Source organism: Platalea leucorodia, assembly GCF_965183815.1.
Source record: "Platalea leucorodia genome assembly, chromosome: 6".
Classification (NCBI taxonomy): domain Eukaryota; kingdom Metazoa; phylum Chordata; class Aves; order Pelecaniformes; family Threskiornithidae; genus Platalea; species Platalea leucorodia.
In genome coordinates, this window is record NC_138828.1 from 893,732 (window position 1) to 1,035,250 (window position 141,519).

The 141,519-nt window shown below is 49.4% G+C and overlaps 2 protein-coding genes across 12 annotated transcripts; one reads left to right on the forward strand and one right to left on the reverse strand.

Annotated features, from left to right (window-relative positions):
• Window positions 1-6,548: 6,548 nt before the first annotated feature.
• On the reverse strand, window positions 6,549-43,948 carry G3BP2 (G3BP stress granule assembly factor 2). 9 transcript variants are annotated; one of them, XR_014228645.1, is made up of 14 exons: window positions 43,813-43,896; window positions 34,612-34,730; window positions 29,618-29,699; window positions 28,430-28,603; window positions 27,437-27,527; window positions 26,374-26,476; window positions 24,684-24,864; window positions 23,602-23,700; window positions 18,996-19,098; window positions 16,819-16,947; window positions 16,511-16,629; window positions 8,023-8,240; window positions 6,865-7,121; window positions 6,549-6,764 (listed from the first exon to the last, which is right to left on the reverse strand). XR_014228645.1 is itself a non-coding variant. In XM_082316260.1 (13 exons), exons 2-13 carry the CDS (start codon window positions 34,704-34,706, stop codon window positions 7,118-7,120), a joined length of 1,398 nt encoding a protein of 465 aa, XP_082172386.1. In that variant the 5' UTR covers window positions 34,707-34,730; window positions 43,813-43,896; the 3' UTR covers window positions 6,549-7,117. The 9 variants fall into 9 exon arrangements, 6 of the variants coding, with proteins under 6 accessions (XP_082172386.1, XP_082172389.1, XP_082172390.1 ...); XM_082316260.1 differs by having other exon boundaries at window positions 6,549-7,121; XR_014228646.1 differs by lacking the exons at window positions 6,549-6,764; window positions 6,865-7,121; window positions 8,023-8,240 and adding exons at window positions 10,775-11,478; window positions 11,711-11,940.
• Window positions 43,949-47,270: 3,322 nt separating this feature from the next.
• On the forward strand, window positions 47,271-83,334 carry USO1 (USO1 vesicle transport factor). Of its 3 annotated transcripts, none has more exons than XM_082316054.1 (25): window positions 47,271-47,389; window positions 47,770-47,856; window positions 47,956-48,020; window positions 54,328-54,407; window positions 60,280-60,380; window positions 61,023-61,125; window positions 61,287-61,342; window positions 62,009-62,129; window positions 63,893-64,071; window positions 64,861-65,001; window positions 65,844-65,932; window positions 66,645-66,799; window positions 67,052-67,263; window positions 68,117-68,137; window positions 72,233-72,343; window positions 72,909-73,027; window positions 73,420-73,601; window positions 74,597-74,718; window positions 75,729-75,867; window positions 77,164-77,327; window positions 77,838-77,927; window positions 78,718-78,804; window positions 80,348-80,446; window positions 80,922-81,137; window positions 82,345-83,334. In XM_082316054.1, exons 1-25 carry the CDS (start codon window positions 47,324-47,326, stop codon window positions 82,420-82,422), a joined length of 2,883 nt encoding a protein of 960 aa, XP_082172180.1. In that variant the 5' UTR covers window positions 47,271-47,323; the 3' UTR covers window positions 82,423-83,334. The 3 variants fall into 3 exon arrangements, with proteins under 3 accessions (XP_082172180.1, XP_082172181.1, XP_082172182.1); XM_082316055.1 differs by having other exon boundaries at window positions 67,058-67,263; XM_082316056.1 differs by lacking the exon at window positions 68,117-68,137.
• Window positions 83,335-141,519: the final 58,185 nt, after the last annotated feature.

Below are 141,519 nucleotides of genomic sequence, written 5' to 3' on the forward strand. Positions count from 1 at the left end.
CGCCTGAGTTTCCTCTCTTTTTTGAAGAGCCGGAATTGTGATACGGCCTCTCCTGTTTCTGATTTCTCTCCAGACTGCGGAGATGCAAATACATCTCCCCAGTACAGGCCAGGCTGACTTCGCTGCCGGTGAGCTAGATGGGATGCTGTCCATCAGAGCCATGTGTGCCTAGGCAGCCGGTGAGAGGTTGCTGACCTTCCTGGAGACGTGCAGGGGGGACAATTATTCACAGAGGTCAAACAGACACTTCTTCCCTTTGGCTCTGAGCTTCCCATCTCAGCTGTTGCACTGCACCGCGGGCAGTTGGCGTGGGCTAAAGAAGCGCACGTGGCGTGGACAGCCAAGGGCTTTGTCTGATCCGAGCGCAGGCAGCCACATCCTGGACTTGTCCTCAGTCTGGTGACTCTAACGCTCCCAGGCTAAACCCAGCCCGGTCCCATGACCGAGGCCGTTACAGCTGAGGCGCCCGAACTTCCCAGCTGCTCCCCATGTCCCGGGTGGGTGCTGAGCCCTCCCTGCCCCTGGGCCCTAAGGGCAACAGCCCCATCTTCTGCAACAAGGCGGCGGGGCGGCTGCAGTGAGCTGTTGGCAGCCCGAGTCCTTCCCAAGGAGGAATACGATGTTGACACTGGGGGTTTCGTCCTCCTCGCTCGTGGCGCTGCTGAGATTTTTTAAACATTTTCTAACACAATTCCCTTATTTGTTCTTTCTGTGTTGGTCCCCAGTTCCACAAACTTCCCAAGTTTTACTCTGTATTTGGTGCAAGGTACAACACTGTATACCTGCTCTTGGTTCTCCTTGTCTTCCCTGGGCCTGGCCGTTCCCAGGGATCCTGTGTCCCCTGGGCTGCATGGCCATCACCCACAGTGAAGAGAGAGACCAACCGGTGCCTGTGTGACTGTCTGGGGGCCAGCCCCATCAGGAGAAGCTGAGCGCTCCCATGGGCCAGTGACCCCGTCGTTTGGCTGTCCCGATCCCAGACACAGTTTCACGCTTCGAAGGCTCAGGGGCAGGTCCTCTCCTGTGGGCAAGGGGGTGGGCGTGGGGGAAGGAGGAGGCTGGAGGAAAGAAAGGTGTCCGCAGAGAGCGGGGATCGTCTGGAAGGGAGGGCACCTCGCACAGGGGATCAGACTGATGCAGCTGAGTCGGTGGGAAAGGCGGGCACGCTCTTTGTGTGCACAAGGGATTCACTGCAAACTGCTGGGGTGACATTTAGGGCTGCATCTTGAGAAACTGGCAGGGGAAGTGGCATTGCTCATGGTCTGCAGAGTTGTGCCTGGGCTCTGTAGGAGGACGGGGAAAGGACGAACAGAACAGCTCTTCTTGTCTTGTTCACTCAGGTGCCAGAAATCCTCAGGATTATTTACATCCAGATGCTGATATGCAGTATGACACCCTCTGACAATTCCTCGGCGAGACAGTGTCTGTGCTCGTCCCGTCTCACGCTGTGGCCATCATCAATAGCCTCCTGCAGACGCGGCTGCCCCTGGATAGGTGCGTGTCCTGCCCCAGCCCCTGCGGGCAGGCAGGGCCCGGCCACCCGATGGCTGAGGAGGAACTGCAAAGATGCTGGCCCTGCTCCTCCGGGGAGACAAACTCTGAGCGTGGCTGGATCCAGCACCAGAGCCCGGCCCCCGACAGCCGCCTTGGGGCAGGGAGAGCGCTTGGCTGTCCCAAGAGCATCGCGGGTACCAGAGCCCACAGGCTGGCAGGTGAACTTCTGCTCCCTTGCAGTGCCATGCTGGAGCTGTGGAGGATCCGGGGGAGGAAATGCTTCATCCTAAAGGTTTTAATGGAAAACTTAAAGAACTCAGGCAAGGACAGACCTGGGACCAACTCTGCCGATCTGGAGGCCGCTCTGCAGCTGCTGGGTGCGTTTCTGGCATGTACATTTCTGCAGCTCCTTGTCTGCCCTTCTGACCAACTCTTCATCCTGAGGGAGTCCTGGGCACGTTGCAAATGCCCGTGAAGCCCCCGGGGTGCTGTGTCAGCCCTGCGCAGTGCTGGCGGTGGGGAAGCGGAGGCAGTTTGCGGCTCCCAGCCTGCGGGGCTGCCGCGGAAGGCCGAAGAGCAGACAGCGAAAGCCCCGCGGGCGGGCGTGGGCTGGTGGGAAAAGGGCCTGGTTTCACTGGCAGTTTCTATTGAATGTCTCTGCAGCTCTCCCATGCCACCTCGCAGGGGGTGTCCACGCGGCAGAGCCCGGCGGCTGTCGCTCTTCGAGTGGCTCCCTGTCCTCCTGCAGCCCGGCAGTGCCACCCTGGGAAGGGGGATGCCTTTTTCCCCACTCAGCCCCAGGGAAGGCTGATCCTTGGGGACGCGCGAGTGACGGGCATCCCTGCAGGTGGAGCAAACGGGACGGGCACCTGGGCGAGGCTTCACTGCCCAGGACCAGGTCATGTTTGCATATGGCACTGAGGCACCACTTCAGCTTCCTCATCTCCTGGAGGGACAGATTGCTCCAGTTGGTTTTACTTCCATTTTTTTTCATGGAGCTGTGATCCTCTGGGAGGAAGGTGCTGCCCAGCTCATAACTGGTCCCTGCTGGGGCCTGGCCTCCCATGTCTCCTCGCTGCCCGGTGCCCTGCCTTGCCCTCCCTCCTGGTACCCGCTGCAGGAGGCCCCTTGCAGGTGGCCCTGCCACGCTGCCCTCCACACGGAGGGAGGCTGGGCAACTGGTGCAGTCCGGGGCACTGGGAAGGGGCATTTCCATGGGGCCAAAAACTGACTTGTGTGTTTGGTCTTTGCCTGCCCGGGGAGATTTGTTTTTTCCTCTAGCCTTTGTTTATTTTGGTTTGGGTTTGGCTGTTTGGTTGTATTTCTTGTTTTGTTAGCATTAGTCTGATGATTGCTTTGGTTTCTGTTGCAGTTTCTGCAGCGCAGGTCTCCAGAAGATCCCCGTTTCAGGACTTGAGGGGCTGAGGACCATCCCCGTGTCTCCAGACGCGCTGTGGTCAAGCTCTCTCACCCCGGGCTGCGATGGGGGGACTTGGCCCAGGTAATTCAGGGCCTCACAAGGTGTGAGTGTGCCAGTGTGGGACACGTGCCGTGGTGGTCAGCTCAGGGGGACACCTCCTTGTGTGGCTTTCTCCAAGGTTGTTCCCTGCTGGTGCTCCATTCCCTAGGGAGAAGACCAATGAGCTGGGGCAGGGTCTGCAGCACAAGGCTGGGGAGGAGCGGCTGGGGGAGCTGGGGGTGCTCAGCCTGGAGAAGAGGAGGCTGAGGGGAGCCCTCATCGCTCTCTGCAACGGCCTGAAAGGAGGCTGGAGCCGGGGGGGTCGGTCTCTGCTCCCCAGGAACAAGCGATGGGACGAGAGGGAACGGCCTCAAGCTGCGCCAGGGCAGGTTTGGGTTGGGTATGGGGAAAAACTTCTTCCCCCAAAGGGCTGCCAGGCCCTGGCCCAGGCTGCCCAGGGCAGGGGCTGAGTCCCCATCCCTGGGGGGATTTAAAAGCCGGGGAGATGTGGTGCTGAGGGACATGGTTTAGTGGTGGCCTTGGCAGTGCTGGGTTAACGGTTGGGCTTGATGGTCTTAAGGGTCTTTTCCAACCTAAGTGATTCTGTGATTCTATGATTCTGTGATTCTGTGCCTGTCACTGCTGGGAAGAGCCTGTAGCTCTGCAGCCTTTGAGCTTCTGGCACTGAGGCTGGGTTCGCTGGCGTGGCCAGCGAGCATGGGGCTTGAAAACAGGTGGGAAGGGCCGTTTTCTCCCAGCTCTGCAGACGTCCGGGCTGGGATGTGTCATTTCAGAGGGACCTGGCTTCTCCCTGGGTGAGATATTAAGCACGAATGAGTGAACATCCCCCCAGCGGCTCAGCTTTCTCAGCTCTACGCAAGATGCATCTTCCTCTAAATACTTAATTAACGGCTTTTTGTGCTTTGTTTTTTGTTCTCCCCCCGCAGGGTTTCCAGAGAGCCGCTGGCGGTGGTGCTGTGCACATCCATCGGCGCTGCTGCGGGCGCAGGAGCGGGGGCTGCCCGCAAGGCTGGGTGTCCCCCGGCCGGGTGAGAGCCCGAGGCGGCGGCCCCTGCCCCGGGGGTGGCTGTGCCCCGGGCGGGACCCCCCTTTGGCCGGGGGCTGCCTTGGCGCAGGTGGGTTGCTGGGGCCCGGGGCTCTCCGCTTCCCGCCGAGCCCGGGCAGCCGCCAGCGGGGACGGACCGGTCGCATTTGGGGTCCCCGGGAGGCGGGGGGCGGGAGCGCAGCCCCCGCCTGTCCCGGGGCAGGGCCCGGCGGCGGGCAGCGGCCTGCGGGGCCGGGCGCGGCTTCCCCGCACAGCCCCAGGCGGTGAGGCCGCGGGGCTCGCAGCGGGGCGGGGGGGGGTCCCCGGGGCTGGGGCCGGGCCGGGGCCCGGAGCGGGGCGGGGCCGGGGCGGGGCGGGGCGGGAACCGGGTCCGGTACCGGGGCGGGGCGGGGCCGGGGCGGGGCCGGGGTCCGGGGTCCGGGGGCCGGTACTCGGGCGGGGCGGGGCCGGGGTCCGGTACCGGGGCGGGGCGGGGCGGGGCGGGGGCGCCTGCGCGGGGCCAGAAGAGCAGCGGCGGCGGCGGCGGCCGCACGTTTACACTGTGCTCTGCTCCGCTCGGCGCCGGGCCGGGCCGGGCCGGGAGGCAGCGGCGGCGGGAGTCGCGCCGCAGCAGGTGAGGGGCCGCGGGGCCGGGCCGGGGCCCGGGGAACGGGGAACCCTCCTCCGGGCCGGGCGCTGCCCCGGGGCAGCCGGGGCGTTCGGGGCCGGGGGGAGCAGGGGCAGCCCCGTCCCACTCCCGGCTGCTCGCCGGTGGGGCCGGGCAGCTTCTGCCGCTCCCGGCGCGGCTCGGGCAGCGGCGGCACCGGGGGCTTCTGCGGTGCCGGCCGGGTCCCGGTGCCCGCACTCCCGGGACGGGGCCCGGCCGCTGCCGTCGGGGTGTCCCCCGGGGGGGGTTGGGGGGGGGCGGTTCTCCCTCGAGAAGGTTGCGGGGGCGGGGGGGGTTCCCTTGAGGAGGTTTTGGGGGGGGAGGGTTCTCCCTGGAGGGGGTTTTGGGGCGGGGGGGTCCCCCTGGAGAAGGTTTTGGGGCGGGGGGGTCCCCCTGGAGAAGGTTTTGGGGGGGGGGTCCCCCTGGAGGAGGTTTTGGGGGGGGGTCCCCCTGGAGGCGGTTTGGGGGGGTCCCCCTGGAGGCGGTTTGGGGGGATGTTTTCTTGGAAGGGGTTTGTAGCCTGCCTTGCCCGGCCGGGCTGTGCTGCCGGGGCGCTCGGGCAAGGCTCCCCGGGGGGGCCGCAGGTGCTGTGCCCCGGGGGGGGTTTGGGGTGCGGGGCCGGTGGTGCAGGTGAACTAAAGCTGAATAAAGTGATTCCCTACACGTGCTGGTGGTACCCCCACAGAGACACGGGGCTGGACCGTCCTTGTGAGGAGGGTGCCTCCCCCCCAGTTCCCAAGCACTCCCCAAAATTGCATCTGGGGCCCTGGACAGTGGGTGGGCTACACCCCCCCCCCCCCCCCCCCCCATCACATCACACGTGGGGTCAGAAAACCATTTCAGTGCTGGGTTTCAACCTCCACAGTGGAGAGCAAGTGCTGTGTTTTGTGGGTTTGGTGCTCAAAGAGGGACTAAGTCCTTCATTTTCAGCAGATGAAAATGGGGATTAAGTCCTGTGGTTTTGGGACTAAAAATGGAGACTAAGTTTTGCGTTTTCACCTTTTGAGAACGGAGACTAAGTGCTGCATTTTTGGGCCTCAAAAACAAGCTCTGAGGAGCGGGTTTGGGTGTCAATAGCGGAGCCCTGCGTTTCTGAAGCTCAGAAAATGACTAAGTCCTGCATTTTCAGCACCTGAAAGTGTAGACTAAGTCCTGCGTTTTTCAGAAAAACCCACACGAAGCCCTTCATTTTTCAATTTGGAAAATGGAGACTAAGTGCTGCGTTTTTGGGGCTCAAAAGGAGAGGGTGAGCGCTGCTTTTCTGAAGCTCAGAAAAAGAGTAAGTCCTGCGTTTTCAGCACTTGAAAATGCTGGTTAAGCCCTGTGTTTCTGGGACTCAGAAAAAAAAAAAATACATAAGTGCTGCGTTTTGGGGACTTGGAAACAGAGGCTTTGTCGGCCGTTTTCAGCCCCCAAAACAGAGGCTCAGGGGGAGAACTTTGGGTGGGTGGGAGACAGAGGGGGTGGGGGGGAGGGCATGGGAGTCTGGGTGGGAAGGGAGGGGGGTGGGCAGGGTGCGTGGGCCCCCACCGGAGGTGGGGGTCCGGTCGCGGTGCGTGGGCCCTTGCCGGAGGCAGGGGCCCGTTCGCGGTGGTCCCCAAAGTGCAGGACGCCGGCATGCACCAGGCCGAATTAAACGTCTGAGATAGTCTCTGGGGCGAAAAGCACGTTTCTGCGCGCGTCCGGTCTTTATTCAAGGCGTGTACCACCCCCGGAGTGGTGACTGATCACTAACCAGACACTGTGCGTACAGTTATGACATTTATTATTCATATGCAAGTTCTGACAGTGATTGATTTACGACCTGGCCAAAAGCCAAGATTACTGTAATTAACTGAAGCTTTAATTGGCTTTTAACAAGAAGGAGCATTGATTAAACCAGAAGCAGCCTCAATTGCCCAGTTGCAGTGGCCAGCAGCAAGAGCTGGATGAACCAGGAGCATCTCGTAGCCAGGCTGAAACCAACTGGAACGTCCATCAGCAAGAGCATCTCATAGCTGGAGCTTCCACAAGCTGGACCCGAAGTGACCTGGGACTTCAAATTCCAGCACCTCACTGCACAGGGTGAGTCCATCAGCAGGAGCAACTCGTATCTGGAGCTGAAGTTGTGACCTCCATCAGTCAGGGCTGCGCTCCCAGCACAGTTGAACAGCAGAGCATCTGTTCTCCGTAGCCTCCATTAAGGAGAGCAGAGCTTACCTCCAGCTGTAACAGGGAGGAGCAAGTATTAGCAGGAACATCTTGTGGCTGGAGTTGTAACAAGCGCGGGTGTCCAGCAGCAGCAGCTGTACTCTGCAGGGAGCCTGGCCTCTTCCATCGGGGATTAAATCCGTGCCTCTCTCTGTGTGGAGGGTCTCTCCCAGTCCTATTCCCAAGGGCCTAAGTGAGGTGGGGGTCCCCCCAGTCTCCTGGAGCGGGTGGGCGTGGGTAAGGCACCAGCGGCATCTTCTCTCTACCTGCAAAAATGGAGCGAAACCGGTCGGTCAGAGCGTGGCCCCACATAACCCAGAGGAGATGCCCATCCCCTTCCCTCAGGGCTGAACCTGAAAAAACACATTCTGCCCCAGGCGACCAGGTGAGAATGCACACCTTGCTGAAACCCCTCTGCTCAGCGAGAGCATTTCAGGCACAAAAAAACCACCGAGCAATCCTGGGGCTGAGGATGGGCTGTTCCCATCCAGCACCAGGCCTGGCACAGCGCTCGCCCCCTAAGGCGACCAGGACCTGGGGGAGCCGCAAGCTGCGCTTTGCATCCTGCTAAACATCAACTAAAGCTGAACCAACCCAAGTGCTAATCATCAAATACAGCTGAGCCAAGCCCAAGACTAAACATCAACTAAAGCTGAACCAAGTCAAGGAGGGGCCCAGAAGAAGCAGGAGCCCCACGGGGGAACAAGACAGGGCTGTCCCCAGCCCGGCCGTGGCCCAGAGCCAGCACTTGCTGGGGGCAGGCGGGGCGGTCGCTGATGGCACGGGGAGGGGCAGCTCTGGCACCGGAGCTGCCCTCAGCTCCCCCCCAGTGATGGGGCACAGCCCCTACCGCTGGCCTGGCCCAGCTGCAGCCAGGGCCCCTGCCCAAGAGCGCAGCCCCAAACTGCCCCACAGCAGCACACACACTACAAGCAAAAACATTTTCCTCCAAAGCAGCAAGCAAGCACAACGCACATGCAAGGCGCAGCCACGACCCTGGCCCTGCCACAGCCTGGGAGCAGTGCCAGCTCCAAACTGCCCTGCAACAGCACCGGCACCAGAAGCACAGCACGTTTTCCTCCTCAACCACAGCCAAGCTTCCTCAGCTCACGCGCGTTTAGGGTGTTCGAGCACGGCACGGCCGCCCGCCCGCCTCCGAGCACTCACCGGACATTTCTTCTGTGTCGGTGTCCCCCGGCGCTGCCTGGGTCGGGTCCGTGCTCCTCGCCCCGGCTCAGCCTCCTGTGCCGGCATCCCCGGCGCTGCCTGTATCGCGGCTCTGCTCCTCGCCCAGGCTCATCCTCCCATGTCGGGGCCGTGCTCCTCACCCTGGCCCAGGCTGAGCCTTTCTGCTGCTCGGCTGCTCCCCTGCGGTGTTGCCTGCACTGAAAAAACCCCTTGTGAGGAAGCGGCCGCAGCGTTGCGGCCAGGAGGACGAAGCTCCCAGGCCACGCCGCAGCCAACGCAGAGGCGACACGAGAAGCCTCCCGGTTTGCCCCGATGCCCGGGGCAGCCCGGTGCCAGCGCCCCTTCCCCGAGGCGCCGTGGGCGCCGGGCCGTCCCCGCTCCGTCCCCGGCCGCGCAGGGGCTGCTGCCGGCAGCTGGGGCTCCCGCGCTCCTCCCGTCGGCTCCCTGCCGGCAGCAAAACCCCTTCGCGAACGCCAGCCCCGCTTCCGCGAGGTTTGAGGACTGAAGCCGAACCCCCTCCGCCTCCACCCGCCACATGCTCCCCTGCTTTTCCCCGCGCTCGCCACGGGGGCCAGGCCGGCCCCCCTGGGCGGCGGCAGCCTTGGGGCAAACACGCAACCCCGGTGCCCCCGGGAGCTCCCGCTGGGCCCAGGGCTGGAGGAAAGGCTTTGCCTCCGTGCCTTCCCCCTTCCCCGGCGGCTGCCCTCGCTCCCCGCCAGCCCCCCCAGCCTGACCTGCAGTCCCGCTGCTCGCCCGCTCCTCCGGCAGCGGCTCCGTCTCCGTCTGCTGAGCGCGGGGCAGGCACCGAGCCGTGCCGAGCGGGGCTGCCCGGGCAGGGCCCCCGGCAGCGGGGCTCGCCCGCAGACACCGGCGCGCAGGAAGCCTTTCCCCGGTGCTCCCCATGCCGCAGGTGCAGCGGGGGCCGCGCCGGGGGCAGCCCGCCCTCGCCGCCGCTCCGCCTGGCAGCCGCGGGGCCGCTCCTCCCGCGCCGGGTCCGAGCCAACAGGAACAGCTGGAGAGAAACACTCGGGGACCCCGGACACGGCTGCGGGCGGGCGCCGCGTCCCCCCTCTGCCGGGTGAGACACGGCCACCCCGGGAGAGGCACCGGCCCCGAGGGGCCGGCGAGGCTCCCGGGGGGCCGCCCGCTCCCGGCCCTGCTCAGAGCCCAGCCCGGGAGCCGCGGGCAGGGATGCAGCCCTGCAGCGGGGCGCTCGTACTCACCGCGCGGCTCCGCCTGCCGAAACGCCTCCTCCGTCCCCCGCAGCTGCCCGAAGGCCTCTCCGCACGCACGGGCTCGCCAGGCACAGGAAAGAAGGGGCCGCTGGGCTCCGGGACGAGCGCGGCTCGGCGGAGCCCGGCTACGCGCTGCCCCCGCCCCGGCGGAAGCCGCCGCCGCCGCGACGACAGCGCCCCCTGGCGGCCGCCGCTCATCACCGCAGCGCGGCAGCACCGCGGCGCCCCCTGGCGGTTGAGCTCGGAGTCGGGAACAGCGCGCGCCTGGCGCGGCGGCGCCCCCTGGCGGGCTGCGGGCGGCGGCTCCGCCCCCTCCCCGTGACGGCGCCCCCTGGCGGTCAGAGCGCGGCACTGGCCGGGGCGGCGCGCCCGCGCCGCTGTGGCGCCCCCTGCTGGCTCGGGGCGGCGCTGCGGAGCTCCGTGCCGGCCCCCGGTGGCGGCGGTGCCGCGCCCACGGCCCCGCTACGGCCCCGCTACGGCCCCCGGGACCGAGCAGGAGCGGGGCGCCCGCCCTGGCTGTGCGGAACCCCCAGCCCGCGGCCCGGCGCTGCAGCCCCCCTCGGCTGGAGGTGCTCGTGTCTGCGTCCCGTTCGTTACAGAGGAACGGCGGCCGCGGCGCGTGCGCGTCGCCCCGGCAGAGCTGTCACCTCTTGCTTCCGTCACGCGAGCAGCCTGCGGGATGCAGAGCCCGGCCGCAGCACTGCGTGGCTGAGGCTGCCGCGCACCCCGCAGCCTTCCTCCCGCCCGCCTCCCGCCGAGCTCTTCTTCCTCCCACCAGACGGAAATCTCCCTTTTTCACTCCGTCCCTTGGGCCACGCTCTGGAGCCTGGAGGCCTTCGCACCAGGCCGGGGAAGCCGCGGCCGCAGCCCTCCGCAGCACGGCGCTGGCAGCGCGCAGGCCGCAGGGAGCCGATCAGCAGCGGCTGACGCGTCGGGGAAAAACCCATCGCTCCTGGGGGAAACGGCAGCAGCTCGCGCTGCCCGGCCCAGAGGGAAAAGCCGCCCGCGTCGGCCCGGTGCAGCGGCAGCGCTCCCGCCCCCGCGACGCTGCGGGAGAGGCGGCGGCAGGGCTGGCTGCTGTGCCAGACAGCCGCTTCCTTCTCCCCTTCGCGGGGCAGCGGAGCCGAGCCAGAGAGGGGCCCTGGTTCTGCTCATCCAAATCATCACCCCCTCCGTGTCCCACCTGCACGCCCAACCCCCCCCCGGTGCGCACCCCTGCAGGGCACCGCCGCTCCGTGCTGCTGCTGGCCGGCCACAGCGGCCCAGAGCTGAGGCAACGGCTCCTGGAGTTTGTGTACTTGATCCATCAGGACAAACGCGGGGACAACACCTTGCCCAGAGCTGCAGTTCAGTAGCCACGCTCCGGGACTCGCTCGCCGTCAACGCTGCAGGGCCCCGCAGGGCTATTAACGGGGGCACCAAGCCCACCAGTACTGGGTGCCTTCTTTCACCGATTCAGGGTTTCACTCCTGTACCTTACCTCTCGGGGGACGCGAGGATTTCAAGGTTACGGAAAGGTCTGCAATTAAAACCTTATTAAAACCTTATTGAAATAAGGCAGCCTAGAAGAGCATCGTGTCAGCACCTGCAAAAGCAGTTCTCAACTTTAATTCACGCACATGCAGGAATACAGACAGACACACAGACACACGCGGTACTTCACACGTTCCCGCTTGTCGGAGGGAACAGCAAGTGCTGCAGACAGCGTCAGGAGCAGCATCACGGAGATGTCGCATTTCAGCTCAAGCCCAGGCGACAGCAGTCAGGACACGAGCGAAGGGCACGCTGACGTCCCAGGCTCTTTGATTTCCCCTTGCTAGAAGCCAAACTTGAACCACGGACGCCCAGAGGAGCTTTCCCAAGGATTATCAGGCAGCCCGCTATCTTCTGCCACCACGTCCGGTAAATCCGCTTTTCCAAGCTGTATTTCTCCACACGAGACGCAAAACCTCAGCAATCGCCGTGACCGCAAAGGCCCTTCTAAAATCCCGTCCACAGCAATCTATGATAATGCCTTAGCGCGGGCTGTGTCTGCATCCGCTTACCGCCACGGGAACAGGCGAGGCCACCGCAGCACGGAACGCGTTGTGTCCTTGCGTTCTGACATCCTTCAGCTGCCCCCGACACTTCCTCGCTTGTCTGTCTCCACTAAAAGCCCCCCAGCTGCCGCTGCGATACGCGTGCATTGCCTCTTACCCGGCTCCATTTCAACCACAGAAAAAGAAAAAAAAAACGTACAGGCTGATCGCACAGCCATTCACAAAGCCTGAACATCAGCTCAGGCGCTGCTAAAACGCGCTCTTGAACGATTTTCAATCCCTAAGACTTCATGGCACAGGTAAAACTACGTCCTGGCCGCCCGTGTTCGGTTTCAGATAGCGTTACCTCCGCCATCCGCTCCCCAGCCCCAGGGAAACACCTCCACAATTTACCCCATCAAGCAACGCGAAGGTCTGAACGCTGCAGGCCCTCGGGAGTCGGCATCGAGGGGGCATGGAGGGTTTCGTCGGGGATCTCTGGCGCCAGCAGATCTCGTAGCTCTTGAGGCGGCTCCTCAGAGGAGGTTTTGGTGACTTGGTCTTCGGGTTCTTCCACAGGATCTCATTTCTTCATTCCAGTATTCCAACTCACACAACCGCGCAACTTCTCAGACGCTTCCCAACTGCCATTTAGCAGAAAACATTACAGCCAAGACACGCTCTCGGCAGAGGCCTTCAAGACACAGCAGACAGCAGCTAGCAGGAACTGCACCCAGCGCAGGGCAGCTCCGCTCAGGTTCCGTGCCTCAGACACAACTGATCTCCAGGCAGGGGAAGAACCACCCCTTTACCAGCCTTTCTGGGTAAATGCTGCCACCGGCAACGCCTCCAAGCACAAGAAGGGAAAAACCCGGGATTATCTTGCAGCGCGACCATCAGTTCCACAGCATCGAGAGTAAGCGACACCAAAGTTGAGAGCAAGCAACGCGATTTGTTTTTTGAAGACAACGCAGCTCACGCTCCTCCCAGCGCCATCGCAGCGCCCGTTCAGGCCGGACCCCTGATGCCGGAGGCCGCAGCCCCCGCAGCCCGGCGGGGCGCGGAGGAATCCCACCCGGGCCACGTCCGAGAGGAGCTCGCGTCCCCCCTGGAGCACGCGCACCCCGAGGTGAGAGGAGCCGCCAAATCGAGGGGACCGACCCGCGGCGAGGGCAGCGCCTTGCCGGCCACCGGTGGCATGAACGAGCCGCGTCCGATTCCCTCGCCTTTCAGGTCGGGAGCCCTGGCGACCCAAGCGTCTTCTTGAGCCGGCGTCCCGGGAAAGGAGTTTACGCAGCCACGGCACGCCAGCGCGCATCGACTCTACCCGCGCCAAACGCTTCAACTGCGGTACGCGACACCGCGCTGCTACGGCTTCCCGCCGCCACCTGACAACCAGCAAAAACGTTCTTTAAAAAGCATTTTCTGTATAGCAAGGGATGAGAGAGTGCTCTACAGCGACCTGCATTCAAGAGAATTAGGGACATGGATAAATGCTGCAGACATCAGTAGTTTATTGGTATGTTTAGTCAAAACACATTCAGAATGGAAACTTAAAAGTAAAAATACTTTCCACCTGCAACAATTAAACTAGAATCTACTAGCATATAATGCTTGACACGTTACAGCAATAAAGATGGTAATCCACTGTCTCGTATACCTACTAAAGCCAAGATGGTCAGCCAAGTTTGTTGAAATAGAACCGTAATGACAAAATACTCCCACCATCCACAAATCAGCGACTACAGTAATGGTCAGTGAATCCCTTCCTTTGCCCTACGCGGGACGTTAACTGTCGAGAGGGTCGAGAACACCTAAGAGTCCACAGCGCAGCGGGTGAGCTATCACCGTGTAAACTTCTCGGGATGACGTTCCAAGGGTCGTTCGCGCCACTTAACCAAGCAGCAAGCCAGCAAGCAGAATGGCTCAGTAGCTCTGTTTAACACTCCGTGTTTGGTCGTTGAGATTATTCCCAGTGCCATCGGCCACACCACCGAATTAGGTGGCAGCGAAACACCACACCGCTACAAAAGGGGCGGGGGGGAAGGCTACACAAAACACGCTGGTGGCAAACTGCTAACCGATGCCAGCAACTTGTCCCAGGGCTTCACACCCAAGTAGTGGTTTTCTGTGGCGAGCAGTTCAAGTACTACAGATAGCCAGGCAACAGCTGAAAATGGGAGGCCTTCAACGAAAAACTGAAATATGAAAACGGAAACTGGAAGAAACGTGCCCCGGAAAAAAAAGGGTATGAAAATAGCGCAAGACTTACCATCGAACACAGAAGACCTCGAGCCTGGGAGAACACAGACCGATGCCGCTTCGCTTTGCCTAACGCATCAGAGAAATATGTGCCAAATCTTCCGACTTACTCAAAACCAGCACATGACTGCGTAATCCAGAGACAGACTGCTAGGGTGCCCTATCTGCTTTCGTTTGACATCGCCATCGTTTTATTTGAGGTCCTCCACGCTTAGAGCAGCTTGAAGCGGTCACGCTTTCGCACAGACGCACACACAGACACCCCCCCCCCCCGACTCCTGACGCCTCGGAGCCGGGCGCCGGCCGCACGCCCCGGCATCGAGCCGCACGGTACGGTCTGCTGCAGCCGCCGTTTACGGGAACGCGCTCCAGAACGTCATCCAGAGACAGACCCCTCCGCCGGGAAAACCCACCGGTCAGACCGAAGAAGAGGACGTCTCCTTTCTATCCTTCAGTCCGGAGCCACGTAAGCGTCAACTTCAGCTGAGAGTTATGTGCAAAATGAGTAAGAGTTTTTTAAAAAGCGCAACTGGAAAATGCAAATACTTAACGAGCTGCTGTTTTGTTCTCTCAAAATTGCAGTATCCTCGTTTGGTGAGCTCGCCCTGACAAAGGATGCTCAGTTCTACCGATTATGAGCTGGCCAAAAGCGTTCACCGTTCTCGACTGACTTCCGAAATTCACGCCCGAGAGAGATTTCAACTCCGTTTTCTCTAAGTTGGACATCGATTAAAGAGAAGAGACAACCTGGAGACTACTCGGATGCCTTCTTCCTCCCTTCCCCCCCTCTGCAAACCAACAGGCGAACTTGTTAATTCAAGAGCAAGGTGGATGATAATTTTAGCGACGTTTACTGATTGAAAGATACTGCAATTTTTTTTTAATACAATTTTTCAATGATTTCCTTTAAATGCTTTGCAGCCGATTGGCTTTGCAGCACAGTAATTCATACACTATACTGTACAAAATCACCAGCGAGACTGGAATGATGTATTCATAGAAGGCACCATCATGCTTATTACATTACCAGAGAACTCAAATACAGTCAAGACAAATTCCACTGTACAATGCTTATCGAAGGGGGAAGGGGAAGGAGGAGTGTGTTGAGCAGCCATCCCTGTACTGAAGAGGGGCAGATAGAAAAATCTGACGTGAGCTATCAAACTTGTCGCGTACTCAGGGCTACGACTTTGAAACTCTGGGTTCTGTTTACTTTACAGCTAAATGGATTCCTTCTGGAATAAACTCGCAGTCTTATTAAGGGTTGCGTGTGTACATATGTTGGTCACAGCAAGCAGATCAGATGCCCGCATCGTTTCACAAGCTATTCTGTCTGAGTAAGAGGATGAAGGTTTTTTTCCCTCCGATGCCTCCTGCAGATGTCAATATAAATGAGTTCAGAGTACCCATTAGTGCATTTTGATGAGTGCGTAAACACGAGTTTGTTTGGAGCCGAGTGTTCTAAGAAGGAAAAAAAAAAGGCAAGCTTCTCCAATTGCACAAATTGCACTATTTGTGTTTCCAACAGTAATAGGCAGAAACAGTAACACGTACACAAAATGTGCAGCAGAGGGTTTTTGACTGAAAGGACCTGAATTCTATTGGGCATGTCCTTTAGTTCACTTGCGTTGCAGATAGTTAACCGGTCTTTTTTTTCTTTTCTTTTCTTTTTTTTTTTTTTTTCAGTCCTCAATTCTCCAAGTCTACATTTATAAATTAACAGTGTGACTCCTGGTGCGAAACTGGGGAAAGAACGTCCACCTCAATTTAAACTGGAAACCAAAGGATGCTTTCACATCAAAGAAATGATCAGAAGGGCTGTGTCACATTCCAAAGCCAAAAAAAATTAACAAGAATGCAAACACGATGGATAATGTACCACTGCCAAGACTGTCTGCCCACAGTGGAGATTTCAGCGACGCTGTCCAGTGAAGCGGCCTTCCATTTGCCCGGTTCCTCGTCCAGAGCCCAGTTTCTGTGCCAAGCCGCCTCTCGGAGGGGGTCCTCTTCCGTCCCGGTCTCGCATCATGCCACTACCCACTATTCCACGGGGACCCCCAGGGCCTCTATCATTGCGACGAATATCCCTACGATCATCTCCTCCGCCTCGGGTCTCTCTCTCACGAGCGGCTCTTGTTTTTTTCTCTTCTACGTTCAAGCGCACCTCACCCCGGAACATAATAGGCTTATAGGGAAAAGCGTTCAAGGCACACGTTAGTCACCGTTTCACAAAGTCCGCTGACACAAGGCATGTGAAAACACTGCGCTCGCTGCGTGCCGCAGCCTACCTTCAACCGCACGCCAAAGACAAAAATGAACTCTTAACGGTTCCCTGCAGCGCACGGCCTTAGCCCTAGAGGTCTGCGGTAAATGGAACAGCATTTTTAAATTCATTTGGCATGCAAGGAATTAAAATGTCTTTCTCAACTAAAAGCAGGGCTGTCTTCAGCCTCTTCGCTGCTGGCTTTAGCCTTTTCACTTCAGGGCTAAAGTTCCTGAAGAATTGCGCTACCAGGTATCGCTCCCACATACTAGGGATGAAAACTGCTGCTTTCTACCCTCAAATTCCTCCGGTCACACCCGCAAATAACCTTGCCCGTTTTCCTCAGCCCCCGAACTCAGAGATCCGTGCGATGCCCTTCGAAAGGTTACGTACTCGACTTTCAGCTTAAAAGGATCTCTCAAAGTAAGCGTTGAGCTCCACGTGGTGTCTACGTGCAGAGGTAAAAAACCTGCATCTGGTATGACGCGGTTTGAGGAACGCTGGCACAGCTTTGGTAAGCTACAGAACGCTCCTGGCAGAACGAGTGTGCCAAAACCATGTTTTTCTTGCCACTGTTGTTTATGAATGAATGCTAGAAACAACAGCAATGCGAAGTGGGATGGCCCACACCACTTGGGGTTTAAGGCACTCAGTCCACCCTCCGAAGGCTACTCAATGCCAATACTTACTTTTGCAACCAAAATTCGCTGGACCGGCTCAGAATCGTCAAATACCACGAAACCAAAATTAGGCAGTTTTCCTCCCACTCCTTTAGTATTTATGCGAAGTTCTACCACGTTTCCGAAGCCTGGGAAAACACAAGGGAAAAGCCACGTTATCAAAAATCACAATGCCGGCTCTACCACCCCTCCGCTTGTTCCAGACACCGCCTCTAGCGTCCCATCACGTAAAAGTTCCCCTGCGTCGTCCTAAGTGGACGTTAGTGACTCTTCAACAGTTTTTCTTCTTAGTCTCTGCATCTGAAATTGCTACTTACTCATGAAGAACTCTTTCAGTTCGCTCTCATCGATATCATGCGGCAAGTTCCCAACAAAGAGCTGGTGGCTGTCCGGATAGCGAATTATTCGACGGTTATCCGACTCGTTCTGTTCCATGTCTCCTCTCCCTGTCATCAACAGAAAGAAGAAGGTAGAGCCACTGAGGTTAGAAGGTGTGTGTAGATTCGGACAAACACGTCTACGAACAGCACCAAGGTACACTCAAACCATTCTGTACCTTCAGCTCGAGGGGGTGACCCAGCGGGGCAGATACTGTCTTCCTCTTTACATAGTCCTGACCATTTTGTGATAATACCCCAAAGTATTTTTTTTCTTTTTGTCCGGTTTCCCTGGTTAGGTTAAATAAATCCATGCTAACTAAAACATCTGGCATACCGGACAAGTTTGTTTAAGAGGTTCTTGTTGTATCTTAAATCATTACGCTGAGGAGGAGCTCACTACTTATTAAAATGGGGCTTTTTAAAAGATTTGGATCTAAGTCACCTCTTCATCAATTCCTTAACACAACAACCGTATACTTACTTTGGCGCTCACATTAAAAACAATGTTTGCCAGTCACCTCTTCTGGCTTTCATCTTCCACCATTTTGTCCCAAAACCAAGCGAGAGTTCCTTATGTTCTCTCCAGCTCAACCCAAGTACGAGTATGCTCAGCAGCATGCAAGAGAAAATCTTGGCCACCATCCCCCTCCTAAATCACGACCTGCCTTGCAGTGTGACAGCAGCACACCGTTAGCCCTTTGTACCCCAAGTATTACAGCGCAGGTATACGTGCACCTTTCTCCCCTACAAGCCCCTTTACAGCAAGCTCGCTGACTCGCTTGAAAGGTTTCCTTAAGCAGATAAAACGGCTCGTTGACTTCCTTTGAAAATAAGACCCTAGGGCTGAAGCTCTACCGTTTGGTCAACTGAGATTTCAGTTTTTTCTCCCCTGCCTCTGCTACCCCCCAGCGTAAGATCAGAATTAAAAGACTCGGCTCTGTTACACGTTTTCTGCGTGACTTGTATTACGTCCAAGAGTAGAAGAAATGCAGGTTTGCAACTTGACTGAGCCGCAGGTTGCAGCTTTTGCTCCCTGCTGCAGATGACATGTTAAAAAACCAAGAAATGTTAACCTATAACAGATGTCACGGTTCTTTCTCGGCGCTTTAAATCCTTTCTGTTTCGGTGTTGTCCCCGAGTGAAGATATACTGGCCTTGATCAAACCCCAAAGCGCTTCTAAGCCCAATCCGTACCCCACTTTGGTACGCACTTACTGAAAACCTTCACTAGAACCAATTTCAGCTAGCGTCGGAGGAGACGCTTACGGTCGCCGAGACTTAACCACGTCTGCAGGCAGCGCTCTGCCAGCTCTACGCTACCACTTCAGGATCATGGTGAACACCACCCCCCCTTAGACCTCCTGACTTCGGGAAGAGGAGGAACCGATCCACGTCCTGTAACTCCGGGCCTGTGACTCGGTAGCGTTTGCTCAGCGCCGCGCAGAGGTGTGCCAAGCAGCCAGGCTGGACTGACGAAGGCAACTCAGGCGGCTTTCGCCTTTCAACGCCATTTCGGACGACTGTCACGTAACGTGCGTGTTTTCAAGCCAGACCATCCTACAGATTTGGATACTCTGTAGGAGTAAGAAAATGCAGAGAGCTGGCTGCTCATAAACTAAGACAAACGTGAGGCAGCCAAACTGAGAACGGTATTTTAGACAATTACACAAGATGGAAAAATATGCATAAAATTATGAACTGACCGAGGCTGACACGGGGGGAAGGTTTTCCTCCAAAAGAAAGGGCAACAACAGGTATTTAAGAGCTCTCGCTTCCAAGGTTCAGCAAAATTAGAGGACGTGGAAAAAACCATCAGATTTCCATACCAGCTTTTCTGCATCAAGCCACATAAAAAGTATTCGAGCATAGAAGCGAGTGGCCTGACTATTAACAAACATTTCAACAAAAGAGAAGCTTGGAAATAAGGCCCGATCTTTGCAACAACTCATCACGCCAGCTTGGACTCCACATCATATTCCCCCATTTCTGCCTGAAGGCAGTAGGAACAGAGAGTTCCTTATCAGGCAAACACGATACAGGTACAGAGAAGGCCCGTCAAGGAGACACCTCTCATTAACTAGGCCGAAGCAGACACACAAGCTGATCCACGTTACCTGGTCGAGGTCCTCGGGGTGGGAAACCCGGTCTTTCCCTGGGACGCTGTTCACGTACACGAGGAGGCTGAGACTGAGCTTCCGGTTTAGTTTCAACTCTTGGCTAAAACAGGAGGAGAACATGCGTTATTAAACACCGCCCCAGTAAAAAAAAAACCCAAACCCCCGAACTCACCAAAACAAAAAAACCCCACAACACAAGACGTAGATAAGTGGCATGCACAAAACAAACTCCAGAAGATATACGTCCATGTCAATGTGTTTGGGAATACGTTTTTTTCACCTCTATAAATTCCTCTGTACCAATCCAGGACTGCAGTGTTCAGTTATCTCTGCTAAAAGGTGCAAAGCAAACATCTCTCAATCAGAGCGTCTCCCCACAACATGGCTAAGGTGAATTTTCATGTTTGACCAGGCACTGACACCCCAACGCTCCGTTACTCAACAATCCCTCAACCTGACTAAAAACCCCGCGTAGATAAATAAATAAATAAATAAATAAATAAAGCTTCCTCATGCCAAGCTCAGACTTTGCGGATTAGGAGGGAGTCCGAGATGAACACAAAGAGATGGGCAAATCACGTTTTCTGTCGGAGTCCCTGCGGGATTCTTTTCCTCGAGTGCTGAACAACTGTAAGGAAACTACCAAAAAGAAAGAGGAGAACAAAACAAAAGCCCTCAGAAGTGTTATAAGTATTTCTGATACAGCAAAGCTAGCTGAAATGACAATTTCTACAGACTACCTGCTGAGGATATTCTTCAACTTCCCTGACGTCAAGACCAGGATGCTCAAAGTAAACCCTTCATATTCTCGGGAACTAGAACACCTATTCCACTTTTTGCAAGCAAAAAATGCTTTTAAAGATTATTTGAGAAAAAGAGGCAGAAAAATAAAAAATATTTCTACGCAGCCCGCTGGTTACTGAAGCAATTTCCAACATTTTTTAAATTCCATTTTCGGTACAACAGTCCAGCAGCTGCTGCTGTGCTGGGTTCTTATCTTAGAAAAACAAAATTATCCTTAGGAGCCTAAAGAAGAACGCTAGCTTCCGAGGAAGACTAAACACAAGGACAATGGCTATAGGCCCAGACTGCTGCCGAGAAGTCATTTATGTTAAACACCTCCCTTGTTTTCCTTTGAGGACTCAAGACAACTGATGGTTCCACCCAGAGAGTACCCCACAGGGGTAAAAAGACTGTATTTTACATGAAGCACGCAGGTATTACGCACCCAATAAACGTTTCAGCCCTCCTATCACTCGCGCTCTACCTAGCTAGGCATTTGCTTTTCCTTCCGACATTCCTAGGATCATTTTTTTCAATTCCAATAATAAGCTAGAAAAATCAGCCTTCCTGTTAAATCTCTTTTCATTGTACCTCCTCATGGGTCACTGGAGCTCCCCTGCCATCTTCTACTCCCACATCTTTACTGCAATATAAATTATACCTCAAAAGCAAAAAATACATTCAGACTCCCCATTTTTTCGATGCTTGTGGCTATCAGGCTTAAACACTCAGTCCTTCCATCAGCCATAGCAAAGACTTGCTCTGTCACCGTTGTCTTCCTGTTAAATCCTGAGTAAGAGTTAACTTTCACCCGCGTGCATTGCATTTCACTGAACGTCTCCGCTATCACACAAATACTCTCTGTCTACCCAAACAACAAACAGCTAATCTCATTAGTTGCTTTTTTAATCGGTACCATCCCTTTTTACAGAGGAAGACCGCCTCAGTGCTCTCCGGCGCTGCCTGAAGAGGAAAGCACTTGCACAAAACTCTGCTCCCCCAAAACACCGCCATTATTAGCAGCATCACAAGATGCCTATTCAGGGCTGCCATTTGCAGCCCAAGCAGCAGCTAATTGCAGCTCTCATTTCACTGAGAGCACACGAAGTGGACTGAAAGGCACAGAATAAGGATTTTGACAGACAACGACTAAAGGAGCGCTCAGCCCCGGAGCCAAATACGCCACAAACGTCAGCCTAAGGGAGCTTTGAGAACAACTCAGGAAAAGGTGCCGTTGTCTCTTCTCTTCGGGAGCTCACGTAGGGAGGGAAAGGGACGTCCTTCTGCTGCGGCAAGGCTGCTGGCAACGACAGCAAAACCAGCCGCGAGTCAGCCTTTGCTCACCAACTTTGGAACTGAATATCCCCCTGAGACAGAGGAGGATGGGGCAGAAGGAGCACGGGAAGAGGTGGCTCCAAAGGCCGGTACGATTCTCTTTTTGAAATCTTACAAGGATTAAAAGTTCCTCTAGAGTGAGATGCCTGCCTCAATCAAAACGCACGCACGCAAAGAACCAACTAGCCAAGCAAACAAACAAGAAACCACACTTCACCTGAAACGAAAGAAAAAACCCCCCATCATCTCACCTGAATTCCAGTAGCTAGGTTAGATGCACACCTCAGATAGCCACCACGCTGCCTCTGAGGTAAAGGTGGACCACACAACTTACTAAAGGCACGCATCAATCACCTCCCCAAAGGCGCTATAGATTACAGAAGAGTCTGTCTAGAGTCTGAGTAGATTTAAGGCGCTGAGAGAATGCAGCGTCTATAAACAGATCTTTCCCTGAACCCACCGCTTCCGAGCCAGAAGACAAGAGTCAGGGAGCACCCTGCCTGCCTCCGCCCCTCCAGCACCCTCCGACAGCCGGTGCGTTAATGCAAATGGGAGGCCAGAAGATCAGAAAACGCTATAAAGAGAAGGCCCGATTTATCGGTGTAGGCAGGTTGATTTCTAATCGCCCACAAGAAGAAAAAGAGCAAGAAATGCTGACCTGCTTAACTCCACAGCTGTAAATAAAGAGGAACTGAACTGCTTTCCATCCAAAACAGTACATGTGCAGTCCTTTGCGGGGTCCTGCGTAAATACTACAGAGGCTCTATTTTTAAGTTGATAAAAGATGGGGGGAAAAACTGGAGCGATGCAGAGTGAGGAATGAGAAGGACAGGTAACAGCTGCTTTGTAACATCACGGATGCTGGCTAGAACAGCATCCCAAAGGAGCCACCCACCCACGAGTGCGCTCTACTGTCCTCATTTACACGCGCGGTATCCGGCATTAATGGATCCAAGAGAACAGGGAAACGCTGCTGCTGATCTGTAACCCCTCGTAGAAATCGTGCAGGTGCCTCTTCTACCAGCTTTCTGTATACCAAGTCTGAAAAGCGTGCAAGAAAAGGAGCTAAGAACTGACTAATTCTGTCTCCAGAAGAGCTAAGAGTAGAAATTCTTCCCACTTCAGTATCGTTCAGAAACTTCCACCCAGAATTACTCAAACGTCAAGTCACAGCAAAAGTAATCTAAAAGGCAGAAAGGGTGACAAGCTGCAGAGGCAACACAAGAGAGCTGAAGGGGACATCTATAAGCTATATTCTGCTCTCTTGTGCAGATAATTTCAAATTATTTTTGCAGTCATATTACAAAAATCCACCCTCTCTGCTGCAAATAAATCAACACCAATTTTGGTTTTGCGTAAGGAAAATCTATTCTGCACTAAAAACCCCACAGTTTTTACGGCTCAAATACCACCTAAACGCTTAAAGCCCCGTTGAAGCAGATGAAGACAGACAGGCTTCCCGACTCATTACACAGCCCCTATCTGATTTCCACGACAGCCCTGTCAGACCAGAAGCAACACCATACAAGGTGGTGGGGTTTTGTTCGTTTTTTTTTTTTTTTCCCTGGTTTCTTTTTTAACATGCATTTGGCTGAAGGGCAATCCTAGACAGGTTCCTCTCCGTCAGTAAAAAACGGAGAAGAAACCGGTGCAAAAACAATAGCTGCAATAACCCAGCTGCTCTACTGAAAATCGCCGTCTTCTGAAAAGGTTGGACGTGAGCTACCACGACCTACGGTGCTTTGATCCGCAGCATCAGTAGAAGAGGTTAAAGCACGCCTTTTCTATTTTGCGGATTTTTATAGACATGGAGACAGCCGAATTGAGAGTCTCGGACCGTCTCACACCCGCTTGCCACGTGCAGGACACGAGCTACCACCCGGTCAAACTTTCTTTCCTCTTTCCCCTCCTCACCCGGTGAGCCTAGGAATGGGAAGACAGCATTGTCCTGGCAAGGAAATGTGAATCCTTCCATTCCTCACACAGTCATAAGTTGGTACAGGGTTCTGCGACAAGTTAATTACAAATGGATAATGAAATCCAGCGTACTTCTGTAGACGTGAGCCTTACAAGGCAATCTTGCACCTTCTCAGAAACGGTGCTATCCCTTTCTACCGCTGGGGCACTTCTGCCAATGAAATACCCCTTTCAAACACGCTTTAGAAAACTACCGTTTTGTGGGGAGTTGTTTTTTTGTTTTGTTTTTTTCCCTTGTAAACCAAACCATATCCCATTAAGACAGGTCAAAAAAAATTTCAGTAGTGATTTCCTGTTTCCACACGAACAGATTTTAACATCACCATCACCCAAAGTTACACCTGTTACGTGTACGTGCCTTTGCTCGCGACAAGAAGGTGAGTGCATTAACATTTAAGACACAATTAATTTGTGCAATTTAAGTCAAACAAATCGATCTGTTAATTTAAAAAACTGAAGCAGTTTGCAGAAGTAATGAGACAATCCAAGGTGTTCACAGATGGGTTACCTGTGAGACTGGTGCTTTAACATGGGGTGGAATTCCAGAGGAAGAAACAGTACCACTAGGAGGCAGGTTTTTACTGGTCACTGAAGCCCAAGAGAAAGCCTGCAGGAAATGCAACAAACCTAGGCTACTAATCATGGCAAACCACTGACATTCCTACAGGGAAACTCGTCTGCTGAAAATACACTTTCGGTTCATAGCTGGCTATTAAATAATTGTTGTGCAAGCATTACAACGAAGATGCAGAAGGATTTGCAGTTCTAGCTGCCCGTGGACTCCCACGGCGTGGAGCAAGGCTGTACCGTGCCCGCTGTCTCCACTTGAGTGAGCCCGGTTCCCTCAGCATCCCCAGATCACTGCTTTCCGTGATGGCACCAAACCTAGGACTCAAAACCCTGTAGTGTTAAGTGTCTTCTGCACAAAGAAAGAAAGTGGATGCCAGAAGTCAGAAGTAAAAATGAAAAAGAAAAAAGGGATTGGAAAAAAAAAAAATATACGGGAGACAGGCTGGAGCTAGAAAATGACCTCTCTCCAGCTTTCACCAGTTCCTCCCATCTTTTTCAAACTACCCGAGTGTAACCATACCAGATGACGCACGGCGTGCACGGTGGTTTTTAAGATCAGGCATCCTGCCTCTAAAGGAGACAGTCAATGCCCCCGTGTTGATTTTGAACCTACACTGCCATCCATTTTGCAAGCGTCAATGCCTTACGGGTTTTTTTTTCAAGGAAGAGCAGTGGTTCCCATTGTATGAGATTCTTGTTGGTGGCGGCTTGAGGCGTTTTCGTAACATATCTAAACTCCGCATTTAAAAAGGTCTACGCATGCATAAAACCACACACACGCACTTTACAAGCAGAGCGTTAAATTTACGACAGGTGACTTGAGCAGCGCTTAAAAATAACATTCTTTCCTTTTTTAGCGAAACTTTGCATTTTTACAAGTTCAAGGTTCAAGTCTAGCTGTTCACACAGCATGACACTGAAAAGAGGTGCCAGTTCGGCCGCTCAAAAAGGCTAAGTCCGAAACCAAATCTTCTGCTTTACCATGTGCACCTAGAAGCACAGATATGACTTTTAACTAACCTTTGGTGGTTCTTGCGGTAGTGAGACAGGTTCTACAGGAGGTGGAGATGGAGACTTCTCTTCTAGCTCCTCAAGAGTCTTTTCTTCTACTTCAGCTTTCAGCTCCTCGGTTTTCGTTTCAGATTCCAATTCCGGCTCAGGTTCATGAGACGATTCTTCTAGCGCCTCCTCTATCCCATTGCTACAACAACCAAATGCATTTTATGCAGCTTACCGATTGCTTTGTATTTTATGACCGTTTATAAGCTCTGCTACAGTTACGGCTGGTATTAAAAGGATCATTGCGTTCCCAGTTGCTACCATACGGTACCTGCGTATACAATACTGTGAGGAGTTAAGCTGTACCCCTGTAGTTGCGTACAAAGCCAGATTTTACTCCGGCCGAAGCAAAGACATGCTTTACAATTCTCTGCGGAGAATCTGAAAATCACAGACACGTAAACCCTTTAAGGAATAGGTGGTAAACTCAAGAACTGCTGCTCCTAAAAGAATAGAAGCGCAGTGAGAGACCCGTGGAAGATGAAGCTATACAGATAAATGAAGCCAAATTTGGAATGAAACCTGCAGCTTATTGACAAAAACGCCATACAATTCCTTACCAAACGAGTTCTGAGTCTTGTTTACCGAAAATCACACGCAAGTTGTTCTCTACTCTGTGTGCTCGGAATTTAAGGGATGTGAAGTTCTTCCCTTCTCTCTTCAGCCACCTCAAAAGCTTACCAAATTCCAAATACTTCTGCCTATGAAGCTACCACAGGTTAGCATACGCCTAAGTGACCATCTGATGAATGCTGCCTTTACCGCTTCTTTCCAATTGGCACAGTAACCCAAAACCAAGGCCTGACTTAATGCTTTTAGGCATCAAAAACTTCCTGCATTATCTTGAGCAAGTCACTGCCAGAATTCCAGCAGACCCCTCTCTTCCGTAAGATTTCTCATGAAAAGCCTTATGGGACCAGCACTTAGCGTTATCACTGATGCACTCAACAGCCATCGTCTAGCCATGTCGTAGAAGTCTTTTTTTTACCACGGAAACCGGGAAGGCAGGTCTGGCCCTTTCAAAGGCATTCCTATGTTTCAAAAAAAGCAAGGGCTTCGGTGTTGTTTGCTTTTTTGTGTTTGTGGCGTTTTTTGTTTGTTGGTTGGTTGGTTTTAATAAAACGCATTTTTCCTATAAAAACATAAATAAACTTTTTTCTTTCATCTTGTTAGGATTTCAAGACGCTCGGGACAGAGACCTATTCTTCCAATGCAGCTGTACAGCAGCTTCTCAGAAAGCCGACCTTCCTCTCGCTTTCAAGCGCTACCCAAATCCCAGGAGTAACATAGCATTAACCACCCCTTTGTCAACCCACCTGTTCACATAAATTACATTGTATCAACTCACTGTTGTAAGTTTACATAACAAAGGCTCCATTAACTGTGTACATAAACACGGTTGTTACCTTTTCACCTCCCATTTGAAACCAGAAGTGAAAATAATTAACAAACCTAAGAACATCCCCTACTTCCTCTCTCCATTCAAGAAGCAACCTTTCAAAATAATATTACCTTAACGTAACACAGATATGTATCAAGTTAAGTGCAGTTTCCTAAACTACCCGCTAAATCACATCCCGAATCCAAAGCCAGAGCAAGTCTCTCTTTTTCATTAAAAAAGAAATTTCATATAATAAAATGGACTTCTTACGTTACAGGATGGTTTTCGTAGTAAGTACTGCTTGCGTTCTCTTGCACAGGTTCAGGTGATGGTTGTCTTTCCTCCTGCTCCTCTTCCACCTCTTCCTCAGACTCTGACACAAAAAGAAAAACTTCCTTAAACATCTCTGCGAGCGTACCCAAGCCGCACTTCAAATAAAAACGTATTAAACTAGCGGTAATCAAAATAAAGCTGCTTCAACAAAATAAGGCAAAATTAGCTGCAAGAAAAGATAGAAGACCCTTCCACTCGTTCAAGAAGCTTGGTTTCTTACTATTTTCACAAAAAGGAGAAACCAGAGACCTATTGCTGCTAGGAAGCTCTGGCAGGGGGGTTCGAGGGTCTTTTAAAGCAGCAGATGCTTTTCATATGGTGGCAGTAAAAGAGAAAGGTTGCGCTATTAGCTCATAAATCTAAAACTAGGAAGATTAACGTCAAATACAAGCATGATTGCCTAAGAGGCTTTGTTCCAGAGAACCGAGATAAAAAAACTCCAGACATTGTCCAGTGACCCCATGTACCTACATTCTGGCGGCACTGTGATTTGCTTTGCCTCAGTGAACAGAGGGGGAAAAAAACCCAGCCAGGCCAAGTTCGGCCCCTGAACAGAAATGAATTACTGAATGTGACGACGGTATGGAAGTGTACTACATGTCATATTTGAAAAGCCAATTAGATTTCTTCTTCTAATCACTTTAGGTAAAAATTCACCCGATCGGAGAAACCAAGTCTACCCGATGAAACGAGTGGCAGCAAAAGGACTATTGCGCACTATTTCCGTCCTCTGCCAAGCCTCGCCCACCCTGAGCCAGTTCAGCCCTTCAAGGGACAAGGTGCTACCATACGACCTTCCTTTTACAGAATGTTGTGGACCAGCAGAGCGTTCCAACAACATAACCTATACTCCCCGCCTCAGCCCCTCCCAAATCACTATGCTCCATGAGAATGCAATACAGTTTGCATCTTTCCGTCTCCTCTAGACACTTCTGAAAGCTCTGCGTCCACGCTAGAGGAACCAGAACAAGACAAACTCTACATGTACAATTCTTCTCACCTTCATCGAGTTCTCCTTCTGAATCCCCAAATACTTCGTCTTCATATCTGAAGATATCGTTATGGACATAGAACTTGTTTGGAACAGAACCCTGTAAAAGAGCAACACGCGTTTTTTTGCATAAAGAGTATATTAGCAGTCAACAGCAAGGATGGATTAGCGATATAAGCTTTGGGGTACACACCGACATTTTGGAATAGGACCCCTTCACTAACGCCACTTCCCAAGTGGCATCTCTTCTCTAAGCAAACGATTGAACGCTAACTCCCGCCCAACTGAAAAAGGATGTTTCAAGCAGGAAAAAACCCAATTGAGCTAACTCACAACAATCACAGGTTCTAACTAAACATAAAGTCCCTCACTTTCCTCAAGGAAGTAGAATTTTCCCTATTACAAAAACTTTACAATAAAAAACCAGAACGAAGTTTCACAGGGTGACCGCATACTTATAGCATTGCGTAGGGAAACAACGAAGAAATTCGACAAGACTCTAAAACGTGAATCACCAACCACACAACACTTTGTGACGAAGCGGGGGGAAAGAAGCAGAAAGGACACAAGACACCCTTCACCCCCACACAGCTCTGCTCTCGCTAAGAGCTAAATCTGAGCGGTAGCTTGCGCAGCATCAACCCATACTCACATTTGCCAGGAGACGTGAAGAAAGTACAGAACTACGCTAGAGACTTGATCTGCAGAGCTGAACGTTATTTTTTTTTATTTCTTTCTGCCAATGGCAGCTCCCAAATGCAAGCTCCAATTTGCTTTATATTACTGCTCCAATACTTCAAGTCCAAGAAAATAAAACCGCTCGGGACGAGTCCAATACGCTCGTTTCTCTGCGCTCACATACCGTGACACATTTAACGTCAGCCTCCGGGCCAAGCTCTAAAAGCCAGATCGTATTTTTTTCCCCAATATGACAAACTGTAGCTACAGGTCAGGTTTCCATCATCGTGATTTGAAGTTAAACACAATCTTACACATACTTACTTCTGGAGCAAGCACAAAAGTCTGCATGAACTTCCTCATCGGCTGCCCGTTGTTCGACAGCTCTCCCATTACTTGCACAACCACCCCATCACTCAGAGTCGCATGAGCATCCACATGACGAATCTTGGTGTGGCATTCGCTGAACTGTAATGACATCACTTTCTTGTGTATCTCCTAGAAACAGAGAGTTACATTTTAGCTACGCTGAGTTTTGCGCAGAGCTTTACGCCTTTTAAATACCCGAGTCTGAACTAACACAAAGAAGCATCCCACCAAAGCTCAAAGGGTAAATACAGGAACCAAGAAGCGTCTTTCACTGAGAATAGTGTGCCTGAGCTCATCTAACTTCTAAACCGAAGTTTTCCACCAGGATTCAAGTACTACTGCTCAGAGCAGTCAAATAGCGTACAACTTGCTATCCCATTTTTCCAGGTGTATTACAACATATGACCTATTTTAAGGCTTTCGTTTTTAAAAGGCCTGTGAGAGGGACAGGCTTTACCTTGTGTTTAAAAAACAAAATCAAAAACACCCCCCAAACAAAAAACCCCAACCCTCTACTCATCCACAAAGTACCCAAATGTCACTTTTTCGTGCTGCCAAATCAGGGTCTGCCGGTGAAAGAAGACACCAAACCTGCCCTGGGCTAAAAGCCACAATGCTCAAAGATGTGGCTACCACCAAACAGATGCCCCTAGGTGAGGTGACAGTCATTATTCCGATAAAGAGCTACAGCAAAGCGAAAACTTGTATTTTCTGGACTTATTTCACTTCTTCAAAAGTTATCTTCCTCTTTTAGAAAACTCCACTCACAGAGGAATGTGGTAACATCCAGAATTCCACGTAACTTGCAAAGATCAAAGTGCCCTTCCCAAGGAACCGCTTCTAACTGAAATAAGATACAACAATAGCACAAGTCTAACAGGTCCTCTTGATCTTGTTTCCCATCCTAAATATATTTTTTGCAGTCCAGATGCAAAGGTGATGAATCAAACACAGCCCACAGTAAAAGCAGCAACAGTCAAACAAAAAAACTCAAGCCAACAAATTCCTGTCTGCCTCTGAACAGGAGGCGGTATCGCAATACGTTATTGAGCACATAAGAAAGTCAAAGTAGTTGGGAAAGGAAAAGATTGATTTATGCAAGTAAGTTCTGAACGTTAACGAGGACTCGGTTTTGATACGCACAGCTTGACCGTACACTGCTTCTTGCGGTTTCCCGCTGGCATCCAGTCCTCCGTGGACGTAAGAAGAATTCCTGCCATAAAACCTGCAAGAGAAGAGATGTAAAGGTCACGGCAGTGAAAAAATAGAACCAAATCCAACCGGTATTTTAGCCGCAAGTTGCAGAGCTCAATGCATCGGGAATTTCACCACAAACAGCAATTCAAGATGCATTTTCCACTTCTGAGGCTCCAAGAAAACAGGACCAAACAAACCTAATATTCAGTATTCCAGTTCGCCCAATATATGTAGCAAGCTCCTACATCAACCTCAACCTTTCACTCGCTTCCTTTAAGCAAGGTGAGCATTTTGGCTCGAAGGTTCCCCAACGTCAAAATCGTCTGCCGGTGTGAAAGCCCCGCTAGCCAGCCAAGGCGTTAGCCTAGGGAAGAACAACCCGCCTGCCTCTCCTCTGAGCCCTCTTTCTCCTCAAAGCTCCGGGCAGCAGTGAGGGATTCTGCCTTGGATTCAGACCGTACAGACGACGCGTCCGACCAGCCAACCCGCCTCCCCATCTACCCTGTCTCTCTGCTATCTGTGGCTGGTACTTCACGCTTCAGCTTTCTCAGAAGCGATGGCCAAAGATCTCATTACAAACCTCCAAAGTACTAGAAAGGACCAGATACCTCTAGGCACCGCAGCTGAACACGAAGCCCCCAGAAGAAATGCTGTCTGAACTCAAGTGTAAAAAGAACAGCAAATGAAAGAAGGCCCAACGAAACTGCATCTTACTGCTGCCACACCAAGGGATGAACTCAGTACTAGACGCAGCCCAAAAGCCGTGTTCTCTCTCTGCTTCCTTACGCTTAGGCAGTGAACAGTATTTGCCTTAGTTGCATCACGGGGTACAATAACTGAATCACCACTTATAGCAGCCTCCACTGTATAACTTTTGACACAAAACTTATATTCCACAAGTAGCAGTTGTTGTTTTCGTCTTGTAAATAGCACAAACCTCTGGACCACTCCAAGAAAAACAAACCCTGAGACCCTTTCTTGACCCAGCTTCTGGATTGGATTGCAAAAGCTCATATTTTTTATATGTAATATATGTGCACTCGCTTAAGAAAATATTTTTCTTACATTTCAGAGATATTTTTGCACTTTCATTCCACTTCCAAATTTTGAGCCTGGAATAGTCTAAGTTTTGTTTTGGACTTTTACTGCCAGCTTGTAAAGCATGTGACAAATGCTAAACATTTTCTGTACATTTAAATGAACAGATCAGACAAAACCATCGTATGGCACCTTTTTTTATTTAGAAGCATGCTTTGCCTCGGGAGTGATTGCCACGAGGTCTGAACGCTAACGCTTGCTCTACTTCTACAAGATACCGTTATTATCCACCCTCGTACTGTATATATGAAATAAAATTTTCATTAACTACTTCTGTAAATTCATTATCACACAGATTCGCAAGGATACGGAACACTTCTCTCTACTTAAACAAGCCAACGCAGAGAGTCAGTGTTAAGATACAGAATTAAACACTAAAACTTCCACATGTCCCATTTCTTGGTTTATCCTACCAAACCCAGAAACTCTTCCCAGTTCTACTTTCCCGAAAACACCAACCCAAGATTTTAACTCCCGTGACTATGCCCAGAAAGAAATCTGGGAAATATGAGATTGTTTTCTTTGGTTCCGACGGCACAACCGTGTTTCTGAGCACGGTCCAGCAGTTCCTAACTGCGAGGAACAAGAGACGTTCAGCTGCAGCAGCGCGCCAGCAGACAGGAAAGCATCTTCTCGCTCTCTGAATTCCAACGTGAGCCCTCTGACCGTCAGCGTATCTTACTAGGTGCTTTCACAGGGGGACCAAGAGTTTTACCTTGCTTTTAAGGAACTGTTCAAACTCTTTGGTAGGCAGAAAACCTAACAAGTGGGAACCGCAGATCAGGAAAGGAGAAAATGTTATGTCCCCAGTTACATGGAAGTATAGATCTTCAGTTAAGGGGCCCGTAAAGCCATATATATTCACCCAAAGTGCAACAGGCATGCAAACTACACTGAGTAACACCCATTTAGAGGGCAAACTGATCTCTGCTTACCCGTAACCCCTGGATAAGCTTTGGATAATGACTGGTGACAGGATACTCGGTGCTCTTCTCAAGCCGTTAGCAGGATAAACCAGTAACTTTAACACCTGCTGTCCAAACTCCCTTACCGCTGCAAGGAGGAGTGCATCAAGCATCAGGAAGCCGTGAAAACCAAAATCTTTCTGTGGCAGCGAGCCAGCTGTTGTTCAGACTAACAGCAAGAGAAAGAGGGAAGATAAGATGCCCGCTCAGAAGAGCATCACTCATAAAAAAGGCGGGGCCAAAGAACAGGAAGGCAAATGTCCTCCATATATGAGCCCAACTAGAAAAAGGTAGCCACCTCCGCAGCCCAAAAAAAGGGACAGCAGTGGCAGAGACTAAAACTGCCTAGAAGGCATTTCACACAAGCAGCTCCAGAGTCAGCTGTGATGCAGCCAAACCAGATCAAAACCTCCAGGACACTTCTGTGCAAGGTATTTAAGAGAAATTTCACAGATGCTACTGTTAGAGACGCTTGTGCCACCTTTCACGTGGACAGAGAATATTCGCGAGCACAGAGTATCACCTGCACCAGGGCCGCTTGCCTCGTGAGTAGTCTACCCAGCTCCCCCAACCTCAGCAGGGCTATTCCAGGGGACAGGTAAGTGACCCGTCATCAACAGCTCCTCCACTTCGTAAAAGAAGAATAATTCTGTAACGTTTTTGGACTAGAGCCCTTAATGAAAGCACAATTCCTGCAAGAAGGTAAACTCTACGGACAATTCCCTGTTCCCACTCAACGTACCATGCATACAGCATAATTTGGAAAGCTGCATTTCAGAGTCGTTCCAGTAAAGCCTGACATTTAGAGGGCTGGGAGTAATACCCCGTACCTCCTATAACGCACCAAAGTTGCCTTCAACAGGCTAGATGTCTCCTCAGACGCCATTTTCCCCTCACACGTACACTTGTGCCAATTTCCTATCACCCCGATCTGGAAACATCACTCTACATCCCACATGCACCGGGAGCACCAGCTCCATACCGCTCCCGTAGCGCGCGTTAATATTGATGCAACGGAAGTAATGTTGCCGTACCAAGGGAAAGCAGGAGGGAAGGCAAACCTGGAACAGCTGGCTGCTCTTCTCTGAGTGAAGCAGTTAGGGAGGAAAAGCATACTGACAGTATTTTGCTGCTTAAATCAAAACAGCCCCCAAATCCTGCCAAGGTTACAGTCACTATCATTACAGGTAAACGCTCTAACAAGCAAAATCAAAGACTATTTTCAACACTAAGTTTGAGGCGTGGGTGATTTACCCCAGCATACAGTCCCACTGCCATTGAAAAGAAATGTTACAAAAGGAAAGGGCAATCTCCCTGTAGAACCGATATAATTCTCCCTCTGCCTTGGTATTAAGCTGTGAAGCATGCCCTAATCATCCCTTTTAAACTCTTCTCTGTCTCTTTGTTTATGCAAACGATTTCTGGGTTTCAGAGCAAAACGACAGCACGCTTCACAAGAAACTTGTCTTACTGACCCGGGCTTTTCTATCACTCAGAAATGACCCTGCGGTTCCGATATCACGATTTCCATTGCATCATTTGCTCACAACGTAATTGTTGCCTTGAAAAACTGGAACAGTCACACCCTTTCTAAGTCTCTCAAAAGAATTTCAACTGCCTGACCTTTACAGGCAATGGACAAGGTGCTAACTGCTGACAGACCTGCCTAGGAGGTGCCTCCGAAGCTAACTCCAAGGCAAGAGGTCCTTTCCCGGGCCACCTGGGGAAAACACCCAGGCACGATACATACCTCAAGAACGCAGTTCTTGGGTCAGAGAGAGCTCTCCGTTTGTATATCACGTATCGATGTGCTACATGGACGTACTTGTCCAGCTGTTGATCTGATCTGACTCACGTGTTCAAGTTTTGAGGGCGAGGAAAATTTCTGCAATTGCTAAAAATCCCGCTTTTAACTTCAGTTAGATTACTAAACATAGATAGGAAAGCCTGGGATACACTGCTCAGACACCTTAAAAATAGATTTAAACACAGAAAACAACATGGTTCCACAGCGGTTCAGTGATTTAAGTAAAAATGATAGCATGCATTTTCCCTACCTCAAAGCTATAGATGAAAAGAGGCATTATTCAAAAGACCGAATTCTTAAGTAAGCCATCTGAGAGCTCTAACTTGTGGTCAATCAAACAGTCCAATTTTTCACCATCAACCTTACGTCAAGTTCTGAGACAAGACCGACTCAAGCAGTGACTGGTTTTTTCCCTTGTTATAGACCGGCAAAGCTATTTTCACCTTTATTTGTTACAAGTCCATGCTGCTCAAAGTGACAAGCTGTATGTAGCCAAACAAAATCAGAAAAAGAAGGAAGAAAAAAACAGAAGGAAAAAAAAAAAAAAAGAAGGAAGAAACTCATTCAGAGCACCGCTTAAATAGTGGAGACAGGTTAAAAAAACCTACTGTATTTTCTGCCTGCCTTGTCCAGGCCATGACATTTAATCTCCAATCATAATCAGAACAAAAACTTCTCAGAGGCAATGCAAAATATGGTATCCTGAAACAATTAGCATGCTTGTCTTAGGTACTAAACGCAAGTGCTTCCTCTGCCATTTTCTTTCCTTTTCTTTTCTGTCTTTTTAGAAAAGTATTTCTGGAATACGTCCACAGTACCATGTTATCAGCTGAGAAGCAGCTCGCTTTTCCACACGGGAGATACCTTTATAACATGCCACACATCCATACGACCAGACTTGGTTCTAGAGCCTCAGGAGTTTTCAGTAAGACGAAACAGTTTTCCAAGAGCCCAGAAGTTAGCCAGGTCCATTTCCTCCCACACTCAGAAATGAATGTTTACACAATTTATAATCAACACTACACACTTTCGTTCAAAAACAGCAGTCACTTTGTGCGTGAAAGCGTTACCTGTGCAAGAAGTCAGGAGCTTTATTTAGCAGAGTGTAGTACTGTCTCACGAACTCCCGCCCTACGAGCAGGGGACTTGGCTTCTCCATCACCATTTCTTTGGTACACAGTGTCAAATGCTGTAATTAAAAATATTCACGTTAGTTTGAAGAGAGCCCTATATATCACAACATCCCCATAAAAGGATGAGCATAATGATACTACAATTGAAACAATTATGTTAATGGGAACTTAATTCACACAGAACTACTCCACCAATTCAAGACACCCTCCCCCACCTCCTTTGAGTAAGTAAAAAGATTTCAGTCAATTCATGTGTTACTTGGACAAAGAGGGAACAGTGGAAACAAAGTCCCTTACAGAACAGGTGCTTTAAATTAAAAAAAAACAAAACAAAACAAACAAAAAACCCCAAACAAACGAACAAAAACCCTGTTTAAAAAGCCTAGCACCATTTATTTAACCCTTTGGTAATAAACTGATGAACAATTAAAAATCCAAGTTCAACAGCGTTGCAAAACAAACAGGAATACGCTCTCTGAAGTCGTCCGGTAACATTCCTTTATCTCAAAGCACATCTGCTTCAAAAGGCTACCCTCACATCTGTAACACGAAGATGGTAGCACCAATATTCTGAAGTCATTATGTGGGCTGGATTCGCACTCCCTGAAGACTGCGAAGGGAAACCTTTACGCCTCAGAGGCGACCAAAGCCTTAGGTACTACTTGTCCAAGCTAACCGCATTTCACATTTGTCATAGAATAATTCAGGTTGGAAAGCACTTCTTGGGTTCACCTGGTTGCACCCCGGGCACAAACCACGACCAGTTTCGAACACGTTGCTCATTAAAAGAAGTTCTGAATATGGTTATTTGCTAACGTGTAGACAGAACTTCGACTTGCAATTTGTGCCTGTCGGCTGCCATTTTAACATGGCGCACCTTGGAGAAGTACGGATCCACACCCTCGCACCGGGTAGTTGAAGGCAGCAGTAAGATATCATCCCCCCGCTCCGGTCCTCCGTTCTTCGGGCTGAACAGGCCTAGCCCTCTCACGGTCTCCTCTCTCCCGGTGCTCCAATCGTCTAACAATCCTGGTGATCCTACACCAGACCCATTCCAGCATGTTGGTTTCTTTCCTGTACCGAGGAGTTAAAACTGGGAGCGATACCCTGGGTCTGGGTGTCACGGGAGCCCAAATGGAAAGGAAGAATCACTTCTGCTCACTACGCTCCCGCTTACGCAGCCTGGGATGCAACCGCCCTTCATCGCTGCAAAGGGACGCTGCCGACTCGGGTTCAACTTTTCTGCCAGGACACCAAGGCCCGTTTGCGCAAAGCTGCTTCGTATCCAGTCGTTTCCCAGCCTTTACTTCTGCATGCAGTTTTTCCATGTGCACGCAGAGCTTGGTAATTTGCCTTTGTCAAACTTGGTGATGTTCCCGTCAGCCCATTTCTCCAGCCTATCCCTCCGGAGACTTGCGGCGGATCGCTTTCGCCCATCGTCCCGGTCACAAGAAAGGTGTTAAACAGCACTAAGAGCACCAGCCCCAGTTTTGCCCCCAGAGAAACTTGGCAAGCAGCCAGCTACCAGTTGGATTTTGTATCGCTCACCACAACCTTCCGATGCCGGTTGTCCAGCCGGTTTCCCACCCACTTCATCGGCTCTCTCTCCCATTTGGCTCCAAGGATAGCACAGAAAACCAAGGCCTTACTGAAGTCAAGGTAAACCACATCTATTGCACTTCCCTCATCCACTGAGACATTCGTGTCACCGCAGAAGGCAAGCTAGTCGGCCAGTTATAACTCGCCCTCGGTAAATCCACACCGGCTGTCCCAAACACCTTCTTGTCCTTCATGGATCTGAGCGCAACTCCCAGGAGGACTTGCTTTACGAGCCTTCCCAGGGATCAAGGAGAAGCCGGCCAACCTATAACTCCCCCTGCCTTGAACGGGTCTTAAGTTTCACTTGCTATGCTCCTACCCATCCGTATTGCCTTGCAGATCCTCCATGTCATAAAATGATCTTCAGCACTCTGGAAGTCTTTTTGATGGCTTGCCAGCACCCGACACGTTGCTTTCTGCAGCTCATGTCAGGAAGGCTGAACTCACTCATGAATACCAGCGTCTGCAATCATGAGATTCCCTCCATTTCTCTAAAGAAAGCTTAATCTGTTTTCTCTCTCAAAAAAACAAATGTGTAGGCAAGGCAGCAGGCAAAGACGAGCGAGTCCAAACTCCAAGTTTCCAACTTGGGAGATAGATAATCCTAGAATAAGATTTTTGTTTTCTTACCAAAATAACCTCGACCCGTCAATCCAACCCAAGGGCCAATCCAAAGGACTGTTCACAGTTACAGCTGGACAGGACGTGAAGCACTTGGGGTGAAATTGAGAGATTAACCTCAGCTCAAGAAGGGCCGGTAATAAAGGTAAAACGTACACAGGAACGGTGCCACAAACGTGTCAGATCCTGCATCAAAAAAGAACTCCGAAGAAAAAAGCCCAAGTACTTAGCTCAAATAGTTTACGCTTAACGGCTGTCAAAATAATCGCAACCCAGCAATCCAAGGCACAAGACTATACCAAGAACTGTTCCCGACTGCAGTTAGCCAGGAATCACACTTCAAGCAACGGTCTCAAAAACTTGTAGGCAAGGCAGCAGGCAAAGCCCAAAATACAAGTTTTGAACGTGGAGATAAGAAACCAGAAAACTTATTTTAGGATTATCCAAAATTTTTATTATAACCTTCTGACACTCTGAAACACAGTATTACTTGTGACTCATGGGAAGCCGCAGGAGAAGTCATTTTGATAATCAGACCCAAACCCAAATGTCAGGAATACTAAGGGACATCAAAGGCTTGAGCCCTGTGCGTGTTCAAAGCGGGAGCCTCCAAAGAAACAAAATCTGAGCAATTTGGGGATCTTCCTAACATGACTCATACTACAGCAATGTCACGCACGTGGGAATTTTACTTAGAAACCAACCTTAAAAGACCAAGGACCTCAGTTTCTACAGGTGAGACTATTCTTTTTTTTGCTCCCCTGCCCCAGAAGCTGGTGATGAACACAAAATCGCGGTGATACGACCTTCACCGCAAGCACTTGTGGGAATACACAAGGACGGAGCTTCATCGCAATTTTTTTTTTTAAGAACCTATTAAAAAGCAGATCATAGCCAGCGCACGTTCTTATGAATACAGCAATAAGCAAAGTACGTATGTTAACAAATTGCTGGCATACCACAAGGAACACTGAAAATGCCTCTGGGTACAAAACATAATAATCTGTGACAAGTCATTACGCTACATCAGATCGGTATCACGCTAGATCTTTTCTTCATTGGAAGCTGTGCTATTTCAGGAAAGGCCGCCGAAACCTTTCAGAAAATCTGAGAAAGGCAAGCACGCAATGATCACACACAGCCAGTTCTTCCCTAACGACTGGAAACAGAAGTTGGTTTACATGCTCAAAGAGATGAGTACCGTCCACCTCTGTCCGTATTTCAAGTGACAGCGCTATTGATTTACATCAGAGAATCACAGTATTTTACAGGATGTATCAGCACAATTCTTCACCTGTCTCAGTATTATTTCCTTTCATTATCTTTTCAGAGATCTCAATAAGGGCAGCAAAGGCTTAGCGAACTGTTCAGGGCTCCAAGTCATTAAACGGCAGTAAAATAAAAACGCAGGTACTCCTTGCCATCAACGTGGGTGCCATGAAACCAGGTTTTAAAAAGATTAAAATCTCCCCGTGTCCCAGTTAGTATAGCACCTCCTAAAAGCCAAGGACCGAGACCTAGCAGGCCTGAGGGGTTTGGGGGTAAAGGCACCAGTGAAATTTAAGCCAAAACCCAAGGCACTGGCATCAACAATTTGAACAGTCCAAACTTACAAAGAATGGCATCTCCGTGTTTTACGGAGCTATTCTTCCAGTTTTCATCGGTACATACTCAAGAGTCAAGGAATAACAGCTGAGAAAGAAGGATCTGACCGCTCTTCTCACTTGCATAAAATAGGCCACATCAGCCTAAGCAGCCGTTGGGAAAGCATCTTAATGAGAATTTATTGCTCGACGCACACGCGTACATACTAGCCAGAAACCAAATACTGAAATGGCAAACACCAGAAATCAAATAAATTTATCTGCTAGCTTCTTTACGGTGCAACCGTATTGTTAGCGAACCCCCCCTCCATCACGCACACCGGCAAAACCCATCAGCTGCACAGACAGGGTAACACGAACACCCATGCAACTGCTGCTCATCCACAGGTAATCCTGCCTCCATTAAGCTGACGTAACGATTAATCGGCAAGATTTCATTTCCACCCTATTCAGCACTTCTGACTCCTGTGCTACCAGGAAGGCACCCCGGATTTGCAGTGCATTCCGGAACCCGGGAGAACCGGCAACCACGCAATCTATTTCGTAACGGACTCGCAGGCCGGAGGACTAAAGGTAACATGGAATCTCCTTCTTCTCCAGACAAAGCTCAGAGGGAAGGGACCCAGCGGCACCCACCCGAGGGACCGGACTCCGGAACCGACGGAACGTGCACACGCACCAGTGCAATACTTCTTGCAACTCCGATTGGCGTGACTCAAGTTCAGAACAACTTAGCAACAACCAAAGCCTACAGGCAGGACTGGATAAGCTTGCCACCATTACCTCAAACCACCAAGTTCCTATCTCGAGTTATTTCCATGGTCACTTCTTTCAAGAAAACAAAAACAATGGGAGAGTTAGCACAGAAAGGAATTATTTCTTATTTGCACGCAAAGATAAGCAAACGCACAGAAGCAGAAAGGCTATTTTCCTCCAAAGAGCAACACCAAGTGCGACTGCAGGGTAGTGCTGAAATAAACAGTAATGTTCGTTTAACTTTGCGACAACATCCCAGCTACGTGCTGTTAGATTCTGGTACAAGATCATTACAGCCTTTCCTCAGCTCTGCAAAAACCATCTTTCGATGGCCCGGGATAACAAATGGCAGCCGTGATAAACACAGCAAGAAGTTAGCCTTTGCAATGAGATGCAACTGGTAAGGGCTAAAAGGATGACATATAGCTCACGTCAGGACATTTGTGCTGAAGTACTCGGGAACTAATGGCAATAATTTCTCAAGTCCACGCTGAATTAATAGCGTGCAAATTCATTCAGCCTGTAATCATCTGGATACATAAAACTTTATTTATTAAACTGTATGTCGCTTCTTCAACTAAATAAATTTTAAAAAAGCCCCAAGCTATCACCCATCAGCTTGCACAGGAGGGCGGCCGCCATTTGTTTCTGAAGTACTGAAGGCAACTATGTGTTGAGCGGTCACAATGTTCGCTGGCATGCGTATTCCTCGATAAGCAGCTCTCACATTAGAGGAGCCTTTTTCTCCTAACATATATGTAAGCTTCCTCATTATTATTTCCCTTACCCTGTAGAAAAAAGAGGCGTGACTAGTCATCTGCGGCAAGGCGTTTAGTTACCCGAGGCGATGGCTGAAACACATGCTCAAATTGAGGTATCCGGAGAATAAACTTGGGCACAAAGTCTTTGGCTGTGCCAAAAGAGGCAGTTCAAAGCCACCTCCGTCCTGTTTCAAGACAGACCAACAACACTGACGCCGCCTGGATGCTTCACCAATTCTACTTAAAAAAAAAAAAAAAAGCTGAACCAAGTTCTGACAGGAGCTCAAGAAAGTGACATTTGAACCTGAAGGTAACCCCCATCAAGACAAACCTTTAAGCTTTGGGAGGGAGATGCAGGCCTCACCATTTCTTTTACTAACAAACTATGAGCGATTAAAGTATTTTGGTTTATTGACAAGCAAATTTCATCCTCTCAACAATTCTTCCGTAGAACAATTCATCCATGACTAAACGCACACAGACATCAAGCTCTAGTTTTACATAAATCTCCAACAGCGTGGCTTGTTCTTAAATCCACGTGTCTTCGACTCGTGTCCAAGTCGCTGATCAGATCTGAAGATACCACTTAAACGGAAAATAAAATTGGGCAAAATGCTCTTGCACATCAGAAAGATGCTCCCCACACAGCAAGCACACAAAGCAAAGCCACGAGGGACACGGTGCCACTTCCCACACCACAGGAGCCGAGGGGGAACAGAAGGGAAGGGGAGAGCAGCTTTCACCACCTCGGACAGGTTTCTCCTAAATTATCACTTTTAAACTGCGTTTCCTACTGTAGACAAGCAGCTAATGCCTTAAAGAGCGTGCTCGCTGCTGCGATCCGTAAGCGTGGCTCTGAGATCCCACTACCGCAACACGTTGCGTGAGCAGCCGCACCTTGAAAAGAGCTGAAGAACCGAGCGGCAGCTAACAGTCCAGCCGGCCCAAGCCAGGGCACCCCTAACGCAGCCCTGCAAAGGCTGGCGGGTACTCCGTGGTGAACTAAAATAAGCATCGACTGAAATGAAAAAACACTGAACGAGCAATCGGAAGTCCCAAACGAGCCAGTTCAGTACTGAAACCACCTTCTCTCTTTCGCGCTCTGGGCGGCGAGCGCCAGATCAGCCTCGATCTGCAGTAACGGCCAGCAAACCTCTATCATCTACCAGAATCCCTTTACTTCGTGATCTCCTTCACCTAATCCGCTACAACCTGAACTGGCCGAGCCCCAAGGCACAGCATGCAGGTCTTTCCAAGCAAGCTGTCCTGCAGGGTTAGGTGGTTTGGTTTTTTTTTTTTTTTTTGAGAGGAGCTTAATAGCACGCCAGGGACCATCCTCTGGGCAGTTAAGCTGCACCATCCAAAAGAGCTAACACCCATCCGAAGAGCAATAACAATAGCGAAGAGCAATAACAATAGCGACTGTACCCAACAGCACCACCCTTTCTGGGGAAGCCACTGCAGCTCTTTCTTTCTCTCCCTCTGTCACCATCTGATGCCAGGTTCGGTGCCTTTCTTCTGGTGTCTCATCAGATATACCTATTAGTCTGACATATTGGTCTTTTCGCATGTTCCTTGAGTTGCAACGTAGTTCTTTATTTGTCAAATGCTCTCAAAAGAAATGACATCCAGTGTCACAACTGCTACAGTAAGAAGGAAGACTCAAATTCAACGCTGTGCGTTAAGATGCTGTGTTTCCTCAGCGTATTTTCAGCACTGTAAAATATTCTTCAAGTGTGATAGCAGACGTATCATTTGAAACCTCAGTTCCATAAAGAAAAAACATTTTATTCAGAAGGACACCAGCGGATAAGTGGACTGGATGGTCAGCTCATTCCGTTTTGTCTTCAGTTTAAGCTAGCTATCACAGAAAAGATTTTATTCTGCTAATGAAAAATACCATATGATAGAGATCACAATTCCACGCGGCGAGCCCACATCTGCCCATGAGAACACGACAAGAACATTCCACATGGTAAACCAAGATCACGTCTCTTACACCCAAGCTACCAGAGTCCCCAGCAAGAAGGGATCCTTAAGAAGGAAGAGTCTTTCCTAGGGCAGGTATGGCCCTGCAGGCATGCTTACAATCACAATGCACACAGCATGCCTCGTTACTGATAAATTAACTCCAGAAGCCAAAGCAATACCCGTTTGTCAGGAACACCACCTTCTCAGAATGCAAGCTGACAAACCCTATACCCACTCCCCGTGCTATGATAATGCGCCTATAGCACCTTCAGGAACTCGGGTATACGTAGCGGTGGGTGCTCCCTATTAAGTCACGTGAAGTCTGCCACACAGCACTGAGTAGGACGGCACGGCCTACGCTGCAGAGCGACCATTTCTTCTAAGTTGGTCACCGATCGTTGTTCTGCTACTGCTCCTTAATTAAAAGTGTCCGTAGAAGAAACGAAAAAAAAAACCCCTGAGACAGCAGAGAGTGCTTTATACAAAAAATAAATGCTTACTAAGAGAGGATATCTTTCCCGTCGTATTCCTCCATCCCATTACAGACCAAAGAATACGGTGCTGGCTTTAAACATACAGATTGCGGATAAGTAGTCTACCTGCACAAGAACCGAGCAAGGAACAAAATAACTTATCCTATTTCTCAACGGTTCAAAAATACCTTGGGTATCTTTACCGTTCTTTCTGCAGCAAAGCAGAACACTTGCGCACCGAACCTGAAACGCCTAGAACATAGAGAGGGTTTGGGAATTGCCAAACCCACACGGAAGGCCACAAGAACAAAACCTGCACGACTGACCGAGCCCTTCTGGTTGAAATCAAACCAGAATCTCCGATTCTGTCATTCTGCACTGCGTTAGTTCTTTTGTGCAGCGGTGCTTGGCAGAAAGCTCAAGATCCAGGGTCGCCCAACTACCCAAGGGATTGAAAAGCTTTGTCGTGGGGCTGCTGCTGTGCGCCCACGCTGGCACTGCAATGACCTCTACTTTAGCCCTCCGAGGTGAAGGGGAGCAGAGCCTGAGAACGCACCGAGCTCAGCTCAGAAGACGAACAGGAGAAGCTCAGCGAAGATCTACTCAAGGCATCCAGATCTGCAGCATAAAAGGCGCTCGCAACAACTTCAGCCATATTACGTGTGAAAACAGAGCAGCTCAGGTTGTGATGGGGAAAGGGGAAGCGCAGAACGGCGAGCTCCGCAGAGCGGGGAGAGCTCTTCCAGCCAGCGATGCCATCGCAGCACCGATTCGCAAGGGAAAAGGAGGGCTGGCCGGGCCGGGAAGCCGGGGTGGCTTCCGCAGCACAGCCGGGGCCGGGGAAGCGGCATCCTGCACATGCCCGAGCCCAGACACCTCCAGCGGCCCCCGGCAGGCAGTGCGGGAGGCAAGGCGGGGAAAGGCGGGCGCAGGGCCGAACGCCGCAGCGAGCACCAGCAGCGCAGGGCCCGGGGCGCTACGCCGGCCAGCGCCGGCCGAGGGGGCGCTTCTCCCCCGGCCCCCCCGCGCCGCCCGGGGCGAGGCGGAAGCGCGATCGCCGGCAGGCGACACGCCGCCAAGGTGACGGCGAACAAAAGCCCCGGCCCGGCGCTGCCGCCGCCGCCGCCCCCGCGCCGCACCGGGCCGGGAGCCGGGCCGGGAGCCAGCAGCCGGGCCCGGCCGCGCCGAGGCGGGGCGGGCGGCGAAGGGCAAAGCCGGGCCCCGCGGCGCTGCCGCCCGGCGCGCGACGCTCCCCTCAGCCCCGCGCGCGCCGCGACCGTTAAACGGCCATCACCCCCCCCCCCCCCCGCCCCTCAGCGCGGCGGGGCCTACCCCCGCTCCCCCGCCGCTCACCCAGGGAAAAAGGCTCGGTGCGCGGGGCCGGGGCGCGTCCCCCCCAGGACCTGCTCGGTGTCGGGCGCGGCGAGCGTGTCCCTCGGCGTGTCCCGCGGCGGGGGCAGGGCGGGGCGGCCGGCGAGACCGGGGCGCGGCGGCGGCGGCGGCAGCGGCAGCGATGTCACGGCCGGGCGGGGGAGGGGCGGCCGGGGCGCCCGCGCGCGCGTGCCTGTGCGTGCCTGCGTGCGCGCCTGCGCGGCGGGAGGGGGCGGGCGGGGCGGGGCGGGGGCGGGCGCGCCTGCGCCTGCGCCGCCCGCGCGGTCTGCGCGCTGCCCGCGCCGGGCGGGGCGGGGCGGGGCGGGGCTCCCCACCGGGCGCTCTCCGCCAATCGCCGCCGCCCCTCCGCCGTGACGTCTGCCGGAGCGCCCGCCTCCCGCCGGGCGGGGCCAGCGGCTTTTAACGGGCGCGGGGCAGCGCCTCACGGCCGCCGGGCGGGCGGCGGGCGCGGTGTCGCGGCGGGGGACGGGCGGCAGCGGTGTCCCGCACCGGGCGGGGACGGCGCGGGGACGGGGGGCCCCGCGCTCCCGGTTTGTCGCAGGCCCGTTCAGGGCCCCGCACCGCCGGAGAGAGGCGCGTGGGGCCGGGTGTCACCGCGCTGGCGCCGGGGCGCGGGGGCCCGTGGGGGCGGCGTGGCCGGGGCGCTGGGCGCGGGTCGGCCCGCGCTTACCGGGGGTTCTCTCCTGGCCCCTCTCCAGCGCGGCTGCGTCTCGGCGAGCCCCACCTCGCCTCCGGGGGAGGGCCCCCATCAGCCTGCGGGACAGCGGGGATCTCCGGGCGGAGCTCCCCCGTTCCTGGCTCACTCAAAAGAGCCCCTCACTGAAACGGGTATTTTAATTATGCCGAGATATAAAATAATCCATGCCTGTGGGTAAATACCCAATAATTCCTTCCCGGCGTGACAAAAGCTGGACCATGGAGTGTGGTATGTTTGCCTGTTCCACGTGTGAGAGGGCGCTGGCTTGTCCTCTGACACCTGCAGAGCTGGGGCTGTTGGGGTGTGGATGCTTTTAGCTGTTGGGGCACATCAAATGGAATTCCTCAGAAAGAAACCCCTTTTTTTCCCTAAGGCTGTGTATGTAAGGATGGAAACGTTGAAATAAAGAACTATGTTTTGCTGGAGAATCTGGTTTTGGTTGGTTTTATTTGTGGTGAGAGCCAGTATCTCTTTCTGCCTGGCTTGAGCATTTCTGAGGAGTTCTGGTGCGTGTCTGCCGCTGGCCCAGGAAGGTAAGTACCTTGCCCCATCCCTGTGGGGAAGGGGGGATCCTTTCTGCACCTTTATGGTATCCAAAACCCTTTTAGTTAGGAGAAGGATTTACTTAAAAAAAATAAAAGCACCAAACCTGTTTCTCTGTTATTGGGCAATGAAGAGTAAGAGCATCCCAGGAGTTTACAGACGGGGACAGTGGCTCAGCTCTGTTGGGCCAGCTCGCCGCTGGGAAGGGGAAGCGGGCGCACGGTGTCAGCGGTGCAGAGCCCCCCAGCTCAGCCTCGCCCCCTGGGTACACCCCGCTGCGCTGCCTTGCAGGGAGGACGGAGCAAAGCCTGCGTTAGGTGTGTGCTGTGAGCGCACGCTGGTGCTGTCCTGCTGTGGCTCGTGAAAGCTGCTGGCATGGCTGTGTTTGCTGCAAGGCACCTGGTTATTTGGAGAGTGAACCTTGCTGTGGGTTTTGTTGTTGCTCAGCAAGGCAGAAATTCTCTGTTCCCTAAGCTGCGTGGTGTTGATGCAGGGATAAAACAAGGTCAGTGGAAAAAGGACAAGCATGGCCAGCCATGGGGTTTGGGTAGGTTCCCAGCAGAGCCTTGGGCTGGCTGAGTTGCAGAGCAAGTCTGGGATTTCTTGCCCATTATGGCAGATCAGGCTGGGGAAAAGGCAGCTGCTTAGGAAAGGTGTTTCCCTCAGAGAGAGGGAATGCAGGGCAGGTGAGAGATCAGTTGCAGGGGGGTGAGTGTGAAGTGTTGCAGGAATGAGATGTGATTGCTCTGCATCATCTCTTTGTGAGGTTGAGGTGTTTGCTGCACCTAAAAACCTGTGTAGGTTCTTCAGGACTGGAGGTGCTCAGGGCTTTTTTTTTTTTTGATGTTACAAGAGATGCAGTTAGAAATGAACAAAACTGCCTGTTTTGTAATGATTGCTGCGACATCTTTTCAGACAAAAGCTTTCATTTTTGATGTCCGTCTTTAAATGGGGGAGGAAGATATTAGTTTTAGATTATGGAAAGAGTAAATGTTTAGTTTCAACTACATATGGTAATGAAAAATGTTGATTTCATTCTTTAGTTGATGGGGAAAATAAAATGCCTAAAGCTCTTAATTAAAGTTGTGGTGTCAGAAGGGTTTTTTCCCTGGAATGAACTAACTAGTTTAAGTCCCAAGTACAATGATCAGTTCCGTTCTCTGTAAATTAGCTATCATTCTATAAAATCTGCAGTAATTAGATAAGCAGAGAAAACAAGCTACTACCAAACCAAAAATCCTGTTGGTAACCATCCAGAGGGCTGCATCAGGGTGGGAGCTGAAGTGCAGGTGCGGTGCCTGAAGGGTCTGGAGTGCTGGTTCTTGGCTCTTGTTCCTCAGCAGGAAGGCAGAAAGTGCTGCAGCAGCATCCGAGGAGGGGACATTCAGCATCTGAAAGAAATGTGACTATTGAGTGCTCTTCTCTGAGACTGAACCATCATTGGTATCTGGTAAGCTGCTATCTCTCACTGAGCTGATCCCATTCCAAAAAGATGCGTCACAGTAATTCTATTCTAGCTAGGAGTTTGTATCCTGTTTTCCTTTTCCATCATAAGCAAACAGAATTTATGAATTCCAAGCCTTAATGCTAGTCTTGGGATTGCTCTGGACACACAGACCCCTGAGATGCCAGGGGGAACTGCGTTAGCCGTGTGTGCTGGGTTCAGTTTTTGGGCAGGTTAATGCCCCTGGCCCCTGTGGGCCTGTTTATTCTGAGCAAATAAGTAACAAACCCCTCTGTTACTGACATGGTGTTCCGAGCTGCTGCTTACTTGATTTCTTACTTTCTAGTGAAAATCAGAGGTAGAGTGTGGGTAGCAGATGATAATGGCGAGAAGCATTATCAGCTGGGGTGAATCTGGGAGCGAAGGCTGAGCTTCCTCCGAGTGTCCCACCGCGATTTAAAAGCCGAATGCGGCCGGTTATGGCGGGCGGCAGCGTTTTGAGCCGTTTTTACCGCCGGCGGGGAGGCGACGCGGCGGTGGGGACGGGGGCAGGCGGGGCCGAGCGCCGCAGAGCCGGCGGCTCCCGGGAGCGGGGGCCGGGCCCGCGGGGGGGCCGGGCCCGGGGCAGCGGCGCCGCCCGCCCGCCCGCCGCCGGCCACGTCGGCGCCACGTCTCGGCGCAGGCGCGGCGGCCGCTTCCGTGGCGGGGGCGGCGGCGGCGGGGGGTGCGGGCGCGGCGGTGCGGGGCGAGCGGGGCGGCGGCGCCGAGCCCGGCCGAGCCCAGCCGCCATGAACTTCTTGCGGGGCGTCATGGGCGGCCCCAGCGCCGGGCCGCAGCCCTCCGGCGCCGAGACGGTGAGCGGGGCGGGCGGCGGGGCCTAGCCGCGGCCGCGGGGCTGCGCCGGGAGCCGGGGCCCTGCCGGCGGCTTCCCTTCGGCGGGCCGGGGCCGGCGGCGCCCGTCCCCCCGGTGCTGGGTGGGAGCGGCGGGGGCCGGGAAGGGAAGGGAAGGCTTCGTGCGTTCCTGGCGGCGCGGCTGCCCTGACAGCGGCGGGGCCGGGCGGTCCGGCTGCACCGCGCCTGCCCGGAGAGCCGGGGCGGCGGAGCCCGGGGCGGCGGAGCCCGGGGCGGCCCTGCCGTGCCGCTGCCGGCAGCGGGCTGCGCGCCGCGGGGCGCGTTGGGCCCCGGCGTGGCCCGGGCACGCTGCCTCCCATCGCCCGCCTCTGTCCGTTTCCAGATCCAGAAGCTGTGTGACCGAGTAGCTTCTTCCACGTTATTGGATGACCGGAGGGATGCCGTACGTGCTCTGAAATCGTTATCCAAGGTAAGTACCAACGTCCTGAAGGGTTTTAACAGTTTTGCTTAAAAAGCTTTGTTTGGACTTTGCGCTAGAGCATTAACTCTTCCTTTTTCCTCGGCACAGAAATACCGGTTGGAGGTAGGCATACACGCCATGGAACACCTCATCCACGTCCTTCAGACAGACCGGTAAGCACGGGGCCGACGTCTGGCGGCCGCCCCAGCCGAGGACCCGACCCTCCTCTGCCGCTGAAACCAACGAGTACAGGCTCGGTTCTCTGTACTGGTACAGCTAGGCGGGGAGCCGGGTTTCCAGCAACTCTTCTGGCACCGTGGCTTTTTACCAACACGGACTCAAACAGAGCGTGTTCAGAGGTGGAGAGAATTTTAGGAACTTGGGTGAGAGGGATGGAAAGACCGACTGTAGAGTGAAGGTGGTACCAAAGTGTATCTGAATGCGTCCCGGCGGTCACTTTCCACTGCTGTGGAAAGGTAAATCCAAAGTTACAATGTCAGTTAAATACCGTGTTTGAAATAACTCAAATCAACCTGTTAGTGGGCAAAAGGGGAATTAGGCAGAAAGAAGAGGAAACGAATGAAGTCAGCACATGTGTGTTTGCTCAGATGTCTGTCATCAGATGAACTGGTAGAATAATTCTGTCACGGGGAGTAATGCGGGCATTTATATTGAAGGGTTCACGTAAATCGGGAGAGCCGGACTCCACGGCTGCTGCTAAGACAGATGACGCTAGTCTAAATACTTCATGTGGACTAGAATGCAGTATTTATGCAATCCAGCATTTAAAATTTCTCCGCTATCCATCTCTTTCTGCAATGGATTGCATTGCTGTACTTGATAGTACCCACGTGGTGTAACTTGGAACTGTTTGCAGTGCTCTGGTTTGGGCCTCAGATACTGCGCGTTCTTGGTGCTTAGGCTGGTGAGTGTGTTGTGACAGTCTTTCGGTCTGGATTTGAACATAAAGCTGGTAAATATATAGCAAAAAACCCCCCGTCATACTGGCATATGTGGAAGACTTAGATGTGCATATGTGGGAAGCAGGAGCGTGTCTTCTAATGTCAAGACAAAGGAGAATGAGGACAGCAGCAGTTCAGCGTCTAGAAGGAGGTATCTTGCTCCGCTTATGTATGTAGGACAAGAAACCCTTCGGTGCTCAACCGAAGGCTGCTGGTGGCCTTCCTTGCCTGGCCAGTTACGCCGGCTGGGAAGAAGGTGTGGGGCTGGTGTCGAGGTGAGGCCCTGTTATTGCCATGCCGTTGGCTGGGTAGTTAAAAATGAATGTCTGGCTTGCACGCAGCTTGTATGATGCAAACGGTAAAGGGGAAGCTTATAGGAGTAACTGTCCCTGACACGGAGGAGAAGCCCTTCAAAAAATTGGGTCAAGGAGCCTGCTTTCATCCACTTATCTGCTCTTGAGGCCAGATTTGAACTTTGAAGGGAGGCGGGGCTCTACTGATCTCCTCTCCTTTGAGATGCTAACCCCAACCCTTCAGGGCAGGAACTAGAGAGCTTTTCTGTGCGTTTTGGGCTCCGGTGGTTGTCCCTTTGGAATTTCTGTGTGCTGGGGCTCTGTGTAGATGTCTTGTGTGACTCAGGCTGCAGTTCAAAAAACAGTAAATGCATCCTTCTGGTTTTTGGCTTTTCAGCTGAAGAAAATGCTGTCTTCCACAAAATGCTGATAGACTGATTTCCTATTGCGTGTTTTATGGTGGACCAGCCCGTCAGCTGGCCTAAATGTTGAATGCTGTGGTACCTGTGAGAGAGGTCTAGTTGTAGCCCCTGTGTCTGATCAGTTCAGGCATGTGTTCCAGGGGGTGCGAGTCGACCTTTCGGTGTCTGCGATTGCAGAGGTGGGGCTTTGGGGACTCTTTCAGGTGCAGGAATACAAATGACAGCCAGCTCACCTGAATAACTGGTTGATAAATGAGTCGCAGGCTCAGCTGTCCCCGAGCACACTGAACCGAGAGGACGGTGGTCTGACAGAGGACAGCGCTGTTGTGCTGTCACCTCTGCTGCAGTGTGTGCCCGTAGGTTTGATCTTTGGACCTTTCCAGCGTCCGCTTGAGGTGCCCTGAAGCTTTCTGCTCGTTGCCTCTCCCGGTCCCCCTCTATGTTTCTGCCTTGCAGCTGCTTAAGGTTATTTTTGAGAAGCAGCAGTGCAACTTCAGAGCAGACAGAAGTGAAAGGTTAACTCAGGTTGTCTTCTCGCATGTGAGTGACTCACGTGCGTTGGTCCTGTGCACTGACTGTGTGGATGTGCGTTTTAAGATTACAGAAGGTCTAATTTGATGAGAAATATGGAAGGCCCAGGAAAACAGTATGCTGAAGTCAAAATAGTGACCTGTGTTTTCCGCTGCTTTAGGGAAGTATGCTTTTTCAGTGATCATTAGCTTGGCGTGAAGATTGGTGACTGAGATCCTGAGGTGAAGCTTTTTGGCCATGAAGCTGCTGATGGGTTGTTATCTTACTGAGTGGAGATGTTACACACCTGTCTGCCTGTTGTCTCGTTGTATGCCTGTAGTTGCTGTGTTTTGTGTGCATCAGAATGGGAACTTAATCCATGGGATTCCCCTCTTAGATCCCAGTTGAGTAGAAGCAGGGCTGGGGCGGTGTCAGGCGAGGCTTAATCTGCTCTCCAGCCTTTTTTTGCAGGGATGGGGTGTTTGGGTGGAAGGAATTAGGCAGCAGCAGGCCTGGGGCTCTGAACTCACTGCGCTCGCATGGAATGGATAGCTGGTGTACGAGTGCTGTAACGTGAGAGCAGCGACAAGTGCAGACACGTGTTCCGATGACGTGCTTACCAAAAATTCACGGAAGAGTTCAGGACGCACGGCTGTTTGATCTTCGGCAGCCCTTGTCTTGCTGGAATATGTAATAGCAATACGAAAAACTGAAACAACTTTGCTGCTTAGAGATGATTGTTTCCTAATGCAAATAAGCTCACTGTGAGATAAGTATCTAATCGAAAAGTCACGTGGCTTTAAGACCTTCTCAGCCAATATGATAGCACAGCTCTTTTCTGAGAATTACGTTAACTATTATTGATGTCGCCCTTGAGTAAAAAAAGTAGCTGTCTTTCATCTCCGGCGTGCCTCCTGATTTTGGTGAATCAATTGTTCCTTCTCTTGGAATTTGAAGTGATAAGCACAAGTACGCCATCAGCTCTGTAGCAGGAGTCCTTTCATTCCTTCCATTTGCAGCCTCGCTGCTGAGCTCATCATTTACTTCCCTTTGTAGTGAATCGCACTTTGCTTTAGCTCTTTGCGTTACAAGGCATGCTGATATCTTTTTAACTCTGAAGTTGTTAGTACGAGGTGAGGAGCATTTCTAGCTTCATCTCATAAGTTTAGTCAGGAAAAGGGCCTGGTTTGCATGGCTGCGCTGACACGGTGAGCGCTTCTTGTGTCCTGGTCTCATTTTTGTCCTCAGATCTTATACTGTTGGTTAGAATTATTTACAGCCTTTATCCTGGAAGAGAAATACACCGCTTCTGTCTCTTAAACGAACTCTTCGTTCCCCTTGTTGTATGGTTTGCTTGTAGATTGCCTTAAGCTCTGCTTAAAACTCCTAAACACGCGAGTGTCCTGATGCCATGTGTTTATTTTGTAATGTGAAGTAGGAACTGTGATCTACGGGAGGACTTTTCCTGACTTGCTGTCTAGATGTTGCCACATCCCAGCAGGGCTTATTTTGAAAGAAATTTGGCATGGACTGTAGATCGGGCCGGTACCACGTAACTGTTGGTGTGGGAGAAGGCACCAGAGCGAGAAGTCAACTTGATCTTTAGCTGCTTTGGTGCTGCTTATGTAACAAGGTTTCTAAATTTCAGCGTGGCAATTTTAATGTTTTGAAACCTGATACGCACCTAATAGAAAGAATTCTTTTTTATTTTTTTTCCTTAAGGCACAAACTTCAGTTATTTATGTGCTACTAGTTCCAAATTTTCGACTTGTAATATGCTTCTCATTAAAACTTCTCTAAGAGGTAATATAAATGGCATTACCCTTTTGATAGTTTTTCCACGAGTTGAGTTTTTAGGGGTAACAAAATGCCCTCCTTTCTAGGCCTGCTGTGACTGATGACATGATAGAAAGGCTCTGCTTTTCCATGCTTTTCTTGACGGTATAGATGGTGCTTGTCTCTGTTCTGACAGTGAAATGCCGTAGTTCTAGAAGAAGAACTAGAAGCCTTTTTGAGGCACCCTACGCGGACAGGACAATACATGGGTGCCGTCACTTCCGTACGATCCTTCTCTGCTATTGTTTGGGAATTCACGGAGTGCTGCGCTGACGTCTTGGTCGAGTGCCACATAAAAGCAGAACTAGCAGAGGGAAGATGCCTGAGGTGGCTTATGCTGGATAGCTGCAATGCATAAGGGACGCATCTTTTATGGATGCGTGAGAGACGGGAAGTCTGTTTCTTGACTGATTTTCACTACAGAGCAAAAGCTACACAGCTTCAGTCTGACCAGAATAATCAATAAAAGGTTGTATGTGGTGAGCAGCAGATGGTAGCAAGGCAGTGAACAGCACAGACAGGATGCTGCTGTCCTCATTTTGTGATGTGTTTATCTTTGGACAAGAGAAACAAGGCCTGCTTTTACCACATCTGCATAAAATTTGCTGCTTCTTTTGTAGCTGCTGTGATTTCCTGAACAAGGGAAAGGAAAAGCAAGGCTCCGGCTAGGGTTGGTTGTTTAGGTTTTGGGGGTTTTTTATTTATTTTTAAGTCTCCAGGAAATAATGTCTATGTGTTTCTCAGGTGTGGAATTGTTTCAGTCACATGAAAAGGAAACCATAGGCTTTGTAGTGTTGTGTTGAAGAACTAAAATTACAATAAAGGGAAAACATAAGCAGGCTGGAAATCTGACTGTACCTGCTGGATGAGACTGTTTACATGGACTAAAAGATTCCTTTACTTGCTTTGACTAACAGTTTGGCAGAGGAGGAGATAGTTGTTTATTTTGTTTTGTTTTTTTTTTTCCCTCCCCCTTTTGTTGCCATTACAGCCCAGCTTAAAAGCAGGTGGTGTAAGTTGAGTGACGCATTGGGGAAACATGCATGTGTCCTGGGAGGACATCAGCAGGAGAAGGATTCAATTCAAAACCCAATGTGAAAGGACAAAGTACACTGACACCTGATTATTTCTAGCTTTTGATTTAGCGTGAGAGTTTAGAAAGGGAGGTGAGGTGTCACTTTGACAGCTCGCTAAAGGCCTTGCTGTAGTGATACAAGGAATGTGAGTATGGGATTGCTCCATTTGGTCTTCTCAGAGCCGGTGGATCACTGTGAGGCATCTCTAGTTTCCTTGGTTGCAACAACTGCTATAGGTCTGTCATCTTTAATTAGTGGTTTAGCAGAGGTAGCTGGCCTCAATTAAGGCTTGGCTTGTAAGATTGCTGCTTAGGGTGTTTTTTAGGCCTCTGCTCTGAACCGGCCTAGTAGCTTCTTAAAATGCAAACCGATCTTTGGTGTGGAGGCCTTACTTTGTATGCCTTAGAGATTGGTGAAAGCAAATACTTCAAAGTTTGAATGAGAGGTCTTGTTTTGACAGCGTGCTCTTCTGATGCTTGGGCAAGACGTGAAAATAGCTGTGAGGCGTGTCCTCCTGCGCTCCGAGGTGCCTTCCTTTGTGATGTTAGGTTTTGGTTTCCTTTGTTTTTTCACCAGCTGTCCTTTCATACATTTCTGGTTTATGAGCAACAAAGCGAGCAGCAAAAACGGTTACATTCCCACCACCCCCAAACTCTTGCACTTGTATCTTTGTTGTAGCGTAGGGTTTACCGATTGTTCGGTCTTTGTAACGCAGAAGGAACAGGTCTCCCTTAAAGCAGGGCTTATTAAGAGAAGAGTCTTGGTGTAGGCAGGTGAACTAATGCTTTGGGGTTAGACTGGCTGCCCAGCAGCTCCCTGGGGATGCTCAGAGTTCAAAAACCCTTAATAACCGGGTGTAGTCCGAGTTGGTGACACAGAGGCTGGCCCGTTTGGGAGAATCCGCGGCCGCTGTCATCGCGTTCACGTGGAGCGCAAGCTTTTGGCCCCGGGTTCTTGCTGACGGGGTAGCGGGGAGGGTCTCTCCTGGCACGGTGCTGAAGCTTGGCTGTGGCTTCCTTGGGTGCCTTCTTGGGAAGGGGTCTGAGTCCCTCCCAGAGATGTCTCCTGGTGTACTTGAGGAGCAGGTTGGAAGGAGTGACTCGGGAAAGGGAAGACGTGCTTACAGCGAAGCTCCCTGTGGTCCCCTCGTGTCACCAGACTTTCTGGATGTGGTCACCTGAGGGAATGGAACTGGGAAAAGGAGTTTGACTCCTTTCAGGGACTGGACAGCTCACGGTTATATGGTGTTACAAAGAGTCTGTCAACATCAGTCCTTGTCACTGAATGTAATGCTGCAGAGGGAACTGCCTCTGCAGAAAAACAATGTTGTAAGAGTAGTTGGAAATAAGTCATTAAAGAAAAGTGGTTCTTTCATTTGCAGTTCAGATTCTGAAATAATTGGCTATGCCTTGGACACTCTCTACAATGTAATATCGAATGACCTAGAAGAGGAGGAGCAAGGTAAGCGCTTAGTAGTAATAGCTGTATGAACTGTGGGGGTGCTTTCCTTGGTGGTTTTGTTCAAATTATGAACTGTAATACTCTGTGATTTACTAATGTTGATAACTGCTTTGTTATTGTGTAGCTGTTGCAGCAATGCTAAAAATCTTGTTCTACGCCTTTTGCATTGAAGTAATATTGGATGTCTTGCTTATTGATTTTAAAACTAATGTTCTGTGAATAGCAGCCAGGTGGGAATGGGATAACTCATTGTTTTTTCTAGTTTGTAAATGAAGAACCGAGTCATTCTTTGCTACTGGGAAAGGAAGGGTCTGGCTGTTACTGTCAAATGGGAAACTACTATCTAATGATTTAACAAAGATATTGAGAGATAAAATCTCAGGTCCCTATGATATGGTGGCTGTATGTAAGCGTGAAAACCATCTTTTCCAGCCCTCCTGTGGCATTTTAGAAAGAGACTCTGCCTGTCCTTCCCAAGATAGGTAGATGTAGGAGTAGACACTATACGGCTAGGCTGTGAAAGTCCCTGCCCCTCCTGCCTTTATTTTATTTTCGAAGGCCTTTCTTGATAGGCCATCAAAACTGGTCTCAGAGGCCAATGAAATGGTTGCAGCTCTTAAAAATAACCCTGTATTTAACAGAAATATGAGTATGCTGAAGAAAATGACAGCAGTAACCCAAATTAGGCTTGGGCAAGAAGGATGTTCTTAACACTAAATACATGAATAGGAGCCGTGAGTGCCCAGACTGAAGAAGAGCCAGATGCTTCTGACAAGTAAAACAGCTGTGGATTATAACCACTTCAGGCTCTCGAAGGGTGAAGGGTGCGGAGGACGGGACACTCCAAGTTTCCCTGTTTCTAGCATCAAGGACATGTCTAGAGAACGGGGATGGGATCTGGCTGAGGGCCGTGCGAGTGCTGGCTTGGGAGGAGGCCTCAGTCAGAGAGCGATGTCGGTCAGATGCCGAGCCTGCGTGCGCTTGCTCTCATGGCCATCCCTGGGGAGGAAGGGGACCAGGTACTAGTTGCTGTCATACAGGCAATTGCCAAGGAGGTGACGCTGCCAGAAAGGTTGCTAGCTGTTAAACCGAAGCAGGTTGTGCGGTAGAGCCAGCCGTGGGATTCGGTTCGCCTTTCTGACCTTTCACTGGTGCCTTGTTGCAGGTGTTATTTGGAAAACTGCTTCTGTTCCTATTTGCAAATTGGGTCTTGGCTTGATGACTGTTTAAACTAGTAATCTCAGCCAAATGGCCGTAGACTTGCCTTCCGTGGTTTTAAGAAGAAAACATGCATAACAAATAAAAAGGCTTGTGGGATATCCATTCTGCTTTTGGGTGAATGAACATGAAAACGCATCATACCAGCTGGTCCAAAAAAAAAAAAGAAACCCAACAAAACCCAGACTTCTTGGGCAAGCATAAATGCAGTGTGAGCAGAAGGCTGCATTTAAGATGACTGAATATCGGTGGGTTCCTAACATCCTGCATTTGCCGTGGAACTCAAGAGTCTTTCTAGTCCTTGCTAGTGCTTGTATCTCATTTTTCAGTTTGCATTACGTGTACTGGAGTGCGAATGCTCCTGTGAATGGGCAAAGCGTGAGGTGATACTGCTGTTTGAGTTCAAGTCTCTTGTCTGCAGTATTTACCCCAAGATATTTATCACTTAAGGAGCCTTTGAAGAAATAACCTTATGGAAAGTAGGTGAGGGTTCTCCTATGTGAATAAATTTCTGCCATTATCTTGGCATTACGCTGTGCAGTATGTCCTTTCACGGTGCTTTCTACAATGAACTGTTTCATCTTACGTAGCTACAAGAGACTTGCGAGCTGAAATCCCTCTGTGTTGTTACGTTTAACCACCTCTCAAATTGTTGCTTTGCTTACTTGCCCTTCTTTTCCTTGTTCATCCAGTTGCCTGATGTTGATGAAAGAGGTTTTGAACAAGATCAGAGTTTTACAGTGCTGGTGAATCCATGTTCATGGTAGTGGCCTTGATTGTGAACTTGACAATAATGTTATTAGCAGTCTCTTACGAAGAGCAAAGAATTGACAAACCTGAGTCATGTATGTGCAATCGCCAGCGCTGTAAGAGTACGGGGTTGTTGAGTTTGGCCGCTTCCACAAGAACTACCTGAAGGAGTAATTGGTGCCGTGGAAAGCTGGGATGGCTGCTTTGAAAATCTGAGCTTATGCTGCTGTTGGTTGTGCTGTTTGGAAAGCTATTCAACTTGTAAACCTTTCTCTTGTTTCTTTTTCTTTTATCTGCATTGACAGATGATTCTGAAGGTAAAACAACCTTTACTTATATCAATACGGCACTTTGTTTTAGGCCTAGTTGCTACTCGCACCCGTAACACTCGCTCTCGTTTAAAAAGGACACTGTAAAGACTTGCACTGGAGCTTAGTGAAAGCCTTTTGCGTTCTGCTCTATATGTTTTTTTTGGAGCAGAAGAGTCTTCCCAATTTCATTTCTCATGTGATCTGGGCATGTTGTATGCCAGCAGATCTGCAGAGATTGTAATAATGATAAATTCTTGTTTAGGATGTCATGAAAGTGCACAGCTTCAGAACCGGTAGGGTTTTAACGGGCAAAACTTTGTGAACAGAGTTTCTATTTTCAAGAAGCCCTGAAGTTCGATACAAATGCATGTGCTTCACGTCGGCATCCTTCACAGTGTCTCTTTTAAGCAATGCATGTTAAAATACAGTGTTCACTTCTACCGTAAGTTACCACTAACGCTTTGCATGTTCTCCTTTTTTAAACTGGTTTTATCAAAATGCCCTTCATCTGTTGATTTGAAGATTAAATTCTAGTTTGCAGTGCTGCTCGTTAGTGAATCACTAAGAGCTAATCTTAATAGATGGAAGTTGCTCTCTTTATTTGAGCGCTACGAATGTGTAGATTTAAAGAGGGATTATGAGTAGAAGGCGGGTTGCAAGATCTATGGTGTATCCACATAAATAGAAGATGCAGTTTCACTTAGCCTGTTGCTTTCTGTCTGGCTCCTCTCTCCCCCTCTCTTTTTTAAAACTCAGTAGAAGAAATACCGATAGGAAAAAGCAAGAGTTGAGAGAGAAAACAAAAGAGAATTTAATGTGGCCCTTAGATAGAAGAGTCCTAAACATCTTAAGCTAGAGTCAAGCTTCTGGAACAAATCAAAGCTACGGCAAACTCGTAAGGGGCTGCGTAAGTTGTGCAGACTGCTCAGGTTTTGCCTTAGCATCCAGAACTTGTGCAAGGACAAGAGTTGGGATTAGGAGGAATCCGTAGTTCAAACACTTGCTATTAGTACCTGACTTCGGGCAAAGGACAGGATGTTCGGTCACAGTTCATAAAATATTTCACTTTGAATTTTCCGACTTAAGTGTCTATTAAAAAGAAAAAAAAATGAGGTCTGTGGGCTTTCCTTGGTTTGCAGCAAGCTAGAGCGCGTGCAATCCGTGGATGATTCTCAGCTGAGTTGCCTCTTATTCTACACTAGCAAGTGCAGCACCTGAACTTCTGTGGAGTTGGCTTACCTGTTTTTTTTTTTTTTTTGTTGTTGTTGTTCATGTAAACCAGGAGTGACCCAGGCTCGATAAGCCCCTCGGCTTCACAGAGCTCACGATCGGACTTGTATTCTGCTCGATGCTACATGCCTGGGCTAGAGTTATTTTTGCACACAGCCTGTACTCCCTTTTGTCATCTTTTGTTAGTATTTCATGGTTTCTGCAGCTAAAAATTAACAGCAGACTGATGCTGCTTCTCTCTCCCTCTTGTAAGCTACCTACTGATAAGCCTGCTTCAAGGAAGAAATATAGCTATACTACATGAGAGAAATGATCGGCTACTCTCTGATATCTGAAAGGCCAAACAAAAACCTCTTGCCTGTATTGGAAATCCTGAAAAATTAGATCTTCTGACTGATACCTTGCAGTGAATCACCATCACCAACAGTCTGAATTGGGTTGGTTGAATTAAAATTGTTTTCTTGGCACCAGATTTTTATGGTAGAGTCCTTTGATTTCTCTGTTTTGCCATACCCCTAACAAGGTAAGGAGCTTGAAGATTATGTGTGGCCTTTGACCCTTTTTATAGCCGCTCAGTTGTTAATGGTTTGTTAGTGACTCCTTGATAAGGCTGTAAATCCTGCATTTTGAGGAGGAGGAAAAATCCTTGTTTTGCCTTCGCTTACCTAAGTCAGACCTTTGGATTTGGTCAGAAATTCAGTGGCTTTACCACGTATTTTCTGTGCTTTATGCTCCAAGCTGTCCTGTGCCTGTGGTTTCATCAGCTAGCATGGGACGGTGTGGCAGTACTGAATGTACTCCTGGGCGATTTGTAGGGCAACCTGATTTAGAAGATGAGCAGCAGTGCCTTTGCTGCGGCTCTTCAGTGAAGCGCTGGGCTGTCCGAACTGCCTCAAACACGGAATAGAGCCTGGGCGGGTGGCAGCGTGCTCGGTGGGAGAGGAGGGGCTTGGAGGTTATGGAGAGAGAAGGCAGCAAAGCAGCAAGTAGTTGAGGGGATGTGTGGGGAGAGGAAGCCTTGTAGGGAGAAGGGGGCTTGGCTGGAGGTGGATATGAGTGGATGTGTCCTGTGTATTGCTCCCCTAGCACTTAATTTGTGTTCACTGGCTTTCTGTGCTGTTGCGAGGAGCTGTGAGTAAATGCAACCAAGCCAAGAACCAACCTATTTTTTAAACTCAATGAGAGACTCGTTTCACATGGGGTGGCCACTGGTGTCATGTACAACTGAATTCCCACCCCTACGGAGTGGGACTGGATTTGAACTACTGCTAAGCAGCTGAAAAGCTGAGGTCTTGGAAACTGTACTGGACTTGAATGACATGTCTTCTCTTCCTGTCCAAAATGCAAGTATAGTTAAAAACTCCCTTTGAATTAGAATTGCTCTTCCTCAGTTTTTCATCTGACATTCCTGAGCTGGGCCAAGCAGCAGTACCCAGATAGGATTGTTTTGTGAAACTGTCACTCAGCCTAGAAAAGCAGCAGCGGTGCAGAGGTGCCGTTTGCATGTGTTCTGTTGTTTTGTGGGATACTTTTGCATTTGGTTTTTGTTTGTGCAACAGTGATGCATGAAATAATTGTCTAAGACGAAATTCATGTGCTACTCCAAATCTAAACAACAAAAGAGGAAATAACAGAATTCATTTCCCTTGTGAAATTCATCAAGATTCATTCATTCATTTAGACTCCCAAGACTGAGAGGTTTCGATGCTCATCTGTTTCAAACTTACTCTCCTTTCCTGATGTTTAGGTCTTTTCTATTGCTGGACCGAAATAACTAAATGAGGTGTTTGAGCCATTTAGCTTTCAATGGTTTATATTCCCCACCGCTCGCTTGAAGTCTCTTGGTATGAAATGTACTTGGCTTTTGATCATTAGTGAACGGTCCTTACGAGGAGCAGTTGAGCTGCATGCGAATGTAGCCGCTTTGAGGTTTCTGCTCCTCCTCTGCTGGGAGGGTTCTCTTTTTTTTCTCTCTGAATTCTCCGCTCACTTAAGAGCGTGCTTGGTTGTATCTGTAACAGGCAACTTTGGGGGTGAGAACTGTGAATCTGGTTGGGTATGATTAATGGAAATAATATGTTTTCCTTTGAATGCTGAAATGTGTTTGCTTAGTAGATACTTAGTTCCCTCCTGTTTTTAAAACAAAATACCTCTCAATAAAAGTTATGTTTAGAATAACGTAGGTTTCCTCTTTCGTGCAAAGCTTGTGTCAGTGTTTGTTTTGAAAATAATTCAAATAACACGATAGCAGTGACTCTAAACCTTTTTGTCACCCGTGGCGTTATTTTAGTAAGAATAAAAATCACAACTACCTGAAGTTGTTCCAATCGTGTGTTGTAAGACATTGTTTTTCACTGTTACAGAAGAAAATTTACCAAAACAAGTTGATGATTTGGGAAGTCAGTTCACAGAGATTTTCATTAAACAGCAAGAAAATGTCACGCTCTTGTTGACTCTTGTGGAGGTGAGTAACGGTACCGTGCTTGGAATCCGGAGAGACACGTAGCGCTGTACAGGGAGGTTATTGTAACGGATGAAGCTATGTTCTTGTCTTTCTAGCGAAGCCTGTGTCAAATGTGAGGTATTCTTAGACATAGCGAATGTGGGGTTGGAGGTGAGTGAAGGCCGTGACCTGGATGAGCGCCATTAGTGCAGCTTTTAAACTCCTAGTTCTTGAGCTTTCTTTTGCTGACCGTACCCAATTTTAGCGGAGAGGCTGCTGTTACTGTTTGGGAATAGGACGAAGATACAAAAGGGCTCGTTTTTCTTTCCCTGTTGGAATTTCTGGGTAATAGGGGCTGATCCCTGGAGGACTGGAGTGACTGGTTTTTAGAAAGAAGAAATAGCTAGGAAAGCTACCCCAGAGGAGAGGGAGGAAAGGAAACTGCTGGGAGTTCACCTTGCTGATAATAGAAGAGAAAGAACCAGGGAATAGGATAGTGTTTTGACTTGCTGGCCATGTGCCATCACAGGATGGATGAAAAAAAGAAATTGAGAGGAGATGAAATGCCTTATCTGTTGGGTGTCTATTCCGAACCGGTGGCTAGAAGAGGAAGATGAATACTGAGGAATTTATTACTCTATGTTCTCCTCTCCATCTTGGCAGGAATTTGATTTCCATGTTCGTTGGCCTGGAGTGAAACTGCTTACGTCTCTTTTGAAGCAGCAAGGACCTCAAGTGCAGCAGATAATTCTTGTCAGCCCCATGGGTAAGCCGTTGAGTTTATTGCTGATAACCTTGAAGCTGGAAGCGCAGCAAACATCATGGCAGAGGGCTAGAGGAGTCTCGAGCAAGGTGTTTTAAAGACCTCCAGCGTGAAAAAGCTGCACCTTTTCTTATGCTCTTTTTTTTTAAATGTGTTTCTTGCAGGTGTTTCCAGACTCATGGATTTACTAGCAGACTCTAGGGAGGTTATACGAAATGATGTAAGTACAGAACAAAGGCGGTTTATTCTCTTAATAAATAGCAACTGTCAATTGCTTGTCAACTGACAATTGCGAGTACTGCCTAGTACTAGTGCAGAAATTGGATTAAGTTAAACGAATGCACGTGAAGAAATCATTGCGATTGCTAATTGGGAATATTTCATTCCTCCATTGAGCTGGGTGGCTTTTGGATGCGTGGCCACAATTCACGTCTCGAAGGCAAACTGTTCCTGTGCGTTTCATGCGAACATGGACCCTTGCGTAGGGTTTTCCTAGTACGTTAGCCGATATTTCTCATGGCCTCCCGTCAGGTTCACTTCAATTCTTTGTCTTGACTCATCAGATGCCAGAATGCTCTAATGACTTATGACAGAAGAGATGAGGTGCTTTACAAGTTCCCTCTTTCTTCTGTATAGCCACTTAGCATCCTTTTCAACAGTCCTGTGCTTCTATTTTGAAGTGCAGTGAGGCTTGAGGGGACTACTGCATGGTGTCCGTAGCGGGTGGTCTTAGATGTGCCGAGTTGCAGGGCATGCGCTTCTGTCCTGTGGTTCTGTCCAAGGATTATGCTGCTGATTTAGCATCCTTCTAAGAGCTGTGACTTGTGAAAAGCAATGTTGTTCCAGTAGAACTAAGTTTAATTTCTTTTCTCCCCCACCTGTCAAGGGAGTCTTGTTGTTACAGCAATTGACAAAAAGTAACGCAGCCATACAGAAGATTGTTGCCTTTGAAAATGCCTTTGAGAGACTTCTGGATATCATAACAGAAGAAGGAAACAGTGATGGAGGTACCCAAAAGTCTAAAACTTATTCAGTCTTGTGCTTCTGCACCAACTTATTAGGTGACAGTGTTTACAGCCTGATATTAGTATGTAATTGGAGCTAGGTCAGTGGGTAGAAGGATCAAAACATATAGCCTGGTCATAACAAAACAAGCAAAAAGAAATTGAGCAAGTTTTCAAAAGGTGCTGAAACCCTGCCTACTAGTCTGAGATACTGAGTTAAAACTTCAGTTAATTCCTCTGAGCATGTGTACGTGAGTTTGTGTGGTCCTGTTTGGCTTAGGTCTGTGAATGTATGTACTTTGAATAGCAGTGTCAGATATGTGTATGCTGCGTTTGTCACTTACAGAGCTAAGCATCTGCGTTCCTCCCTCAAGATCCTTGGATGCTTGGAGCAGCTGGAAGTAACAGCTTGCTGAGTTTCTTCAGCCTCACTAATAGCTTCACTTTTCTGGTCAGCTCCTTGCCAAATCATTTACCTGTTGCGGAGGGAAGAAAAGGATAAAAAAATGAGCAAAAATGGTACAGCACTGAAGTGCTCTTTTTTTTTTTTTATTAGCAACGCATTATGAGTTTACCACCAGTTGTAGTTTGCTACAGGATCTTTTTCAGTAACAAGACAGGTTGCTGTTCCATGACCTTTCTGTGGGCTGCAGGAGCAGTTAATGCTTCTCTCCCAGCCGAATTATTCCAGGTATGTTGGCATGGGAGGATTAAGCAAACCTTTGATTCAAAGCGGCTATTTTTAGGCAGTTAATAATTTTAGGAGGCTTGGTATGTGAATTCCTAAGTGCTAAGAGTTCTGTGCTTCCCCCCTCCGATGTGTCGGTTCCTCCCGGCTGCAGCCCCGCCAGATGACCAGCTCTGCAGCAGGAGTGGGAAGGGGGGAATGTGGCAGCTGGCCTCTCCTTGTTCTCCCACCCCCAAGTCCAGCATTGCCTGTGTGTTTTCAGAAGTGCAAGGGGTCAATCTTCATCCTTTCTGTCGAGTCCGGTTTGGAGGCGTCCCAGCAGTACCAGAAGCACGCTGCCTTGTTCGTGTTGTCTTCTGGACACAGCTGTCTGAGGATGTCTCATTACAGAGTACACGGTTGCTTAGCATCTATAGTGCTTTTTCAGTACAGATAAAACCTGCGAGTAAAAACAGACACCTGTTGCAACTGCAAGGAGTTGAGTTTGAATGGGCTGATTGTAAGGGCTACTTCCAAGAATTGCTTCTCCACCAAAATAACCCAAAAAGTAGCTTTGAAATGAGTTGCAGATGTAGCCAGTGATCAGAGAGAATGAACGGGTAATCCAGTCAGAATTGCTGCATTTGAATCGTGATGCAGTGCAAGAAGAACTTCATTTTAGTGCTTACGATACAAAGAGGCAGTAGTGCAGCCTGACTCTGAAGTAGGTATACTTCAAGACACAACGTGGTTGTGAGGCTCTGTTTGAAGTTATTCCCATTCCTATCCAATGAACTCATAAAAAGTGTACGTTCTTTGGAAATAACATTTTTGCTTCAGACTTGCGGAAGAAACACAACTACGGTTTCCTTGGAAATGCGCTGGATTGGCATTGATGTGTTTAATTTAGAGTGACCTTTGATTATTTGCTCGTGCATGAGGTTCCCAGTGCTTGATCCAAATCTAGCGTTGGTTAAGAATGAAGAGTTCAGAAGCGTGTGCTCTGTTCCACCTAGAGCATAAGTAGTGCAGGGAGAAGCTAGTTAAGTTTTCCATGTGTCATCTTTTGATTAGTCGTTTGGTTTTTTTGTCTCACCAGGGATAGTAGTGGAAGACTGTCTCCTCCTATTACAAAACCTGTTGAAGAATAATAATTCCAATCAGAATTTCTTCAAAGAAGGTTCCTACATTCAGCGTATGAAGCCTTGGTTTGAAGTTGGAGACGACAACTGTGGGTGGTCCGCACAGAAAGTAACTAATCTTCACCTAATGCTGCAGGTAAAACACTTCATCTAACTCCTAAGTACTGATGTCAAAGCTTTTTCAGCTCTCTTGCAATGAAGAGTAAGTGTGATGTAACAGTTAACTCTAAAATCCACGTGTTGCCCTCGGCTCCAAATTAGCTACCGACATTGGTGAGGTGTACTGCTTTCAGCACTAATACTGTTGCCAAACTGTGGATTTGTAATGGGTGGCATGTCGCATAACTTCATTTTATGTAACTCAAGATGTACGAGTGATGTGACTTAAATATATAATTTGGGGTGTTCTATATAGAGAATCCTCCTGTATGAATTTGTGTATGGCTATGGTGTGTTAACTGAGTTCCAGGAGCTGCCTTCACGAAGGGTTCATAATTATTGGTTGTTGGGCATCTTCTCTTCTGCTCACCCCTCCAAAAAAGTGATAGGAGGTTTTCCTGTTCTGTGGCCCTTTGTGTGGGAGCTGAACCTTAAGGACAAAGGTAGTTTCTCACTTGGTGAAATGTGGTTCTGACGAACGGTGAGCCAAATAATAGAATAGTTGAGCTTGGTTACTCATCACTTAGTTGCAACGTTTCTAACGGAGTCAGATATTTGAAGGTTTTGGAGGTTTTCACTGAGCACAAAATCAAACGGCAATAGGTAGTAACGAGATGAACTTGCCGTTTAATTGTTGTCTTCTGTCTCTGTATTTAGGAGCAATTCTATTTCGTGGCGAAACGTCAAATGGGTAAATTGGTTTTGTTCTGCATTTCAGAAGGCTCTCTTCACATAGAAACGTGGTTTTTTTTTTTTTCCGTTCTAGCTTGTGCGGGTGCTCGTGTCTCCCACAAATCCGCCTGGTGCTACCAGCAGTTGTCAGAAGGCCATGTTTCACTGTGGGTTGTTACAGCAGCTCTGCACGATCCTGATGGCCACCGGAGTTCCTGCTGATATCCTGACAGAAGTAAGGGGGGGCAAACAGATGTAGGGATGGGGGCAGCTACATGGGTGAAAGCAGGAGTCCGCAGGGATAAACGGTTGCTGCCGAAACAAACCGAAGTTATAGTATTTGCTAAGAAAGTATTTTGGATGCCAGATGTGTCAGCTATAAATGTAAATAAATTATATACATTTAAGACAGTCTTTTAAATTATATTCTGCAACCAGAAAGTGTTGAGGTTTGCTTATTTTTTCTGTTGTAATTCAGCATATCCCAGAGTGCCTGAATTGATTCATGTTTTCCCCTGTTTTGCAGGTGGTTTTTCTTCGTTGTTGTTCCTCTCTTCTGAGAGGGTCTAGAAATGTTCTGACTCAGCACATTTCCAATGATGAGGGATTTCTAGCTTGTAGAAAGCCCTGTCAGCAGTGAAGCATGAGGTGTTTTTCCCCTTGATAAAATGATGTGCTCTAGATTGAGCGTAGACTGGTTCCTTTGGTGCGGCCTCCGTTCCAGTTCTTATATCTCTTAAGAAGTTTCACCTTTTGACTTCTTTAAAGAGCCCAGTTTAACTGGCTGTCATAGCAAAACTGATCTGACATAGAAACCAAAGTTGGAGGTAACTGGGTATGATAGAGCCATCCGAGCTTTCTGTCCCTTAACCTTGGCTCAGCATGCTTCACAGTTGTTAGTTGTTTGGATTTCATTTGAAACGGTTTTACTGAATAAATCTCTATGCTGAGACTTGGTATGTGTTTTCACGATACCGAGCTGTCAGGATGATCTTGAATAATCGCGAGTGATCTAGGAAATAGATAATGGCTCACATGTAACTGTCCGTGTCCTTTTTTTCTCTGCCCTTTCTGTAGACCATTAACACTGTATCAGAGGTCATTCGAGGATGCCAGATGAATCAAGACTACTTTGCCTCTGTAAATGCACCTTCTAATCCACCCAGGTAGAGGAAGAAAAGTGTTTAACTGTGTTAGGTAATGATGTATTGGTATGGGCAATGGCAGTCTAATCCAAAGGATTGTTTAAAGTCAGAGTTGGGAGTTATGATCCAGAGCAACAGCTTCAAGTTCACGTTGGGTGTATCAGATAGCGCATGAAGGTGTCAGGTGCGTTTCCACAGAGCTGAGGCTTAGAGCTCATTTTATTTGTTACGTGGACGAGCTGCCGCTGTCAGCCAGAGGACAGTCCCTAAAAGGCTTGAGAGGCTAGGAAAATAGGCAGGTAATTGATATTTACTCAAACTGGGGAACAGCAAGCGTTAGCTTAATGAGATCTTAAATCTCAACATTTGAATATGAGGGTGAGGGTAGAAAAAGAGCTTTCTGTGTTACAAGTTGCTAGTGGCCTTAGGAGGCATCTTGTCTGGTATTATTGAATCTAACAGGGAGCAGCAGGGGACTCGGCGGGAGATGAAAATATTGTGGAGGAACACTAGCTCGTTGCAGTCATGTATAATGAATCTACTGTGTGTGTTTTAACTAACTGAAAAACATGGAGTAAAACCTTTGGTTTTAATACCAACACTTTGAAATGGTAGTAGATGGAGCAGGCAGAAGTCTCTCTCCTCACCTGCAGAATGCCCTCCAAATTGCTATCTGTGGTTGTCTTAATGGACAACTTTGTCCTAACGGTTCTTCTCTTTCCTTTCCACACAGGCCTGCGATTGTAGTGCTGCTGATGTCTATGGTAAACGAAAGGCAGCCTTTTGTGCTGCGTTGCGCCGTTCTTTATTGTTTCCAGTGCTTTTTATACAAAAACCAAAAAGGACAAGGAGAAATCGTTTCAACGCTTCTGCCATCTACTATTGACGGTACGCAAAGCTAACGTCTCTGCGGTGAGCTGTGAAACAGCAGGCATGTTTAACACATCGACCGATGTCTTTTGCAAAATTATTTACCTGCCATTAAGTGTCTGATCCAAGCAAGATGATTTGGCTTATGATTTCTCTAAAACTTCACTAGTTTCATTTTCCTGGTTTTTAACTGTATGCTGGTGCCTGAAATATTTTTCTGGTTTTGTGGCTTGTTTTAATATCACTTGTACCTTTTGGCCGTTCTGGTAGCTACAGGTAACTCCGTCTCAGCTGGCCAGCTGCTCTGTGGGGGCCTCTTCTCCACGGACTCTCTCTCAAACTGGTGTGCCGCTGTGGCCCTGGCCCACGCGCTACAGGAAAATGCCACTCTGAAAGAACAGCTCCTGAGAGTTCAGCTAGCGACGAGCATCGGCAACCCGCCGGTGTCGCTGCTGCAGCAGTGCACCAACATCCTCTCGCAGGTACGGCACCGACTGCCCCCCGCTTCGGGTTAAAACTCTGGGTATCCGGGAAGAAAGCTGCTCTTGTGCAGGTGCAGCGCAGGAAGGCGTGAGTGCTGGCTTAATGAGGAGGAGGAGGATTCTCTCTCCTTTGCAGACAGTTTTTAAGCTTTGCTTAAGGCACTCTACGCTTCAGGGGGAGGAGAAAAGCAGCAAATCTTGGTTTTTCATCAGCGATTGCTGCTTGATGTTGTCTACTCTTAGTAGGCAGAGGGTCCTAAAGCATTTAGACCTTAAACTTGGTTTAAGAGAAGGCAAGCTGGCAGGGTCCCCAGTCACGTTTTGTTGCTGAAGAAGTGCCTGGTTAGCATTTACCTGTAGCTGCTAACTGGAAACATGGCAGGCTCTCACCTAGTGATTGTTGTTGGCTTGCCTATTCAAAGGCAAAAGCTTTTTTTAAACTTGTTCAACATGTTAACACCTGGCTTAGCAAATGACAGATAAGTGAATGTCACCTCCTAGCCCACCCTTCCTTCTGGCATTCGCTTCTGTTAGGCATACTTCTTCCCCGAAAGGTTGTAATAACGAGGAGCTAGTTACCTGGCAGCGCTTAGACTTTCCTGCAGCTGACAATGACAGCAGAAAGCTGGAATTTTGAGTTCATTCACCTGACTCTCTTAATGTGCTTTACCTGAAAACAGGCACTAGTCCTTTTTATCCTTTTCCTGGCGTTTTTGTCTAAGGTAAATCTGAGTCAGTAAAACTGCCTGTGCCTCTTGAGCCTTAAATGATACAAGGGACTCAGACTTTGGGGGGATGTTTCTGAAATGTGTTCCGCTTTGAGGTTCTCAAGTAATATGTGTGTAACTTGCAGGGTGATAAGATCGACAGACGGGTATGTATTTTTTGGCACAGCTTCGGCATTTTCTTGCCAAAAGCAGGCCTTTTCCTCTTGTCTTGGGTTTTGCTGGGGAGGTTTTCTTTAACTGCTTTTTGACGTGTTTCCACTTACAGCTTTGTGTTGCAGTCGGGTTTGGGTTTTTTCCTAGCATAACAAGCTCGCTCTGTGTCTCCAGGGGATTCTTTGGGGGTGCTCCACAAAACTATGGGGTAAAGATCTTGGGTAGCACGGGTGCTTTATTTCCAGTGGGGCGGACTCATTCACCATCTGTTCACCTAACAGATGCGCTTTCTTGTAAGCAAAATTAAAACTGTTAGAATTGCTGTTTTCTCAGGCTGGCCTGTAGGAAACAGCTGGTACAATCTGAAGTGGGAACATGCTGCTGATTTCCTGACTGCTAAAAGAAAAAAAACCCATGTTTAACCTGCCTTTCGGCCACTTTGTACCTTCAACTTAACAGCAGAACTGCTAACCTCAGAGCTACTAGTTGGGAATAGCGGGGATCTCATTACTAGCAAATGACTCCTGAAGTGAGTTGTCTGACTTCCAGGCTGTGTTACTTAAAGAACTGCTGAGTCGGTTATCAGCGACAGAAAAAACCATTCTGAAATATCGCTGCTGTGGAATTGTCCTGCTTTATTGACCACATTGATCACGGCTGTCCTGAGGGGTGGGGTTGTCTTCTTACCAGCCCCAAATTGTACAACAGCAGCCGTGGAGAGCTGTCATCTATCACAGTAGGCATTACCGTGGTATGGCTAGCAAACAGCTGTGTGTTTTGTTGTTATTTTTTTCAGAGAGGGTGGTTTGGACTGTGTGGAAATCCTTAGGCAGAACATGTTAATTTGACCTCAGAATAGCATGCAGCGCTTCAGAATAACTGTGGTTTGCAACTGCTTCCAGCAGACAACACGTGCTGTAAGCGCCAGGTCGCACAGGCACAAGTAACTTTGCGTTTCTGACGAGATAAGCGACGCTTCTACCAGTGTTCTCTTAGGAAGCACGAGGTGGGCCAAGGTGCTGCGGGGAAAGACCGCCAGTTACAGTGCTTATTCCCAGCGTGTCTGAACTGGCTAATAGTGCTGGGACAATAAGGGTCAGTATTTATAAATGTAAGTGAGGGGAAAAGGGTTGGTAATGTTTGAAGCAAGCTTCTTGGTTTGTTGTTCAGTTAGTGGAGAGTTAACTCGATCTTTTGACAAATAGTTAAGTTGGTGTGACTGATGTCTTGGTGCGGATAATAGGTGTCATAGCCGTTTTGTCAGCAATTGCTCAGTCTGAACTTCTAACTTCCCCAGACTGATTCCGGTCGCTCCAAGTAACATCTGTCTGTCCCAGAAGGGTGAAAGCAGTGTTGCGTGGGTGGCTACTGGGGGATTAACTGCAGACTGTCAGCTATTAAACTGGTGAAGTGTAGCAAGGTCTGGCAAATTTCTATTTGTAGGAATAGGAGCTTGGTGGAGTTGGTCAGGTCAAGTGGTCTGTTCTGAGGTTTGCGAGAGACTTTAAGGGTGAGCACAAGGACTGGGGAGAAGGTATTCCCGGCAGTTTCGAAGCAGTCTGAGGTGTGAGGAGTAATGGGTGGGGAAAAAAAGGCAGTTGCCCTGTCCGCTCCATAATGGTACTTGCAGGTGGGGGCACGCTGCAAGCGCGGGGGGTGGACGCTCCAGCCGTTCGGTGCATGCAAGGCTGCTCCATCCTTCAGTGCTGCTGCGTTAGGGTCGTGTCTCCCCAAAGGGGTTTCTGGGGCAGGTGAAGTTACACGGTTGGCAGTGTTGTGAGGCTGTTATTCTATCTCATCTGTAAATAATTTGGGCAGAATTGGTGCTTTTGCAGCTAAAGCAGCGTACAGCCTATGTGACTTCCAGGACGCCTTTCAACCTAAGTGACCCTGTAGTTCTGTGAGATGGCAGCGAGGAAGCGAATCGCCTGTCTAGAGGCTTCAGTGTAGCAAGAAGGGCCTGTGTGGTCAGCGATGCTTCAGCTAGGCTGCTGGACAAGACAATACTATTTTAGTTCATTACACCAATGTGGTACGGCAGATGATCTTCTCTCTGAGCTTGTAAGACCTATGATTTGTCACCTTGTGTCTTAATTCATGCTTTACCTGGAGACTGGATTGCGAACACAGTTCTTCGCCTTATCTAGTGGGTAACGGAAAGTGGGGAGACAGCTCTTGGGGCATCTTGTCTTGCCTTTGTGGGTAAACCCGCTATCTACTACTGAATATCTCTTAAACATGTCTTGTCATTAGACTGTCTTGGAAATAAATGTCACCTCGCAAGCAGAGATCTGAAAGCCTTGTGCTGCACGCGAGTCATTAATTACCGAGTGCCGGGTGGGTAGGGGAAACGCACAACGGTGATGGGGAAAGCTCAGTGAGCAGTCCAGAGGAAAGGGGAGGTCAAGAGGAGAATAGAGTTTGGTGGGGACTAGGCACCTCGCAGTGAGGTCTAGGTCAGTGGAAACCAGTTGTGACATTCAGCTGGAAGGGTAGCAGCAAGGAAGATAATCTGTGTGCTAATTCAACGGCGCAACAGGGTCACAACAAAGCTGCAGACAAACCTATAGCAAGGACTAAACAGTGATTGCTAGTATGGCATATAGTACTCACCGGGAAACGCAACAGGCAAGCGGTGTGCAGCTGGTGGTGATGGCTGTTCCGACGTTGTTCACCCGGGTCTCTGGAAGTAATGACGATGATAATGATGAAAAAGGGCCAGATGCTCCCTCTTCTACGTATGCAGCATTAGGGATGGCTGCCACAGTCTTGATATCTGTAATCTGTGTTCTCCTCCTTCAAGGAGATCGTTTCATCTTAGTGATGGTGATATACTGCAGCGGATCACAGCAGCTCAGAAGGAAGTCCTCGAAGGCGATCTCTGCAGAGCTTGGTATTTTCTTCCAGAGTTGCTAGACTCAATTCCTGCCTGTCTCGTGGTCTGCGGTGGCAGTTGGGTAGCTGGGAGCCTGCTACAGAAGAGCTTCTTGCCAGATTGCTGCTCACTGGCTGTTTCGATGAGCAAACTGGCTTATTCACAGACCTTGGGTTTTGGTTTTGTTTGGTTTTTTTTTTAATGGCTAGCTAGAGTTAAAAACAACACTGCCTTCAGCTCTAAAGTGTGTGGGTTTTCAGAGGCAAGGATGGAAATTGAGTGTCTCAAGCCCAGACTCTTTCTTTGCTGTTGATGAATACTTCTGTTTTTAGCCACGGTCTTGATCCCTGTGACCACTCATTCCAGTGTACTTCTTGCCCCCTTTGGAAGCTATCCCAGCAGTTCGATATGCCTCATCTTGCCTTTGAGACTTGACTTTAGCTTCCAGTTACTTCAGCCAATTTATGAGGTGCTTGTGTGAAGTTTAGTTTTCTATGCAGGGAACATTCTTCTTGGTTGCCTTCTGGATGTTGACTGTTGGAAGACATGTACGCCGGTCTTAACACTGCCGTGCCCACGACATCTGCAGCAAAGACAAGGGGGACAGAATTGAGAAGACAGTCAATTTGCAGAGCAAAAATCATTTTCCCTAGTTAACGAAAGAGATAATTCAGTTAGCGTTCCTCTTGCTGGCTTAATGTACGTATTGTCTGAAGCAAAAGCCACTCCAGCGTTATCTATCTTTACTTAGAAAAGAATATTAGGAACACGTGGCAATTTTTAGTCAGCATGGGAAGTCTTAGTGATGCATCTCTACTTACAGGGAATCCTTGCCCGACTTAATTTACACCTTGTTCCTGCTTTACAGGGGTTTTGTGTGTGTTCCTTCATGTTACCCTAGTATTAATTATAAATGCAGAACTAATTTGTTATGATTTTATACTGGTGTTCATTTGCATTGAGTCATATTTCCCATCTGTGTTGCTTGTTGTTTTGCTCTGAAAACAGTTAAAAACGAGTGGTTCAGTACTTAACACTCAAAGCACTAAAGCTGTGTTCAGTATAACTAACGAATGGGTATTTGAAAGATGTAACTTGTCGTTTTTAAAATGGTGAGGTGAAAGTGGGCGAGTTCTGAATCAGTACAGCTTTGTTTTGGTATTTCGGTCCTCCACTGTGAAAAGATAACGATGGGGGGGTTTATTCTTTTCAGGGCAGCAAAGTGCAGACCAGGGTTGGACTACTGATGTTGCTTTGCACTTGGCTAAGCAACTGCTCGATTGCTGTCACCCACTTCCTTCACAATCCAGCCAATGTACCTTTTGTATCCTTGACCTGCTTGCTGAGCAGAACCGCTTGCCTAGAAATTACTTGGATTATTCGTGTCCAGGTTAAATGTTTACCTACATTAGTTTGCAGGGATACTGCCCGACATAAAAGAAAACGCTATGTTATTCTGCCAGCGAAGCTTATTTTTTATTGCGACAAGTCCGTTGATATTTTTTGTGTGACTTACGCTGATACCCAAGAGGTAGGAAGAATGCTTCCTACTTGTGTTGAAGCTTATTGCTATGCTTGCTTTTGGGGAAAAAAATCTGACTGAAGTACATAAGGCTAAACTGTCGCCTTATCTAAACTGGAAGTCTGTTTTGGAACAACTAAATCTCTTTGGTTAAGCAGGCAGTTACTGAGAACAGAAATGTCAGGGAAACCACTGATTACCCGAGTCCGTGAAAACAGGAGGGGGTTCATCAGCTGTTTTGCCTACTTCCTAATCAAGCTTGGTTTTCCATGTGAAAATAATTTTAAATGGGAATTTATACAGGGAGTAGTATGTTACGTGTATTCTGTTTATGAAATATCTCCAATATCCTTAACAAGAGCTCTAGCTCACAGGGCAGATAGCTGAAAACCTTGGGGAAGAGGAGCAGCTCGTCCAAGGCCTGTGTGCACTTCTGCTTGGCATTTCCATCTACTACAATGACAATTCCCTTGAAAATTATAGGAAGTAAGTATGATGTAGGGCTAAGAGGGCTGCGGGGAAAGGTTCTGTGAATGGCAGGTGGTGGTTTAAGAGGCTTTTAACTGAAGCCGCGCAGTCGAGAGTATTTGGTTCAGTGTTTTCTATGCGTGTTCCTTAGGGGATGCAAAGTAACCGACCCGCCTGTAGCTAGGCAAAGCAGACAGAGGTTTTGCCTAGGTCCTGCTAACCTGTGTATTCCCGGGCTGAGAACAAATGTCAGTGGCAACTGGAAAACCGCATCTCGAATGCGAAGCGTCTAGTTCGGTGAAGACTTGAGACAGATAAGCAGAGTTGTAACTGCAAAAACCACCTTGAGGGAAGGATGGGTAATTTCTTTTCAAGTGTTGGACTGCGATTGATTTGTCTCTTGCTTTTAGAGAGAAGCTGAAACAGCTGATTGAGAAGAGGATTGGCAGGGAGAACTTCATTGAGAAGCTCGGCTTCATTAGCAAACATGAACTTTATTCCAGAGCCGCTCAGAAACCGCAGCCTAGTTTTTCTAGCCCAGACCACATGATGTTTGATCACGAATTTACCAAGCTTGTGAAGGAACTGGAAGGTGAGATGCTACGCTCATTTCTGTAGTTTTTGTGACGAACTGACGACTGAACTACCAAATGTGCTGACGGTAACCCTCTTAAAAGTAGTGTGATGATACTAAAATGGAGTACTCTGAAAAACATGTTACAGTAATAGCTGTAAGTAATCATATACCCGAGCTCGCAGTTCAAGTACTTAGTAAAAATACTCCCGGTACAAGCCCATAATCAGGCCTTGTACTAACTGGATAACTTGACGTTCTTAGGTGAAATGATTCTTAATACGTGCTGTGAGTTACCGCGCTGTGGCCGAGAAGTGTATTTGCCTCTGCTCACAAAGAGACCAAAGTAGTGAGCGCATAAGATGGTCACAGAAGCTTGATTTGTGCAAGTACGCAATCTAGATATTTGCTGTTTCTAACAAGCCAGGAAGTTCAGCAGTCATAATTTTTCTTAATTTGCTGAACTTCCTGGCTTGTTAGAAAACGGTAGGGACTTGGTTCGGTGTATTCCGTCTTTGATGGAAGAGACAGGTTGTCATCAGCCTTAACATCTAACTAGTGTCCTGTTCATTAATACTGCCCAACTTACATCGGTCTAGAGAAGGAAGAAAAGCCTCGAAGCAGCAACAGCAAAGGCGGTTTTGCCCAATCACGTTTCATCTGCATGTTGCCCTTGTAGTCCTAAGCCTTTCGCTTATTTGCCCGACCGCTTGGGCAACAGTTGCAGCGGAGCCATAATGCAAGTAAAACACACCTCTTAGGATAGGAAGGACTCAAAACACCCGTTCGCTTTTCTGAAACTGTGTAAAGCACTAAGTGTGCAAACCTTGCTATAAAAAAATCGCCGTTTCCTATTTGCTTAAACCTGTTTGTGACAATTGTTTTTTTTAAAGTGCGGGTTGGGTTTCTAATGCCATGAACTCAGTTAAACTGGGTGAGGCTGTGAGACCGTTTTGAGGACGAAAAAAAGATATGCGCCCTGGGCTTTACTTGACAGAAACTGTTTTTGGCAGGTGTCATAAGTAAAGCTATTTACAAGTCCAGCGAGGAAGACAAGAAGGAGGAGGAGGTCAAGAAGACATTGGAACAGCATGACAACATTGTGACGCACTACAAAAAAGTCATTAGAGAGCAGGTAAGAGGGAGTTACGCTGTACACGTGCCTCCAGGAGTTGTTTGTTGTGGCTTTTGGAGGCGCCGCAGTGCAGTTGGGTACCCAGTGTTCCAAAACAAGTAACAAGGAATCTAACAATGCAGAAACGCTTCTAAAAATACTTAAGCCAAGTTCTGGTTCAACTGAAATGTCAGCGTTTAGAATACTGGTCAAGTTTAATTCTTTTCCTGGGGTACATCTGCTCTTTCCTGCGCTTAAGTGTTTCTTTTCAAATGAGTGACTGGAGAACTTGCAACCCCTTGCAAAGAGATGTAATTCTTAGTTCTGTGCTCTCACCTTTGAAAATCTGACAGATGAAGTGTGGCTGAATGAAGAAACCAAGTTTGTTAGTAAAGATGAGTATACCTGCTGTGGCTGGACTCTCAAAACATTTCTTTTTTTCCAGTGGTAGTTCCCTCGTTTTGTTGCCACAGCTTAGATGAGCTACTTAACTTGAATAGCTAATGGAGAACTGAAGCAGGTGTGTTTAGTTTAGGGATCTGGAAGGGACACAGAATATAGGGGTACGTGTGGAATTAAGGGGCACTTATGAACCGCCAGTGAGGCTTTAGTGAACATGTGACGATTGCAATTACCAAGACTCCGTTAAAGACTCTTGAAGCGGACCTAATGCGTGCAGGCTTCCGTGTGATGGAGAAAAATGACAACCATCAGATTGCCTAGATTTCCTTTTTCTTCCTCCCGCTGTCCCTGGTGTGGGGATGCTGGCGGTCTCCTCCAAAGGATTTGGAAGGCGTTGGTCTGGTGTGACGGCTGCTTCTGTCTTTCCCAGGCTTTTTTCCTGGGAATAGCTGTCTATTTGCATATGTTTGCATGAGGTTTTTCTGCTCATCTGTCACAGGTAGCACTGACAGTGTCACTAACCAGTAGCGGGTAACGGTGGAGTTAAGGCTTTTCTGTCTTTGCCTTCCTGACAGTGTTGTAGTCAAAAGCGTTATTACTCTAAGCGCCTTTTTTTTCCCCTTTCACAGGACCAGGAGCTTGAAGAGCTAAAACAACGAATTAACACTTTAACATCTCAGAATGAACAGCTCCAAGCAACCGTTACACAGCAAGTGTCGCAGATCCAGCAGCACAAGGACCAATATAATCTCCTTAAAGTACAGCTAGGTAGGCTTCAGAAAGAATAATAAAAAATGCTCTTGCTAGCGCAAAGATCTTGTGATTTAGGGCAAGCTGCACAACAGCTCCAGCAGACAACCTTCTGTCACTTCAGGCATGCTGTTGTATGTTCTGCAGCATACGAAAACTTCCCATAGAGATAAAATACACTTTTTTTCAAGTTGATGTTGAGCATTGCAAACAACTTTGTTTAAGGGTCAAATTTGCTTCGTTATCTAAAAATACGAGGTTTTGCTTTAAGTGCCTTTAAACTCATGGAATAAAGCACCATGAGAACTGAGAGGACAGCTTGAAAATGTGGATGAGGTATAATTTGCTCTTGCTTTGTGCTTAAGTCTCGGGTCTCTTGAAATCATAGTACCGTTCTCTGCAAGATCTGTTTGAGCACTTGAGCTAAGGCCCATCTGCCACGTAGGCCTGCTCATGGGGAAAACAAGCGCCTGAACAAGAGCGCTGTAGACCAGACAGTTCATTTAGATGGACACAGGGAAATACTGGGATTAGCCATAGCTTCTGACCTGATCCTGGTATTGCTTTGGTTGCCCACGATGAAAAGCGCAGCCCTTGCTTGCCACCCTGGCTACTGTCCTGCAGGTGTGCCTGGGGAGGGGTAAGAGCTGAGGCTTGCTGCAGGAACTGCTGGCTACCAGGGAGCTGCTGGCCGTGGCTTTCCGCACCTTTGTTTCCTAAGTCAGCCCAAACCAGCCGTTGCCTGTTCAGGCTTAGAACAGGGACAGACGGGCCACGGTGTGTGCTGAAGTCTGGGTCTGTGAGCGAAAGCATGAACGAGGGAAGAATTGTGGGATGGCAGACGTGCAAGATGAGGCCTGTTGCTGTCAGCAGAGAGACGGCTCACTGGATGCTTAAATCAGGACAGTGTATTCCAGTTAGTCCAAGGTCAAGATGCCTGATAAGCTGGATATGAAATGATATCAAAAAGTAATTCTGCCTTCAGGAGTATTTATGATGAAAAATATGTAAGGAAACAATTGTCCTTCCTCTATAGAATGATTTGTCTATGAACTTACTTTGAATGAACCGCATGACTGAAGCAGCATGCAAGTGCAGCCACAAATACTTGAAGAAATGGTGAATTAGAGCTCTTGATTCAGCGTTTGATAGAGAATTCTGACATACTCTGCTTTGGTTCTTCAGTTAGAAGGGCTTCTATTGCCCTGCGGGGCAGGGGGAGGACAGGCAATAAATACTTTAATTGGTGTGTTTGAAGCTAACTTCAAAATGATGTTGGGGTTAGTGACCTTTGTTATTAACTCTGTCTTTTAGGAAAGGACACTCAGCATCATAATTCCCACGGTGATACGTTTCAGATGAACGGCATTCAGATGGAAGAAGTGAGCAAATTGAAAGAGGAGCTGGAAGAATGGAAAAACAAGCATGACCTGCTGCAAGGGCAGTTAAGGGAAAAGGATTCTGTGACTGAAAAACTGGTAAGCGCTAACTGTCTCAGCAGAACTTGAGGCGGCTTCCAGTTCCTGTTTTCAAATGGAATTTGCCTTAAGCTGTCTAAGTCCTCATTAAGACGGCAGTCAAGCCACGGTAACTGATTGCATGCTGATAATAGAAAATATGGTGGGAGATGGCTTGAGCAGAGACTTCTCTGCTTCACGCTGTTCCCAAGAGCAATTTGGGCGGCTGACCGGTTCTACTGTAGAATCGGTGGTTTTTACCATGTTTTGGGTCGGCACATGCTTCTTTGATTTTGTGCATGTCTTCTGCATTTGAACTGGTGAAAGATGCTGTTGCGTCTACCTTAGCGGAGCCCATCCAGCTGCTCTTGTGTAACTAGAGAGCTTGACAACGTCCATTTCTTAGCCTGCTTGCCCCTTCTCTGCTGGGAACTTTGATCGTGCAAGCACACAGTTTTGCTTTGTGTTCTGACACCATGACTATATTTAGCCTGTCTACTTCTATGGCTGATCTCCCTCTTGCTATTACAGAAGTCTTCACAGTTGGAAATGGGAACAACAGAGCAGTCTTCACAGACCAGCAAATCTGGTGGCTTGGAGCACAATAATGAACTACAGAAGGTGAACTGGTGGCCTTTCGGCAAAGCTGCAGTGCAGAGTGTTAGCTTGGGATGGGAAGGGAGCTGTGCCAAAGTTTAGGGAGGAGCATCGATTCCTGAGCATGTTGATGCTTTTAATGGTGTCCCTTTATGTGATGATGGTGCTTATCTTGGAGCATCGAGATTATGCATCCAAAAAGGAATCGGTTGTTTTTGCTAAGCAGGTTTGAGCCAGGAGAATACACTTGAACTGACTCTTCAGACTTGCAAAGTCTATCTGTTTATCCATTACAAAACATGTTTTTAAATGTTGATGTCAAAGCTTCCGGGTATTAGACGTACAGCATAGAGTAAGTGTACGAATATCTGCAGATTCAATAGTTTAAGGCAGCTGTTGCTCCAAAAATACCTAGCAGAGTTTCTCTGATTAGGGAAGTACTGGTGCCTGGATTGATAAGTCATAATGGGTTTCTGCACCAAGAATGGCAATGCGTAGAGGGTGATAATGAGAGTGCCAGTGGTGTGGAACACCTTTATAAACACGACTGAGGGCTCGGACGGGTGCCCTGGTAGGGCGTTCCCCAGAAAAGTTTGTAAGAGCAGGGTGGAAAATGGTGCGCATTGCTGACCAGTTTTGTCTTCTGGGGAAACGGTTGGTGTGCTCTCATTGAGAGAGATGCAGCTTTCCTCTCATGTATGCTAGTATGAAGCAGTTAGTCTGGTAGCATTTAACTTAAGAAAAACTTAATGTGCATAACTACAGTGCTTTATCAAATTAACTTAGAAGTATGTTTTGTCTTTGTTTCCCAAAGGAATTAGAAATGCTCAGGAGCCAGATACAACTACAGTCTGCAGAAATCTCGAAGCTTCAGATTGAGAATCAAAAGCTACAAGTCATGGTACCAGTGAAAAAGTTCCTTATTTTCTCTTTGGGGACTAAATCTTGAAAACTTTGCTTTCCTACTTACGCTGTCTGGAGCTACTGTCCTAAACTAAGCTTGTTCTAAGAATACACATCAGCAAGTGATTCCAACAGTGTTTTAAATCAAGTAATGTGTTCCCTAGACAAATCTTTCATGAAGAAAGAGGGGACTTGCAGTCAAGTTAGTGCTCCTCAAGGCCACTGGTCCTTGGTATTTTTAAACAAAGGAATAGCAACTGTTCAGTGTGCTTAAGCTTATATCCTAATCCAAGGAAATAGTCTCTTGTGAGACACAAGTGCACAGTATCATATACATCAGAGGGATGGTTATTCTTACAAACAGTTGAGGATACTAATTTGAAAGCTGACATACAGTTGAAAGGCAAATGGTACGTGCATCTGTCTGTGCAGACCTCCAAATGCTTCAGAGCTTTTTTTAGCTGGGTATTGAAAAGATGAGCCAATAAAGCCTTATAGAATAGCTACATAAATGCGATGGTGTCCTCAAAACTAGCTAATGGCATTAGAAAGTGCATGTGGAGCTAGGGGACTTAAACAACGAGTTGGATGAAAACGTTACAGACATTTCCACAGCAGAGCGAACGGATCGAGCTGCAGGAGCACGGGCCGCAGGAACAGCTGAAACAAAGGCAATATGTGATGTTGGGTGCTCAGGCAGAAGGAGGTGGCTCCTGTGTGCCCTGCCTGACAGCTCTGGGTAAACAGAGTAGCTGGTCTGTCGTAGCTGCACTTGCTTAAACTCTTGCTTCTGGCTGGTGTGTTCCGACTTGTGCACCAAATGCTAATTTCGATATTGCAAGAAAGAGGGCTTACGTGCCCTCAATATCAAGTGTATAACTTAATGTACAGAGGGGAAGGCTTTTGAGACTTCACTGTCAAAAGTCTCAGCTGCTCTCATACAAGGTGCCATTGCGCATGTGTTGGCCATGCGTGCTTATGAGGCAGAGGCGCAGTCGAATGCTCCTTGCTGCTGACAGTGGTCAGACCGCCTCCTTGCCATCCTACAGACTGCCTACCTTTCCTAGAGCTTTTGCTGGAGAAGCAATTATCTTGAATTCACGCCATGTTGCAGTTTTAGCTGAAAGGCAGCTGCCGCATTTCGGCAATAGTAACTTTGGGTAGGGCTGGCTGAGACTAAATTATTGCTTTTTTTAGTAGTCACATACAAAGATTGGGATGTTTAGCCTAATTAAAATTAAAATTAAAAAAATAAAAAATCTTTGGCACTTAAGAAGTATCTGAGCAAAGGCAAGTGGCCTGTAACAGACAGGGTCTGTCTAGAAAAAAACCAGAACAGTCTCTTTAGGGTGCAACTTCTGTGAAGCCCAGGTGTGTTTCCTGATGCCTTGCAGCGCAGCATGTATTTAACTACCACACCGTGGCTATGCTGTAAGAAGAAAATACGCTTTTAAAGTTTACAACTGACTGTATAACGTCTGAGCTTGCTGTCTTTGTACATGAGGCGTTCAGTGCTCTGATACTGAATTTCTTGTCCACAGAATACAAGTGCGGATCCTGTGTTAGGAGACAGCGGTGCAACAGCAGCAAACAACGCTGAATTGGAGAGACGACTTGAGCAAGAAATAAAAGAATTGAAGGTTGGTAGTGGGTGAACACCAAACCAAGTCGCTTAATACTCGGCCTTCAGTTAGGAGGACTTCTGCAATAGGAAAGGCTTTGGGTGGAAGCAGTTGGTTTCCTCAGCATCTTAAGTGTTTCGGACTACGCAGGGGAAGCTGGATGCGTCTCCTCCTTCATTTTTCACTTGGGAAATTCAGGCCTTGTTTGCCTTGGAAGAGTTGGTAAGGGCAGTCTGGGAAAGAGCTTGACTCTGACATGTACAGTCTAGCTTGGCTGGGAGGAAGGCAGCCACTGTGAAGACTTCTACCTACCTTACTCGTGGTTGGTAATAAGGGGAGTCTGGGTAAGGAAGTGTGTGGGAGCAAGGCCACAGGGCACTTGGTGGTGTTGGAGCTGTTACAGGTTGTGTATGGAATGTGTTTGTGGAAAACAAGGCTTCAGCTGTTCTTGTGCTTATGGTGTAACTCAGTGTGGGATTTTTCCTGTTGCCAGAGTGAAATCAAAGCCCTTTCCGAGGAAAAAGAATCTCTAAAACAGCAGCTGGATTCATCCAGTAGTACGGTTGCTATCTTGCAAGATGAGAAAAGTAAACTTCAGCAAGAAGTTGCAGAATCCAAGAAAGAACAGGACGATCTTCTGGTGCTTTTGGCTGACCAGGATCAGAAGCTATCTGCACTGAAGATCAAATTGAAAGACCTTGGTGTACCGGTAAGCAAAACAAGGGATCGAGTGAGTTTTCAGGTCTGAGGGAGGTCTGAGCAGTCTGGGTATGGCCATACTTGATCCAATAAGTCTGGTGAGGCATCTTGCTATAAATAGAGGGCTGTTCAATCTACCAGAGTTGCTTTCTGAACTTACATTGGCAGTCACCAATAAAAGATTACAGCTGCCTCTTGAAAGAAGTGTTCAGCTTAGGGATGCTGAGAGGTACCTGCCAAACTCCTGTGAGGAAAACTACTTGTCATGTATGCGTCTGGAAGGATACCTGACCACGTGCCTGGCCTTGCTGCCAGCTAGAAAGCAGATGATGGCCGTGTTAGAAACCTAAGGGATCGTTCCACAGGTAACACAAGTGATGACTAGAAAGCTTTAGTCCGCTGCTTAAGCAGCGCTGCAAACTGTCAGGGCAGTTTCGGGGAGCCTCGTCTTCTGGGCAAGTTTTCTTTTCAAGAATCGTTGTGCCTGGCAGCTGGATGTGTGACTGTAAGGCGGACATAACTAGCTGCTGTGCTGCAGTTATTGCGGCTGAGCACCAGGCTAGTGCCTGGTTTCCTACCGGGAGACAACCAATCTGTCGTTTATGCAGTCCTTCCTAAAGGAAGGATTACATTTTGGTGGTTAACAGTCATCTGGTTTAGCTTCAGCTGCAGGAATGGGGTTTTAAAGAGTCTGTGGTGGGCGGGGGCGGGATTTGTATTGAAAAGTATTTGTAGCAAGTGTAGATCTTCCAAGTGAAGCCAAGGAGTCTTTGAGTCTGTTGACTTTTACGTGACTTAAATAGAGAGAAAGTGCCCTAGAGGACACTAGCAGCTTCACTTGTGGCATTGCCAAGCACTGGACAGACACGTTCTCCTCCTCAGCCTACTTGGTGAAGAAAGTGGGTTTTAGTTCACGCAACGGGATGGGAAACCGAAGCGCATTTGAAGTTGCGTACTCAGATGTCCAGGGCAGAACTGATGGTGCTGAATGCAGGCGGCTGTTCCCAGCAGTCAGCCATCCTTAGCAGAGAAGTTAAAAACTGTGTGCTGTTTGTTACAAGATGACAGTTGCCTTTATGAAGCGCTAATTGATACAGCGTGATAATTTTAGGTTAGCTTTAGGCTTACGTTCACTCCCTCAGCGTTTGTCTTGCCTTCAGAAGGTCAGATCAGAGTAAGAGATGTTACTGCTCACAACACTCCTGTCTTAATTTCAGGTTGAAGATGAAGATGACATTGAATCTGGAGATCAAGGGGATGAAGATGAGGATGGGGATGAAGAGGAGCAAGACTAGAATGCTTTTGTGTGTTACCATGCAAACTAGATCGCATTGTTACTGGGAAAACAATCTATTATTGGTATACAAAGCAAAACATCGGCTTATGAGAAGCAGACGGGAAAATGGCAACCATGGGACTAGTTATAAGTTACTGAAGTGTTTGGAAACCCTTCATACTAGGTAAAGCAAACAAAAATCACTGTTTAAGTTCTACATGAGTATCCCAAATTGTACTTGTTTAGAAGTTGCTTTAGACACTGTTTAAAGCATGGGGATGACAATGTTGCTGCCTCGGTTCATTGTCATTGACAGAAGTTCTGTGCGTTTGTCTACAGTTTTAACCTTCTGGAACTCTTAACATAATTAAATACGGAAGTATTTGGTTTAACATCTGTCAAATGCAATCATTGCCCCTGCCTTCAGCATGGAGCTTCAGCGTAAGTCGTGGCTTCCTTAAAAGAGCAGTGGCGAGGTGGAAGGGTTGGGGTGGCTGCGGCGTGCAGTGGCCGCTATGCCGGCCTCGCGCGCTGGTTCTCTAGGTGCGAACGGACCTGCACAGCGTCGAGTGCCTTGACACCTGATACGGCTGCATTCGGAACCCCCCGGGGGAACCGCAACGCTATGCTAAGAACGTGGAAGGGGTTTCACCGAAACCTGCACAGGAAAGGTAGCGTTTTTAAGAAGAATCTCTGTGGAAAAACAAAGACCAATACACTCTTTATAAAGTTGTAATGTGCTACCGAGTCAGCATAAAAAAAAAGTAAAAATCTTGTTGACTACTTGAGTAAGGAAATGATAACTACTATGATTTATATAACTTATTGGCTCTTGACGAGTGAATAAAAGATAAAATTTTAAAAGAAAAAACGGAATACAGTAAATGCATCAATTTCATTTTTTGGTAATAAAGATAGGTATGTCCACTCAGTACTCATTCATTTATTTCTCTTGTCCTGTTTTAATAAAATACGTTTAAATGCACATGTAAAATTGTCTAAAACCAGTCTAGGGTGGCAGATGAAAGCAGTAATATACCATGTATTGAGGCTCTCGTCACATCAGTAGATGGGGATGCTGGTTCAGTTTTTTCATTTTTTAACAACACAGACTGCAGTAGCTGCTTAACTTCCTTAGGGCTTTTTTTAAAAATAAAATCAGTCCTTAATCAAAGGATAATTTGAGGAAGACCAGGCAAGAAAGACTTTTTCAAAGTCACCTCATCCACTTAGGGTGCATTTACCATGAAACTGTTGGAAGGAGTAGTGGAAATAAGCTCCACTCGTGCACTCCATCCTTGGGCGGATTGTTTAGGGAGCGGGAGGAAAAAAGAGCAAGGACGGGAAGCAGTGCTAGAACAGGAGCAGCAGTCCTGTGTGGCTGGGGGGGCTTACTTCCACACCACAAGGCCTCGTTCTCATCTTCAGTGCGACTTGCTTTCTGCTGAACATCGCACAGCAACAAGGAGCTGTAAGCAAGGTATCCATCTTCTTCTTCAATGCAAAATGCAAGAGTGAGGGCAGAAGCGTGCAGGCCCCAGAAAGCTCCTCTCGAGGGCTTTGCCGTGTTCACTTACGCAGAAAGAATTGCAGAGAGATTTGTTGATGAGTCCTTTGATTCTGAGGCAGTACTTTTTTTTTTTTTTTTTTTTTATTTAAAGGCAGGAGACGCACAAACTACCCCAGGTAAAAAAAGCCAGTGCGGAAGGCCTGCAGTGCTCTTGCTGCACATATGCAGTGATGGGAACAAGTTCTAAAAGAACCAACAGCTTTGCTGCTTGGAAACCCTCATCACAAACACACTGAATGAATTCAGCTCAGTGCGGTGACTTGGGTCTCTCTTCCCACTATGACTATACTCTCTTCTTTCTTGGCACGAAACAGAAGAAGGACGGTACCGTGTGGCTACTGTTTAAGTGGAAGGGGGTACAATAGCGCCATTGACAGCTAACACGTCTTGATTTTTTTTTTTTTTTTGTCAAAAAAGCGAAGGGTATTTGCTTTGCCAAGGGTAGTCTGGAACTCTTCTATCAAACGGGCTTGAGTGATATACGGCCTTTAAAGTTAGCAGGGGCAATAATAATAAAAAGTAGTGGCACTTAATGCCCAAGCTTTCTGTGTGGAGACTTAGTACAAAGTAGGTGAAATTGTATGCTATCATCCTTACTCAAGAACACTGCAGTTACAAGATAGGCTTATTACAAATAGCTGAAGAATTGAAATACCCAGCTCCCACTGTGTGCATGGATAAAAATCAATATATTTAAATCTGAACTTTATGGTATGGCTTTTATATAATGATCTAGATCTGTAACTAGGGCTGCAATTGGGCTTGCTAGGCAAGTAACTGTAGCCATGTGCAATTATGAATGGCACTTTAATAGAAGAGTGGAAAGGAAGGGTATCCTCGCTTTTTAAGGAGTTCACATTTGCACTGAGTGGTTCAGTCACCAGTTTTCTTACCTGAAGCAATGGGAGCTCCTTCCTGCATGTCTTGGGAAGTCAGTTTTAAAAATGCCTTTTTATTATGAACCCTGGTAGATGTGACAGCTTCAGTACCCAGGTGTCCTGTGAGTGTTGGCATTGACGTTTGCTGCTGTCAGTGGTACCGCCCCCAGGGAGCTGGTGGCAGTTTGTCCTACCCTACTTAGACAAGACGGACCTACTTATTTGTATCTGCTAGAACCTCTTTCCTCATCACTCTCAGTTCTCCTGTGAAGTGGTGCTTTTATTTGGAAGTGTTGGATCCTTCAGCAGGAGCGAAGGTGGCAAGGGAGTGGTGTCAGAAAGCCTCGTGGCTTTGTCACGTACGGAGAGCCCGGAAAGCCGATGTGGCCTGTAGAGCTGGACCAGCAGGGAAGTCTGCTCTTCCCTCCCCATGTCCCGCTAGGTGATCTGTGAACTTGCAGGCTCTTTATCTGTTCTACGCACCTTTTACATTGCCCCAGATGTTCTCACTTTATTGTCCTCCGGGTGCCTTCCTGCGAGGTCTCTAAAAATGCTGTGGGCAGAAATAAATGGATATTTATGTAAGTTGTTCTGCGATCATGCGCTAGGAGGCAAGCGTGCCTCTCTAGAGTAGTGGGAAGGGGAGCAGAGAAAGGAAGATACTGGAAAATAAACGAACCTTTTCCTTACACCGATGAGACGGAGTCACCTGAAAAATAAGCACAAACAGAGACTCAGTATGTGAAAGCGCAAGGCACGTGATTGATGGTCTGGCCTGATCTTGATCAGGAGCTGTAAACCTGGCAACCTTACCTGGACATTAGTGCCACTCCCGACAGACGGTATGCTGCAACGTTTTTTTGTTGCCATTCTTTGCAGAGTTATGCTTGGGAAGTTCTTCCTTTTGGATGCAACTTCAAAATGTTTGAAATTGCAAAAAATGAAGGAAGAGATAACTAGGTGGGGTAGGAAGTTCAGGAGACAGACAAACTGGTTACAAACAGGTTTTAAAGCAGCCTGTTCAAAGCGCTTTTCCCAATTAGAAAACCTGTTTTGTTGATTATTTTATTGCACCATCCTAGTGGTGTATCTTCCTGCTGGTAGTAGACGTGTCTGGATTATAACTGTGTTATTGTCAAATGGGTGGCCTTTGCCCAGAAGGTATTCACTTGACTCTGCATTCTTGGCTGCGTCACGGAAATTAGATTTAATTCTTTGGAATCTTTTCGTGTCCCATCGTGATGGGGAGATCATGAAAGCGGGGTGTTTTTCCTCACTTCTTTCCACACAGCTGCTTTGTAAAAGCAAGCAACTGATGATAGCGAGGAGGTAAATACATCGTAGCTTGCTTGTTGCACATACTGACGTTGACACAGATACACAGGCCAAGAGGTGCTGAGCTGCACCTTCATATACGCCTTTTCCGTGCAAGGGTTTTCAGGAAAGGTCCAGTGCTGCCTGGTCTGAACACTGGAAGTCTTTGTAATTTCTTTAAGACGGCTGCTAGGCCATTTTCTGGATCAGTTGTTTGCCAAGTACGGACTTCAGGGCAGCAGAAGCCGTCTTACCTGTGTTATGCAGCCTCTGCCTGCCGCTGGTCTTCTGCAAGCTCAAAAATTGCCAAACCCTCTTCATTTGTGTGAAGTTCTTCCTAGAAAATAAAATCAAAACAAAGCATTCAGCAGCGCATACAGGCTTAAGAGATTTTTTTTTTTGGAAATACTTTACTAGAAAGAACGTGTCCCTTCCTTTGAACTACAGGAATAAGGGAAAGTTTGAATGGGGAGAGATTGGAGACTGATTTGAGGGGGGAAATTCTTTGCCGAGCAATCAAATTTGGCACGTTTCTAAATCGCACCTCCTACCTGCATGGCGCCGTCCTGCGCGCACATGCGCGGTCTGCCTGAAACAGCCCCGTGGGTGACCCTTTGCAGAAATGGGTGTCGGGAAATGACATCTACAGCTCGACTCCCACCAAGCGAGATGTTGTAGCTCACCTAGCATGCCGATCCAACTAAACTGACTTTTGAAAAACCACAGGCCCTGTCTGTGAAGGCAAGTGGCAAATCTATGGTGCTAGATAGGGAGTTGCGGCACTTACAAACTGCTCTCTCCTAATTTTATAGCCCTGTTTTTCCGTACGTATCCGACTCCTTTGCTCCATGAAGCAGGCGCAAGAAATGACATTTATTTGAAATGACGTTTCAGAAACAATAAATGGGTCTGGACAAGCTTGTGATCGCTTCTTACCACTTATATAAGAAACCGATAACCTTATGACACTGTTCTTGATAAAGGACATCCTACTGGGAGCAAACTGTGATGCAACGGCCTTGGATCCTGAGGCTAATGTGAAGGTCAGGCCAAGGCTGAAAATACCATTGGTGCATAGTGTTGCGCCTTGAAGCTGAAAACTTCACTGCTGGGCAAAGAGGGGACAGTCAGCGGTCATTAACGGTTGCTCGCAGGCAGCACGTGTTTCACGAGAAGCAGTATAATAAATCACAGGGCAGACAGCCTGCTTGATCGGAGGGAGATACCGGTGCCAGTCAAGAAGAGCCGTTGCTCCGCAGGCTGGCGTGCTCACGCACGGGAAGATCCTTGAGAAAGCATGTGCTCTGGGGTTAGTGTTACAGCGGGGCCTCAGACCGACCCCCGTGAGAGCAAGCGACAGTGAGCTCAGCACCAAGAAAAATGAATTAGCCCCGCTCGTTGGTCAGACCCGAGGTGCAGGACGGCTGGGACTCCCCCCAGCCATGTCAGCAGACCCAGCCGTCGCAGCCAGATCGGTATCTCCTTACTGACCCGGGGTGTTGAGGCTACGTGACAGACCGGGTGAGAGAGGTGCTTCCCAGCTCACAGGGCTGACACCGAGCACACGGGTCGCAAAATCAGGCCCACGCTACAGGAATGAACCATCTCTGACTCTGCTGTTGCTGCGTCTCCATTTAGGCAAGGGAAGAACAGTCTAACTTTTTTCTGCAAGTCCCTGGCTGTGCCTGGAAGGGTCACCAAGCAAATCGGTGGGCAGTATGGCGACGTGCCTGGCTCTGCAGTCTCTTCCCTCCTCTAAGACAGTCAGCACGGGAGGACTATTCCCCACGTCCAGAGGACGAGAAGGCTCTCATCGAAGTCTCACCGGCAATGAGGGGTTCCCAGAGCTCCCCTGATGGCTGCCGAGTTGGCTGGTGCAGCCAGGGCTCTTGGCAGGGCAGGGCTTTCTAAACACCCTCTCCTACACCAAGGAGCCCTGCGGTGAGCCTGAGGAAGGCAGGTTCTGTACCCGCACTAGGAAACCAGCTTGCTCTTTGGCTTCTGGGCTCTCCATTTGGGCCACGCTGGGGGCAAAGACAGAGCCGGTGCTTATGCACTTCTCAATTGTGCCGGCCCCAGATTTCCAAGAGAGCAGGAGCCAACTTGCAGAAGCACACAAGTCTAAGGAGAAGTTTGCCAGCACCTGCATGACTCTCAGTTTGCTTCTTGAACTCCCAATCACCTGCTCCTCCCCTGTGGACAGAGTTTTTACCTGTATCTTTTAACATATTTCCAGGGATGTTACCTGAAAGACCTTTCTGATTCATTTTGTATCTACCTGACTGGGGAGATACTTACCCCAAGTAAGTTTTGCCCTGTCCTGCCCATTCATACCTCCTCTTTCAGAACAAAAAGTGCAGAGTGGAACAACGGGTCTGCAGAGCTGCTATTGGCAGCCTCAGACACGAAATAGGTGCAAAATGGTCTTCAGTGGAGGAAGCGCCAGGTTGTGCATGCTCACATCTCTAACTCTACGGGCTCCCTCTGCGGTGTGTACTTACACCAATAAATCCATGGCAGATTTGGATATTTCATGGGGTAAAGAGCTTAGGTCCCGGATACACATATGGTCCAAAGGCAAAGGAGAAATGGGGCTTGCCCACTAATTAGGGGATTTCTGAGACATGTACTGGTTTAAGCTATCAGTACAAGCCTTCCTGCACCTCACTCTCACAGATTCTCACTGCTGAACCCTCACAACGAGATTCAGTCTAAACTGAAGCCAAAGTCCAGCCAAATGTTGTCTTCGTGTCGTCCCCCACGACACAAGTAAGTTGGGTAATGACAGCACAAAGTCGCAAGCTGTGTCACCACCTGCCCTCCCGGGGGACCCCGGACTCTCACCTGCATGCTTTCAGCCCCCCAAATGACGATGCAAGGGACAGTGGGTTTGCCGCAGGCTGCGTTCTTCTCCCGGTGGCTCGGGAGGGCGAGCGTGTGGCCGGGAGGGAGAAAGCTGCCGAGGTAATTAGTTAGACCTTGTTTATCCTTAGGCATGTCTCTGTAGCCATCTGGGCCTACCACAGCGATCCTGAGGAACGCTTTGCTACCAGATGCCCCGACGCTCGCCGAGCTCCAGCGTGGCCACCAGAGGTCATGGTGTGCACACGCATGGCACGGAAACCCAGCCAGAGCAGCCCTGAGCTACAGGCTGCAAACCCAAGCGTGCTGCTGCAGAGCTTTCACGAGTGGAAGGGTTGCCAAGCTCACTAGACGGCTGCATTTGGTTTTAAACAGAGCTGTAAGGCAAACAGCAAAAATGTAACTAACTTACTCTTCTGCTACCTAAGTCTAGTAATTCTCAATCTAAAATAGGTTTAGCAGCCGGCATGGTTGGAGGACATAAGTTTATCTGAAACAAGAGCTTGTAATGGAACTTGGGTTTGGACTTCAGCTGCAGAGAGCGCGTTGCCTTCCCGAGGCAGAGCAGCCGGTGGGGCCGTCCTGCGCCGCACGCACAGCAGCGCGGGCTGGGCTTCCCGCAGCCAGGGCCGGGCTCTGCGCAAGAGCTGTTCCGGCTCCGGGGGTGCGCACGGTGAGCCTGCACCCGCAGGAGGGCACGGCCAGCGCGGGCTCCGTGCTCCAGTGCATCCTCTTCGGGTGCCCACCCTGGTTCCCCGTTAGCGAGCTCCTGCCCAGCAGCCTCTGAAATGCTGGGGTTTCTGTTGTGTACTTGCTAAGCAGCAAACAAGGCTCTTCTGCTGAATTCCCCAGTGAAGACGGACGTGCCTGGCAGTTGCAAGGTGGTCGGTCCCCTTGGCCCTACTCCTTAGGTGGAACAGAAAGAAACCCGTTTACGCTCCAGTTGAGAGGCTGAAGCCAGCGCTGTGTCGAGTCGGGTTCAAAGCTTCCAAACTGCCATTCAGCGTTGCGGTGACACAGGTAGAAACCTGAAGGCCCGTCTTTCCACTCTTCGATGGAGAACCAACAGAGCCTAAGAGGGAGCGTGCTGGACCCAGTTAAAAGACGTGTTTTGCCAGTGATCCACTGGGTGACCTCTGCAGGTGAGTGGCTTGATTTGCCTCAGCCTCCACACAACTTTCTCTCCTGGGCTTTTGCAAACTTCAGTGAGGTACGTTGTGCTGCATGTGGACAGCGAGCCAACATCTCTGGCTGTGGGGCTCCTGGGAAACGCAGGCGAGAAGGCAGGCGCAGCTAGCTCCCAGTCCGAGGACAAGCTCGGGCGTTGTGCTGCCCTCCCATCCTCTCCCCTCCCCTCTCACTGGCTCTTTTTTGTTAAATTGCTGCTCCTGAGTTCACTGCAAGGTGACCGGAGGGCTGCTTGTTTGCTTAGGTCTCAGTAAATCAAGGACTTGTTAGTAAAAAATCACCCAGGTTGAATGAAAAGCTTTATCTGACCGGAAATATCAGCACGCTTGAGATCACCAGGGTGTGAGTGGCAGGTAAAAGTGTCTGAGATATCTTGTTACAGGCTTCTAAGCTGTTTTAAAGCACAAAAGGGAAAAAAATCCGGAAATAAAACCAATGCTAACTCTTCCACATTTCTCGGTGCAAACTGCGTCAATGTCTCGCTCCACTCACACAAACACCGGGAACCGGAACGGACTGCCTGAAAGGTTTAAATGCAGAAAGCTGTTTATCTGTTGGGTGGATTGTTTTTTGGTTTCTCTTCCGAGGAGCTGTTTTCCCAAACATCTGTTGGTGGGAAAAACATTTTCCCAGGTGGGTAGAGGAGAGAGCATCTGTTAGGATGCCTGGTGAATAAGCAAAGGGTTTCTCCGGCCCGTCACGGCCACGAGTGAGCACAGGCGTACGGGAGGCTGCCGAGGGTCTGATGGACTGGAGCTGCTTGTGGTGGGAAGCAGTCGGTTTCGGCCCGGAGCAGCAAGCAAAGACAGCAGGTATGGCAGGCCAAGGCGACAGCAGCAAGGCGCTCTCCACGCAGGGTCCCTCCAGCGGAGCCGCCCCGCAGGGTGCACAGCCAACGCGCCCAAGGGCTGGGGCTGGGGCAGCAGAGGCGAGGACAGAGCGGGCTCTAACAGAGTACTTGCAAGGGTAACTAACTGCTCCGTTCTCCGCAGAAACGGAGGAGGCTGTGTCAGCCCGCCCAGACGTACAGGCACATGCCAAAGGCAGAGCAGAAACATGCCAGGCTCACTCATCACTGCAGGAAATCCGCCTGGATAAGAACAAACTTTCTCTATTATGTTTTTTAAATCTCTCAGACACCTACACTCAACTTTTTGTCATAAGGTGTCTGGAGCTGATTTTATCTTGCACGCTATGCCCTTCAAGGGGAAGGAAGGGGGTGATGGTTGGGCAACTGATACAAGGCTTCCACTCTGAGCAACCTCAGCTGCAGGTAGCTGATTACTCACGCCTCTTCCTGGCAGGGCCCAGTTTACCTGCTTTTCAAAGCATTTCTAAACACACGTGTAGCTGCAGGCCGCAGGACCGGCTGCCGTGCCAGAACGAATGGGGCTCGGACCGGGGTCCGAGGGGCTTGAATTGCTGGGAGTTTTGCCACCTTCTGGGCAGCCGGAGCAGGTCTGCCTTCCTCCTGCAACCGCTACGGACCGAGAGCAACTGCTGCTTCTGTCCCCGTTTTCTGCCCTGTTGTATGAGAAGGATAACAAGTACCTTTCGTCTAGAGGCTAGAAGCTTTCAGCAAGGAGATGATACCTTCATTCCCAACGATATTTTCAACACTTTATTCTTAATCCAAGACCAGACCTAGAGGCATCCTTTCTCTGGGATTTCCAGCCCCTGTAGCTGCCTATTTCCCACGTGTGTGAGTGCATTTCCAAAGGGGAATGGGGTAAATGAGGTCCCTCAGGACTGTCGTTCCCAGCACTGGGCAGATCATGCTTTGCCTTGGGCACCTGTGTGATGCATCGGTGGTGTTTCCACCACAGCCCCTGTAGCTGGATACAGTATCGACATCTCTTTGTTTGGCTTGCTTTTAAAATCAAGCTGGGATGCCGAGGACTGACATATCACCGATGCTGTCATGGGCCACCCCCGAGCCTGAGCCTCCCGTGCTGCGTGCTGCTGACGGCAGCGTACGTCAGCTGCGGCCACGTGCCACCGCTGCGCTCTCGCGGCGGTGAGGTCCCATTTCCGCAGATCGTCCTGCCTGCGCTGGCCGACCAAGTGGCCTCAAAGACGTGGCCTTGCTTCACGTCTCCGTGCAGCCTCAAGGGCTCTGCATTACTGGTCCCTGAATGACGGATGCTATCCAGCAGTCCTGCCAGCAGTGCTACATTTTTCTGGCTATGACCGAGTTGGCGGCCTTGAAGGGCTATCCCAACGACAAGAAGTGTCACAACTTGCACTCGTTTATTGTGTGCTTTGCAAGCCCACAGAAGCGGCTGGACTTATGGCAGCTACGTCAGACACCTGACGACCTCGAAAAGATGCCCTTTTTCCAGAGCTATGCTCTAGATGTGCGCTCTTAGGCTGGTTGCATCATCCTTACAAATCACTGACTTGGCCATCTAAAGACGAGTGCTCCTCCTATGCAGACGGAGAGCGTGCGAGTGTCTGAGCTGGGCCCAGTGCTGTGGGTGAAGTGCTCTGATGTGATTACTGCGGGACTTGAGACAATTTCCTGGTGAAGTTTCATACACGCTTGAGTCACGTCTGCCCTTTTTTCTGGAAACCTCCTGCTTTGACCTCAGCAGGCAGCAGAAAAAAACAAGTGAGGAATCCCCCCCCCCACTTCTGCTTTTACCCTTGAAATGTAGCTTTTACAATGGGCCTGGCTATACAGTCATTTTCTTCAGCCTTCAACTCCTGTTTGAATGTTCCTGGTGACGCTCCCAGCTCCTCATCAGAGGTTTGTGCCGACTTCTGATTGAGCAGATAACATGCCTGTTATTCTTTCTTCCCTGTTGCTTCATGGTATGTAACAGGACATTAGTCAAAACAGTTGCTTCCAGGTACCTGCTGTTTCAGGAATGACCTATCTACAAATATCTACTACTTGCAGATTTGCTGCTGCATTTCCCTGAAGAATCTCCCAAATGAAGTGTCAGGGCAACAGGACTGATGATGCAGCACATCTTTCCACCTCCGAGAAGATGACAGGACTGACAGCAGCTCTAAGTCAACGTGAGACCAGGAACCGCACAGAGGATCCCTGCTTTCTGCCAAAGCCACTCCTCACATCCCGTCCTCTCTGCCAGCAGGGGAAAGCTGCACCCCTTTCCTTGGAGGATGCTGGCGGAGATGTGCTCCTAAGCGCCTGTTGCGCCCGGCATTCAGCGACGTGCACGAGCTGACCGAAGCTCTGGGGGCCTGCCTCAACTGTCTGCTCACACCCGGTGCCCGTGACCATACCTGCCGGAGGCCGTGGTGCTGCCTGGAAGGAAGGAGCAAGCTCGGAGGGAAGAGTGCTCCTGCAGCGCGAAGCCCACGCTCAGTTTCTCCCTGCCCCTCTGTCTTGCGGTTTTCCAGGAGTGTTAGCATGTCTTGCATCCGTCTAGGCCCCAAAGGAACACCTGAGGCCTGGACTCCTCAGGAAAGAACCAGAAGGAGGGAAATTCCCGTTTCAAATGGCCTCTCCCTTAAAAGGTCTCAAACCACGCATGTGCCACAAGTATGCTTTCCACAGCAGCCCCTTACGTCCCGTTCCCTCGGACAAAGGTGGGTGCAGAGCAAAACACTTTCAACCCTTCGTCTCTCTGTTCTTTGTCCAAAGAACAAGAGACAGCAAGAGAGAGGGGGTTGCTGGTGTGATGGAAAAGCCAGCCTAATGGGAGAGAAACGAGGACCACCTTGCAGTCGTGGTGTAAAGACAACGTCATTCACGTGGCCTGTGCATGGCCCCTTGCTGCCCAGCCCCTCCAATGGCTCAGCCGGGCAAGAGGAGAACAGGAGAGGTCCTGCCTGCTCCGTGTTTTTTGGATCAAAGCAGAAGGCAAATTAGGGAGGAAGGAGCTGGCCCCATGCAAGCTGCGTTCTTGTAACACCTCAGGAGACAGTCAGCGTGTCGGAGCGACGGGCAGCAGCCAGTGCCTGAGTGCGCCTGGCAGAAGACCAAGCGGGCAAAGACAAGCTCTGTCTACTGAGTAAACGGCGCGCAATCTCCTGTGAGATCTTGGCAGAGGAGGTATTCTGTAAAATCACAGCTTCCGCTGTGGTGTTTGTTTTGTGCGGAGCTGGGTTTTGTCCCATCGCCATCGGCAGGGGGGAGCTGCTCGGTTTGTGTGAACAAAGGCACTTGGGAACCCCGGGCTGCTCGGACAGATCCCAGCCCTCCCGCTGCCTTTTCATGAGCCAAGCACGTACAGCCACCCAGACATCCTTCACACGCCAGGCAGAGCTCAGCGCCGGCCTTTGACTCAACTGTGCTCCCATTGCCCCAGCCCTGAAGGGTGGAGGACTTCTTTAGAAACTTCCAGCCACTGCAGAATAAAGACTTACGGTAATAGGGCTTCATACTAACATCCTGCACACCCCGTGCCGACACAAGAGTATGGAGTAAGAGTACAAGAAGCAGTTTTGCCTTCCTATATCATGGCTTTTGTTTCCCTCAGAGCACTAAGACCCCTGGGAGCCGCAGACCTGACAGCTCTCAAGACCATGACGGCATACAGGGCAACTGCAGCTCCGGTGTGCTTCTGGCCTACGGGGATTTCTGGCTTCGTGCTAAGAAGCTTTGTTGTATCTGGGCTGTGCTCGGCCGTGGGGAGGGCTGGTAACACCAAAATGCCAGAACTTTAGAGTCATGCCTGGTATCAAGTGAGGGAACTTGAATGAGCATATGATTTCCCAAACCTGACTTCACAGTTTTCCAAAAACCAACAAAAACAATTACATATATATTATATTCTTTTTTATATATGTATATGTGTGTGTGTGTGTGTGTGTGTCTGTATAGACGCTTGCTTATCCTGCTGAAAAGCCGCAGGTTAGCCAAAGCGAGCCTGCTCTGGATTTAGCAAAAGCAAATCAGATGTGGCAGCTTTGACTTACGCACCTAGGATGCTGTCAGCTAATGCTTTCCAGTTCCTCTCCGTGCTATTAGAAAATTCATTGCAAGGGGGGCCTCGTAGAAGCATTTTGTTATCGTTATTATCACATAAAGTTTTGAATGGGGCTCAAGAAAAGGTGGTGCTTAAAAAGCACCTCGTTTGAAATCCTGCCAACTGCGTATTTATGATACAGGACTGAAACGTGTCCTGGAGACGGATTTATGGCATGTGATGGAAACACTGCACCTCAGAGATGGATTTTGCCTGAGAATGGATACATGCATCCATGACTGTACCTTTAAACTGCCTAGGACTCCAATTAAAATTTATTGCCACGGCTGCAGGTCAAATGAAATACCTCCCAGTGCCTCAAAGATACTCCCACGCTAAGATCTTAGCTAGCATCAGCGGGGTGGGGGGCACCTCCCTGTTATTTCAGAAACTCTCTATGGATGGGGGGCTGCTCCTCAGCATCTATCTGGAAAGCCAGACACTGCAGCGCTGGGGTTAACGGCACCCAGGACATCCCCAGGGGACTGGGCCAGTACGCCCGGGCCACGGCAAAACCCACAGCTGCTGATGAAAGGTCCCCGTTGACCTGAGAAGACTGTGGCTTAATATTTGTTAAAACCATAAAGATCTTGACTGTGGTGTGAAACTTGAAAAGAAACTGTGGCAAGAATATATTTGAATACTACCACTGGATGCATTAATATTATTTTCATCCGGTGGACTGTTCATACACTCAAAGAAATACACTCTCAGGAAACAAGGATTATAGCTTGGATTTGGCAAATACATTTGGCTGAGTCAAGGACTAGGAGGGAGTGACATTTTTCATTTTCGTTTTTTTGTTTTCATATCATTTCATTTCTTTTTAAGGAAACCCTTTGGATTTTTTCCTTTTTAAATGTGTTCGTGGTGAACATAGCTAGGATTAGATACTGAAAAAAGGAAATGTTTTGCTCAACACCAAAGTGTTTATGAGTCTTCCTTTCGCTCTGTTGAAAGCATGCTGTCAGGTTCGTGCAAAAGACAGTATTTTCTTTGATTTTTTTTTTGGTTCCTCCTTAACGAAAATGCCCCTCTCAACCTAGCTTTTTAAATGCATCTACTCACAGCAGATTTATTTTAAATATATCTGTTCACAGCCTGTGAGGTTGTGAAGCAGAAACTGCAAAATAAAAGCAGCTCTTCCAAGTTGATGCAGGTCCACGAGACTACAGGGTGCAAACGCTGCTCGGCCGAAAGCGGACCGAGAGAAAGTGCCCGTTCTGCTCCGTGAAGCAGAGGGCGGCATCGGGGAGCCAGCGAGTTTCTGTGGCGTGCTCGCTCCGAAGAGACGGCTGCTGTAGCCGATCCTGTTGGTCTTGTATGATTTGGAGTCGGATAAAAAGAGGGTTAAGCTGGCTCCCTATTAATTCAGAATACACACTGACTACGTGTGCTCATAAACAGTGGCAGCTCACAGGTGTTGAGGAAAATGGAAGATTTTGGTTCCTTCACCGTGCTCAGGAAAAGCTTTCCCAGTGCGCCACTGATCCAGCCTCATTTGAGGCAGCTTCATGACTCATCGAGTGGGAAGATTTCATGAGTTTTACCTTCTATTTGGGAGGGTGGAGGGTGCTTTTTAGAGTCCACAGAAAGAATGAAAGGCTTTGCGTAGCCCGCTGGCAAATGAACAAAGATAACTTGGAAGCTATGCTCCTGCGTTGCTCCCTTTCTTTCTCTCTACTTATTTTCCGTTTCTATACTATCGAGGTAATTTTCGGCGAAACGAAACCGAGCAAACCCTCTGGCTCACAGCAGACAGAAGGAGGCGGCACAGACTCAGCTGCCAGGATGAATTCTGCCAGTTGCAGAAGTCAGGATTCACCCCCCGAGTCGTAAAATTAAAAATAAATTAAACAATCCAGCAGGTGTTAATAGAAGGCACGAACCACCCGGCAAACCGCAAGCCTTGGAAGAGGTACAAACTAAACGCAGACAGGAAATCCCCCACCCAGCCCAGACCTGGAAGTTGCCTGCACCTGAAGGAGAAGTAACTGGGAATGGTTTACTTTAGGTCGATTATTTGCAAATGACTGAACGTGAGTGACGTTCATTCCCTTAGTTCTACAATAACGTTATCACACGAGTGAAAAATCAGCCCTTGCTATCTCTCTTGACCAGTTTCCTCTAACTGGTAGGTTCTTTCTTTTCTGAAGACCTGATCCTGATCTCCTTGAGTCAATGGCACTTCATCATGACGCGGGCGTCAGAGGAGCACTTCTGCCAGCCAGTACCTCTCTAGACAGCTGGGTCACACTCTCAGGGCATTCAGGACTGGCTGAGCCACGAGGCAGGGGAATTATGTCCACGAGCTGCAAGGAAGGCTACATTTCTTGGTAGAACTGGGCTGCGACGTTTCAAGGGTTGCTGCTTACATAAAATGTCTTTGCTCCCATCTTTACTATTCCTTCACTGACAAAGATTACAGGGCAACAGACAGAGGCGCGTATTCTACAGATAAGGCAAAACAGTCGTAAACATGGCCAATACTCACAAGGAGGAAGCTGGCTGGGACAACAGTCCCATACTTTTCTCTCTGGCATCGCATTTCACCTGGCCTGAATCTTCACTAGAGTAACACATCTCTTCTGAAATCCATCCACTCTTGCTAGCGGTCAAGTTTTCGTTTCCCTGTTCGCACACCTCCCCTGCCCCAGCATGCCCTTGTTAGCTCAGACTGGCTCCGGCTAACTCTGTGTGTATTTACCTTGCAGAAACAATCAATAAATCACTTACGTTTTCTGGTTTATGGACGTTCTCCCATCTGGCACCTGGCTCCATTACAGTTTGTTGTATTACGTGACCTCCCCGTCCTCCTGCCGACTCTGCCATCGCTCCCAGCTCCGTGCATCAGCGCCAACAGCCACGGGTTAGAGCCTGCAACAGAAGGGGGAAGGACCGTGTCTCTACAATGGCCAGCTACTCCCTTCACTTTCCAGGCATGCTTTTGTTGGGAAATGGGAACTCATTTTAACTGTCTGCTGGCAAAGACGGACCGGGCTGGGTGAATTGCAGAGTTCTCTGGCTAGTGCTACAGATGGGGCATAAAACCGATCAGAGAGACACCACGTGTCATTTTCACACGTCATTTTTTCAGCACAGAAACCACTCACTGTGAATAAAGGGAAAAGAATAACTCGAGGCCTCTGGAGTCAGAGGCTGCGGTGGTGACGAGCTACGATCCTACGAGAGGTATGAGCTTGGCCTTGTTATCCAACTCCCAGCGCACCAAGGGAGCACATTTACATTGCAAAGTGTTCCTCGCGTATCAATGGGTCTATGCAAGGCAATTAGTAAGTATTTTTAAAGCTTTCCAAATAAACTTCAAAGCAGGAGCGCTTCCTGCTGGTAGGGAAGGGCTGGCTGCGAGTGGGAGCTCCGAATGCCACCTGCGAATCCCTTCCTTCCTGCCAGCAGGGTCAGGGCTCTCCCCACCGGTGGGCTTCTCCTGCCCTTGTTTCCTAGCAGAATAGCCTCATGAACCACGAGAAAGGTCTAGGAAAAAAAACCAAAGCCAAATATTGCAAAAAGAGGCTGGAGCAGCAGGCCTCAAAGCAGAGGCTGGAAGAGTTACACAACTCCCAAGAGCGGTGCCATGAGTAAACACAGTTTCATGGAGTGGGCTGCTGTTTATCACCTCTCTCCCAGTTAGCCGTACTCGTTTCAGAAGCAGGACGACTCACGTCCGATGAGGCCAGCGCATCAGGGGCACGTCTGGCCGGATACGGGCTACACAGGCAGAGCAGAAACAAGCGGGAAAGGACTCTTCCTCTGCCACCCCGCTGGCTTTCTGGCCCCCCGCAGCGGAGCGTACTGCCAGCCCCCCACCGCTCTCCGGACACTAGCTCGCTGGCTCAGGACCTCCTCACTGCTCAGATGGTGACGCTGGAGGGAGACGCCACACTTCACGCGTCCTTTTCCGCACACAAGACGGAAAACGTGACCTGTGGCTTCCTATGTGGCAGCTGTTTTCTGTGAGCGCTGGCAGGGTGAGCCAGGAAAACCTTCGGTGTGAATCTCAGGCCAAGCTTTCTTTTGCATCACATGCCTTTATTTTCCCACACTATTTCAAATCCAGTGAATTAAAATATAAAGGAATTGCACCCCTTTAGGTGAGATGCCTTGTGTCGGTTATAAGATCCAATTTGCCTTCCTTCTGGGACAACGAATATTTAAAATGCTCCCTTCTTCTCCCAGTGACATTCACTCCCGGCTCAGGACACCGCTGTGTTTCTCCGCTGCCTCCTGTCACCTTGGGTCCCTGACGGGCTTTGGGAAATGATCAAGGCACGGAGCAGAGGCAGAAAGCTTGGCTCTTTGGTAGCCCGAGAAAGCCGTGGTGCTTCTCAAGGCAAACCAGCAATTAGATGAAAGGAAAGGCAGTCATTGCGTGAGGATGCTCATGAGCTGTCTGGCCTGCCTTACCCATACCCACAGTATTTCCCATAGTCAAGTGTCAGATTGCAGGGCACATCTTAGTTTAACTGTAGACCCAGTATAATTACAGAAACATCTACCTTTTGGAAACATAATAATTGACCCTTTGGAACTGACGCACCATGAAGGTGAAATTAAGAAAAGCAACAACGCATTGCAAATATTTGGGCAATTTCCTCTTGGCACATAACTGCTTGTTTTGTGACCTAAAAACCAGTATTCCTTACAGTCCTTCACAAGGTTACTTAAACTATTTATAGATGCTTTGATCTGTTCTGCAATCGAGGCGGTGATACGTGGATCAACCAAATGTGACATGATTCTTGATGCTGCCACCTTGAGCTATGCCTCATGTGACCTACCAACTCCTTGTAGTTGCTGTGGGCACACTTTATCAATCAGCTCCATCTATTGCAGACTTCGAAGAGGTCCCTCCCTAGTGCAGAGGATGCTTGAGAAACGGAGGATACCAGGCAGGCTATGTTGTGTCATCGGCCCTTGATGAGCGGGTGAGGGAAGTCCGTCTTGGCAGTACTTTTCCACTTGCTTTCCTACCAGGGAGCTGGTAACCGGGCTGTTACGACACGCACGAGCTTTAGCGAGGCTGACCCTTGCAGAGCCAGAGGTCAGATTTGGCTTGGAATACCTCAGCGGTTTGGTGATGCTAATGCAAAGCGAGTTACTTTCAGGTACGAGAAATCTCAGATGTTCCCTCCTTCCAGAAAGCACCTGCAGCTGAACTGGAATGGACCTAGACAATACATACGCCATGATTTGTGCTAAGAGTCACTGGAGATGTCCGAAAAACACGCGGGTTAACGTCTGTGGAGCCTCTTTTCATTCAGCAGTCACTTTCCAGCGTTTCCCATGGTCAGACAGGAGCAAAACTCCAGAGCTGGCAATTTCCCACAGAACGGGAATCCTAAAGAACACGAGCTTTCTGTTTTGACAATGCAATTGCTTTGTTGCCATAACACTAGCGTGTTTCATTTTGACAATGGTGAAAATATTTGTCTGTCAAAAGGTAGTAATGATATATTGCATCGAAGATGTGAGACGGTATTAAACATAACTGTGAAAAGCGAATTGTAACACGAGGAAATTAGTGAAAATTGCAGTCTTTGGAGGCAGGATGAGGGAAGGGGAGCAGTCCCTACGACAAGGAAACCCGGAGAAGAAAGAGGAAGGGTACCCGTACAGGAGAGTGGGGGGAAGCCAAGAGGCTGGCTGACGAGCAGACGCACCCGTCCTGGTCACCACTGGTGCACGCACGCGCCATGACGTGAAAGCTGAGCACGCTCCTGTGCTGAGTCTCCGTCCCGGACTGCAGCCTACGTCTCAGCTTCCTGCCCCAAGGAAACATTTTGCCTTGAGGAAGCGTTTCTGTGTCTCAAGGGGTAAAGACTGGAATAGAAAAGGCAATTTTTCTCTTTTCTATCCGGAAGACAAGCTAGAGCTGGCTTCCCGGGAGCAGGGGCTTGACTCCTGCGCGTGGCACAGAGACAAGGCAGTGGTGGGGCTGGAGAACTGCTCTGCTGGAAGGGCTGTCTCCAGAGGGAGCAGGCAGGCCCTGTGAGAGATCCCTCTTGTCTTGTTACAACGGGAGCGGGAAAACAGGCAGCAGGGGACTGAGGATGCCCTAAGAAAGCTGAAGATCTGCAGAAGGAAGCGGGAGAGGAGCAGGAAGCAGTGAAGGGCCAGGGCTATGTCAAGTCCTTCCCTCGGAACCTCACTCCTGAGATCTGCTACAGGAATAGTTTTGATTTCTGGTGGGCAGAGCTGCCTTGGGTGGTGCGGGAGCGAAGTGGGACTCCGGTTTCAAGCAGCCGGAACAGTGAATGGCATTGCTCAGCTGATATCCCTGTGGATTTGCTTGTGATGACGGCCGACAGCTACCCTTAGTTCCCCTGGCCTCCTCAGTGGGGCGGATGGACTGCAACACCGGAACGATTTAGGGAGCCCTCACCCTCAAGCCGTGGGTGGAAGGGGAGGAACTCGCATCCAGCTCTAGATCACAGACACACCAGGCTTCGTTGCTCAGGTTCGAGGATGTCAAAGATGAACCGAGGCCTGGGACAAGCTGCAGGCTTTCTGGACCGTGACTTACTGGAACGAGCTAGACAGATTTTGATCCAAGGCAAAAGAAACCGGGAAAAGGCTCTTCTTCGTAGAGATTGCATTGCCACTGCAACAGCAAGGATTAACCTGGAACTTTCAGCATGGATCTGCTTGTGAAATCCTGGCCTTTCGAAGCCTGTATTCCCATTTGAGCCTCTTCTGTAGTTTTATTATAAAGAACTTACAGTTACATATACAGGGGAATTCCCCCTTCTCCTGCCTAAGAAGTTATGTGACATATAAGCAAAAGAGCCTCCAAACAAAGCATCTGAAATAAACTTCACTAAGTGGCCTGTTTCTCCAAAATTGCACTTCCCATAAATATTTTCTCCTCTCATTTCCTGTGTGCTACTTGTTACGTTATTTGTTTAAGTCAAATCACCCCGTGGCAACTGCTAACATACATAACCTGAGCGTAACTGCCCTAGGAGCAAGCGAAACTGCATGGACGAGGAGGACAAGTAAGTGGAAACGGAAACCACTGATACGGCAAAGTGGAAACTGATAAAACCAATAAAAAGCCCTCTCCTTTCCTGATTGGCAATGGATTACATTGGTAAACTCCGGTGACAGAGACCTGCTTTAGGAAGGTTTTTTTTTAAAAGACCAGAGGGCACAGCATTTGGGCTAACGTGGCAGAGTCTAAGGCACATCTGCTCATGACTCAGTGCCTCTGATGTCATTCCCGCTCTTGGCACGAAAAGAGAGAAAGAGCAGCGAGTTCAGATAGGACCAAGGCAATCTCTAACTTAGAACGGGGGGGATGTCGCACACCAAAGTCTAGGAGGGCAGCGGCGTCCCGTCTCCCTGACCACCTCCTCATTAAAACTCCTCCTCCCTCCCCACAGAAAACACCCGGAGCCAAATCCCCTTTCCCACCCTGGGTACAAGCAGCCGCCGTGCTCTGCACGGTCTCTCTGCGAGGCTTCATCACGCTCAGTAGAAGGTGAAAGACCTGTGCACCGAGACGGGAGGTATCCAGCCCGAGACGGAGAGGAGTATTTTGCTGGAAGTATTTTAACATTCAAGTGGTTACTAAAGGAAGGCCCTGTGTGCGAGTGGTGTGTCCGCAGGCCTTCGTCTCTTCCCTGCTCCACCCGGAGACGTGTTTGCATCTCGGTCTGGTCCCGTCTCTGGAACGAGCAACGCTATCTTTATTTCAGGCGGCCTTTAGGGACGCGTGGGCCTGTGTCTCAGCACCAGCCCTGTAGACTCCCCACAGATGCGAACCTGCCCCTCAGCAGGCCACGCCGCTGTGCTTGTGCAGATGCTTCCTCCTAATGCTGGCTGTTTCCCAGGGCCGTGTCGGTACCCATTTTGTACCAGCCGTATCTCAAGACGAAAACTGACAGTGCTGGCTCCTCTATGAAGATGCTCTGGAGTCCGCAACTGTTTTTAATTAAGACTAAACTCCAGCCCCTGGAGTAATGGTTGCATGCCATTTCAAGGGAGACAGCATTTCTAAAGCACCTCCTTTCTCCCTTGTCCCCAGGAGGTCTGAGGCTTCTTCTGCTGTCATCCTTACTCCCAACGATTTCCCTTCTCCCTTTTTCATGAAGCAGCAACTTCTTCCCCGCATCGGCATATCCTCTGCAGCCTGCAGGCAGCATCAAAGAAAACGACGGCAAGCTGTGGCCCGTCCCGTGGGAATGCCATCCGCAGGCAGAGGGAGCAGCGGGAGGCGCGCGGGACTGACCTCGCTGGCGGAGGCAGGCTGCGAGGTAGGGAGCTGCAGAAGATAAAATGCACCTGTTTTATTGAAGGCGTGTTTACATCGAGGATCAGATCCTGTCTTACTCTGCTAAAACCGTAAAGTGGAGTGGCTTTTCTGGAACAGCTCCTGAACGGGCTTGTCCAAACAGCAGCAGAGGAACATCAAAAGGTGCAGCGATCATCCGCAGATAAGCACCCGAACTGTCTGATCCTGAGCTACCCCCAGGCACGGCTTAGTCGTTCGTCTGCTCGTGCTGAGCGCTCTCTATAGCTCTCCCTTATACCAGAGCCTCTTTCCGTGGCGATTGCTTCATACACGTGGCAAAGGGCTAACTGACTGCCGGTCAAGAAGGTTTGATATCCAAAGAAGAGTTACTTGTCGGATAACCCTCAGCGTGAAGCCCTTTGAACAGAGAAAGGAATGGGAATGCAGGCTTGGGTCAGTGCTAGAGCAAGCAAGTCCCCGCTGCAGTGACCCAGCCACGGTGGGAAGTGTGTTTGCATCAACCATCTTCCAGTAATTATAGCAACAGATGACTCAAGATCAAAGTGTGTTTGTGAATGATGTGGCGAAGTAAATCTATGTAAATCTGAGCTTTTTTATCTCTGGATCTGTCTTTAATGCTGACTTCTGTCCGGCTTTAACCTGCCCTGGGAAAACATCTCGGCTTCCACTGCTGCAGCGCTGGTCCGGACAGACCCCCGCGAGCCGCCTGGCTTCCTCCACGCTCGCCCCTCGCCTCGTGCTCCGTATGGCTGCCGCCGGCTCGCGCGGCAGCCGCGGGGACAGCAGCCGCTTGCCTTTGGGGCCTGATCCCCGGAGTTCTTCTCAATGCAGAAGGGCACGTTTGCTGTCACAGTGAGTCAACAGAGCCAGGTGCCCGGGTGCTTTGTGCCGACACGCCGAGGCGCTGCGGGTGGTTGCTACTTCCAGGGTCTGCCCCTCCCATTAGCAGCACCCCAGCGGGCAGCTGCTCCTCCGCTGGCCTTAGCCCAAGGGCTCCAGAGACGGTTTCTGATCCGACTTCTCCCGGCCTTGCCCAGCCATAAGGCTAGACTCCAAAGGGGGTTGGACAGGAAGGCCCCTTGATCCAGGGTGACGGAGGTGACAGCCGGCGGCTGACCAGCGCGTGGAGAGGGTACCATTTGCCCAGCCCTCTGAATATATCCCATGATCGCCCTTCATCTAGGTTGAATCTGTTTCATCTCCTTTCTGTCACGTATCCTCCTATCAGCTTCTATCATGTGTTTATCCTGTATTTTCTAATTAGTTCATTACTTTGCCCGTGATGCTAAGCTCCAGTCGTTACCCACACCAGGTGTTCTCTTTGCGCCATCGATCTGTAAGCGCTCCGTTGGGATGTCTCCTCTCTGCACAACCTACTCCGGACAGCACCACGCACGTCTGGGGAGATCTTTCCAAGCACTTGAATGCACTGCAACTCTCCTGCTCGTTAGTCTAGCTCCCAACAGTTTCACAACTTTGCTTTCAGTTCCCTTTCATTTGCAGTATTACAATAAAATACTTCTTTTTTTTTCTTCTTTGCCTTCATAACACGGCTTTTGCCTACAACCCTCTGCACACAAGGAGCAGGAGAATTCCTGGTGTTAGCTTAAAACACAATACAGGATAAAACCCTGCTAGAGGGGTAACTTGCTGGGTGAGAGCGCTAACCAGAACCTTAGCTGTCCCTGCCTGTGTCCCCTCAGAGACGGACCACCAGGGGCTTGGCCCCAAATGTCACTTGTCTGAGCCGCCCTGCAGGGAACAGGAGTAAATGCCTTCTAGGGCCGCGGTGAGAAGGGACTGTGATGCTCAGTGGGTCGATTTGCTTTGTCGCTCGTGTCACGGGTATTCACCCGCCTCACCTCATGCTGCAGCACGTAGTGGATGGCTGGCTCTGCAACAGAGGTTAGAGGAAATGAGGCAGGGAGAGGTTTTCTAAATGCGAGAAACAAAGAGAGAGAAGTTATTCCACGCGCTCGTCTCTCGTGTGGTTGCACGCTGGCTCCAGACATCTTTCCTGCACGGTTCCTGGTGTTTGAGTCACAAGCGGCAGAGTGCGGAGAGAAGGCCAGGGTGGCTAGGGTTTAGGTGGAGAGAGTGAATCCTGACTTAGAAAGCATTGCCCAGATGTCCCTCAGACAGTCTTCATCTCTCTTGGTGATCTCTGTTGCTTTCCTTTGCTGTTTTAATTCCGAAGGCGTCTCCGTAGCTGGTGCCTTCTGCACGGTTACCATGTGGCAAGGATGGCCACGTTGGGTAAAGTTTAGAGTTGCCACCTGGGACTAGGGACCGATGCCATCTATACACAGGATTTCCCAAATCACATCAATCATCTAGATTTTTCATTGCTTATGCTGAGATGCTGCGTTGCTCCTACCTGCTTATTTCTCAATAGAGTCGAGAGGTTTAATTACTGGGTTGCAAATCTCCCAAGGGTCTTATGAAAATTGAACTGGAAGAGCGAAGTATCATGACGTACTGGGACTCCTTAAGCCGTGATAGGTTGCTATCCGGCGACTTGCTGTAATCCAGGGGAAGTCTGTCCCCAGAACCAGCTGCCCAACATGCGTGTGCTTTGGTCGCTATCATCAAAGTCTACAAGATGAACAGGCAATTCATTATCATTTAGGGTAGCGCTTTGAATGTTATCATTTGAGCTTCTTAAAAGCTTAATCTTTCTGTCCCTGGGATCACATCTTCCTGATGAGGGACAATTAGAGTATCCTGTGGTGAAACACTGGATTATTATTAATGAAACTTGCGCTGCCCTGGAGTTTTAATTGACTCAAGCGTTTAAACACACGCCTGACTTCAAAAATGTGGGCACTCTCATTCCTGCCACAGGAGCTGCCAATGCTTTTCACGCAATGCCAAGAAATGTTAGCTATTAAAAACATGTTTGATCATTTATTAACCTCAGTTCCTCACACGTCCTACTCAAAATCCCCCATCAGAAAGTGCCGAGCGCTTCACGTGCCCTTGAAACTAAGCAGGGCTTTAACTGCATCTTTCTTGTCCTGCAGTCTTACAGGAGGAAGCGTCTGGATTTTGTCAGTGCAATAGCTATCCATAGATTTTTGTTCGCCTCTGAGCCACATACAGCTGGGGTCTGTAATACCTGGAACCATTTTGGTCAAAATTTTCAAGACAGGAGCCAAGCTTTGACATTTGCACGCAGAACTTAACTATCAGGACGCTCTGCCGGTGGCCCTTGGTGTTAACAGGCTTTTGTCAAGCTGTATATAAGCTTACAGCCGAGACGAAATGCCCGAAGGGCTTACGGGGTAGGGGCAAAGGGGGTACCCTGGGCCATGACTGCCACCTGGCTCAGATGATTATAAAGACAACAGAGCTGAGGTTTTTGCCCCTATGCAGAAGGCAAAGGGAGGCTTGCTACTTATTTAAAGGAAGCTGGGGTTTGACATCGATGTGTCTGTTCTCCCATCCCACCCTCCCAATTCTCCTTTCCCCTTGCAAGCTATCGGATGGAGACAGTGAGGTTCGGGAACATGCCCTGCCTTTGCTACCTGTGTGTACGACCGGGATACAGCTGCATCTCAGCTCCCGCACGGAGACTTCCCACCACTCCCGCAGTACTGCTTGAATTTCCTGAGCTGTGTGCTGGAGCAGATGCAAGGTGCTTGCACAAAAAGGAGCGGAGATGGCTGGATTTCGTGATCCGGGCCTTCCTCTCGCTGTACCTCATCTTCATGGGAGAAGGGCCAAGGGGAGCAAAGGCACTGGTCGCGGCCAATGGCTATCTATGAGGAGCTCTTCGTGTAAGTCACATCTGTTGCCCTGCTAAATGTCATGATCCAGGAATGCAGCTACTGCTCAGGCAGCTGCCAGCTGGCCGAAGCAACTGCAGGTGTGTATCTTTTTATTTGTTTATATATGTAAATTGAGTCCAAAGTCTCAAACGATTAAGTCATGCGATGCAAGGCATGTGACAGCGTGGTTAAGAAATAGCGAAGGGCAGACAAGGGTAACAGGAGGAAGGCATTTCAAAGTGGCAGCTGTGAGCTAAATCATGTTGGAATTGGGTAACCTGGATTTAGGCGAGAGGTTGGAAAGGAAGGGCGTAGCACTGGGAGAGGAGCTCGCTCGCTCTTTTTTTTCTCTGGAAAGGGCCCTGATCCTCAGGCTCGGGCCCTGATTTTTTGTTTTACGTCTGCCGCTGCAGGGCTGATGCGTGCCCGCAGACCTCGTCAGAGAGGGGCCTGACTGACACCCAGAGAAGCCGCAAGTTACTGGGGTGGGCTGCAGGTTTTGGGACGTGCTCCTGGCACAAGCAGTGGCCTCCCCCTCTTCCCCTCTCCTCTCCTCTCTTGTCTCAGGGCACAGGCAATGGTGGCCTATGGCAAGCTCGAGCCCTTGGCAGCTAAGGTCAGCTCCCTGAGCGATGTGCCAGCTCACAGCCGGGGTGACAGTACGCTGCTCGGTCCTCCCGGTCTCCCTTTTCTACTTCGAATGGAGAGTGGTGGCACGCGGGTCTCTGCCTTGCTGCTCGCTGTACTAGCAACTGGATGAACCGCCCTTCGAGGCGCACATCCTTTTTCCCACAGGGGCAGCGTTAATGGCTTTTGGCCGTAAGTACCGCTGTTCATAGGTGCCAGAGAAGTTATTCCGCTGTTTGGTAGACACGCGTTGCCCCAGTAGTTTACTCCTGGCTTCTCCGTGGCGCGTGAGAAAAGGCAGAGAGGTGAATGAAATGGGCTTGTGGACGGGACTCTGTCTGCTGGACTCAGGCTGGATCACACGGGAAGTCTTCAGCTGAGTGGAAAATGCCCACTTTAATGGCAACTGGATTTGAACCCGTCGCTACCACAACCATCACATGTCTGGCTTGCAGTTGCGTGCACAAACAAATGACTTGCCCATGCACTAACTGTGCTTCATATTAAATGCTCCTGGGTCCCGGTCTTTTAAAAAAAACCACAAAAAACTGTCTTTAGCAATACCGGTCTGATCCTCACGGAGATGAGTAGGAATTTCTGTATTGACTTCAGGAGAGCTAGACTGTACCCTTACACACAAACCAGCCCAGTGGCAGACATCAAATGATGTTGTTCCCTAGCAGTCTACTGATGTTATCACTGTTTCTTTGAGTAGTTAGAAAGAACGAGATCCTACAATGACAAACCACAGCGTTTGTTGTGGTACATAAAGACAAGTGAAAAAAAGAAAAAGAAACCTCCCCAAATAAGTAAGAAAAAAAAAGCGCCTTTCATGTCCCTTCTGTTTTTCACGGGCCAAGCACCTTACAGACAATTTGCTCAAGATCTGCTAAACGAAGGGGACTAGGGTCCATCGTGGAAGACAGACATAAAATGGCGAGAAAATCAAGCCTAGAGAGGAGAACTGCACCATTAGAAATGAATCATTACCTTATACATAAAACTCTGAATCAGTACCACATATACTAAGCTTTGAGGCATACAATTCCAGGGAACAATGACGAGCTTAATTTAAATTAATTGATATTGTTACTTCTGAGTTTCTTGTTGGTGGCTGCTTTCATCCAGAGACTAAATGCCGTCTGATAGCACGGCCACACGGAAAGCACTGACACAGCCAGTAATTGTTTCACCTCCGCTGACTGCCGGCTTTGTAGAAATGAAGTATTTGCATTTTTGCCATGAGTATTTTTCTTTTAGGTATACGGCTAATACAAAACCAGCACAAAGAGCTAGGTTTGAGTCTCCGATAAGCAGGAGTGCTAAATTTTAGAGGCTGTTGCGGCCTGTTTTTTTTTAAGAGGGATTTCCAAACTCTTAAGCTCAGATTCATCAAATCCTGTGAGTGTCTGAGTCCATAATAAATCAGCAAGGGGGATGTGGAACGCGTGTTAAAGACCAAACTTGTGCCCCAAACCCGTCAAACGGAGAGTAAAAGAAGCGTGCAGACGCTCAGCAGGGATGCACGCTGACGTTCTGCCGCGGCCCTTCAGTAAGGGAAGCTGGGGCAGGAAAACTAAGTGGGTTCAAACTGGAGCGTGACAAGTGAATGAACAGGATTATAGAATGTGTTTGTTTGCCACGCCAGTGGCTTGTCTTGATGCACTAGGAATTACTTTTCAGTCCTATAGTCCTACACAAAGCCTAAAATATATATTAAGTAATCTGAAGAAAAGGGCTCCCTGACCCCACTGGATGTTGCACAGATGTGGCACAGGGGGAAAAAAAAATCAGACTGTCTGTATTTAAAGTTTACTCGTTATATACTTACACTAACGCCACAATTTACACACATAGCACTGATGTATGTAAATGCTGACCTAAACTTTGAGGTTTGATTGAAGGTATTTGCTCCAACAAGCCCTATCAGCCTGGCCATTTCCTTGCTAGCTACCCTTGGCAGTTCTCCCCTAGAAGAGTAGCCACTCCAGATACAGAAAGACTCCAGGAGGGTTGAGCAACGTGCCCTATAGACTTCTATGCCCTGTCATCACAAGGCCGTATGATTTCATTCAATTACCGAGTCCTAACATGCGTGTGGCACTTTGGACTGACTGTCTGTTGGCTTTTGCCGAGTTGTTAGACAGAGGGGGAAAGTATTTTTTCCATCCGTGCTGTTTGTTTGTTACTCCGCTGTCAACTCCCCCAACTCCTTAGGGTCAAAACACCTGGCAGCGCTGTCGTGTCGGTACTGCTTGTTTGTCCTGTTATCCCGAGTGCCGTGGCAGGTGGGAATTTGGCTGGCCCTGGGAAGCGAGCCACATCAAACACCGGCGCTCGGAGTCGCATGGGGATTGTGCTGCCTGTTTACTCCCCGCTGGGATTCAGGTAGGCCGGGGGTTTGGGCTCAGCTTGCTGGGGGAAGATGATCCTCTAAGAAGATGTTGCCGCGCTGATGAGAACGATGGGAAGGATCTCCACAAACGATATGGGGTTAAGGCGGGGAGCACGGTGATGCTGGACTAACACCACCGGTGTAGGTGACACCCCAGCCCCACCGGTACTGGCCACACACGAGTTTGTACAAGTCAGCTTTAAGCTTGAGGCAAGAAACATCCCGTAACCATAGAGAAGTGAGGCCCTACATGCACATTTGCATCACCAGGTCTGTTTGCCCTCTTTTCATGGTTATCAGAAGGCCCACAAACCCAACCACATCAGCTGCAGCCCCTGCCTACTCTACGGCCTCACGCAGAGCAACTTTACCAGCACCTGCAAATCCAGTTCAGTCCCTGGAAAAACGTGAGCGGAGCAGTGGTACAGACCATACTACAAGGTGGAGACTCTTCTCCCCAAACCAGCTGCAATTGTTTGTTGTGTAATGGTGCCAATGAAGTTTTGTAACTCCCTCACACGCTGGGAGGATTCGCTTGATCGCAAGAGTAATTTCACTTTCTGGCATCTATCACCCATTGGAAATTCCAGGCCAGAGCTTTAAAAAGCAACCAGTGACTTAGGATCTCATGACTGCTGAACATTTAGATTGAGGTATCTCGGCAGGCACGCACAGCCCTCCTCCCCAGACCTCCTCCTCGTAACGCATCAAAACTGTGGGTCGCTCCAAAAGCCCTAGACCATGATGTGGAGCTAACACTTGTCCAAGACGAGTCACAAAAGCTCCTTCTGAACCAAAATGTCAGCTCTAAGCCCCCAGATGAAGGTCCCCGCCCAGGATTTCAGGGAGCACACGCATCCTTCCCTCAGCTATGGGACCGCGTACAAGTGTTAGGCGCAGCAGTGCCGCAGGCCCGAGGGGCACAGCTTAGGAACACCCAAGGCCACCTGCCAGCCATCGGCAGAGGCCGCAAGCCCTGGCAGTGCCCACAGGCTTACGGCAACACCAAAACACGATCACTCTCAGCCTCGTGTCAGGCTCTGAAGCTCACGCAACCAGCTGGCCGACATGTAAGGGGGGGCACGGACACAGGGCGGGGGGGAACGCAGAAGGTCTGATGAAAGTTGTACAAGCCCATGCTCCTCTTGCAGCTTGCTCCAGACTTAGCTCACAGCGGGGTGCCAGGGTCGCCTCAAAAAGCTTTCCTCAAAGCAGTCCTGCCCCACGCCGCGCTTCGTCGAAAACAGCACGGCGAGGGGACGCCCAGAAGGCGCCTGCCGCGCTACGCTGGCACCGGCCTGCCTGCCGAGTCGGGTTTGTGGTCCCAGGGGTCTGCTTTGACGAGCGTGGCTCCTTACCCCCGAGCAATGAGTCCAGCCGTGGTGTTTCCTATCAGCTTATGTCCCCTCTTGCGTCAGGCGGCTGTTCTGTACGCTGTGGGTGACTGGCAAGCATAGCTGAACCTCTGCTGCCTGTTGGGTAAGGAGGGAAGGATCGGGAGGCCTCTGTATTTACATTTGTTTCAGGAGACTACCAGTAGGGCTGAGGGGACTACGCAGGACCCTCAGCAAACCAGCAAGGAGAAGCTCGGTGCATGTTTGCCAGCCGGCGATCGGGAATGCAAGCGCAATCGGGGTCACAAGCAAACTGGAGAGTCTGCCACGGCGTGGGGGCACAACGGTCACCTCCCCGGCTTGTGGAGTTGTGCAGAGGGGACTGCAGCCACGCTGTACGGCCGCCCGCCATCTCCAGCCTACAGCCTCAGCGGCCCCAGGGTGGGCTTGCTGCTCAGCCGAAGGCGATCTGAGCACAGGAACACGCAGGGCTTGCGCAGGACTGTTTGGTGGTTCAGTACTTCTGCACGACTTGCATCAAATCGGCCTGCTGATACTCAGAGCTGGTTCCTGTTTTGGACGGGCTTCGGACAAGACTGGGCTTTCTTTGTGAGAGCCTGCAGATAGCTCCTGCAGGGGAAACCTAGCTAAGCAGCTCCGAGACCTTGCCATCCCGCAAGACTGACCCTAGGTGGGTGATGCTGCTAGTGAAGCGAATCCAGGGAAGCTTGGCAACGGCATCGTACCGTTCAAGGTCGTTAGTTAAGCTACAAAAAAAGCATCCTACCTTCCCTGAACCCCTCTTGAACTCTGCCCTACACCAATCCCTAGCAAAATGGTACCTGCATCTGTTCCACCCAGGCATACAATCAAATGGTGACTCATTGTCACATATTCTTATTCATGCATTTATTGCCCAGATAACTCTCCATTAAGCTAATGAGTCATTCTTCTACACCCACCAAATGCATAGCTAGGATGCTGTTGCTTTCTGCTATTCATAAATTAGGAGGAGGAGAAGAACAGACAGAGCCTTGATCCAGAAAATGTATCTATCATCTCCTCTAGAGAAGCTCCTCAAAGGATGCACAGTTGGATCTGTGACCTCTCCGCAGAGTCCCATTTAGCACATTTAGGGGAAGTAAGGGTATGCTTTTCCTACGCCTATTATTTTGAATCTTGTCTGCTGTTTAAAGGCAACTGGACCCTGGGTGGAGGAGGGAGTCTGCTGGTGAGATATGTAAGGCTGCCAGGTCGAATAGGATTGACTAAAACTTATTTGTTAAACAATCGTCCAGGACTCTTGCAGCTGACACTGTCCCTGCCCTTCGCTTATGAATCGAGTGAAGGAGTTCCCCAGCCACGCGGGCCACTCACCCGGAGTTCAGCTTACTCCAGGGTACTGCTGGCTCCGTGCATTGCTTGCACTATATCTTGAATCCAGTGCAGCACGTAAATCTCTAGCAGGATCCAGCAACAAAGAGAAAGGTAGCGTTCACACAGCTCTACTGTTCCCAAGGCGTCCGAGCACGAGGATCAGAGCCCAAAAGGCATCCCCTCCTGATGTGCGTGAATGAGTAGTTCAAAGCCGAGCTCCATGTGGGTTGTCTGATATTTCTTTCTAGTGGCGAGCTCCCTTTTCCAAATTCAAGGAATCGGGTTTCCCTTTGTGTCACAGGGAACAAAGAAGGCCCCAGTGACTACTGCAGACAAGCACTGAAGAGCTGATGTTGGTTGGTGAAGTGCCTCCTACCAGTCTACTTCTAGAGCCGGAGGATTTTGGTCAGGGCTCCGCAGGCCTGGGATGCCCCGGACTCGCTGGCCATGTTTGCAGCTGCTTCGCTGAGAGGAGCAGACAACTTTCTTGCAGGCATCAGTAAATTTCAAGCAGGCCAGGAGACAAAATGCCGGCACAGCGTAACTATATATATGCATAATCCATGCAAACTTCTCTGACGTGTTAGACTGAGAATTACCAGGTCTCGCTAGTTTGGCAATATTCTGAGTGCTCCTTAGGACCCCAGAAGATGAGGGTTTCTCAATGAGGCATGAATCTCTGTTTTTTTCCCCTTAAAACAGGTTTCGTTCCCTCAGGGCTGTGGACAAAAAAATTGAAGACGTGATTTCAGCGCATCCAACTTGCTGAGAAATCAGTTGGCAAATAAGAAAGTGTCTGGAATAGGTATTTTTGTGAGAATAATACAGTTTCTATGCAGTGTCAAGGTTACGAGGCCCAGTCATTTATTTTTTACATGCTTGATGTGCTCTATAACGTATAGCTGCAGTTGAATGCTCTTTTGACCACTTTCAACTGTGCTTTGCGGCTGAGGAGATGAGATGCCTGAGCCTTGTAAATAAAACAGTGGCTCGGTGTCAGAGAGAAAGGTGACGGGAAAAGTTCTACCGACCTTCTGGTTTGTGTTGCCGACGCAGGTCAGGAGCGTTAAACCAGACCATAGTTGCACACTGACCTTTCGTCCTGCCGGACCAGTGGGTGCCCTCAGCCAGTGAGCCGACAACTGCCTCAGTCAACAGCCAACCGGTTCAACTTCTTAAGGCTTATCAAATTATTTGCATAAACACTGTGATCAGAGCAAGAATGAAGGAAGGATGGGCTCGAGATATAGAAAGGCTTTTTCCTACGGTTTTCTTATCTTCACACCTCTGTCTGCCCCTGCGCTGCCTGTTTAAAGGACTTGCTCCCCAGGGACTGATGATCCCACGTTTCCTCTGGACTGGTGTCTGGAGCTGGAGCCTGCGGGCTCTTTGAGGTGAGCTCGCACTGCCAGTTTCTCCTTAGTGGAGGCACTGGGGAGATTTTGTTCTTTCTCCCGTGAGCTGCACCCACGACACGGACACGAACATCATATCCTTGAGACCCCTGACGTGTGTCTGAATTCAGCCTGTTGTTAGAAGGGGACTAAGAGAGACACGCGTTGCACAATAGCTAAGACTCATTTCCTTAGGAAAATAAGCTAAAGATACTGCACCGCGATGCAGCGCTGTGGCAGGCCTGCTGTGGCTTCACTGAGTAACAGGAGGATTGTGTACCGCAGAGCACTCTGGCACTTTCTCTCCGAAGGGGGGAGGAAGGTCTGTAAGGGTGGTCTTCATGATCAGGTCCCCTGCCAGCAGCGGCCAGAGCGCAGGGCAGCGTAGGTCAGGACAGAGCTGTGCCTCCGGCAGGCTGTCCATCCCTTGCGCCCTTGACAGCCGCTTTCTCCTCGCGCTGTGACTCACTGCACAATAATCCGTGCAGAGAAACAAAGGGCTTTTCCAGCCCTCGGTTCCCTCTCCGGTCAGTCCGGGTTTGAATCTGGGGAGGCTGCTCTTGCAGGGAGAGGAGAGTGCAAACCAGTCCATATGCGCACGTAGCGAAGCAGCTCCCATGGGTCCTCTCTGTCTCTGAAAGTCCGGACTCCTCACTGGACCGCCGCAGCCTTTGCAAATATTCTTTGTTTCTTTTTCTAAACAACTAGGCACATTTTAAAAACGCTGAGCTCCTTTTGCTAGAAACTTTCGCTAGTTCCCAGAATGTGCAAGGGGATCCCAGGCCTATCATCTCTGCTAAGAAAAAAAGTTCTTCTCCCATCTGTTCAAAAGGGGAAGGATGTAATATTGACCAATATTGAGTAAGAAATGTACTCTCCTCATTTCAGAGGCAGTTATTGGAATGTGCTTGGTATTCAGATGATAACTTACGTCTGCAGCAACTTGCCGAGTGATGTCTTGAATCACGCTGTGATAAAGTGGTGTGTTTGAAGTTTCCGAGGGCAGTACCTTGCTATCATTCCCTTTTCAGTGCTGTCACTCAGAGCTCTTCAGCCTTGCCTCTGTCAGCAGGAAGTCAGACTACAGTCCCACTCAACTATACCTAAAGCCTGTCTGGCCTCGGTGATCGATTAAAAACAGGCGTTGGGAAAACCAGGGAAAAGAATCTTTTCCTGAACAAGTTCACTTAATACAAACAGCGCCGGTATGTTTTCCCCCACTGAATGTAAGCTGAAGAGCAAGACCCTTCCAGCCACCCAAAGAGCCTAGCTTTGTGCAGGCCACATCATGTGATTTTTGGGGTGTTGGCTTCTCTTGTTTCGAGGCTATCTATCTCCTACATAAATGGGGTTTAATTGCTCCTTCCATCAAGCCTGACAGAAGAGTGCTAACACACCCACTGGCTGTAAGCAGGCCTGGGACTGCAGATCAAAGTCGATCCCACCTCGCGGCAGCAGCCATGAGCACATTCCAGGGTAACGAGAGCCCTGCGAAAGGTACGGAGAACCCTGTAGCCTCACAGTGCTCCCCACCCACCGCTGACTTCCATTAATTAATTAACTCTGCAGCTTTGTTCCCTTATCATAATCCTCCCAGCAACAGCACAATAAATTGTACTTGCAACAGATGCTTAAATGAGATGATCCCAGGTCTCTGCGACTTGAAACAAGGGTGGGAAACTCACAGCTTTGTGGTGATCTCCAATTCGTTCATTATACAATCGGATCTTAATTGCGTTAAGAATATGATTCTAGTAAATCTGGCCTCTAGTACCACTCATGTTAAAGACTTCAGGTGCTAAATCTCCGCTGCTATACACAGTCAGTCTATCCCTTGCGGTCTTTTTTACTCCAGTGGGCTCTAAAGTATTGAATTATCTGTAGAAACTAATGCTGCGTTCACCCACCCCATATATGCCCACTGAAGGGACAGGTACCAAAGTTAAGTAAGTAAGTTAGCCGTTTTGAGATAGTGAAGGGGAAGGCATTTCTATAGGGAAATTCATTTAAAATGAGGTACATCATAAAATAATCCAGACGAAGCATCCACTGGAGATGTTTCTTTCTACTGGCTATGAAGGAGGACGGGCCTGAGACGCCTAACTTGGAGACTACTGAAGTTGTCTACAGTAAAGCCCCGCTTTTGTGTGCAGAGACCCGAGCATGAGAATAAACAGAAGGTTGCTTCAGCGTCAGATCTGATGTGAGAAGTGCAGGGGGACTGACCCTGGGGGGAAAGTCTCCATGTGGGGAGATCAGTATCATTTGCCTGACTGGTATAAAGTTCTGTGAGTATGCATGGGACAGAAATGGAAATCTGCAGATTTCAGCAGCCATGCCATTAATGATCTGCATGACCAGACCAGGCGGCGTGCAACTCTGAGGAGGCACTTTTCAAGCAGAAACAATTGTTCACAGAGTTAAAAACTTATTTGGGAGAGCTGGAGACACAGGAATGACTCTATGTCTGTGTATGCGTGTGTACTGACAGGGATCAACAAGAGTTCCTGGGGGCCAAACGCTTTTAATCTCAAGATTTCGAAATGGGGGGGGAAGTTCTTGTTTTCTGATCCTCTCAAATTGTCAGGCATCGCTTTAGTCAGAACATCAGCATTTAAGGCTCAGGAGTGTTTCCCTGATGTACTCTTCGGTTGGCTTCCCCAGCATTTCATCTGGGGCGTAACTCTCAGCAGCAGTTTTCAATAGCTCCTGCGGGAGCCCCCGTGTTACGAACAGGTAACACAGAGTAACATCCTTGGGGTGGTTTTGAAGGTGACTCTTCCTTAAAAAGCAAGATTGCGTCGAGCAAACTCATACCAAAGTCCTTCTATCCAAAGACAATGTGTCTAAATATAAACACAGTGCAAAAGATTGATGCTGCTTACGAAAAATTCAGATCCAAGGGTCCCGCTGAATCCTGCGCTGACCGAGATCCTTCCCTACAGCACCGTGCCATGGTGCCGCCCGCCTGCTTGGAAACCTCAAAGGCACGCTCGGGCGTCACGAGAGGCAGCTCTGGTGACTCAGTAGGTGGCAGCCTTCACCTTGACTTTGCAAGGAGCTGTCACCCTGTGGAAGGAGTTGGGGGATCCCCGAGCACGGGGGACAGAGGCACCCCCCTCCTGGCACAAAGCGCGGAGCCTGGGCAAAGCCAGCTGTGAGACTTCACCCCGGGATGCGAAGAGGCCCGTGACAAAGTGCCAGAATAACTGACCTCCTGGACAGCAGTGGCCTCGTGGGTTGCCTGAGATTTACAGCCCAGGGGGTACCGCCAGCATCTCTGACTCCAGCACACTCCCAGGGATCTTACGTACAACCGATGCAATTAAAAAGATAAGCTGAAGGGGTCTGGCACTGTGGAAGAGGTTTGGATCAGCAGAATCACTGCTCATTCATATGGTAAGCAGGAAGGGGGAGCAGTATAGTCTTTCCCTAGCTTTTTTTGGGGGGAAATTTGCTACAGGGAAGAAAATGGAGCCCATGAGAACTGTGTTTTGGGAAAGGGACAGTTTGGGGAGTAAACAGAACCCAGCAGAGCTTTATGCGGGATGTAACTCGCATGCCCATGAAGAGGGGAATGCTGTCACCACGCAAGTCAACATGCATTCCTCAAGGAAGGCGGAACGAGAAAGTGGGGGCGTGGGGTCTGGCCACAGAGGAGGCAAGACAGGCTCCTGCCGGTGAACGGAATTGCTGCCGTCAGCCTGCCTCCTCCTGGAGCCAAGATCAGGGACCAGCCCCGAGGGGTCACTGTGGTGGGGGGCAATAACAGTGCTGAGCGATAGGGGCAGAAGCCTCTTTACGTGGTTCAGCTGCAGCTAGGCTGGCCTAACTAACCCCAGCCTCCGCCTTCGCATCCTTTCAAACCCAAGGTGTTCCTAAGCGTCGTAGCTTTGATTTGAACTATGATACCGGACCCCTTTCCCAGAGCTCTTAAAGTTTCACTGTCAAGCTGAATGTTTTTGCACTGTTCACCTGAAAATGAGAGGAGGAACCATTACTAATGTGAGAAACCATCCTGGTTTCCCCAGTGGATACTGGCAACGCCTACCTTACTACTCAGCATCATGCCTGCCTACCCTTCTCTCTACCCCTGAACAAGCTTGAACGAAATCGCAAGCATATTTTCTCCTCTTACTGAGAGGCAGATTTACGCTCACGCTCCTGTCATTCTCTCACAATACCTTAGGTAAATCACCATTGTTTTTGGAGAGACGCCAAAACAGTCTGAAGGAATGTGTATAGGGCCTACCAGAACAGGGTTTCCCCATGTTTCTGACTCTATAATCCCCTTATTCAGAGCTAAACCAATAGGCTCACACCTCCTGCAAAGAAAATCTTTTCCAACTCCATTCACTGCCTTTAAAAACAAACAAGGAAACCCACAAACTCATGGCCAGTTATTACCATGAAAGAGAAAACAAGAGACACAAAGCAAAAGAATTTGCTGCATGCAGATCTATAAATGCTAAGTCCGCGAGTGAGGAGACATTTGTTTTTGTTCCGCGTAGTCAAACATGTCCTAATCTTTAAAACACCTTCACTCTAAAATTGCAGCTCATTGCTTAGTCACAGGGGATTTGCTGTTTATGCAAGGGCCTTTGCTGAGGCCCCGAAGTGGTGATACTGCTAGACTATAAATTTAGGCATGGATATCATGTTTGGGAAAAAGACTTCTGTGAAAAGCTGCCTGAAGCAAGGGGGTTGGCAGGACTTTCTTGGGACCACTGTATCGCCGCCACAGACTGCAAAATTCAAAGTGGCCGCTCAGAATAGCTCTGCTGGGTGAGCGTTAGGTATGGAAACCATTGGGTGTTCACTAAATGCATTGGTGACTAGCTTTGTAAGCAGTCCACTGACCGCGAGGAAAAACGCACTGCTCAGAAGAGACCCAAAGTTGAGACTTTTACTCTACCCACTAAGTCTGCAAAGAGGATAAGTGGCCTGCCCAGTTCCGCAGAAGAGGACTAATGACAGGGGTGATGTCAGATATAACAGTTCCCAGGCTTTCTCAATCAGCTCCTACCAGCTCTATTTGCTGGCCCTTGCACTTTCCGGCAGACTCTCCTGCTCCTTCGTTATCAGACTCCCATCTGAAACAACCACAAAGACAGCCTGCTTCAAGCTGACATCCACTGGGTCTGGGAACCGCTGCTCGGAGTCCCACTGCCATTGTCCCCTCCCTCGTCAAGGGGGGGTCTCGTTAGTGCAGTTATTCCCAAGGGAGCCAGCTGTGGTGTGAGGATTACTAGGGGCAATTTGGTAAAAGTGGGGACTTGCCTTCACTGTCGTCTTTCATCTTCCACGGCCTGCTCCATCCACAATGACACTGTCTTCATCTCTATGTCAGTTGTTTGCCCTGGGAGGAGAAGGTACAGTTAAAACGCGCACATCAGAGCTAATCCCTCTAGCTTGTTTCCTTCTTCAGCGATTGCTGCAGAATCCACAGACCTGCTCTTGCACACTTTCTCACAGCGCAGGTATTTCCTTGAGCACCCACTACCTGAGGAGACACACACCTTACAGCCCCAACACGTTCGTCTGGGTGCAGCCACGTACAATTCAGATTGGCTATGTCAATGCTAGCACCAAGCGAGGCGTGACAGGAGCAGATCTGGGTTGAAGTGGTTCGTACAGAAGGCCCTTGCATGCCCTTTCTATGCAGCTGGATCCCTGGGCCAAAAGCCCTACCACCTCTGTACCTCAAGGCTTTCTGAAGAGAAGCTGACTGAAAAAAGAGAACCTTTGCTTTTTCAGTGCCGGGCCCCACCCGGAAGCACCACGCCATCCTTCTGCCTGCCTCGCGGACAACACTAAGACATCGGTGCACACGCCGCCCACAAAAGGCCTCACAGACAAAGGTCTTATTTCTGCCTTTCCTCACGCTGCTTCTCTGTGACACGAGCACGCCTGCCATCCAACTCCCGTCCGCACCAGTTTGGACAAAATGCGTAGCCAGGCACCACGGGGAGGGCAAGCTTAATCCTGCAACGTGGCCAACAAAATGGACTTTCCCCTATGGGGACTGAGCTAGGCACTAGTACAGAGCAGGGTCTAAGTGGCAGGTTTTGAGGCGGCTGGTTTATCTGGGAAGATTTCTCCTGAATTGCTTTCAGAGGCTGGTCAGCTCCGTGAGGTATATTGGCTCTCTGCACCTCTGAGCCCTGACTGCATCCACCCTACAGGGCCTGGCTGCTGAACTGTGTGAAGAAATCCTACATGAGGTAGGAGCTTTTAAAAACTGTCCCCAAGCAAGGTGGATGCAAAGTCCCACAGAGGCCTGTGACAGAGGAACAGAGGACTACTCCCTCTGTTGCAGGTAACAGCGTTCACCCCAAGCACGGCACACATACAAATTAACCGGCTTTACAACACCCTGTCAGGTATTTGACAGGCTAAGAGAAACACCTCCTTTAAATTGCCCTGTTTTCCAAGGGCATGTGGGAATGAAAATTCCATTGTTAATTACTGGTAAGGTCGTTGGTGTCTGGAGCCGTGCAAGGATTTCATACGGCATGCAAACATGGCGGTCGGATGGCCGAGCAGCTGCTGCATTTAAAGCTTGGCCACGGCCTTCCTCAGACGAGATAATGTAGCTTTGCATCCTTCCTGCGCAGGCATAGCGGGGTTTGTTATCCATACCGATAACCGTGCTCGTGTTGGGCATGTCCCATGCTGGTCGGGGCAGCTGACCCGGTCACATAGCACGGGTTGCTTGTTCGGTGTGCCAAGGTCGGGAAACGTTATTTTTTTGAGAAACTTTGCCTGAGAAAAGGCCCCTGACTGTCACCGGTGCACTGACACTGTAGCAGAGCAGAGGAATTATCAACCAGATTATCAGCCAGATTATTAGCCTGCTGCACAGTGTGGCCCCTTCTCTGAATCCCTTGGACCTGTAGGCTGAATTTCCCTGTAGCCAGCTCCTGCAGCGAACCACATGTCATTTGCAGCATCTTACCTGGCAGAGCGAGTCGCTTTTATATCCTAGGAGCTCCACAAAGAACACAGAGGCGTGCAGGCGAACGCTGTCTTTCTGGACTGGAACATGGCAGCACAGCAGACGCATGTTTGTTGTGCACATGTTTTGCATATGCAGGCTCTCGCCTCCTCCACAAAGCTGCAGCAGGCCTAATTAGAGAGTAGAGCATCAGTAGCCAATCTGCAGAAGGTACGAGAGAAAAGTATGCCAGTGGCTTATCACCAGAGGTGGGCAGAAGCCAAGAGAGGTTTACTTTCTGCTAAAGCCCTCTCTTTCCTCTGTAAGTTTGGGGGTGGTTTTGTTTTGCGAGTGTTTGGCAACCAGTCATAGGAAGCACTTTTTAAGCTTCATCTGTGCCTCCAAGAAAAAAAAAAACTAATAATACCTTCCCAAGTTATTTTTAGGCTGCATCCAAGACACTAAGACTGGCATAGAAAAGAGTACAGAGCATCAGGCTCTAATTGGGCACGAAGAACGCAACTCTAGGACTTAAAAAAGTGACATTCCCATGGCCTTACCTGGTCCTTCTGGGCTGGTCTTGGTCCCACTATAAAAAGCACGTTCCAGTCTGCACAGGGAAACGATGCCCTTCTTGGCAGGCGGGACCTGGAATACATAGACAGTGCACGTATGTAATTTTGCAAGGTTAGACTTGTTTTTAAACATATAGCTCACTGTGGTAAACTCTTCTGGAACCTAAAATCTCTCTGAATATGAGGGATACCTGGGGATGTAGTAGGACAGGAGGACGGTAAGTAACCATGCTGCTTCCTCTCAGACTGACAGACGTACAGACTGCCTGCTGCTCCCCTCCCCATCACCTGCACAGATACCTAAATGACAAAGGACCTCGGCACCATTTCTGCGTCCTTGCCATGAAAGACGACTTTCCTGCTACTCATTGGGCAATCATCCACTAAATTTTTCTGATGCCTCCACTAGCGTGAACAACAGGGCTGGATCACAGACGCGCCTGACTTGTCATAAAAGCGGCTCGAAAACAAGATGGCAATAGACAAACGTATTGACTGTCCTGCATCTAGACTTCAAACCGCATCCTGCTGGCCCGAAAGCATAAAATGGTACTGTCCGAGACGAGCGAAACCCCGCCACTTACAGTCAACTCTGGGCATCACCGGACTCGGCACAGCGCGCAACCTTTTTATCCGTGTATCCTCTGGGCAATACGAATCCTGTCCCATGATTTTATGGATGTGTGGCAGCACGGCAGCAACCGTGACAATCCCCCCGTGTCGACTATTCTCGACATTTTTGGTCGCAGGGTTGCGAAGGCACCCCCGGTGGAGACAGGCCCTTCCCTCCTTGGTATCAGAACCGGTGGGGCTGCAAGCTTCGACAGACGGGGACCCGGGACGGCGGGTGAAGACCACGTGAGGTAGCACCTTCTAGAATGTAGTTTGTCCACAGCCCAAGGAGAGACCTAGGGCCTTGCTTTATCTTTGTAAATTTTTGTGTGGAACGCGTTGCTTTTAGTAAGGTTTGAGCTGAGTTTATGTTTTAGGTGCCTGGTTTTGCACCTTGCATTTTACAAAACTATCCTGCAATTATGAGCTGCGTAGCTTTAAGAAGTTTGGAGGTTGCCACCAATAAGCCATTATTTACTAGCACTTCCCTAATGAATAGATCGTATTCCCCTAAAATTTAGAGCAGGAAAGAGCCAAGGTTTTCCCAGTCCTTCGAACAGTAGCTATATGGGCGTATGAAACCATCTGAACACGGAGTTTTTTCTGTGGGACCTACAAGTCAAACTCTCCTTTGACAGGTTTTTGTGGAGAGGTAGCTTACTTCAGAGCAAAGACATGTGCCTCAGAGCACGTCTATCCCAAGACAACGTTGAGCCTATGCTCTTTTTGCTGACAACGGGAGCTGGGCACACACGTTTAATTCTGTATACGCTGACTATGCACAAGTATACAGATCTGGGAATATTTCCCACAGCCATACCCAGCACGGAGGGCTGCAGAGAGTCAAAATGGGAGCTGAAGGTAGAGGCCCAGCCCTGCAGAAGACTTTCCTCCATTTTCAGTGTCCGCTCTCATTTTTTCCCTTGCAATATTCAAATACAAGAGTATTTCCAAACTATAAACGCTTGTGAACAATGAGTCCCTTGTAAAACTGTGTATGCTGCACATCTCAGGAAAACAGGACTTGCGGAAACCCTAGGAAAGCACAGGGGCTAGGTGGAAAGACGCCGGTGAAGGGCAGGGTTCCCTCCATGCTCGCAGCGGTTCAGCTCTGACCCCCCTAAAGCGGAGCCGTCAGTGACGCCGATGGTGGCAGAATTTGGCTAACACCAGAGCACCCTGTCTACATGTTTATCGTAACAGCTAAATGTCTACCTGGAGAAGGTTATAATCCCTGTGGGGCCTAAAGGAGGCCATTAGAGAAAGGCAGGCCTGGGGGGCCGTGCTTAAGGCACGGCTGTTTGTTTGAAGATGTTTCCGCTAACCCAAAGGGAATAGGCAAGAAGCGGTGGATATACTCAGGGAGTCTTCTCTAAGCATCACCTACTATAGCACTGATGGGGCAGACAGCCCTTCCTTAAGCCCCGAGTGCCTAACCTGCTCTGGCGCTCCAGAAAGTCCCCCAGCTATCTCTTAGCCCTTACTTCTCTATAAACATCCCAAAGTAGCACAGGGTCCTTGGGGGCCGCAGACCAAGTTACGTGTAGACAGCTAAATGCGCTTCGGCAGCCTGGCTACGGAAAACAGGATTGCTCAGGCTTGCAAAACAGCGTGAGAACGTGTGAATGAAGTCTGCCGACTTCTTCCTTGTTCCCAATTTACTCTGGAATAACTGTTTACTTTAGCCAAGCTCTTCCTGATCTATATCCATAGATCAGCATTAGGCTCAGCACTGCAGCCTGTCGTGCAGTATCTCCAACACGAAAGCACACAACAGAGATACCACGGAGCAATTTTCTCCTCAACACCCCTCTGCGACAGCTTTGAGGATGTCGTGGCTTTTAGGCACGAGGCAGCGAATCGGAGGCTGGTACCGGGTTTGAGTCGCTGCCTTTCAAGCCGGAGCATCTGGCCAGCTGTTTGGCCCCGAAAGTGCGGTGCCATCTTCCAGAGCAAGCGTGGCTGTTTTGTGGTTTCCATTGTTTACGTGCTCAAGAACCCCAGTGTTTATTCTCTGGTTACCTGCCCGCCTCCCACCAGTCTTTCAGGTCTCGTGTTTGGCCGAGAGCGTCCTGGGAATCTCCAGTTGCATCTTGCTGGTCCCAGCCACGTGCTTGGTCTGGGCTCCTGCCCGCGCTCGTTTGATGTGTGACCCATGCACAGGCTGCCCCTTACCCGAGACGCTTTCACGCCAACAAAGGAGTGACCCGTCTCTCGGGGTGCGATACAGGGGAAGGCTGCGCTCAGACACCCTGTCCTGATGAGAGGCTCTGATGCTAATCACCCGCCTTTGATCCGTTTGCCTTTCAACTAAAACTACCGTCTTCTCCCTCGTCTCCCTCCAGGCTCTTCTCCAGATGAAGACCTGCGCAGCTGCCAGGGCACATGATAGGAAGTGCCACATCCAAGCAGATCAGAAATCTCAAGCCTTGGCGAGGATTTTCTACAGGTAATTGAGGGTGTTTGCATTTTGCACAAGCAAAATCAGTACCGGTTTGTGCAGCTAAGTACGCAGCTGCACCACTGCCTAGTCTGGACATGCAAATAGTCCTCGGTGAGAGCAAGTGCAGCCTTTGGAGAGACAATACAAATCTGAGACCTCAATTTCACGTCTGCCAGCCCCAGAAAACTGGGGTTTACTTTGCTAGCCCCAAAACAAGTAAGAAGTTCAGTCCCTAGAAACCAATGCCAATTTCTTGACATCAGTGATCTAGGAGAGATGGGTGAAGCTACACTCACGGCCCTTGTAATCTTCCTTGTAAGGCAGGAGGCTTCTGCTAAGTGTAATTTCTGTACACCAGTACTAGAAAGGTTAACATTGACAGTTATTTTCATCTTACGCAGAATAAGGATTAAATGAGATTTCCACGACAGGTTACTTTTGTGGTCTGGGGGTGAATTTTGTTTTGCTCTTTAGTTAGCAGGTTTTAAATAGTTGCTTTGAAATTTGTCCCCTAGATCCACATCAGGCTGGATATCCAACTCATCAGCATTTGGGAGACATTATTCCTAACCTGAATCCAAATTTGACCCTGGACAGAGGCGGCTTTTTTTTTTTTTTTTAACTTTTGAAATGCACAGCTGAAGACCAGACCCACGTCTGGGTTTGGATCCAGGTATCCCATACAGCACCAAAGCGCACAGGTCCTCTCCGCTCCATCTAACGCCCCTAACTAGCCCAAAAGAGCGCATTCCCGGGCAGACTGTTTCTAGGAACAGTATCAGTGTATTAGCCTTGCAACTCATTAATGCTAATAGCAGTTGCATAACGCACAGCTGAAATGTGGTTGTACAGTAAGCTAAGAACATATCCCAACTATATGAGGTACGGTTGCCAGTCAAAGTTTTTACGTGAGTTTCCTTACCATTACAGCTGAATTTATCTTTGATTGTAAATGCTCTGAAGGGGGCCACGTTTCAAGGTATCACAAAGTCATTCTGCTAACTCTAGCATAATCCTCCGCTTAAACGCTGCGCGCTCGGCCACAGGCTGGAAGGAGGCAGGAGCTCACCTTGTCATTGCTCTCTGTGTGCAAAAGCTCAGGAGCAGAACCTCAGGAGACCTCCAGAAGGACCTAACTGACAAGGGAGCTCAAGCATCAAAGATGGCACGTTGTCCTTCAACCCTCAGGGAGGCCTGAGCACTGAGATTCAAAGCGGGAGAGAGCGAAGGGAGATCTAGGTCCGACAATGTGCCCAGCTATTCAGAGGGAGCCTCCGAAGCCACGCAAGCAGCGAGCCGGCCGCTGAGGTTAGGCAGCTGCACAGTCCCTCGCTCGCATTAGCCCTGGCAACGAGCGTTAAGCAGGACTATGCTAATGAAATGGCAAACTCAACCTTTACGAAAATTGCTAAAGCCTGGTGCGTTGCACACAAGTGCAGAAGGAATTTCTTTCATATTCTGCAGATTTGGTCCGTTCTCATGAACTGAGGCAGCTGTCTCAACCCATTGGCTTGCTGAGAGAACATTAACCATGCCCTCTTCGAGGCCCTGTTTCTCTTCTTTTGTCATAGCCTCATTTAAACGCTCTTGATTGCCTTGAGATAAACAAGCTTTGGACCATATTTAAAATATAAGGCCAGCTGTATCCTAGGGCCATCAGATAACATCCGATGGAGCTCTATGTGTACAAGCTAGACCAAGCCCTTAGTTTCTACGTTGCTTTGAGTAGCAAACAGCTCTCTACTGCCTGCTCCCTGCCAGCAAAAGTGTGCAGAGCAATTCCCTCCAGAGACACTTCTCTGTGTCCTGACCCTTGAGCTGCCAGTGCTCAGACTGACCCTTGCAATTTGGTGACAGGCACCCGAAGAGTTTTCAGCTTCGCTTTCCTTTGAGTCCCACTTATCTTGGCTGCTTTGTCAGATCCCCTGGCCTCCCCTAAAGTACCAGGGGGAAAAAAAAAAAAAAGGGAAGCCATCAAGTGAAGAAAAAGGGCAGAATTCTTCCTTATGTTTTTCTGAGCTACCTGCATGTGCCTTCCGGCAGCTGTTCTCACTCTGGGTTTTGCTGCTCCAACAGCCAAGGACTGCCACGCGGCCAGTAAGGGTGGAGCTGCTGTGTGACCAGCTCTCGCTCTGGCGAGTGAGTTTTCCTCCTGGGAGAGTGAGCTGCTTTGCTTCAGGTGAAAGCCAAAGTGCCAGCCAGCTTGTAAACAGTACAGATGCTGAAGGAGCAAGATGTAGCCTTCAGACACTGATGTGGTGCAGGCAAAGCCAGAGCAACTCCGCGTGACGCAGCAACACCACAGACAACAGACTTGGCCGTTCAAGGCTGCTCCGAACCTTCCGCCTGTTTGGGCCGGTCTGGGGGGCTCCTGACGCCGCTGTGGCGCCCGGGAGGGACGTGCGGTTCGTTCTGCCCTCTGCCTCTGGCCGGGGACTGCCCTGTGGCAGCCCTTGGCGGGGGATTCCCCCGCACGTGCACCGGAGAGACCAGGGCTCCGTTTGGGAATGTGACATGCTTGCAGCTCAGTGAAATCAATGATGGGGCTGAACCATGAAGACATGGGGCTGTGGGAGGATGACGAGCGCTGCTGCGACTTTGAAACAACAGAAAATACTAAATAAACCCTCATTCCCTGCTGCCACATATACGCACTATAAATAAACATTATAACTATGTAAATAGCACACAGCTCCTAGGAGCTGGATCACCTGCTGAAACAGCAGGCAGAGGAGTCTGCTACTCTGCCACAGAGGGACCATGTTTGGCTAAATTATGCAATTCATTTAAATGCATGCTGTACAGTAAAATAATTTTTGGAAACCATCTTGTTTGGCCCTCCTGAGCGATTCCCAGAAGTAATTCCTGTGAGGAGCACACACCCAAGCCAGTCAGAATTTCTGGAATGACATTCCAGTTGCTCAACACCTGGTTATGCAGATAGAAGAGAAAACAGAGCGACGCCTTAGCCAGTATAATAGATAAGGGTGTGAGAATTCAACTCGCTGGCTAGCACATGAAAGTGTGAATGACCTCGCCCCACGTCCAGGATTGCTCAAGCCATAGGAGATGTCAGTATCAATACACACATCTTGGTTTATAGTCACAGGACAGCTCTCTTCTCAATGTTTGCTTCTGCCCTCAGACCTTAACCCCAGAATGGAGAGAAAGCACGACGCCGGCTGAACAACGCGCTTGCAGAGTTGTTCGCTCCTGCAAACCGACTGGAGGAAAGGATTAACAAAAGTCTCTCTTCTATTGTTCCATCTAGCGGAAGACCTTCCACCTCTTCAGATAAACTCATATGCAATTAGAGGGAGGTCGAAGTAACGGGTTCTCTGTTTTCTTCAAACTGAGACTAGTGGCTCCGCTATATTATCTCCCATATAATGACTGGGTGACCTTCCCTGTATTAAATAGAAAGAGGCTCCTCTCGGTCATAAAATCACTGAGTGTATTCAACTTCTTTTTATAAAGCAACAAACAGCTTGAAGCAAATGCCATTTTGCATCTGTGTCCTCAGTATCGATCAGGAACGGGCCAAGAATTCTTATTTTGCATCCATAACCAGAAGAAAAAGTGTGTATCGATAGTACTCAATGAATTCACCGACGAGCAGATTTTGGCAGTTGTAGCCCAAGCTCATGGGTTAGGTAGGAGGGGTGAGGGGGCGAGGGGAGTTGCTTGATGTGAATTCCTCCTTGTCCCCGCTGAGGTGCAGAGACCGTTTTGCAAGGAAATAGATGGTGGGTAGAAGCTGGGGGTGGGTGCTGGGTGAAGGGGACACCTAAATCCTCACGCCAGTGACACCTGGGAAGTTCTGGAAGGAGTACGAAACCAAGCAGGCTGGTGCTAATCCAACGGGCCCAGCCCATGTCCTGCAAAACCCTGACTTGAAATAAAGACCACAGGTAAATGGCTGCAGGGCGGGCGTTCACATTTCAAGTAAGTGTTTTCCCCCGAGCCAGAGGGAGACCTTCAGCAGCCGTCGGTACACCTGGTGTTACAACTAGGTTCCTAACCCGGCTACAACATTGATTAAAGTGATTAATCTAACCCTGTAAAGGCAGCTTTGGTAAACAAAGACCTGTGAGTATGAGTAAGCAGGATTAGAAGAGAGAAAAACGCGGCAAGCGGTGCCTCTCCCATAGGAAGGGAAGATGCTTGCGACAGATGCTAGCACCTGTCCCAAAAGCACTAAGGAGTCCCTCAATCGGTAAGCCGGCTTGCAACTCCTCGTTTTCATTATTAGCAATGAATCGAACCTTTCCTTCCCAATCCAGGAAATTCCAAAGGCACGTGTTTTTCTACTGACTGCTCTGTGCTCCACGGAAGAGACGGTAAAGGTGACAAATTAGGAAAGCAGCCTTCTACTCCTTTCCTTTTTTCTTTTCTTTTTTTTGGCCTTCCTAACAGCTCCACAATAACTGACATACAAAAAATATAGGGGAGCCTCCTGTGACTTGATACATGAGGTTATATTAGAACACAAGTGGCTGTCTCCGAACTGTGGGAGAAGGGCCACTCAAAATTCATTCTGCCTGCTCACATACGTGCTTCGCATAAGGCCCTGAAGTATGGGCTACGCCAGACTACGTCCAGAGTTTTCTTTTGTGAATCTGCTTCGATTGAAGCCAATGGCCCGGGCTGTTTCTCTGAAGGAAGCCCTGCCTGTTCAGCAGGTAAACGTCGGAGAAGTCCACAGAGGTGTTCAGTGGGAGGGCATTTGAGTAGGCAGGAAGGTCTGTATTGGTGGGTACAACTATTATTGGATAAAAAAGGGAAAAGGAGGTAGGAACAAAAAGTTCTGGGCTCCTTTAAAATATCATCTATCAATTAGCCAGGCTAGTGAGTGAGTAAAGGAACGATCATTACATTATGAACATTATGACCGTGACGGCTAAATGATGACACTGTGGAGGAAGGTGTTAATTGTAAGTACGGCTGTAGTACGGCCAGGGAGTCCCAACATACTCAATTAGAGAGATCCTTAAGCACAGCGGATCCAGCAAGCAAACTCTCCACCTACTCCGGGGACAGCATCGTCGTTAATCGCTGTACGCAGCAAGTGCAAAGGCGGGATTCGGCCTTCACCTGAAATTATCCGTCTTCTCTTTGAAGAAATGAGCCAGACTCACACAGATTTTAGCCTCTGAAAGACGCTAGAGCTCTGGCCAGAGAAAATCATAGGTGCACGGAGACGGATTTCCACCAGTTAGTGACACAGCCCACAGGATACCGGGCTGAGAACAGGCTCACACCAGCCCATCTGCTGCAAAACTCTGACCTTTTACATTGCAACCACGCCTGCCATATGCAGCGTGGCTACGGCTACAGCTTGTGCCAGAGTGACACCTGCCTTGCCCATCCCACACAGACTGAACCCCTTTATCAGCACTTTTAACTACGATCATTTCACAGCTGCTGGCAAAGGGGGTTCACAGAGTTTCTCGCCCCTTCTGCCACACACACGGTGGCAATGCAGTTGATGCCTAGTTACGGCTGACAGCCTGTCTCTGGAGTACCCACTTCCAACCACCACCTTCTTTTGAAGTCCCGCCATTGCCACCAAGCAGTACTGGGTCAATCCCTTACTTTTCTAAGTGTCACAGAGACTACGAGAGCGTAGGTCTGCGTAACAACGTCTCAGAGGTTTGTTTCAAGACAAACACCACTCTTATTTCAAAAACAGATGCAGACGGGTGCCTGGTCATTCGGGCTGAGCGCTCAGGGGCAGGTGGAGATAGCCAGCTCGTGCTCATCTGTGCTCCCAGCCCAAAGTGGTAAGACCATCCAGGCATGAAGTCGTTCAGGTCTCTCTCTCGGGAAGAGGCTATGGGCCACTGGAAACCCATGCTTTTCTGCTTTGTGCTACCCATGGGAATTAAACTTGTTCCACCTCAGTTTAGCCATGTTAGAAGTTAAGTAACAATCTTCACGGGTCTGGGTGCCGACCTGCGGGCCGCCTTCCTGCCTGTCCTCAGACCTGCCTGATCGCTATGGGCTTGCCCAGTGATCTGGACTCCGGGCCGACCCTGGCTGCACTGTAACAGAAAGATGAGAGACACTGAACAGCTAAGGAAACCTCCTTGGCCAGGATTAAAAAGCCCATCTGTAGCTTTTTAATGCTTGTGAGCCAGCTTTCTACCCAGAAGGCAGAGCGTGGGACAAGTGACCAAGGGTATTCATTTTATCAGCCAAACCTAGTCCACCGAGAACAGAAATATTAAAAATTCCGTTGCTTTCAAATTTCATAAAACATACCAAGTCAGTAAAAAGGTTTGTGTTTACCTCAAAACATTGCTCTGCTTATTAGCTGAATGACTGCGCTGGGGAAGCTTTGCTTTAGTATCGCTTTGGTTATATACGCTTTCTGGGAACGACAGCGGTTTCTAGGCTATTAAATATTTGTCTGCATGACCGATGCCTTCTCCCTTCTGCTCACCTGCACCGCTAATGTACTTTCCCCGGGAGATGGAATGTTTGCCCTACCAAAATAGCAACTAAATGAATGAAAGTTCAAGTAGAGCTATAAATAGAAAGGGCACCAGGTTTTCACAGTGCGCACATAAGCTACTTCACACCCACTTCCTTTTGTCTGCCATTAACTCCGAGATCTGAAGTGAAATAACCTTTCTGCACTTTGGAAGAACAAACAGCAAAACCATAAAGACACCAAACTGTTATGAGGAAGTCACTGAAGTGCTGTGTAGGAAAGATGGACAGCCTATTATATACATGTAGTGCTGCGCCCCGCAGCTGGAGCGGCCAAACAGTAATACCTGGTTTAAATTTTAGCAGTACTTACGTGGGAATTTGGGGATGGCTGAAAGAAAACGCCTCGGGTGGAATTGCACTCTGCCCGTTCCTCGTTAGCAGTCCCTCTCACGCGTGATGTGGAGCGGAGCCAGACGCGCAGTCTATGGGTAACGCACAGTGGCACCTCCTGGTGGAAACCAGCTTCCAGGGCTGGGGGCAGCAGAACAGGGAGAAAAACGTACGGTGAGAAGCAAAATAAGAAAGAAAAGCTAAAAAAAACCCACCCAACTTTTTTTTAAAGGACAAAGCCCGCTTGCTTTTCATACCAAAGACAGAGCATGCCGGCACTATCCCAATGTTGCTTTTCCGCGTAAATAAATGCCTTTTCATGTTGCCACAAGTGTGTTTAGGGCAACTATGGGTGGAAGGGAGGGGGCTGCAAAGGCAAACGGGGTGGGAAGGCGCTCTAGGAGGCAATCTCCACTGCAAGACTCGGTCCTCATTAACAGAGCTCGCAAACCCTCACACTACACTGTATTTTCCCGTGTTTCCCCTGGACTGGCACTGTCTAGAGGCTCTCTTGTGGAAGGCTGTTAATATTCAATAAATGACATTGAGATAAAAAAGAAATAAGCCTGGAAGAAAGCAGCTGAGTCAGGCTAGATGATATTAGGTGGTAATTCACTATGTTTAGTTTTAGCTGTCGGAAATGGATACCACACAAAATCTCACTAAAAAGAAACTCCCACCCAAAATGTAGGCTCATAAAAATGTAACGAGTTCACAGGTTGGGTTTATTATTGTTTCAGTGCGTGACGTGAGATCTGCACCTATAAAGGGATGCCCTTTTCTCTGTTTATGGAGATTCTTTGGAGATTGGCAGGTGTTAACACTTGGCCTGCTGGGAGTTTCACGCTGTTCCTGGGTGCAAATGCGATAATGAGTAATAGAAGAAAGGATGACAACGTGTTTCAATGTGTCTCATCTGCTGGTGAGAACTCTGGACCGTTTCTGCACAGCTGTCTGAACAGAGCTCCTATCTGATCCTTATCGTTTCACTCCTAGCAATGGAGGTGGCTGTACGTAATTTTTTTTTTTTTTACTTGAAAAATGTTGAGGAAACTAGATGGAAATGCTGACAAAGCAGCTTCCTGCCTTTTCTTCTCAGCAACTGGACACGCGAGATAGTTGCTCTATCATCTCATTTGCCTCAGCGTGTATCGCGCCGGGGGCTGGGCGCAGAGGTGACTGCAGCTCGCACGCACCGAACGGGTCGCTCCTGCAATCCCCTGTTGAATCACTGCTTGTTAACCCCGGGAGTGGATTTACCGAGTCAGGCGGTCACTGCCGGTCCGTTTTCCCTCTCATCCGTCCCAAAACACCCCCAAAGGGAAGCAGCCTGGATGAGAAAGCGCTGCAGCGCGAAGCTGCTTATCCCAGGACTTGCACGACTGTACACAATGTGAGCAAGGAAATAATCTGTCTGGGAAGATGCTGCCGTACATGAAAGCATCTGCCTGCAGCGAGATTCCATCAAAGAGCAGATCTGCGGATTGATTTTCCCAGTATGACATCTTCCATCTGCAGAGCATTCAAAGGTTCTTTTATTAGCCCCGCTGTTGTTCGTGATTCAAGCAACGTGATGAAACAGCTTATGAAAAAGCACCCGGCTCCACAAACGCTGCCCCATAAGCAATACAGAAAGCGCCAGGATGGGGTGGTGGCAGAAGCAGAGCCGTGGTAACAGGGGCAAGGGAGGAGCACGGGAAATGCTACGAGCGCAGGCAACGTGAGCGGCGACATCCAGCGCTGGCAACGGCACTTCTCTCTCTGTCTTTTGATGGAAGCGCACCTCATCTCCCGGGGACAAAGTCCAAGAATCGGCTTGTGCCAGCGCAGCTCACATGAGCAAACAGTACCAGGAACGCTGCGGCTGCCGTCAGTGAAAACTTGCACATTCATTCAGTATTTCCGTCTCTCCGCTTTGGTGCTCTGCATGCAGGGGCATGTTTTTATGCATTTTTATTTTATTTGCAATGATGTCACGGGCAACCTTTTGATGACTTGTGACCCACAACAGGCTAAGTACCACTGGCTTATGAAACAATGAAGGGAGAAGAAAGTCAGGAAGAAAGCTGGAATAACATTAATTAAATAAATTCAGCAACCAGAAGGACAGAAGTGGCACGGAATTTCCACAGTGACCTGCCACGGGTATTTCGGGAGGAGCCAGGGAATAAGGGAGGCTTTCAGAGCAGCTAAGAGATTTGGACGCAGCAGAATACGCTCCCTAGGGCTGAGCACCTGAAGCCCGAATAGCCACATCAAACATTTTTGGGGCACAGCGCACAGCGTGTCAATTTGCTGGGGACTGGGCTCTGCCACAGGATATGCTAATACCATACAAGAGGTCTGAAAACATCCTTGCAGCAACCACACAAATTTGCATATCCTTCTTCAGAAATGGATTTTATTAGATGGCCTGAACAATTTATTTAGCACAAGCGTGCTTTTACGCCCTCAACCTATTAGAAAGCGCTATTAGACCATCATGCTGTTGAAATATAGTCTCTTCCATGTCGGAGGGAAGCTATTCCTGAGCCATTCCCTGTGCTTTTAATTGACGGGAGAGGAATATGTTGTTCCCCAAGAGCATTTCCTACTGATTCACTTCTCTTTATCATCTGATTTACAGGTCTGATCTTGACTTTTCACCACACCCAGATCCGCCATTGACTTCAAGGAACAGGGCTCTGTGGGGGCAGTGTGAAAGTCACCCAAGAAAGGTTTTCAAGAGGAAGCTGCTGAATTCATCAACACCAGCATTTACATAGATCCAAAAGATGCTAACAGGTTCGCTACGGCAAGTATGAAGAGCTGTGTCAACTGAAGTGGCACGATGTGCAGAACGGCCCACGTATTTGCAGCGACAACCCTTGCCGCCCCTCGGCAGAGTATGGCACGTCCAAGGCACGCTCTGCCCGCGTTCAGTCCCGGGATGCGAAGGAGCTCTAACACACATTACCTGTGGCTTAGGAGGGACTGCGACGTGTACAGATCCACTGTCATTTCCCACCACCCACTTCAAAATGATACCAGAAGCAGTCATCTCTAAGAGAAGCCGGAACGCATCGTGCCTATTTTGTTTCCTCCACAAAGGATTTGCCACAGACACTTAGCTAATCCTCAGCTCAAATCAGAGACTTCTTGCGTTAGATGCTCCGTAATCACACGAAGCACAAGTTACCTTCGGAGCCAGACAAGAACTAGGACAGTTATAAAGGGCTACGACAGCAAATGCGATGTTGCGGCAAGGGAAAGCCTGATCCAGCCCCGCTCTCCCGGCTGTCTCTGAAGCGGTCTTGGAGAGACACCGGGACACAGCCAGGCTTTGCCAGCTGCACCCTTAGTACCTGGCACATCCACAGCAGAGCGATCTTGCGTCTGCATAAACCTAATACTGCAGTGATTAATTATGAACACTACTTCTGTAAGACTTGGAGGAGAAGAAGTCTTTTCCTTCTGCTGAGGAGAAAGAGCAACGATACCCTTGAATAGCATCATTTGTATAATGATTGTGCTTTTTACCCACGGTTCATCTGCCAAGTTCTCTTGTTTGGGAGGAGCCTGTGTGCGTTTTGATGTGTAAAGTAGGATAATGGATTATCATTATTAAAGGGCTTACAAATTGGGCAGGCAAGCCCCAGGTGAGAGGTCACTCTGACTGTACAAAAGAAAAGGTTTGAGCTGAGTGAGGAAGCTTGGGTTTGACCGAGAGGACAGGGAAAAAGGTTTTGTTCTGCGAGACTGCAGGTCAGTCCGTCTGTCTGAACAGAAACTAGCTCACGGGCTCTTTTTTTTGTTCTGAGTTTCTCAGTCCGCCTGTTTGCAGAGTGTGTTGAGCAGGAGTGATAACAACAGAACTCATTCCACCCGGAGCTTTTAATAAATCCGGCTGCTGCAGAGAGGAACTGAAAACAGGCTCTTCATATTGTGGGGCTGGGGAGGGGTAAGGAGTAGGAGGAAAGCTGTCTGCATGACTAGGAATGTTTTAGCTGTCCTTCCCAGAGGGTGAAGTCCTGGGATGGAGATGGAGCCACAGTTTCATTTATTCCAGAGAAGGAGCCCTAGACGGACTGAGGGCTGCCCTGGGTATTTGGCTGAAGGGTCATATCATCATGACAGCAACGATACTTGTTTAAAGTATGTCAAGTGTTGCAGCTTAAAGGGAAGCTGGGTCCTCAGGAAAAAAATACATCGTTGCTGACAGAGAAGAGAGCCAGAGCTAATGAATACAGACGGAGGCACTGTATAATGGGATGCCTGCCTACCAGCTCCCCCGAGCTCAGGCTGACATTGCCGTCCGTTTCAGGGGTGGCAAACACAGGCTTCAGCCAGAAAAGAGAAGTTGCATGAAACCGAACTGGGAAGAGGAATCAACCACTTGGGCTCCCCAGAGGGCTGAGGAGGGGCCTAGTCCAGCACGTCCCAGAAAATAACCTATAGTATCACCAGCTACGGTCACAGCGCTCTTCATCTCAGAGCAATCCTTCCCTTTTACAGCTGCAACTCCTGCAATTTTACAAGATTCCCACCTTTGATTCTGAAGAAAGAAAGGAAAAAGAACCACCTTCCCAGCCCGCAGCGTTACAGAAAGATACTAAAATGCTTGACCCCTGAATTCTGAAAGATGATTAGCGAATAAAAGCCATGCAAAACATGTAGGCTAAAACACGGTGTCTCATCAAGTTTACACCAACCTTAAGAGTTTTCTGAGGGCTCTACTTGTGATTTCTGAGTATGAGGGTTTAGTTACACTGTGCTGGATAACAGCAGGCAAGAGTGCCACGCTTGCTGCCCTAGCAATCCCGTATCAAATATACTTCATTAACAAGCAGGGAAATGCAAATGTAACTTGCGATTTGAGACTCCTGACTCTGTCTGGCCCCTTTGTGCACTCTGTAATGCAGACTACTCAGAAACTGCCTTCACTTATCCCCATGCAACACCGCGGACTTTAATTACTGACTTTCAGGAGGCATTTGCACAAGGGCAGTTTAACAGAAACTCGGCGGGGGAAGGAACAGAAGCTCTCAGCAGGAAGGGAGCCACTCCTTTTTCTCGTAGCTCTCCAGGTTGTAGGCCAAAAGGAATTCGGCACATTCGAAGCAACAGCAGCTCTTATCGTGGAAGCAGCTACTCTGCTCAGGCTGCCCATTCCAGAGGACACCACCGCTCGGACGAGAGTATCTCAAAGACGCTCCAGGCCTGGCGAGAAAAGGTGCTCACGACAATTTACTTAAGCTTATCTAATCCTCTAGCAACGGAAATCTCAGGCCTCATGTAGTTTAAGCGCTTGGAAAAAGTGTTTGCAGCGACCTCCCTGCAGGGAGCTGCATCAAGTGGCGTGAGAGGGACCGTTTCCCCCACGTTCCTAGCACTGCAGGTAAGGAGACGGCACGTACGTGCCGGGTCCCTCCGGGACATGCCACGGTGCGGATCCGACAACCAGAGATGTGCTGGCAGCCCCAGATCCCACAGCGCGCTTTGGCCCAAGCCGTGCTCTGGCAGCCGTAGTCTAGACAGGACAATTTGGGATGGCAGCTTTACTTAAGGCCTCCGGAGGAGCCTGAGGTACACTCAAGCTTTTGATTCATGTTCTAGCTCCTGTGCTCAGCCCTACCTTAGCCCAAAGAGGCTTTGTTTAGCTTTTTCCTCCTTCCCTTCATGAGCCTCCCTCCTCTCCATCCCTAGACACCGCTGTTCTCCACGCCGCCAAAAGCTTTGCCTCTTCTTTCTTCACAGTCTCATCAGACTGTGGCAGTAAAACTCAAAGACCTTCCTAAAACTGTCCAGCCTGGATGCAGCATGAGTCTTCCTCCTCCTACGCAGTGCCCTGCAGAGGTCAAAAAAGCCCAGAGGATATGAGAAGGTGTTAAGAAAATACAGTTGTGCCACAGTGTACTTTAATATTGCGGTAACATCTTGAATCCACTTGGAGTCTTAGTCATCCCATTGCTATGGCCTCTCTTTTCTTCAGAGCTAGGAAAGTCTAAGGTGACACTGTTGATGAGGGACATGAAACGGCTTCAGCAGCAGGAGAGAAGAAACGGATTAGGCCTCTCTCACTTGAAAAGAAGAAGACTGAAGGGGAACATGCTGGAGCTCCAGGGTGGTGCAGAGAATGTGATCAGGGAACGGTTTTTCACTTCTTCCTGTAACACAAGAAGTAGGCAAAAATAACCGTAATTTTTAGATTGCAGTTCTGAAACAGAAGAGCTTTTCCACACAGCGATTTGCTCCAAGGCGGCTGCCTGGATGGGCTCACTGCGGCGACCACTCTTTTTCACTTCTCCTGTGCATCATTTACCGGTGGAACTCATTGTCACAGTCCGAAGTGAAAGTCAGAAGTATAAACTGGTTCAAAAGTTACCTAAAAGAATTCAAAGAGCGATCATCAAAGTCTAGTGAATACGCAGGTGTGAATGTTATGTTACTGTTTCTATTTCCTTTTTTTCCCTCATTCTTTTCTTGCTTTCCCCTTTCCCTTTCTTCAACATACATCCCATTTGCTGTGACGTGTAAGCTTTCGGTGTTACTTCTGGGCTTGAAGAGATGGTTTCTTCTGTTTGCCTTTCAGCCACAGGGCGCAATTACGTTTCACGACAGGTAAGAGCCAACAATGAGGTGTTAGGATGGGAAGAGATGTTTTTCTCTAGAAAGCAGATTTCAGGCTACCAGAAAGTTTGGCAGAACCACGCATTATCAGCAAGAAGAGGGAATACATTGTCCCAAAAAGATGGGCGCAGCCCCAGAAGCGTTTCCTGGGTGTTGCAAGTTTTCATTCATTGGAACCTTCCTTATTTTTCAACTTCGTGCGTCACCGTAACTTGGATTTCAAGTACGGCTGATCACTAGGAAGGCATGTGACCACGTCACCGTAACATGTTTGGTCCTGGACTCGTAAAGCAGTAAACATTTGACCACTTGCCTCTGCACTGACGTGGCCATTACCAAAAATGGTCCAGGATACAAAACACCAGCGTCCAGCCCAGGGGAGAGCTGGTATCTGCTGTGTGGCGACACAGCTTCCAGTGGGGAAGAAGACTCTCGTAGACCCACCAAAGCCAACAATGCTGGCCTGTGAAGTTACTCAGATTCATTTATCTCTCTTCCAGCACCCCCCCAGCGTGGTTTATGGTTTGTGGAGTACTAAACAAACACTCAAATCCACTGCGGTTTTACATGAGTGACGTTAACTCTTGTCTGTCCCTTGTTCCCCATCGCTGTCCCATGGGTTTGCCGAGATGGGACTGGCTTTAGTAAGCGATAAGAGAGAGAGGAGAGGGCACGGGGAGATGGGTTGCCCAAGGGCAAAACTCTAAATCCTCCAGACAGGAGAAGGAAGTAGCATGCCAGAAAACAGGAAAACCTTGTAAGGCCCTCAAGTGTTTTGTCTGAAGCGGTGTTGGAAACTAATGCTGTTCTTTTCCACAGCAGAAAGAGAAATTGGGGTGGGGGGAAGAGGTCTCTGCCGCAAATCAGATGCACGGGATTTGGGAAGGACCGGTTGCAATGCGTTAATAACATACTTGCTTGTTTTGCCTGAATAGCTCCATGCAGCGGACAAGCCTCGCCGGCGAGATGAATGCACCGGACACAGTTTCACTCGGACGCTGAAGACAAGTCTACGTTCAGCACGTTTGCAAGAGGTTTCTGCTGCGGCCATACGGGTAACTGAGGGTGACTGCAGCCCTGCGGCGTTACGCACAGTTTTCTAAAGCGGCAAGGAGGTCCTACCCTCTGAAGAGAAAACGTTAAGCTATGTTTTTTCTCGGGAGGCAGGTGCCTCACTGTAGGCCAGGATGAAAAGCTGGGGATGCAGTACCAGGCTGGCTGTGCCGGGGCGCTGCTTCCCAGCATAAATCCAAATGGTCCTCGCAAATGGCAGCGATCCCTCCGCAACAGGCATCGGAGAAGGAAAGCCAGCCGAGGGGTGCAGCCTTCCTGTCAAGACCTCGTGCCTCTGAACCGAGGGTGAGCCTGTTTAGCCAGAATGATGGGAGGGGATTAGAGAGTGCTTTTACTTTGCATTTAATGAACAATCAAACAAACCAACAAACCCTAAAATTATTCATTTCTCCACAGAATGGGAGCGCTCAGGTCTGCAGACACAAGAAACGGCTTCGCTTTCATCGGAAGGCCACAGAGAGTGTTCCACAAACAGGCATACACACTGACCTCTCGTTCTCTTCACTTCTAAGTCATTGCTGAGATCACGGTGGATATCTAGGAAGTTTCACAGATAATCTGGGTACTGTGCGTCCGACACCAGCGGCCTGATGTCTAATTTATGCTGCATCTTCAATGCAAAACCTACACATTGAGCTGACAGGTAACTTGGCTTTGGGTTGCTACGTGTGTCAATATATTTTGTTTATGCTCTGCCAGCCTTCCCAAATGGTTACGGAGCTGCGTGCATCACCAGTAACACAATACTGAGCACACGGAGATGGCTGAACAGGTTAGAGAAGGTAGCTCTGAAGCATTTGTTTGACTTGAGAGCCCTGAGACGGAGCTCAAAATTTAACTTGTTCTGTCGCACTGACAGAGATGTGAGATCCCTTTGCTGTCGGTGGCAGGATGGCGTGTCTGGGTAAGAACAAAACTGAACACAGCCCTCTGACGCTTTCCACCAGCCCAAACAGAAGAGTTTCAGAGCCCTTCCATGCCGCACAGCAATTGCTCCGTCGTGAGAAAGAGCCACTTCCCATGACTTGTAACACAACCAAGACGTACCTTCTATGGAACGTGACGGTGAAACGTGTGCTTTGAAATGACCGAAGTCATTGTAATTCAAAGCTGTACTACAGTTCAAGTTGGATTAGCAGCAACAAACTCACTCAGAGGGTCTAAACGATTTGGGGCTTGAGACACTTCCCTGGCATCGAGGTCCAGGCCTTATCTTCCTGCTCTTCAGCAGAAAAGATTTCTGGGCACCACTCTGGTACAAATGGACGGTTAACAAATAATTGCACAGGGTCATTGGCTGCAACTTGTGAAGTCCTGGCTCGGAGAATATTTGAACGACAGACAGTTCATATTCAGACGGTTTCAAACAGCGAAATCCCTTCAAATTGTGGATGTTAAAGCACGTCCAGAAGCAACAGAGAGAAACCGGCCCTTGAGGTACGCCTGTAGGGTAAAGGCTGCAAGAGCCCATTTCAGCTAGCCTTGTCCCATTTTTCCAGCTTGTAAGACCAACTCATGCGGAGCTGTGCCTGGGTCAAGAGAAGTAGCAACCAAGAAGTCCTGTCCCATCCAGAGGAATAAGCTCTAGTAGCGGGGGGCTCGTGCAGCTTGCAGGAGGTAGCGAGGCTGATGCTGCTCTGCAGGCAGCCGGCCTGCTTTTCCGCATTCCTTTTGGCCCAACAGCCCGACCAACGCAGCAGGCGCTCATCCTACCTCTTTCACCCTCTTTAGCTACAACGGAGAGAAAAAAAGAGATGTTGGTAGCCGAAGCCTAAAGGAGGATGGGAAACTGAAGTTCAAGGTTCTGCCTCCCCCCATGCCTAAGCAAAGATTACAAATCTTTGTTTAATCATTCCCCAGCTGAAAGCACGCTGCAGCAATTGCCCCTTTCAGTGCACTGTTTGCGGGCCTCTCCCTCCCTGTCAGGACAAAGAGAAATACCTGCCGGTGCTGCCTCGACACCCCACGGGTGCTGAGAGTTGCAACATGTCTCAGAAGCCAGCACCGAAGCCCTCGCTCCCCTTATGGTATCGCTGCACCAAACAGAAGAGCTGGGGGTGATACGGAGGAAGGGGGACCGCGACCTGGGAGGTCAGCAGCTCCATCACGTTGAG

Bases quoted from the DNA above. Each gene is read 5' to 3' on its own strand.
- G3BP2 (XM_082316264.1), bottom strand. From the start codon at position 34,706: ATGGTGATGGAGAAGCCAAGTCCCCTGCTCGTAGGGCGGGAGTTCGTG. The intron at 23,701-24,683 runs GTTAGTTAAAAG...CATTTCCTGCAG, and splicing joins TACCGCAAGAACCACCAAAG to GCTTTCTCTTGGGCTTCAGT. The intron at 15,744-16,510 runs GTAAGTATTGGC...TTTCCCTATAAG, and splicing joins AGCGAATTTTGGTTGCAAAA to CCTATTATGTTCCGGGGTGA.
- USO1 (XM_082316054.1), top strand. From the start codon at position 47,324: ATGAACTTCTTGCGGGGCGTCATGGGCGGCCCCAGCGCCGGGCCGCAG. The intron at 48,021-54,327 runs GTAAGCACGGGG...TTTCATTTGCAG, and splicing joins CACGTCCTTCAGACAGACCG to TTCAGATTCTGAAATAATTG. The intron at 54,408-60,279 runs GTAAGCGCTTAG...TCACTGTTACAG, and splicing joins CCTAGAAGAGGAGGAGCAAG to AAGAAAATTTACCAAAACAA.